The sequence below is a fragment of the Rhamphochromis sp. 'chilingali' genome (genome assembly GCF_963969265.1).
Source record: "Rhamphochromis sp. 'chilingali' genome assembly, chromosome: 5".
In the NCBI taxonomy this organism is placed as follows: domain Eukaryota; kingdom Metazoa; phylum Chordata; class Actinopteri; order Cichliformes; family Cichlidae; genus Rhamphochromis; species Rhamphochromis sp. 'chilingali'.
Window position 1 is genome coordinate 15,690,992 of NC_137932.1, and position 143,634 is coordinate 15,834,625.

The window sequence follows — 143,634 nt, forward strand, 5'->3', positions numbered from 1 at the left end:
ACTGAGAGTTAAAATTGCCTCAAATTCTTTCATCTCCAGTAAATTGTTTAGTGTGGCTGCTCTCCTAAGTGCTACAATACAGTTTAAGATACAAACATTAATTAAAAAAGGCAAATTACAAAGTTCAACAGTTACAAGTTAGCAGGAAGTTAGCTCGCTAGTTTCCATCTAAAGATGATATACCATGTTATGACCAGAATTTCTAAAAAACTGGAACATGCAGCCCTGCTATCACCTTGGATAAATGAAGACAGAAAAAGATGGAAAGCAAAACAGCATCAGTCTTTGTATGGTTATTGAAGTAGAGCTAGTTGGCATATAATGGTGTGCTACCTGGTAGTTAGTAAGCTGCATACATAAATTATGGCAAAAATAAGGCAAAGACACGTATTGGCTAAATGGATCCAGCAGATCACAGGAAAAACACCCAAGAGCTCTGTTCAGAAGGACAACCAAGATGCTGCACAGCATCCTCAATCTCCCAGGCCCGACGCTGGCATTGACGCTCAAGGATGTTTTAAAATAAAATAAAATAAAATACTCCAAACTATCTATGAAAGCCAAAACTGCTTTTGACAAGAACTGCAGTTTCTGGCACTCTCGCTTGGCTCCTGAGGTTACCATTTGCCCACAACACCTTGCATTCAGCAGTACAGGATGCCCTTATGAGCGAATGCAGCAAGCAGCAGCAACCCAGTTTGCTAACCATCCATCACTGCAGCACAGCCATTTACCCAAACAGCAACATGGTGTCAAAAATACTGGCAAAGCACAAACAAGGAAAGAAAATGTCCCCAAACTATAGCTGTGGAGGCGGCGGGTGAACAGATAAACAACTTTTCAAAGCAGGATTATGGTGCTGTATATGTCAAGGCCAGGATGCGTGGGCCTTGACTCTAAATGTGGCACAGCAAATGGCGAAGGAGAGCTAAGCCGGCATTCAGGGGAGACACAGAGTAGCTGCCCAAACGGGCTTGTTAGGGGGCAAAGAGGGAACTCATCAGTGCACAAGATCACGGCTGACAGAGGAGCTTGTTAACTGTAGTAGGGTAGCCAAGAGGTGGCTCATTAGGGAGAAGCACCAGTCGCCTGCATGGGCCTTGCTGGCGTCACCAGATGGCTGTCCGTCTGGATGAAGAAGGTTATCGACATCCATCATTAACAAATGATGCGCAGTATATTTTTTGTGATGGAATAGTATAGAAGGCACTCATTGTGTGACTTTGTCACAGTTTGATAACTGAAACTTTATATCATAGAGTGCCAAAGTCTAATTCACTGGGGGGAGAAGAGCTCTATGTCAGTTTATCCTGAGCTTCTGTTTTGCAAAGTTTGTTGGTGGCACTGAAACATAAATCCTGTTGCAACATTGCCCCCTACTGGTGCTACTGACTGTAACTCCAGATTAATGGAGGAGAGATACAATCAAAATGGTTTTTTCCCCGTCACTCGCCGCTCAATGGACTCTTCACATGTTGCCAGCTGTCATTGTAAATAACACATTGTTTGCAATCACCCTGTCTTAATAAGTACAGCCCTCTTCAGCTTGATTATCCCACAAGACAAGTTTCAAGTGATGACCAATAAATCATTACTCGTCATTCACTGAAGGAGAAACACACGCTGCAGCAGCTACATCTATATCAGAAGTGGGACTCATTCATTTAGCGATTCTTTGCAGGGATGCTTCAACCAAGTAGCAGATGATTTATTTGCTTTCTGTCTGAACACATATCCCAAAATAAAGAGTATTGTTGCATGTTATTACTTTGAGGGTTGATTGAGTGTGAATTTATCAACTGCTGATGTGACTGGAAGATGCTGGAACTTAATTAAAAAACTGTGAATTCTGTAGTGAGGAACATCAGTGAGTAAGATGTAATAATTGAGAATGCAATCAAGCCATAGTGATGTAGCCGGAATAATAAAGAGGTTTTTTTCTCCAGACGACCACTTTTGTTTAAAAGAGCATTAATCGTGGTTGTGCAACAGCAGCTATGAGAACTACAGAAAAAGTCTACTTTTATCTTGAGGGGTTTTTGAACAAGAAAGAATCATTATATATGTTAACTGTGGAAACTGCACTTATACAATTGGCTCTTGGTTTAAGGGGAAAATGTGATTGATTCAGCAAGTCTGAAATCGTCCTCAAGTGCTGTCACTTCCAGTTAATTAAATCTTATACCAAGAAATTAAAATGAATTACTGGAAAATCATTTTATGCAAACTTTCCAAACCTTAACTAGAAATAAGACATCTTCCAGAACAAATACCAGTAAATGCAAAAACATGTGAAACTCGATGTGATCTGATGAGGGTTAAACCAAGCATCAGAGTGGGAAAGAAAGGTGATAGAAAATTATGAGTAGAAGTTTACAGACACACATCAAGGGCATGAAGGTCATGGTGAATTTGGGCTTTTGCTAATTTCTTTGAACTGTTCTTTCTCTGGGCTAGATCTCTTGTACAGCATACAACTTCAATAACTTTCTAAAATATGAACTGGGCAAACTTCTGACCACAACTCTAAGTGTCTTTGAAATTGGCATGGTTGCTGGCGCCAGATGGGCTGGATTAGGAATTTTAGTAACTGCTGACCTGCTCGGCTTTTCCCACATAACCATCTCCTGGGTTTACAGAAAGTGGTCAGAAAAAAGAAAGTATCCAATGAGCAACGGTTCTCTGAGTTAAAATGCCTTGTTGATGCCAGAGTGCTTTGAGTTGAGAGGAAGGTAACAGAAACTCAAATAACAACTTGCTACAACAAAGTTGAGCAGAAGAGTATCTCTCAGTGTTGTGCCAATGGGTTACAACAGTGAAAGGCCACACTGAGTACCAGTCCCATCAGCTAAGAAGAAACTAAATCTACAATTTAAACAATCTCACCGAACTGAACATCGGAAATTTGCCTGCGTGATGAGTTTCTGCTGCGACATTATCATTGTCAGAATTTGGCATAAATGTGAAAGCACGGTTCCATCATGCCTGTATCAACTGTTCAGGCTCCTGGTGTGAGGAATATTTTCCTGGCACACTGTGGTCCCCTTAGTACCAACTGAGCACCATTTAAAAGCCACAGCCTTGCTGAGTGTTGTCGCCTACCGTGTCCATCCCATTATGACCACAGCGTACTTATCTTTTAATGGCTGCTTCCAGCAGAATAATGCAGTATGCCACAAAACTCTAATCATCTCAAAACTGGTTGGTGTGGTGGAATGGAAGCTTCACATCATTGATGTCCAGATGGCATATTTGCAACAAATGTGGGATGCCATCATCTCAACATGGACCAAAATCTCTGAAATGTTTCCAGCACCTTGTTGAATTTATGCAGAACTGTGGCAGTTCTGAAGGCAAAGGGGGTGTAAGTTAGTACTAGCGGTGATCCAGATAAAGTGTACCTAACAAATTAGCTCATGAGTATACAGCTGAAAATCTAGGTGAATTAGTTTCTCAGAAATAATCATTACGGGAATACAGTATAAAATAAAGTGGAAATCCTCAGTACAACCAGTATCATCACCAGTGTGTGATAAGCGCTATATAAATGCAATCCATTATTATTACTACTACAAGGACTTTACAGCGGGTCATCATTAACATGCTCGTATTAGGTCATCTTGACACCCGATACAAGCAGGCAAGTAAAACTACTTCTGTTCGGCCCATTTTTACAGATAGTGATTTATCCCTTCACTGTGTGCAGGCTCTGCAGGATGTTAGCACCTGACCAAAATTGGGACAATACTGTAAAATACATTTTTGCTAAATATCAGGGGAGTATATGCAAGTATTAATTTTCCACAGAATGAGTAATCCAAGCCTTGTGATTTGTAAAATCCTGAAATAATATAACAAGGAAACTGTTGTAGCTGCTTGCAATCTACCTCATTCAAACTACTACTGTTCTGTCCAGTGGCTCATGTCCTAGCTGCACTCTCTTATGAGTGGGCACATAAGAAAAAGGTTCACAGAAGCACCACTTAATTTACTGAACAGTGGGTACAAACAGGCAAAAGGCCCCTTAATTTGAAATTTGAGTTCATGCGGCGAGAAACAGAACAAGCATCAGGTACATGTACAAGTGGCTTGATTTAATTAACGCATTTCACAAACAGTAACTTCTGAGACAAATGTACAGGAATTATTTTGCCATTTTATTATTTTTTTCCTCACATTATTGCTTTACAGTAAAATGCATTGGTTGGATATGTCCAGTATAGCAAGACAATACATTCATATAAGTTATACAGATGTCCTCAGTAATGTTTTGTAACTAACTTTACATTAAATATATTTGTAATCATTATTACTCTTGACAAACAACTCCCACGTCACATTGAGCTCACAGTGCATCAGGTCGCATTCAGTCAAATACACACAAGCCGTCTCAGTCTGTTAAATGTGTGCCTGAAAGTTTGTGCACTTATGTCCCCCCCCCCACAGGATTTCCATACAATCTGGATTTTCGCAGAGCTACAACAAATATGGCCTCTGAAGTCTACTTTCATCCCCCCCACTTCCTCCATTTAAAAAAAAAAAAAAAAAAAAAAAAACAGAAAATTAATGAGAATGTACGCCGTGTCCAACAAACAGATGAGCTGTTTAACCCTGGTGCGCCCTTGCCCACTTAAGTGGGCAAAGACTATACACAGAAAAAGAAAAAAAAAATAATTTCCGAATCAACCCAAGTACAGTACAAATATGCCTTCTTCAAAGAAAGCATAAAAAATATAAATTAAAAGAAAACAGCGGCTATGTATATATGTACAGAGTTGCCACTAAAAGTGTTGGGAGGGTCAGAGGATTGTTGTACAAGGGTAGGTGATTGGCGGACTCCCTGTGTGGTCACCTCCAGCTGATCCACAGTCATTGAACCCTGACAGACTAGCAGCTTTTGGGGTGGGTCTGACTTTTATTTTTTAAATTCTTTAAGAGAAAAAAAAAAATCCTTTAAAGCCTGCTCTCACTCTGGAATTTAATGGGGGGGGACAAAAAAAAAAAAAAAAAAAAAAAAAAAAACCAAAACGACAACAACTGAGAAAAGCCATTCATGCCACCATCCCATGTTCGCTGCTGCCCCCGATCTCCTCGAGCCAGGGTTGGCGAGGAGTTAATGCGAGTGGCGAAAGACGACAAAGGATTGTGTGTAAGAGGAGACACCAGACTACCCACAAAGCCACTGCTCCAGACACTTCCACCCTTTGCACCGAGTTCCTCAGCTGTCACAAACACACTTGTGAGCTCACACATCAAGTACTAGTAGACAAACTGACATCACATCTTCAAGGTTCCCCCCCTCCATCCTTATATGGCATTCTTGCAGGGGGGAGGGGGTCCTTCTGTCACAAATTCTTTACATTGAGATTGCATATACAAGTGCCTGCTGCCAACAATGGGGCAGAGGGATATTTTCAACACTTAACACTCTCCACGAACATAGTTTTTAAGTCTCTGCGCCTCACTTGCGGACTCCTCACAGGCATTTTTGCATGATGTCAAAATGTCTGGATTGCAGTGTGGCTAGTAGCTGCCGTTTTTTGTAAAAGTGGGCAGGGCGGCATCCGTTGACATGCCCAGAGGCCCTCAGCCTTTCGCTGTGCTGTGGAGGAGCTGCTTTAGATGTCCCAGCATGCACTGCAGACAGGTGTGCTCATGTTGTTAACGAGGTCCCGGTCTGTTTTCGAGTCCGGTGTGAGAAATGTAGCGTGGGCCCGCACACATGCACTCAATGTTCTCTGGCACACACGCACACAGTCACACGGACACTTATACACTGAACATACACACGCACATAAGGAAGCACTAGTTGATTCAGAATGAGAGGACGGCTGTTAAAGTGCAGTATCTACATGTAACTCAAAATCAAGAGACCATCACCATCTCCACCTCTGTGTTTCCCTGATAACTGACAGCTGTGGTTGCCCCCCTCTGCCCTGGGAAGAGGAGCTGCAGTAGTCCCTACTGGCCAGAAGGTGATATAGCAGACAGTGTTGAGAACCATCTGGTTTCTTTGCATTTTCTGTTTGGTTCTCTTTTGGAACAAATATCTTCATGCGGATGCAGTCTCAAAATGAGAACGCCACCTGATGAGAAAGATCAGATGTGGAGCCAGTCGTCCGTTTGTCTTTCTGAACTTGTGCGGAGGGAAAAGTGGATTGACACATTGCTAAACTAAAATAAAGCTGGAGTGGAGTCGCCACTGCCAGCCAGTACCTCTGAGTGGTCAAATCTCCTTACAGCAGAAAGCAACAAAAAGCATTTCCATGTGCAATTTGTTTCAGTGAAAAACAGGCAATGTCCAATATTTGCAACAAGCTCTCTTCCGTATTTCATACTAAACAAAACCTTGTTTTGAAAAAAAATACAAAAAAAGTGTTTACAAATTTACATTGTGCAGTGCTGCATATGCATAACACCTCTCACAGTCATCGGATCTGGACTGTGATACAACTTGACACAAAGTGTCCAGACAAAAAGGTCTTTTTTTTTTAAGAAAACAAACATTTGATCAAGCAGAAGAGGGTTGGGAGTTGCACATGGCAAGTGAGTGAAGTGTAGCACTAACTGTAGCTGCTCCCTCATGCCAAAGGCCATGCCAGGAGAGTCAGGTCCAAGCTGGAGGAGGGGAGCTGCCAAGGACAAGACCCTCCTCCAGAAAGCTGAAGAGCGAGTGAGTCTTTGGGTTCTTGGGTAATTGGTAAATCTTTAAGGAATTACTTTAAGGAAAGCTCTCTGTGAGGGTTTAGATTGGGATCAAGGTTTGTGGTTTGTTAATTTTTTATTTTTATTTTTTCCTTTTTCCTCGACAGACTCTTTTGGTTTGTGGAAAGGCTTTGGAAATGGTGTGTGAATCTCTACAACGTGAACATTGAAAACACACCAACAATTAACAGGGGCACTTATGATTTCTGAAGGTCCAACATCTAAAGGCATGCTAGATGGGTAGAAAGATAGCAGGCGCACAGAGGAACTAAATACTTTACTGCAGTAACAGGCAATGCCCCAAATAACGGGCATTAAGGACCGGCACTGTGTGACAAGGAGACAAATTTGAGACGTACAACGGCATCCATTCTTACAGCTTACTGCCTCGTAAGTAAATTAGATTCATATTTGGGACAAGAGGATTACAAAGAAGAGAGTGCAAAGGAGGAGGAGAACAGTCTGCTGATAGGTCCGTGTTATTGTAGAAAAGAAAATTGAGGGTTGCTATGGGAGCCTTGAGGTTTTGGTATTCGAGGCATGCTGCTGTGCTCTACTCTTCCATACACATGGGAAGGTTGACAAAAGTGAAGACGTTGTATTCTATCATGATAGAGAAGCAGAGGAAAACGGCATACAGGACGAGGACGTACACGCCCAGCTTTAAATCCAGCCGCCACTTGTTGAAGTGGATCCCCAGCACCTGTACACACACACACACACACACACACACAAAACATCAAAAGGCTCGTTACTGAATCCTGAGCATGAGAAAAAGAATTTCAAAATCAGTTTCTCTACCAGATAAAATGAAAACGAAATTTCTCATTTATGTAGCAGCATTATCTGTTTAAACAAAACCAATTAAGCAAGTTTCACCAACAGAAAGTTGTATTTTTTTGCTGGCACTACAGTAGAAAGAAAGAAACAATCTACACCGTCTACACCTGATCAGTGTTTAAAGCTCACCATTAAGCAAATAGATCTCTAGTTTCCACTCTTTCCTTTGTTTACTCACTGCAACGATTTCCACTCATGATTATGTATTTGTTTACATGTGCATGCTGACGATTACTAACATAAAATGTGCTAAAGTGGAAAAAGACACACACGCACCAACAGCCAGAACTCTGCTGTGCACAAGTGATACTGCTACAGAAAATCTATATGGAGGGGGACCACGCACACATTTTGTAATAACTACAGTTTGTAGAAGTAATATTTGTTTACCACTTACTGTGTGGGGACTCATGTATATTTGATGTCACACTGTGAAATTTATGAATGTGTCTGACTGGAGCTCAGAATTTTCAAAGGATATCAAATTTCAAATTATTGCCAAATGCAGCACAAGGTTATCACATTGTAGAATTCTAAATATTGAATGAACCAATTATCACAGAACAGAGACAACACTAACCGAAGTGCGATCTTAATTCTGTAATATTACTTCAGTTTTATTTAAAACATGTACAGCAATTAACTAGATCATCTTTCTAGAAGAGAGCAACGTGTGAACACAACATGTAAGCATTTTATTCTCACCGTGAGGGCCACAGAGCCCAGGAGAAGCACCACTGAGTAAAGCAGCCCCTGACTGTTAATCATCACCTGAAACACAAAGAAGACTCATGTGCACGATTCACCTGGATTTTGGTGGTTTCATCCATTTAATAGAACAGAAACGATCAAGTACAAACTCTTGTAGAGCAAACTAGCCTCTCACCACTGATCCATAGTTAACGCACATGGTCTGCATCGCCCAGGGAACCCCAAGTCCCACTAGAATATCAAAGACATTACTGCCAATGGTATTGGACACTGCCATGTCTCCCAAACCTGCAAGAAAAGAGACCAAACAAAGTTGTTTAAAAACTTAAGTTTTCTCTTCTAGACTTTTGGGTAAAATAAAAATGCTTCACTTCCAACAATTCTGCTGTTCTGTAGCTTCTGGTATTCACAAGGGCCCTAACCTTATTCAGCAGTGACGCATGCCTGCAGAGTAACATCTATAAACAGCGCTGTACTATTTCCTCTTGTTTCTGTGATCTTGAGTACTTCTCCACTTGGGAAAAAAAAAAAAAACCTTGTGTCTATGTACATAAAAGACAACTGACAGCTTTGAACATATACTGCACTAGTTCCTATATCTAGCTATTTACCAAAAAAAAAAAAAAAAAAGCAGTATTTCCAGCTTTGCATTTCTAAATTCACGCCTGTATACATGCAACACATACAGCTTCCATCTGTGGGTTTCATACAATTCTACATGTAAATAGATTACATCCTTTTTAAAAGAAAGGGGGGACATATTAAGCATCAATGTAAAAACTAAATGTTAAAGATGTTATATTTACAAAAGTGTCAATTCTATATCTGAGCAGCATGTTTTTTTTAAAAAGTTGAGAAGGGTAACAGCACTGGAAAAGTTGCTCACGGGGTTGTGCGTTTGAGGAAACCCCAAAATAAATCAGAGGCAGGACTGGGCCCTTAAGTGCAGATGGGGATGGATTCATCATTGTGACCGAATGCAAGGGCAAATATTTCAATTTAACAATGACATTTCACAACAACAAAAAATGCAAAGAATTTAGAGCTTTCTTCAAACCCAATTAAAAAAAAAAACAAAAAAACAAAAACAACTTATTGACAATCCAGGAACCCTGATGCTTTCTCTGAGAGGTGAGATGAGGTCATGTAGCACAGTGGTTTTGATGCATGTTGCTAGCAAATGCTTATTCAAATTTTCTTGTATGTTCAATATACTGTCATGGTAAAAAGTCCTCTTTAGGTCTTAAAATTAGGTAAAAGCAACCAACATAATGCACAGTCATTTTTAACAAAAACACAAATGAAGAAGCAGAATTTGGAAAAACTTCACAAGTCTTTGCAGCATTGCTTCGGTTCATTGAGGTTTCCAGGCATTCATAGATAAACAGCATTTCAATGAGGCTGATGTCTAGACAGTCATTTTTGTAGATTTGTGATCACTTTGTTACATAATTCACTGTACACTGTTCCACAGATTGCCTCATATTCAACTCTACAATCATTTGGGCACCTTGTAGTAATCAAGTTTAACATATACTGCTCTGTATACCAGAGGACTGTTCTACAAAGCAATTTCAAAAAATACTCAGGCAATCTTTCCATTATCCTCATAGCCAAACTTGGGGTAAGTTAATCAAGATAAGTTATCAGGGTTTTCACTGTGCATTCACATGAGAGGGGTGGCACTGGCAACATCAATTATGGTTAAGTGTAATGCAGGCAGAGCAGCTGCTTTTAGGATTGGAAAAGAGCCCTTATATGAATAAACTTGAGCCCATTTAAAAACCACAGAAGAGGTGAAAATACCTTGCCGAGCCACGATGAGACTAGCTATGCAGTCTGGGACGCTGGTTCCTGCCGCCAAGAAAGTAATGCCCATGATAACATCAGGAATTCCCAAAGTGTAGCCGATTATGGTCACCTGAAAGTATACGTGGGAGGCAGTGCTCAACAAATGGCAACACAAAGCAAGACAAAAGATAAATGTCAAAAAATATGTTGAACCTTAGTATGAATCTTCAGTCCGTTCAACATTGTTAGGAATGATTTCAGTTGACTATGCTGTTGCTTATATGGTAGCTAGACACATGGCAAGAACAGTTAATATAACCAGTAGTGTTTGCTTAACTTTTAGCCTTTGTAAAAATAAAAAATATCAGCTCCCCAAATGAAATTGGAGCATCATCTTGTATCTATGTTCCTTGGATTGCAAGTGTTAGATTGCTGCTGACCAAGCTAGCAAGAAGCCATTCAAAGCTAGCATGTAAGGGTAGTCCAAGACATTTTTAGGTTAAAATACAATTTAAAACGCCTCTATTCTCATAGCATAGTTGTGTTGTATTAAAAAGGGGTGACAGCAGTCTTATCCAAATGGAAACCTTTCGAATTTATGGATTGCAGGCTACTAAAAGCCTCCGCTTAAAACAGGACTTTAAAAAAGTAAACTCTAAGTAACCCTATTTGCTTTTGTAGCTGCCTTCATGGTTGCAATTTATGCTGCTGTGATTCATCATATTTAATTTGGACTGGATTTGGAGAATGTTTTGGGCTTCCACTCTCCACCATTTCACCCCATAATGGGGGCTTAAATTTCTTTGCGTTTTATTTTCCCACAGCAATAGAAATTCCACTTTCAATTACATAAAACACAGTTTACACCAATTTTCACTTTTCTGCTTTCATATTTAACAGTTTGGTTTTTTTAATCAAATAATTACTTCAGCAGCAGTCAAGCAAAATTAAAATGTTTTACTTTGTGCTTTGCAAATGATCTTTGGCATACAAATATTACACTCACCATCCAGACCATAAAGTAGGAGAAGACTGCAATCCAGACAGTAGACAGGATGAAAGAGAGCATGAAGTATTTCTCCCAGCGAGGCTTGGCACAGTTTGGGACCGTAAAGAACAGCAGCAGGAGCAGAGGCCACGAGATCAGCCACTTAAACTTACTGCCTATACCCCCTGCAGTGAAACAACAGCAAGAGATCAAAATTGTCAATTTATTTTGGCCAGGCTTCATTTATAAAAAATGAAAAATAATTATTAGCTTTAGCATCACATGCCAACAAAAACAAATCCGTTCCGTTTAATGTTTTTTCCTGGCCTTTTTTCAAATGTTTACACCTTTCGGTGAATTCGGTCATTTTTTGCTTTGACCTTCAAATTATTTGTGGTATACTTAGAAATACACATCACTTACAGCGTTATATGAAGACTGTTACACGTACAGCCTAAACAGTCTGCAACTGCGAATTATTCAGCTTAAGGTCACACTGAAAATGACTGTCAAAACTGTAGCTCCATTTGTATTCAGTTCCTCTTTGGTTTTACTAGTGAACATAAACATGTTGCCTCATCTGTCATTTACCACAAACACAGAGCATCAAGCTTCATTTCTTTTTTAAATGAAGCTCTCATACTGACAGAGCACTCCATTTTGAGGAAAAAGATTTCAGTGTGCCTTAAAGCACCAAAACCTTTACTCTTCCATGTCATTTATAATCTAACAAGATGCAACACCAATTCCACCCACTTAGATTCGTCCGTTTCATGATAAATCAGGATAATCAGATTCAGTCTTTTCACATGAGCAGACACTGACTGATAAAAGGGCAGCCCTGCTTAGAGATGTCAAAGAGGATAATCATTAGTTGGTATACAAGAACCTACTGCCCAATTTAAGCAAGGACATCAATAACTGCCGAAGCAGAAATAAATTCTTGAGCAGACTGAGCAGCGCCATCCAACTAAGCATTCCTTTAAGCACCAACAGCACCTCTAGTTTTTAAAAATCTATACCTACAGGAGGCTGCATAGCAAGTTTTGAAATATGACTGGCATGTCTGTGTGTCCCCAATTACACGCGTTCAAAGAAATACATCAAGCACGTACTTGGAATATGAAAAGGTGAGATGGTGTCATTTTCCACCACCTCGCTGGGTTTGTCCTCTGGCACGTTTCCATTCTCGATTTCAACCTTCCCGTCGATCACTTGTGTCTCCACACCATTGGCAGCTTGCACCAACTTCTGGCGCTTTCAAAAGAAACAAACTAAGTCAAAGAGCACATGAGCGAACGTGCTACTACTTCTGCTTTTAAAATTGATTTTGTTCCTCTAGTTGTACAATAAAATTATGTAAGTGTATGATGACATAAAACCCTTCAGGCCTTCTTAGAAACACAAAGCTGAAAATAGTTCCCACCTTTAACCTGTAAAAGGCAGCTAAATCTAGTTACTGGAGCACCAACGGCCAGCTGTACCTCTGTAATGATGAGGCGACTGGCCATGCGCAGGCGGGTCTTGGGTCCAAAATGGCTGGTCACCATGACACGGAGGCCAGCCTCTGGGAACCTGAACTTTGAAGGGCTTGCATTCATGATCTCATCCACCATCACCACAGAGCCGCGGCTGTAAGCTTTGCTAGGCTTGACTAAAGGGGTAGAAGCACACATTACAGCAATAAATACAAGACAAACCAATAATGGCCCAAACCATTACAGCATATATAAAAAAAAAAAAAAAAAAAAAAAAAAAAAAAAAAAAACATCTGCTATATAAATTTGTAGTCTCGAGACTTCCAAGCCAAAATAAAGCATTACTGAGAGCTAAGCTGCCATTTAATTAGTGTCAAACAGAGCTGCACTAGACCATATTATTATTCTACCACTCCCCAATCAGTGTGAAGGCAGTTAGATGTCAAATATATCAAGTAAAACCATCCCAAGATGAGGAATACCTTGCATCTACAAATCTGGATGCCTTCCTTTTCGAAAAATCCATCATTTCTTTCAAGCCATCTTTTTCTGTTGGTGCCTTTATGTCACCTGCTCTCTCAGTGACAGGGTAAGTGCTTCTCTGAATCCAATTGTAAGGTAACATTGTTGGTTTGGAGCACCAGGATGCCAATCTTAGCACATACAGTTCAGTTCAATTCGCTTCAAATGGGTAGACTGTAAGAAAATGCCAAATTTGATATTTCTCAGACAATTCAACTCAACTTTTTAGACTATCCAATCATATTTAAGTGGATTTACAGAGATGAAAGTTTTATATAAAATTGTATACAAAATTCTCCAATGTGAAACTACAATAAAGCTATATAGAAACTGATCTCAAGTTGGTGATTTACTGACGCCTCAGTCAGACACGTCTAGAGACCAGTTGGTGCCCTCCTGGCTACCCCCGTTTGCCATGGTAACAAAATGTGTACTCCAAGGCAAACTACCTAGCAAAAGAAAAATAAGAATTTGTGTTTTTGAGAGTTGAATTTTTTTATTTTTTTTAACTTGTTTCGATTCAGATTCTTGCATCACCACTTAGGAATGATGAATCCTATCAGCATTCCTCTTTCCTACATTAGTTTTTGCACATTATGATATTTCTTGGAGATATAAATGGATGGAAAAAATGTAAAACTATCACTAAGAATGTGTGTGGCGCATGCTAGAAAAGCAAGGGCCCATTACAAACGCTTCTCCATAAATGCTCGTAGTACAAAAATATGAATTTTTGCCTTTCCTGGACTTCAGTCTCAAAGTTACTTGGTAGAAGAGGAATGCTTGTGGAGAAAAGGAGATGTTCAAAAACCCTTTGATTCCCAAGTGTTTTGTGCTTCTGGAATATTGACAGGAGAGTTTTACACAGGAACTGGGTTGGTTAAAATAAGTGTGCAGTTCATATGATTTCTGGATACTGAACTTCAAATAGCTCTCCCATATTGTCTTGTAAAATAATTTTTTTTTAAATATTTAAAACTAGCAACCAAGACTGATTTCAAAGGGTGCATCTTTGAACATGTAACCGCAGGAACCTTTGACTCAACTCTAGCTGTAATTTGGCCGACACGTTAAACAGTCCGCTTCAGACTTCAACTCGGCCTGCTTTATTGGCACCCAGCAAATCCACATTTGGTCTTTGCATGCAATTAGTACTAAGATTCAGTGTGTGGGGAATTAAAAGTTCTACAGTCCACTTATTAGTTTTACTCAGCCTTAATTTGACTTATTATACATGCAAGAATGCACATAAATTAAATATGTAAACAGAGCTGGCATAAACATTTCCTCTTGTGAAATTCATTACCACTTCAGGAGCGAGTGGGTCTACACCCCAGAGATCAGCAGAAGAAAAGTAGTATGCAAGCAGAAAGAACTGGTACACAGCAGCACAACACTGTTGACAACAAGCAAGAAAAAGTTTAGTAAGGCTAAACAGACAGGCATGTTAGCACTAATGCAGCCAAAGTAGGAAAGGTTAGGTCTCTCAGAAGGGTTACATGTCTAATTAAAAACCTTTGAGAGTTCAAAAAGAAGGAAGAAGTAGAGGACTGTGGCTATAAAGTACTGTAACATGACACCAATGGTATTATTTAAAAGACTAATTTTTCTCCCAGAATAACCTTGAGACCTAAAACATGTTGTGTGACATTAAACTAATCTGAAAAGATTTTTTTGAACTTTATTATGTTGTTGCCCTTTTAAAACTTCATTTTGTGCCTGTTAAAAAGCTACACTTGGTTATCACCCAAAGGAGAACTGAGAAAATGAGTTTTGGAGGGGGGTTTTGGACATGACAAATCGTCTCTTGTGAAGTTTGCTTGTTGTGCTTCTGAAGAATTATTAAAAGAAATAGTTGACATTTTGTGAAATGTCTTTTTGATTCCACTCATGTTTATATGCCAAATAAACTCACCACCCACTGGTGTACACCTTGCTAGTCAGAGTTGCTTCCGTTTTTTGACCGCATATCCTTGATATGAATCTTCATTCCGCCGCATCCCAAAGGGACTGAGATCTGGTGACCGTGGAAGCCATTTGAGTACAGTGAACACATGTTCAAGAGAGCAGTTCGAGATGGCGTGAGTTTTGTGACATGGTGCAGTATCCTGATGTAAGCAGTCACCAGGAGATGGGTACATTGTTCATAAGGGGATGGACATTGTCAGCTACACTACTGAAGCAGGCTGTGACATTTAACATTCTTCTGCAAACCCTGGTTTTAATGAGCGGTTATTTGAGTTGCAGTTCCCTTTCTATCAGCTCAAAGCAGTCTGGCGATTCTCAGACTTCTGACACCCAAAAAGCATTTTTAAAATCACAGAACTGTAGCTCACTGGATATTTCCTTTTCCAGTCTCTGTAAAACCAATGTGGGGAAAATCCTTTCTTCACCATTCTGATGCTCGTTTGGTCGTCTTGACCGCATGTACACGCATAAACGCATCAATTTGCTGTTATGTGACTGTGATTAAATATTTGCATTAACAAGCAGCTGAACAGGCGTTAATAATGAAGTGGAAGGTGAGTGAATGTCGGTACAGCTGGGATAGCCTACTGTTTTACAAGAACAAAGAGGGCAGATGGCTATGTGACCACTGGCTAGCAGTTTTAGTTTGTAGGCTATAGCTTCACATTCTTATGAGTGGTATTGATCTTCTCATCCAACCACCAAGTTGTAAATGAGTTCATTTCACAACATGTTTAACTATTGTTCTGGGCATATTTTTAAAAGAACAAAGCAGAAGCTGAAGCATTTCAGGTTAGTTAGCTAAAAGGAAGCAAAGATCAAAGCCACAGCCCTTTTATAACAGGAGGAAATACCCACAGTCTTCCATAGGATTAACCACGTTGTTGCCTTTTCAACATACAGTCTCTCATTTAGCAGAGACTAGTCATGGGTATGCAGCCTGTCTGATTAACCTTACCTGGAAGTAAAGGCGATGACGGGTCGTCATCCCAAACATAGCCATAACTAGTATTACCGTCCTCCATCTCACTGCTGGCTGCCGCGTTGCCATTTGCCACATTTTTGTTTGACTTTCCCATGAAAAACTTCTGCATGCTGGAGTTGAATCTAGTAAAAAGATTAAACATAATACATGAATCAAAGATAGTGCAGGAGAGAAAAAAAAAGTCACAAGATTGATCTGCAAATGGGTTTATCAGCTTTAGATGAAAGGCACCAATTTGTTTGAAATATAGCACGTATTAATTAGCCGGAATAATCCTCTTATTTCTCCTATACAATTTACAACTCAGGTGGCTCACTTTCTAATAAATATCAGCACATTACATTATACATAATGAGCTGCTCTGCATTGGCGTAAGAGAGAAAGAAAATATCCCCAGAAGGTATTAACAAGCTTTTCAGCCTCAGACTCTCAGCAGGACCATTTGAGTGCCATTACATAAAAATGGATCAAAAAACAACACCGCTGCCTTTGAACATAATTTGCGTAGAGGTTACACTGGCAGCATTACAAGAGCTACTCTAGCCCCTCGGCACCTTTGGAAACATTAAAAATTAAAATTGTTTGTGATTATAGGCTGCAGTTTGCAAGAGAAGATCCAAGGGTATCATTTTTGTTTTTCAATTTTTAAATTGTGTTTTCTGTGTTGCCTTTTTCCCTCTCAAATGAACTCTGAGGACAGAATGGGAATAAAAGACTACCTGAGGACATCAATAAAAAGCCCTTCTAGTTAAACACGACATGTTCGGGGCAAGACATTTTCTCAAACATTCAACAGGTAAAAAGAGGCTTTGTGCATATAATTACAAGCTCATGCACATACTTGATATGTGTAATATACCATAGTGCATAACTACTGAATAACTTTTAAACATAATCTTAGCTTTCAAGGACAAATGACTAATTACATCTAATTTAACAAATCCTTATAAATGTTAAAGTATTTATAGTGATTTATTATTCTTACATTTTATGCACCTAACTTCTCCATGCTGTCATTTAGCAGCATGTGTGCAGCTTGCTTGTGAAAAAAAATCACAGCCGTGCACTACAAGGTCACCTCAGTGCACAGACTGTGCTATATAAAACCCACTTTATTCCATTTCAACTGGAATAACATGACAGCATATCCTAGAGTAAGCACTTCTTTCCTCCAAATGAGAAAGAAAAGGAGTGATCTGGTTAAGCCTGTGCTCTTAGCCACTGCAGAGGGGGGGAGAGATTAAACTCTTATGGCAGCGAGAGAGCAGACTGCTGCTGAGTGTAACACAGATTACCAGCTCGACAGAGAAAGCAGCAGAGGACAACCTGGTTGGCATTATTCACTTTGGTCTGGAAAGACAAAAATTGAGTGCAATGAACTCCAAAATCTGAAATGCCTATGATTCCTTTCCTTTTCTCAAGACAGCATCCTATAAATAAAGCTAAAATTTAGACACATTAACACTGTTAATTGTAATTTGAGCAAGTTTTCCTCCACAAAGCTCCCGTGTTGAATGAGCTTGTAACACTAGTCAGACAATACGAGTAGCTGGAAATCCGCTGCTCATTTGTGCACGCACGGTTGGTTATGCAGGTTGTTAGTGCATAAGAGCGTGAAGCAGAATGTGTTATCATGATTCCAGCCTGATTCAACAAAAGCAGCTGTAAGAAGAATTTGCAAGACTCACTTCATGACGAGGATGTATCCTGCATACATGAGCACCAGCACCAAACTCTCCCACCTGATGGAGAGACAGGATGAGGAATAAAATTAAAATGGCTCGACTTGTATATAAGAAGTTAAATAGGAATTCAGTAGGCTATACGTTTTAGCTTATAAAGCTTCAAGGTATTACATGACTGTAATACAGCGGCCCCTCCCACTTGCTTTTCAAACCTGCCCTATGAGGGGAAGCTAATCAAAAGAAAGATGTCTTAAAGAAAAGCAAATAATGGGTGTACTGAGGAGCTACACCAGGGACATCAAACTCATTTTACAGCATCACACATACAGCGCACTTTGATCCCTAGACCAGTAAAAATCCCATCAAGTTTAGATGCACATTAAATCCCAGCGATATTTCAAAATAAGGAATAGAAATGCAATTTCAACATGATAAAGACATGCTGCTCTATTTTGATGACTTTAATCGTAAGAAATAAATGTGTAAAATTATGGGGGGGGTGAATGCAATAACAGCAATAAGACAGTATGAAGCAGAAATTTTTTCTTAATTCACAAAAAAAAAAAAAAAAAAAAAAAAAAAAGGTGTAATATGAAAGACTGTGGGCGAGGTTTTCATGAGTAAGACAACAGGAAAATCTATGAAAATACAATTAAAAGTCCAAACTGTACGCTCTCCTTCACATTTACCAGTAGGCCGGACTGGAGTGGGACGATTCCGGCCCCTGGGCCTCATGTTTGACATCCTTTGTCTACACCAACCACCAATGTATAACAGCAAAGGATTGTTGCAAACTGAATCAAGCAAAGCTGTCCTAACTGAAAAGAACTGAAAAGTTGGAAAACTTTAAACAACCTCACTATAAATATGGTTAAATGCACAGCTTACCAAACTATCTTCTCATCATAGATGAACTGAAAAATAAAAAGAAATTATTTTTTGATTACAGCACAGTCATGGCAAGTACTCATTAATAAACACATGCAATAACTTACTGCAATCAGAGCCACAACAGACAGGATGTAATAGAAGGAATCCCTGAAAACAGCCCACCAGGTCAGCATCACCACCTAAGAATTCACAGAAAGTATCTCTTGAGTTACAGTTAACATATTTGCAGAACACTTTCTGATTACACCTGCAGTTTAGTTCTCCACTTTCACTAAAACCAGTTCTAAGAAAACTGAAGCAGATTGCTTCATTTCCCCTCAAATGCGACACGTGATGCTCTGCAGTCTATAAATAAACAGAACGATACAGTCACAGCAGTAAGTCACTCCTCTCTCTCGCACACACCTGTCCAGCAAAGATCCCGCAGACACCAATGATGCATAGGATGTTGAAGACCGCTGAGCCAACGATGGTCCCCACCCCCACATCACCGTGGGTGATGAAGACACCTGCACACAAGGAGGCAGCCAGTCAGAATTAGTGGTGACACCGACCATCTGGGAACGTCTGAGTGGGTGCACATACTGCTTGTATGTATGCATGAGTACCGATGACAGATGCAAAAAGCTCTGGTGCAGAACTGCCAGCTGCCATGAAGGTGGCTCCTGCGACATCTTCACTTAGATCTAGTTTCTGCAGGAATTAAGCAAAGATGATTGGTTTTACATACACCGTAAAAGTGTAACTTGGGAAGAGAGGATGACAACCACCACGTACCTCACAGATCTTCTCCAGTGATGTCACAAAGTATTCATCACATGTTATAGCAAGCGCCAGAAACATGTAAAGAGCCTGGAGATGGGGGGGGGAAAAAAGTTACATTTGTAGAATTTTTATGTGACAAGGGGCAAGGATATAGTAAATAAAGTGTGCATGGGCTTAATGGATATATCCTTAAATCTGCAGAAATTAGCTAAGTTAATAAAGCACCAGTTGCTAAAAAAAAACAGCTGAAGGGGAAACCGCTTTAAATTTTAATATCAAATCAGTTTTAGGAAAAAAAATATAAATATTCCCCACCACCATTCCTAACAGGCGGCTGGACAATGTATAAATTATAGATCATGTGTGACATCATCAGGGCCTGGCAGCTCTGACAGGCGTGCTCTGCTCTATGCTATCCACAGGGGGCAGTGCAGGACTGCAGTGTGAGCAGACTCTCCACACATTTACTTCTCAGCAGTAAAGTCAGAATAGACATTATTAGTTAAATTTAAATGTGTAAATTGAAGCTCAGGAAAATTAAAGAGGTTATGAGTGTATTGTCTTGACTGCAACTCAAATCAGTTTTGAAATATCACTTTTAATCAAATATGCTCAGACATTGAGAAATCCAGCAGTGATAATGACAGAAGCAATAAGACAGTATGAGCTGCTCTCCATATCTAAAATATCCCAATTCTTTGTACTAAGGAAAGCTTAAGCAGGAAGCCCAGTTTCAAAGCAGCCCTCCATCATTATTTCTTTAAATCCAAATACAAAAAAAAAAAAAAAAAAAAAAAAGTTCAAAAGACACCCTAATCAGAGCATAGTCCTCTTATTAAATGTAAAAAAATAAATAAATAAATAAAAAACCCACTTCAGAATTCCTGTGACCCAAATTTTAAATTTCACTTCACAGACTCCAGTCCTGGGTGTGTGCATTCACAAGTGCATAATAACAAGCAACTCTTAAACTGTCTTTATGCAAAGTCAGAGACATCATGACTCACTGAAGGCAAAACTTTTTAATATGGAATAATAAATAAAATACATTAAAACGCACATGCATTCTTACGAATGATGCCAATGTTAAAGCTTGGACCAAAAATACAGCACTGGCATATTTATGAAGCTTTCCATGCACACTCCTGAGCAGGGACACTTTTATGACATACAGAACCATAAAATGAAATGACTGCTCCAGAATCTTACTGTGTGCATTCGACACATTCAAAAGACAGTTTGACATATTAAAAGGCTGACCTATTAATGTAAATTGCCTTTTAGATTGTTTACCAAATTATAAACCCTAACAGGAAACAATCTTATTACAATTGGACACAATTCAAGGGTACTTTGCAACTTTTGCAAGATAATCCAACTGCAAGGATTGTTCAGATCTTTCACTGTTTAACTTTTAAAAAAAAAAAAAAAATGTTATATTTGACTAAAGTGTCCTTCTATGTCACATTTTGGATTATCATCAGTTTTTGCAACCATTGTTTGCAGTTTAAGTATTTGTTATTTTTCTGCTTCCACCAACTGTACAAATAGTAAAGCGACACTGGAAAAATACATTTAAAAGAACATAGCACTGATTTGACATTATAGTAGAGCAAAAATGTGACGTGTTTTACACTTTAAAAAAAAGTTTATCATGTTATTCCCTTATCCCCTTTGTTCTGAGTATGAAAATAAATAAATTATATAATATTTTTTATATATATATATATATATATATATATATATATATATATATATATATATATATATATATATATATATATATATATATATATATATATATATATATATATATATATATATATATATATATTTTAAACTATTTCTGAGTTTGAATTTAAAGATATTTGCAGAGAAATGGGTGCATACTTATTTTAAATAACATGCACTTGAGCTAAAGAAAAGCACCTCTGATCAGTTTAAAATCTGGCAAATCAAACAAGCCACCATAATCTCCCTCTTAACTTTCAGGCTTAGAAAGCTGAAAACAGTAGTCGGCTATGTGAAAAGCCTCCAAATCTTCCTACAACCAAATGAGTCACCGACTGGAGACTTGTCATGCAGGTGCAGATTCTTTTAAAAAAGTAGTCTTACCGCCGCAATGTGCAGCAGAATGGCTCCACTCTTCCGTTCATCGTTGGTGAAAAAGTCGTCGGGGAACTCGTGTATTGCTGAGAAAAGAAGAAATGTCACAATCACCACACATCAGCAGCTTGACTGCGAAGTACACATCACTGTCCCATCTTCAAGATGGCTCACACTACACTACGACCACGTTATTCTTTTTCTTCCTTCCCTTTCCCCTTGGCTACCTAATATCGAAATGTGTCTTCCATGTTTAAAACTGGGCAGCTTTCAAGACTTTGTGCAAATGAAATAGTTTCTGATCACCAGCATCCCAGAACAGCTTTAAGGAACAGGAATAGCTCAGGCAAAGGAATAGCTCAGGCAAAGGAATAGTTCAGGCACAGGAATAGTTCAAAACACCTTCAATATCACATCACTAAGGAACCAATTATTTCATACCTACTCAAGGGGGGTGGTCTCAATCATCACGTCCTCTTATGATGTGAAAAGCTCGGGCTATGATAAGAGGCTGAAGTCATACAGAATTAAAGCAAGCAGGCAGAAAACACTCCCATGCTGAGGACTCGTCATTCATCATCCAGAACTCCAGCTGGCCCACAGTGTGATCACGATACAAGCATAAGGCTCAGATAGGGGAGCACGGCCACTCCACGGTGCACCTGGCTGAAAACAGAAGCTAGCCATCTCCCTGACAAGAACAGCATCTGTGGGGGGGAACGGCCTCTGTCCGACCCATCCCTGCTGGACCTGAGCTGCAGGTTCACATCTCAGCTTGCAACAAGCCTGCTGTATTCCAAGTGTAATACTTACAAAACTAGAGCATTCCCTAAACTCTGTATACTGCAGGTGGGAGGCTAGACTGAGTTGGAGCAGTGCTTGGAGTAGATGCTAACACATTGATGTAGAGCAAGGGTAATATTTACATATTTTTATCCTATTAAGTTGAATACATTAGCAAGCTAAATACTTAATTCAGTAATTAGCACAGTACAGGTGAGACTGACAGCGGCACTGTATGACAAAGCCACCGAAATTGATCTTGAGAAGGAACTTAACAGACATTAAGTGTTATTTAAGGGACATCAATGCTGTTGAAAACAGGGTTTTGCCCCATTCATGGTTCTCTGCCAGTGCTGTGAGCACATTTTGTTTGTGAGGGACAGCCAGTCAGAAGAGGGCTGGGCTAAAGGCTCATTAAGAGGAAAGAATGGGAAATCTTGAACTGTGAATCAAGCTAAGCTACTCCAGTAGAGTCCAGGGATTTAAGAAAAAAAAAAAAAAAAAAAAAGGAATTGGAAAGTAGTGTGATATAGGCCAAAATTAAAACAAGTAAATGTACAAAATTTTTGAAGCGATTATTTTGTAACAGTTGATACATTTCACTGTGCAAGTGAACACCAGTGAAACTAGGGAGTGTATGAGAACATGGAGGCCATCATTTGGATCCTTTGAATTTTTTTGCTGTGAAATTCAGTCAATCTGCATAAAAGTGGTGCTTCAACTTACAGACCATCCCTACATCCCTAGAATTGGGAAAACACCTGATTGGGTTACTGCAGTGCAGTAATCATTGCTCTATCCTTCAGTAATCCAAATAAACAGGTATTGTTAAAATAAAACACTACAATCCAAGCCTGCAGAACAATGCCGTGTAGAGCAGAAAATAAGGACAAAATTCGGGCCCCTGTCACATATGGAGTCGTGAAGTGGAACAGTGCTCACCTGAGACTTGTCAATGCATCTGTCCCAATCTCACAGACATCTTTTTGCAATGATATTTTATTGTGTGCACATGTGACTGAGTTAGCATTTGAAACCGTGCACAGGGAAAATCAAATGCTGTGCAGGATGCAGTCCAAGACCTCTTAATCAACTGCGTGCTTCCTTCTTTTCATTTAATTACATCACATGACTGGTAATGTTGGTTCATTATGCATCGGTGTGTCGTACAATAGCTCCCTTTAGTTGCAAAATGAAAAAAAAGAGGCATGGCCCAAATAAATTACTTTCAAATTAATCAAACCTCGATTTGTAGATTTTGAAATTTGGATAAATGCACCCGATTAGATTAGTATATATGATAATAAAAAACTGATTAACCTAGAGTGTAATATAGACTAACATGATGTATAATGAAAAGCCTAAGGTGGCATTGAAATCCAACAGTGGCATTGACTATGTCAGGAAGCTTTAGCTCATTTCATTTCTGACAGCTTTATATGGCATATGAAGTGCACCGGAAAACTGGCTGCCTCGAGTAAAGGTGCAATCAATTACAGGATTTGTCAGCTGTGCCTTAGAGGTGATTGAAAACAAACTTATGCCTTATGGCTACAAACATCATTCTAGCTGTTGAAGGTTATCCATTAAGCTTCTGAAAAGCATGGAAAGGTGTGAATTTCCCAGTCCTTCCATGTTCAGTTGAAACAGTCAATAATTAAGTAGTTATTTGGTGACACTGTGTCCTAAATATGAAATCAGCTCTGGCACGGAGAGCGTTTACAAAAATAAAAAATAAAAATGGAGGTGTCTAAAAGGGTGCTGGCACAGTGACCGCAGAGATGACAGGTAGGCAGGGGTCACCTCTCAGTCCCTGTAAACATATGAGCAGACAGTGTCTGCAGGGTTCGTCTGCATCTCCTCACAGCAGAGGTCAAACAGGATGCAAACATGCTTCCGTAGCCAGTTCCCATATAAGGCCAGAACAGGATGTCCATACAAGAGTGGGACAATGCACACACTGCTTTAGTGATCCTTCTCAAATGAGGTCCAAAAATAGAATGATAAATATGTACCACAGCTAAAGAAAGTGGGGTTTTTTTGTTTGTTTTTAAATACATGTATACAGAAAATGAGGAAGCAGCTTGGGGTGATGGATTACTAAAGTGTACCGCAAATATAGAATGTTTACCTCCAGATCAAATTTTATGACTTTAATCAAAGAATCAGTCGATGTTTGCAGCTTACAGCTTCACCGTTTAACTATTTTAATTATTCTTGATTTACTTCACTTCATCCATTTAAAGCAACAAAAAAAAAAAAAAAAAAAAAAAAAAACCACACAACAACAACAACAACAAAAAAAAAAAAAAAAATCAGTTCTGTGCTTTGGGCCAGGGTAACTTATCTTTTTTTTTTTAAATGAATGTAGTCACAAGGTTATCATCTTCCAGAAATTTGGCCATTTTTAGCTGCAGATATATAAATGTTATTCTATGGAAAATGTAGGTTGATTTGTGATTAGTTGCTCATAAACAATATAAGTACTGATTGCCTTGTGTCAAACAAGGCACTCAGCAGTCTGCTGCTTTCTGACTGTAACAAAATTTTATGTTTACATTGTATATCTAATATAGACCCAGCTGACTTCACATTGTTGAAGAAAATACTCAAGCAGCTGGAGGTCGTCAGCAACCTGCAGCAGACAACTGAACCCAGCATCACCAGTTCTCTCAGTCATGTCTTTAGCACCATCCTGCAGCACAGCATGAAGAGTTTTTTGTTTGTTTGTTTTTTGGAAATGCACCACATCTGAAGCCATCAAACAGACCTGATGAGGCATAGCAGCATGCAAACCTCCAAACAGCTCTGCATGTGGTCCCACGTGAGACACTGGGCAAGCACTGCTGGTCTAAACATCAGCTGAGGACTGAAATGCTCTTCAACAAGCTGCTCATATGCCTTCTTAAAAAAAATTAATGCTGCTGTGTTGGTATGGGGTCTAATGTGGCTGACAGCAAGGAAATTCATACTTTGATTCCAGTGCTCTGAGAACTGCTAGCCTTCGAGAGCAATCTCCTTCGTAAGTGCTGTTGTCTTTTTTTCTTTTTCTTTTTCTTTTTTTTTTTAAATATAAACGCAGAATGGATCATCGCTGTACATTTTCTCTCAATTCCCCAGTGTTTGCTGCAAAGCTGATGTTGGTTTAAGGAACCATTTTTCACTCCTGCACAGAGCATAGACGGCTGGCTGCATCACATTTGTCATCTTTGCCTAGCCTAACATACATTACCAAACTGCTCACTCAGTGTACAACTAATGAGGTTAACATTACGTTGCCCTAAAGTGGCATCGGTGTATTTGCACATGAGCAGGTCAGCGCATCTCTAAACATAATGTTCAGCCCTCCTCTCGACCCTCAAAATTTCAGTACAGCCCTGCTTTTATTCAAACAAGTTTAACCTTGGTTGCATTGTGAACCAGATAAATCCAAGACTATGGTTTATTCACAGTCTACAGTTTCAAGACGTGCAATATAGCAAACCTCCCCTTCATAGAATCTCAGTTTTTTTGATGCACTAAAGCCAGAATGTGGTAGAAACTCATGCATTTCTGCAATTACTATTCCATAATCTGGTAATATTCCAGATATCATGGTGCTGTTACATAACACAGCTCAGTATTGGGTGCCTTCTGTTGTCCCAGAGAGATGATTGACAGGATAGTGCAGAGAGCAGGCCAGTTTTCACCCAACACTTCTGGACACAAAAACACCCTATTACAGATGCAAGACTGACAAGGAGCCCTGCAAAGGTCTGTTTTATAATCCTATCAATAGCCCTACTTCTGAAAAACAAAAGGCTATTAAATGCGATACAACCGAATTAAAATCTGACGCGTGCAAAATGTTTTGGCAGAGTGCCTGGTGAGACCTGTCACTGCTCGCGTACTGACCCACGGACCAGCCAGGTCATTAGCTGACTACAACTGACACGAGAGCGCAGAAGTCAAGAGACTCTTCAGAGGAGAGTGATTTCTCTGGGCCATTATTAACCCATTAGATAATTAGCTTGCTCCAGCAGACATGACTCAGCTGACAGCTCAGTCCTGTAAACATGACAACAACATCACGGGGACGACCTATGGGAGAAATCTCCAGGTCACACAGCAACAATAAGTTATCAAAATTGAAGCTGCTTGTTTGTCCAGAACACACATGCCCCGATTATCCTTGTTAGGTTAGTATCTTCTCAGGCTGAACCACCACATGTTGAAGCACTCTCACTCTCGTTTGTGTGAGAGCTTGACACATGCAATTTTCACCCGCATGAGCATACTCGCATACCTATTACACTTCTGCTTTAAACATGAATTGCCCCGAGCCTTTAATAATCAAATTGTTGGTGCAGCAGATTCACAGAGTCCTGCTTTGACAACTTAAAGGGGACACCGATATAGAACACATGCATTTAGTTGGGAAAATGCATTTAGTTGGAGGGGGAGGTCAGATGTGTTTGAATTGCACGGTACTAAAGACTGCTCTGTGCAGGTGCTCGTGCCTCTCCTCTGCGTTGCGTTATTTGCTGGCAAACGAGAACCAAAGTGAGGTCAGTTTCCATTATGCACAGTGGCATAATCCCCACTTGTGTAATTCCCTTTTAAAAAGCCTCCTTCTGGTGTTTCCCAGGAGTTGACGAACCAGCAATCCAACATGGACGGGCCTTTACTCACTGGCAGCTTCACCCATCATGCTCCCGCCAAATTTCCTGCCTCTAAATTGTTGTGCCAGCAGGAGAACTCAGATTCTTCTCACTAGCAAACATTTACACTAAAAGGGAAGGCTGCAGCTTTTACACGGTGACGCTGCTACTTCTTAGCAATATAGATTCAGTCACAGCTCCCCCTCACCAACCCCTGCTTTTCATCCCTAGCGTGAAACATGTGCGGCCAGTGTCTGTGAGCAGATTAGTACCATATCTAAAATAACTATAATCCAACCCATTTTGAACCTTTTTCTTTGTTGTTCACTTCCACTTTTGTGCTGCCATCTGCTTCAACCAGGACAATCACGCCACTCAAGAGGGAGTTCTCAATAAAGGGCATTAGTAGCATGTTTATTAAAGCCAAATTATTACTCCTAGAGAACATTAGCTATGCTTTTCTGCTCCCTCTCCCATTTTGTGCGCTCTAAAGTTGGCATAAGCACTCGGAAACGGGATACAGATGAGTGTATAACCCAATTCTTTTTCTCCCACCACCAAGTCAACCGTAAGCCATTTTTCAGGCAACGCATTACTGATCACGTTTCTTATAACAGCCTGAAAGAGCTCATAAAACATTTAAATCCTGAAATAAACCAGTCATTCATTTCTTCATATGTGGGTGAGAAATAGGAGTGCATTTGTTTCATTTGTCATGGGACAGCTACAGGAAATACTCAAGATCTGCATGTGATAGCTGGAAGATTATTCACATGTTGTTTCAGAAACTGAGTCATTTGGTTCTTTGTGGCTTGGAAGGATGCTTTCTAATCAAGAATGGACCCAGAAAGCAGTTTGGACAGCACCTTGTATTTGCCTGGAGTTATTACTGAACGCCTAATAAAACAAGCACTTGTGCTGCCTTAGCAGCACTTGGGACAATCAAAAACAGCATTAGCACCCTGTGAAGCACAGTGATCACAGAATTAATGAGGAAAAGGCAAAGACCAAAAATGGCAGAGAGAGAGAGTAATCCAAGCAGCCCACCAACAGACATTTAAGTGAACAGAGTATCATCTGTTCCACAATATCAGCATAAAGCAGAAGCCTCTAGAAATAATAATAAAAGTACCAGTCCTGGCTCCAGTACAAGCACTGGTCCACTGCTGGAGGAGCAGCCCTGGAAAACACATCTGCGAGGAATAGGCAGAAATGCAAAGATCTGACACAAACACATGCTTCCCTTATTGGGAGACTGGTATAAGGCTATTATTTAAGAGAGATTCCTCACTAAGAAGGCACTATGGAAACTCAACCTGACAAGTGCAACAAAACAAAAGGGTTATTCAATTTTAGTCAAATTACAAAATAGGACTTTTTTTTTTCCCCCCCAGCATTCGTTATTTGAAGAGGCCATTTTAAATTCCATTATCAAGCCATTTTTAAAGGTACATACCTGTCGAAACCACAATTTTAATGGTAGGGGATTTATATTTGCTTTAGCCTTTAACATGAAAAAAGGCACCCTGAATGGTTGCACAGATTTTAAAGCTTGGATATGGAGGGGGGGAAAGAATTGCAGTATGAGATGTTACAATGTTTGTGTTTAATTAAATTAACATTACTGACCTGAAATTTTGCACAAATCCTATTAAGGCGTTAAAAACCTGAGATTGTCAGGTAAGACGCTTGTGATGGAGTAATGTGGACTGATCCAAGTTAACTGTTGTCAATCCCCCCCCCCCCCCAAAAAAAAAAAAAAAATTACCCCATTTGCTTGTATTTCTCCATTTTTTAGCCATGTTTGTACTGAATGTATACTATATAGTATATATAGCATGCATAGTGAAAAGTGGGTGACCCTTTTAGAATCATCTATACGAGCGCAGGTTTCTCTTAAAGTTTGAGAGTTCATGTCAACATTAAATAATTATCACACTAGTTACAGTGAAAATTGGATAATGAATGTGAAACTCAACAAAACCTAATTGGAGTCATAAGGGAGGAAACCTGGACTGTAATCAGTGAGACAAGACTTCAAGTGTGGGTTAGAGCTACACTGACAGACATTTGAGCTTGCTTACAAAAAGCTTATGTTCTGATCAAGACAAGCTGGAATGAGTTACAAAGGAATCCCAAGAGTCTTGATACTCATCAGGACACGAAACACTGTCTATAAATGGAGAGTTTAGTAGGAAGAAATTAATGGAGTTTGTCACCACCTCCGAGCTTGCAGTCATCCATACAAATGTCATAGTGCAAGGTTGCATGGGCACCACAGAGCATCTTGACTCATGTGGAACAGGGTTGAACTGCTCGGGATGAGCTTGCAGCCTAAGAACCTTCTGAAATTTGATGCCAGAGTGCACCAAATGCTCAGCTTTGTGTAAAGTCTGTCCGTGCTACAGTTAGGACCACACTGCCCACAACATTGGAGCAACCTGTCAGCCAGGGTGGTCTGAAGTTTAGCAGCTATGACAGGATTATTCATGAGACAAAGACTCAAGAACAAAGAGTCATATGATCAGCTTACTCTAACGAGGCAGAACACTGGTGGGAAAATAGGGAGGACTCCAGCCGATGAGAAATGTGTGGAATGTCAAATCCAGTCAGGTGCCTCCAGTGTGGAAGTCATTGGAAAAACAAAAAGGCAAAAGAAAGGCTTCCAACATTATTTAGCACTTTTAACCACAGCGAACTGTCTGGTATTGTGACTGGTGCAAAAACGTTTGTTTACATCTAAAAATTGCAGGTTGCAACACTAATGATTTGGATAATCTCTGAGGGATCTGCCTGCTGTGACCGGTAATGAAGTAATAGCCTGTTAGCTCTGACTGGATCACTTGTGATGCAGTAGAGTAAAGAGCATACATCACACTTGAAATTACTTCCAAATTGTCTATGCCCTAGTGTCACAACTTCTGTGCAACAAATACACAAAACAAAGACAAAAGCCAGTATGTAGCAAAGCAATTACTTTTAAGGCTTTAAAATCCAACCACAACCACTGCATTTCCAGACATTTGAGAGTTTAGTAACGGAAAGCACAGCTAGTCCCCAAATCCGGCCCAGCCAGTTAATCACAGCTCCGTAAGTGTATATATGCAACAAATGGCCAAAATGGACCAAACCTGTGCAACCCTGGCAGTCTTTGATGGCTCCCCTCTTCCCACTGACTCATTCAGAATCACAGAGCGCTCATGTGAGTCAGTGTTTGGGAAGAGCAAACTAGTCAGGACTGAGGCAATTCAAATGACATGGAAATAAATAAACAAATGCACCATTTCGTGACATTGCCATCACTGTTTATGTACCGTTTAAAAATCAATAACTTTGTGGTAAAAAACAGTAAATCTCTTTTTGCAGCACAATGCAGATCTCAGCAGAGAGTCAGCATATACTCCAGTGTATCTAAAGAGAGTGCTGCTTCCTTTAAGTACACCTAGGATGATGTAAGCTAATCAATACCCGACGCTGTTAATAGCCCTTTTGTTGCTTATTACTGTGCAAGTGATCTAAACCGCATCCGAATACAAACCCAGCAGAGATGTGAATTAAAAGCAGAAAATCAGCTGAGAAATACCACAACTCCCAGATGTCTTCATGCTAATCTATTGATATATTAGGTGCTGTAAAGCCCATTTACTACATCTTCTGAGCTGCAACAGAACTATCAGCCTCAAGGATGTAAATGTTTAGTTCAACAGAATTAATTTGCAGTTCCACCGTTTGAATAAAGACTCGCTTGTCAAGATCTCACTGTGTTCATAAATGAAGCCAAACAATATAACTGGCAAAAGAAAAAAGTGTTATCTTGTTATTAGGTGATAAATTCACTGTTCATAATTGCAACATGAGATCCAACAGTTGGCCATTTACACATCCAGCAGATCTGGCGTAACATTATGATTCAGATGTAGTTGCGTTTATCTCTGAGGAAACTATAAGGCTCCTCATCTGCTAAATGTTCATCCATGTCATCAAGTAGTTTAGTTAGCATTTGTGCCAGAGAAGCAAAATCTTCCAGGACATTCTGTTCTCAAAGAACATCCTGCTTTGACTGAGGATCATGAAAACATTGCTGTCAATATATTAAAAGGAAAAAAAATTTACAATGGATTGTTAAGGAGAAACATTAATTCCAAGATGGTGTACCTGGCGCTGAACAGTTCTTCTCCTCAGTTTCATTTTCTGGTACTGAAGCCATTAGCCGTCTCCCCCAGATTTCATGGTCGGGATGTCCCTCCACAATCATCCCATGGCCTGAAACAGTATTGAAACAGCTTTGATTATCACATATTAACATAATAGTAATAATAAATACTAATAACAACTTTTTATTTAAATCCTCTTTTGATCAAGACCTTAAAAGTCCATTATATATACACACACACACACACACACACACACACACACACACACTTCAAAAATGCAACAAAACCCAACATGGCTGCTGTTACACAAAGTATGAGCAATGACCAAAAATACCCATGTTCTGAATTATGTGCAATTTCCCGAAAGAAGGTTGCTTTTCTTTAATCCCTTAAAAGTTTTTATTCATGTATAAATGACATGTTTATCCAGCAGCAACCGCCGCAGGAGGAATAACGCATCAAAATGTAGCTGTGCCATTATATTTTGGAGGGGGGGGAAGAGTGTAATTTTTCATTAAACTGCTCTTAAGCCTCTAATGAGAACAGGAGGGGGAAGAAAGAAAGAAAAAAAAATAGCAGTCACAAATCTATTATGTAAAAATCATAACAACAAGCTTAGCAGTGCTTTAAAATTGCAGCTTTCATAAAATGGTGAAGTGAGAAAGTGGTAACTGACGACATGATGATTTAGTAGTTCTACTGTTACACAATTATGAGCAGATTACTAAAAATACCACAAGGAGTAATGTCTACATTCATTCATACCAGTCGTTTGTCAACAGACCTACTCTTTTAGAGTAATAGATCACACAATGACTGGGACAGGGTCTGTACAGCAGCAGATTCACATGATCTCCATGACCAAAGTCTAATTACTGATCTTTATGACACTGAGCAAGTAATGTTTAAGATAAAGGAGAGAACATAGTGTTTTAAGCTTTAAACAAACTGCATGTGTACTAAGCCCCCCTAACTCTTTTAACCAGAAGTCCACAAAGTGCTAAAAATAACACCGATTAACAGATTTACAGATAATTACTCCATTTGCCTTTTTATTAGATTAAAACAAATTAGACTACACAGTGCACTACTCAGATCTGATTATCAAACCTATTCATCCACCGGTCCATTTTCTTATCCAACGTTAGGTGGTTCTCAAACATCTTAACTGCACAAGGTGACCGGTGGGTCTACCACATGGTTTAAAGAGTCAACCAGTCACACTCCTACTGGAAATTTGGAATCACAAATTAACCTAATATACAAGTCTCAAATTTCTGGGAGGAAACCCATGCAAGCATTGGGAGAACCATGCAAGAGGCAGAAAAGCCCCTGGAGACTAAAACCCAAGATGGTCTTACTGTGTGGTGACAATGCTAACCACTAGCAGCTAATCATTTCAGCTAGTTATTAGCCGCTAGTGCTGAATATTCATAATAGCAACCCACACTTTAAGGAAGAAGTCAAGTATTAAACTGTTAGAAATTTTAACATGAGGTGGCATATATTAATGTAAACCAAGTAAATGTTAGCCAACTGTTACCTGACAGCCATATTAGCAGTCTGTTATCATTAGCATGGCAACTAATGGCTTATAACAGTATGGGAGAATAGTTGTTTTCCCCCATGGTGTTGAAATGGTATAAAGTATTTTTCCAGTGTTTCAGCATTGAGTTTGAAATTCTAGTATTATGATAACTAGTTTGCACCATCCATTTAGCCTAAATTTTAAAGCTAAAGGACACTGAAGTACTGCTGAGCCAAGAACTGCATCAGCAGTTAGTTTCAACCCAAGTGCAGGTTAGCTTTTCACATTTTCCTACCACAACCCTCTTCCAATTGCCATTGTAAAACAGTTCTACCTGGCTAGATTGTATTTCCAATGTAGTGATACAGAATTATTTGCCACTTTCAATCCAGTAGAGTTAGACAGCCTGAAGATCAGCAGGCACTTGACAAACAGACTGTACACAAAGCAACTGCTTCCTACAGTTCTCCAATCCAAAAGACCAAAACCCTCCAGTCACTGCTCCAACCTGTTCCGTCTCACTAACCAGCATGGTTACACTCCCCTTCTGCCTCTCCCCTTATTGCTGGATTTCTTTTCAAGCAATGCTCGCATTAAAATAAACATGGTTTAATTTGATATCAGGGTAGAACATGAAGAGTCTGAAGTTTGCAGACACTAAACATGTGGACATTTCATGCCAAGAACTGCTTTTTAATGTTGTATTAATGAATAGGCTGAACTTTCAGATTTACACAAACTCCAGTAGACCTGGAGAATTTTACCCTTTAGAAATGTATGCATAAGATTTAAATACAATTTGCAGTTTCAGTTGTGTGGAATCACTTAACCACAACTATTAAGTCTTATGACCAATGATTCTTGGAAGCCTAAACAAGATAACTGCATGTATGTGCATATGCACAAGCAGTTCAACATGCTTTCTCAGTGCCAAGCATCTGAAAAGAAGAAAACAGTGAAGACATGATTCTATCAGTACATCGAGGCAGTGGGATAAACTAAGGATGCAAGCTTTTGTTTTGCACAACATTGCTGGCTTATTCTACATCGCCTTCTCCCAGTTGACCTGTTTTGATTAATTGTCTTATTCTCTGTGTTTAAATCTTCATGTTCTGACATTCTGAAGCTCTTTAAGGTTGGCAGTACCCCCCGATTAATCCTTGTTAGTTTGTTAATAGGAAATGTCATGAATTCAAGAGGCTGATTAGAAATTGGTTGAAAGGCAAATGAGCCAGTAATCACTTCATTTGTCTTTGTAGGTCTGAGATCAATAAGGAAGCATTTTTTACTTATTTAAACAGCTCAAGCTGCTAAAAAATTAGATTTTTACATTTTAAATACAATTCCACCTGTTCCTTCTCAAAATTTTAAAGTTGATCACTTTGATGATAACATGCAGGTCAAGAAATACATTTGCAGTTCAGTATAAAAGTTTGTCACATTATTCAGGCACTACACCAAACTAATGTTTGATGCCAGTTTATTTTTACATTTACAGGGTCAAGAGGTCAACGAATCTTGAGTGGCTAAAAGAGGATTTTACATTAGAGCTGCTAGAAATCAATTAGTTAGCCATTACCCAGAAAGCATTCCAGCCTTGAGCGATTCTTATTTAGGAATCCAGTCAAGATGTTGTGATATGATATAAAATTTTTATCAGTTATCAGTAGTGGCCTTGGACGCTGTACACTAGGTTTGTAGAGTTTGACTAAATGAGTAGTGGGTGTAGAAAAAAAAAAAAAAAAAACCATGCCGCTACTGATAAAGTGTCAAATGAACCAAAGACAACATTTAAGTAAGAAAACCCATCCCTGGCTGCAGCAGTAAATGAGAGGAGCAAAGGAGGAAGTTGGGGGATATAAAAACCAGTTGATACAAAATGACTGTGGTGGATGAACTCCGCCACAAAACATCAAATGCTAATACAAGAGGCTGCAGTTTGAGTTCTCTTTTGTTTTTGGTTTTTTAAACAAATAGTCCACAATGAGTGTCTTAATGATAGTCCCCTACCCACATTTATCATGGCTACCAGGAAAATCAATAACCTTAAAAATAACTCATTTTAACTCCTACTATGATCTTTTCCTACCACTTTCTTTTGTCTCCAAACATTAGCCCCACCAAATCAGTTGCACAACATGAAACTTGATTTATTTTCTTTAAAATCAATTTATCAGATTGTCTCAGGTCTGCTAACCCTCTCAAACACACTATGTTGGATAACATATGAAAAAGCACATCTGTCATTCTGTGCACGTACATACAACATGTAAATTAAGGATGTCACAATCATTATAATAGGTTCAGAAAATTCAAGAAAATAGTAGCAATAAGGTTATCAGCCAAAAATGTTTCTATAAACTTGTTTCTTATTGTAATTGAATTTAAAATGTAGTGTAGCATACAAACAGTACAACTGCCATTAGTGCATCACTGCGTTGATATTCATGGTTTTTGAAAACCATGTGTATTGTCAATACAGATTCATTGTGATCGGTACTGTAAAGTGAACTCAGATTTATAAAATTATTCTCTAAAATTAGGGATATCCAGCTACTTTAGGCAAAACCAAAATGGATACAATTGAATTAAAAAAGATCATAACTTCACTTCTAGCTGAGCACGCAGACAATAATAGCACTGTGGTAATGTCCTCTATCCAGACAGATCGACCAAGGACAGCCATCCATCAAGCTCACAATGCTTATGGTTATTCACATTCCTTTAGTCAAAAATGTCTCCGGGTTATTTACACCCACACACAGACATACGCATCCAGCACAATCAGCCCCTCTGCAGCTACCTATCAGAGCTCAGCCCTGCTTCTCAAAACACCTGCTCTACTCGCCCATGTGAGGTTTCCACACACACACACACCACAACATGTTGCGCCCCACCCCTCTTCATGAAGATGTAACTCAGGAGTAGTACATCAAATCCCATCCATCTGGAGCATTCAGCATTTCATCACACTCCTATACTGCCATCAATCAAATGGATGGCAAGCACACAGACTTTCCTGTGACATGAGACATGCTGGTCCCTGTTGTGATTGTTGAAATATGAGAAAGGGCACAGCTATTGAATTAGACAGATTTAGTTATGCTGAGCTTTGGGTCTCCTCGTTCTAAAAGGAAATTTCTTTTTCATACCCCCCTTTCATCAAGCATGTCACCTTGAAATTCCACTATCCACCACCAAGGATGCAGCTGCTTGTCAAAACGGCTGAAACCCAAGAGGAAGCCTCCTGTCAAATGCCTTCATGTGGACAGTTAATGTGTAGGTCAGGCAAACTTGATTAAATGAAAAGAGGGGAAGCCACTGGTGACCAAAGGGAGCTTACTTTGTCTCCCAGAGCCTGTCTTTCGAGATAAGAGATTTGCACCAGCCTGTATGATATCGCTCCAGAATAATCTTTTAAGCCTCTTGTTGTTTTTAACGTAATTAATAAAACTCCCTGATATGTCTTTAGGGATCCACAGTCAGGCAGGAGCTGTGGTGACTTTACAGCTGCTTTCAGCACTGGGAATTACTAAGTGGTTTCAGATGGACAGATCTCACGACAGGATCTGACGCTGAGGCTTACAGCGTTAGAAGCACAGCAATCCCGCTTCTTTCATGTGAAAAGTCCTGAATGGAGCACCAAGTCTCCTTTGCGATTAAAAAAAAAAAAAAAAAAAAAAAAAAGGAAAACAAAATCCCCTTTGGCACTGAATGCAGTCTCGATGTTCCCTCCTTGTGAACAGTACTGGCCTGAAGGTGTGTTCCCATCTAGTTAACCCATGATCCCAGTGGTGTGTCGGATATTCTTCACCAGTAAAATGTCAAGGTTGGCGGTTAGATTATATAACCGTGTGTGGCTGTGTGGGATGCTGTGCGTGTCAGTGTTTGCGCGGAGTTTTGACATGTGTGAATGGGAGGGCATGTAGCTTGGAGTCTGTGTGTTTGCGTAGCACAAAAGCAGCCATCTAAATGGTTTGTTTCAGCCCACACTTCAGACTTTAACTATGAATATTGTAACATCCGGCAAGATAACGCATCCCCGCTGCTTACCCTCCACCCCTCCCCTCCAAGTCATAATCAGTGGCCTCTGCGTAAAAATCGGCATCCCTCGATCGCCATGTGGAACCTGGGAGCGTAATGATGCTCGTGATCCGGTGTGAGCAATGGTGTGTGAAGCCCAGGGGCAGACGTGATAATGCCAGCGTTAACGGCGATCCTGAGCGCTAATGTAGTGTGATCGACAATACATCTGGCACCAGAAGAAGAAGAAGGGGGAAAAAAGGAGGGTGGGAGGATTTTCTGAGAACAAAGGGCATAAATGCAAAAAGCGATCATACTGGGGTCGGAATGTTTTCTGAAGTATGCACGTTATGCATGGAGTGCGCGTGTGCCGTAATTATGAGCCTGGCTTTCAATTTCAAAAACGTGCCAATGCCACGGCGCGCACACTGCGGCATATACTGTCAAACAGACGCGTGTATACGCCTGAACAGATTCTCTTTTTTCCCCCCTCAAATGTCCCGCAATTATATTTAAAGCCGACTTTCTAGGGAGTGTGATGGGTCGGTAACAGCGGATGCCAAATTCTTTTTCCATGGAAACGACACGGGTATGAATGAATGAATGAATAAATGATAAAAGGCAACAAATACGCATTTAGAAAAAAAAAATACATATTTTGATCTCATGCCCTTGCTACTGAAGCCTGATGGTGCTCATGTGACAGATCTTCGGGGTGCATGATTACAGTGCAGATCTGTGAGCAGCTCTGCTCCGTCCTCTGTTCTCTACACCCCGGTGGATCCCTTCACACTCACCTGTCTTGGTCAGTAGTGCCGACATGCTCCACGCTACGAACAGGACACTGCAGATAAAGCAGACCTGCACGAATAACATCTCTCTCCTCTTGCGAACTTTAAATATCTTCGCAATTATTGTCTTTTTGGAGGGGGTCGCGGTGTCAGTGTCGTGCTGCTCCATGCTTCGCACCTCGGCCGGCGGCCACTTTTTGCGTCCTTGAGCCGAAGAAACTGCCACCTCGCTTGCCTCTTCACACGGAACACAACCGGGATGTGACCCTCATTTCAAGCCGTCCAGTGCGCAAATGGAGAGTAGTAAAGCGGAAGGTTTTCCCCCCTTCTTGTCTCGGATGCTGAGATGATGCCGTTCAGCTGCCCGGGACTGGTGAATGGACAATGACAAGGCGGTCAAATTCCGATATATGTCTCCAAATCAGTTCAGTGGCGCCCCTGAATTCGGATTCTGCAAAAGGACGTGTGTCGGATGGGTTCCTATTGCAACCTGCATCCTGTCCCGTGGAAAGAGGGGGAAAAAATCAGCTGCAATTGCTATTATCTATCCGTGGCAGCCTGTAGTTTCTGTGTTTAGCATAAAATGCGTCAGTGTTCAGTCACAAATGTGGAATCGCTCAGCTGCGCCGTTTTGCAAACCACACGCACCTGCGCCTGTTAAGTGAAAGCAATCAGTGTTCATCAAGGTTAATTGTTAAATTCAGGCAGCAGTCGTGCCGCTCGCCTCGCTTGGGCGCCTCCCCCTCCGCATGAAGTCCTCCTCAGTGCAGGAAAACCGTGCTGATAATGAGAGAGGACCATCAGCTTCCCTCCTACTCTGTGCCCTTCATCCCCTCCATCGAGACCGTGCTCCTTTAACTTTCCTGAGTACTGCATGTGCAAACAGCCAGTGGGGGAAAAAAATCTTCCTCCTTCACTGTCCACTTTAGAAACAACGGGAAGCTGCTGATTGATCACGCGGAACTCCAAACTCACGCGATCTCTTACATTATTTGACCGTCGAGTAGGCAAGCCCAATCATACTGTTTAAAAGAAAGCCTACACAGAAAACCCCTATCCTATCCCAACACTGCTGTGTTATGAAACCAAATCTAATATCTTCTGGGTCCCTGGCACAGCCCCTTTAATAACTGCCCTGCAAGTCACCTGCTGTCCTCATTTTGACACCACCCTGAATAAGTGAGGTGATGGATCTTCTGCTTCTTTCTCTCAAACATCCACAAATACAGAATAAATTCTTATTTTTTTTAAACTTGCTTTTGTGCCCAAAACACCCATAACGGTTTTTGCTTCTCATAAATATGGGGAGCATTCACATGTACAGCACTGTGCATAAGTATTGAGCTACCCCTCATATCTTTATATTTTATTAAAAGAATGGGAAATAGGTGAAGGATTTTCTCGAAATGTGTAAATATAAATGAAAATACAGTATATATAAGAAAACACAGCCTGAACTCTTGTAGGTAGGCTTTCTTTAGGTATTCTTTGGGAATAGTTCTCCAGGCTTCTTGAGGGACATTTCAAAGCTCTTCTTTACCTCTTGTTCTGTCTAGATGTAGCTAGTACATCTAGACAGAGCCAGTAGCTCAGGAGGCATAGCAGGTCTGACCTGCAAACCAGCAAAATTAATAACTGTGACGTTTGTGGTTTTATCCCTAGCATACAAAAAATACAAAATAAACCAAAAATCAAACTAAATGACAAATTTGGAAGTGAACTGGAATTCAGCTTACAGTGAAGGCAAGGCATAAAGCACTCACTGAAGATCATTGCTCTTTGATAGTTAGCAGTCTTGCATATAGGGCATCTGTGTTGACTCAAGATTTAAATCTAAAGGTATTTAATGCTGTGGTTAGGATAGTGCACCAAATTATTATCCAGATATTATAACTTATGTTGTCACACGCAGCTCAAAGAAAAGCGAAATTCAAAGTTATTGGCTCAAAAGTTTAAACTCTCATTAATATATTCAACTTTGAGGTTGTGTTGGTGAGCCACCCTGCTGTTTGCACTAATGAAGAGCCTTCCAGTTGTATTTATAGACTGCTCCTAGAATAATTGAGTCGCTTCCCACAGCTAAATGTTTAATTTACTTTGAATTTGAAGCTGATGATGATTCCATGAACATGTAGAAAAAATTGAAATAGACAGCCCCACACTTTGAGAAATAGTGAAATAATAAAGTCAGTTGAGATGACGAGCTTAGCTTAACATAAAGCCTGATAGCAGTGAGACACAGCAACCTAGGTCTAGTACACAGTGAATAAAAGCTTAATCTGTATCTTTAATTAAATGTTGTCACTGTAAAAGGTTATGTACACTATAAGCTTGGCTAACCCTGGTGGCACAAGCTTTCTTTTTGCCATACAAGCATAAGCAGGGCAATGGTGTTTATTGCTAGAAAGATAATAACCACTGTTTCATTAACACTCAAGTGCAACCTTGCCCTCCAATTATAAACAGCACACTCTTGTTGGAGGACTTGTGAGACTACAGAGCACAGTCTGCTCCAGCTGCTGCCTCCAGGCCTGCTGCAGGTCACCTTAGCTGCCAAGATAACAGACAGGAAAGCTGCTGCACTCTCAAAGCCATCAAAATGCACAGGTTGACAGGGCTGAAACAGCATGTCAACTTTTTACCATCACCACGGCTGCCCACTTAAGCAAAAACTGAGCCACATGTAATAGTCAAAGACCTCGCAGTCAGGCACAGTCTCCAGCAGACAAGAGTTATGTAAGACCAGGACTGTCCTGTCCATACAGTACGAGGCCATATTCCAAAAACAATTCACGTCATCTCCAAGAAGCATCCAAGATGCGTGAAGGGTGCTAGTTAAGCATGGAAGGCGATCGAAGGTTATTAGTTGGGGCTTTCTGAATCTGTTGCCAGGTCTTGTCTTTATCCTGCAGCTTGGGTCTTCTGCATGCACCCGTACACATCAACATGTGCGACTCATGCCCATGCCAAGGGATTAGTCCCCTTCAGGCCCCTGCCCGCACAGCAGGCAGGCAATCGGGGAGCAGCGCCAGGGCCTGCTTACAGAGATTTAGCCACTGCTGTACACTCCCTGCCTCGGTGAAACATACATATGGCTTCCTTTGCCTTCTACAGGACCCAGCGATTGCCCCCTGATCTGCAGCAGAGATAATAACGTGTGTGAACTGTGGTTTTAGCCACGGAGAGATAGTGAAAAATTGGCTTTGATATTAATGCCAGGCGTGTGTCATGTCCTTGCTCTGCAGATCACTAATGACTTGATGTCAAGTGTGTTTACAGTGTTGCACAACAATTGCAGTCTGACTCAGCGTTGCTCATTTAGGCTTCCAACTCCGTTACTGCTGCGATGACTCGTGTGGTTTATTCACTGGTTTGATTCAGTGATTAAATCCACTCTTTAAGGGCATTACAGCTGAATCACTTTACATCATGTGAACATATTTAATTAGGCCTTCAAATCAAGCACCATCAGCACGTGCCAGTTAACCAGTGCATGTTGCATGTCTTTTCTTAAAACTGTCAGAATTGATTTCAGATCATACTCTTTCTGTGGGAAATGGGGATTGTAATGTTTAGGATCAGATTTAACGGGGGAAATTAGGTTTATTCCTATAAAAAAAGTTTTTCTCCCCATAGTCCCAAAGTGTCACATTGGATTCTTTGGGTTTTTTCTCTCTGACATTGTAGGATTTTTACTTCACAGAGTAAAGGGTTTTGGGATGACTGTTGTAATCTGGCACTATATAAATCAAATTAAACTGAAGAAAATATAACAAATTAACTGAATTGAAGTTACCCTAGTCCCATTATGTCAATTAGGCACAGAGATACACAGGAAGTAGTTTTCAGGTTCAAAGTTAACCTCACCACACGTGAGTTAGAAATGTTCCCACTTATCCTGTTATTAAGCCTTCTTTTATTTTGTTACTTTTTCTTAGCACTTTAAAGGCAAAAGCAACTTTACAAAGAACTACATTTTTTGGCCATTACAACATATTTAAATGCTGTATTGTCGGAGTCTCAGCAGGTAAGAACAGTATCTTTTACTTGGTAATGTTAGGTATTGCCATCAAACAAGACTTGCATGATGGAATCAGTTTAGCTGTCTTTATGACTCCTCTCTACTGGTGTCACAGCATTTCAGAAGTTTTAGCATAACTAAACCAGGACTTTTAAGTTTGCATTCCTGTTCCTTTTTACATATTAGAAGGCAAAATTCCCTTTCATTTTCTGTGTTATAATGGTGACACCAGCAGCGAACATTTATCTGCTGTCTCATACATTTCAGACACTGAGGAACTTTTGTTGAGAAGTGATCTGTGCAGAGCTTTGAAAAACTAAGTATACCATTAAATAGCTTGTAGAACCACATCTAGCAATAATAGCTTGAATTAATCATGGCCACGTTGCACCAACATTTCAGTTCATTGAGGTTTGGAGGCATTCGTTTATGCACAGCACTACAGCATTTCAGTCAGGTTGTGGTCTGTGCAGAATTATGGGTCTGGATGGATATCTCCAAATCAATCTTCCTGTTTATTTTGGTCAAAGGTAGTTTTGCAAACCCAGGCTGTGCTGTTCTTTGAAGAGAGCAGATGTTTTCTCCTGGCAACCCTTCTGACCAAGTCATACTTTTTCAGTCTTCTTCCAATTGTATTGTCATGAACAAGCTAACTGAGGTGGTTGTCATATTTGGACTGAAAATTCAGACACAGCACACCGGCAGCAGTTTTACAGTGATTTACAGTCTTATAGCTTGAACGCAACCAGGAACACTGTCAGAGTGGAGAGATGTGGTGAAGGTGAGTTTAGTGAGATCTTGTAATTTTTGTGAACTGTTTCAGTGACCTTACTTGAGCCCTGGAGGAGTAACCGACGGGCAGGCAGAATTCCAAAGCAGCTAGATGAGAAACAGTGACGAGTGGGCAGGCAGGTGAGTAAATGGTAAGCACAGGAATCGACAGAGACTAGCAGCTGCACCACTAGCCACTAGCATGGTGTTCAGCACCATCCAGCTATTATATATCAGAAGGTTAGTGAGATAGCTCAGAACAAGTGTGGGAAGAACATGCCGAGCAAGAGTCTGCCCACATGAGGGCCAACATGGAAACAGCAGCCCACAGTTTGTTTTGTTTTTCATTTCATCGTTTTTATTTTATTTATCAGGAGCAGAAAGTTTTGTTTTCACATACTTCATAAGTTTTCCAGCTATAGGCTAAATAAAATCACATGTACCCTCCCCATTTTTATATATGTATATAAAAAAAGACAATGCCAGTTGTACTATAAAATAAAGCACATAGTGTAAATGGTGGACACCATTTGTAAGCTGATAAGCGAATTCGTGCCTGTGTGATGGATCGTGATAACCAGGTGACACTGAGCCAAAGGAAGAAGCTGGACTCCTTCCATTAATGCACTGCTGGCATTGTAACTAATATTTTACCAATCAACTGAAGCTAGTAGACAGATGGATGGAGAAATATCCCAAGCTTTGAACGTTTTTTTTCCCTCTGAACCTGAATTATTGCCGAGCTCACTTTAGCCACCGGCTGGTTGTGTACAAGCTTGGTGTGCGTGCACACATACAGAGCCAAATTATCTCTGGAGACCTGCTGATTCTACTTTTTGCGAAAGCTTCTCATCCAGCTGCAGGAAAAATAAAATATTCATCATGAGTGTTGAACATTCGGTGGCTGCACCGCAGGTTTATTTGTATGCCTGTTCAGGTGTGAAGAGTAAACAAGCCGGAGACGAGCAACAGAGAGTCTAATCTGTGTATTCTGGAGGCAGCAGTCATCTTGTGTACTGCTCTCTTCATCTTCGAGGACATGAAAACCCACCCTTAGCGCTTTCGACAACAAAAGGCAGCACTGTCAACCCCAGACAGACAACATCAGTGACAAACATTACGATACACTGCCTTAAAATGGGTGCAATGGGGGACAATAGGACCTAACAAAAAGCAAAACGATCAGTTGTGTGTATTTCTTCCCTGGCAAGATAAATTAATTTCATTTTCTTTTGAAAACTATTACATAACACATAATAGGTCAAAGTGGTGTACCGTAGGTGGCTTCTGACTTGAGAGTAAAACCTGCACAGAAACTATTTGTCCTGTTAAATAGCAGTAAAGTGCTAGAAGCCAGATTTATAGTTTCTCCAATAACAACAATAGTTTCTTGCTGTAAAAAATATTATAGAATATGAGCATTAAAGTGTGATACTATTACCTGTTTGTGTTCCATTATACTGTTGTTTTAATGGTCCTATTGTAATCTCTATAAACAGCAAATTGTAAAATGTATCAAAGTAATGTATAGTAAATGGTATGTTTAGAAAAACGCTATTCCTCATGCTGCACCATGTCCCTATTCATGCTTCATTGTAAAGACAATGTTATTTTATTTAACATTCAGCTACCCTGAAGATGAACACTGGCTGTAGGTCATAAATCTCCGTGATCATGTTGCTAGCTGAACCTTTCTATTTGCCACACAGACACCGGAAACCACAACCTACATCTGTACATACAGAACTGTACATAATCCAAACCACTGTTGTTGTTTTTCTTCACATTACTAAATGACGTGGTTATAATTAATGCAACAGGATTTCATGCAGATGAGCTGCAGCAGACTCAGACTTGTGTGTCTGTCCAGTTGTCAGTGGTGTTCCCCAGGGCTCTGTCTTAGGTCTCCTTATATTTATAATTATTATCTTCTACCTCTCATATAGTCATATTTTTAGGAAAGTCACATTTTCATTCTTACACTGATGACCCACAACGTCATCTGTCCACTAAGCTCTACTCTTCCTCCTTGTTCTCTCCACGGTTTGTTTACTTGAACTTGAAATGTGGTTATTTGCTAATTTCCTCAAATTAAATAGTGACAAAAAAGTGTTGGGTTTTTTTGTGGTAAGAACTAAAACTGTTTAGACAAATGTAATGTACGTAAATGGAAGTTTTCGCACTTCCATTTACGTAATATTAGTTGTCTACATCCATTTTTTACAGCTAACAATGTTCAGGGTACATTTTAATTCTACCCTCTCTAGCTTACCAAACAAACATACCCATATACTTCAAATGTTTCAAAATGCGGCTCGTTACCAGAATCCCTTCCACAGGACATAATACTCCTATCCCTCAACACCAGCTTCCTGTAAAATACCACATTAATTTTAAGAATCTGATTCTTGCTTTAAAGTCTCTCCTTAACCTTGCACCCGCTCATTCCCATACTCTGAGATCCTCCTCCTCTATTAATCTCATTATACCGTCTGCTCGTCTGACTACCATGGGCTTTAGAGCTTTTAGCTGAGCTCAGCTTCAGCAAGCCCGTACCCAGGTTAGAACCCAGGACCTTCCTGTTGTGAGGCAACAACAGGAAGGCTAACCACCAAGCCGCCCTGCTCCATTAACAAAGAGTGGTATACAAAATCCCTCTTATTTTAAAATGTTTGCTATTTTGATGCACAGATACAGATGAATAGATGTATATCCTGAGACTTATATGTGATTGGTTATGAGCAGAACAGGTTGTAAGGTGCTTCTGAGTTAAAACTCAGGTCAGGGATCAACTGTAAACATTTAATTTGATGCTGAAATTTAAGGTGTTGCACTAGAATACTTTTAATTCAAGATGTTCATTGTTTGACTACTACTATACTATTACTGTAATACCTTAAATTAATTAAATGTGTCACTTATGGCCTTTATGTTCTTAATGTTATCCATTCTGCAGTTTACATCAAAACAGCTTCATCTTTTCAGTCCCTTCTCAACTTGTTGAAAAAGTTTTATTCTTTTAAGGATCAGGGCTGCATGAAATTGGATCAAGGTATTGCAGTTCTGCAGTTCTGCAGACAGTGGCTAAAGGAAAAAGGTTGGCTAAATCTGAGAGAGACTTAACCTTTTATAATGAGCTGCACATAAATAACGTTATTATTCTTTTCTGTCTGTGGGTAGGCACGCAAAGAGCAACCTTTTCGCCTTGCCAGGAAGAGTGGAGATTACCATTCAGGCTGACCACAGAGGTTATGTCAGACGAAGCAAGCAGCTCATTCATTCTGCGAAGATAGCATCAGAGTTGCAGACACAGGGTATAACAACTATATTAATGCAGGAAGCATTCCTGAAACAGAGGACAAGTGAGGGTGAGTTCATTTACTTCATTCACTTGGAGCTGGAGGTGGAGGGTGCGTGCAATAAAGTCAGTGAGCCAGTAGATTTCCCTGCTGTGTAATTTCATCACCCTGCACACCTCCATATTGGACAAAAAAAGTTATAGGCACTGTGTAGGAGGACAATGTGTAGGAGTTGTTAATGTCAACTTTTTATTATTCATAAGCAGGCACGTGGCACAGAATGTGCTTTTTGATGAAAAAAGCACATTTAAAGGAGCCCTCCATGGCTTTTGGACTTCATGGTATGTTTGCAAACATTTCCAATTTAGTCTATTATACTTATAAGCTTGTTTCACAGACTTGGGTATGGAGAGACTCTGGATATTGGTGGGCTTTAACAAAAGATACGGTTTAATTGTGGGAATTGTAAGATTTGGTTTTTTAAGCTTGAGCTCAAAAAAAGAGGATCAGAGCCAGGATTTGTTGGCCTGCTGCAGCAGTTTGAGTGCTGTAACTTTTCTTGAGTACTACAGTTTCCTTGCACAAACCACTACGTGCCAGTTAAAAGACAGGAAAATTAAATCCATCAGCTCTTTGGTAGCAAGTCTTGAGCCTTAAAGGGAATTTCCTATTTAACCTGCAAGCATTGAACCTTTTCAGAGATGTCTTAATAGCATGTGCATCTCAGATAGAAGCTTTCTTGAGATTAGAATCACATTTTATACTCTTGATATGCTTCATTAGGTGATCAACATGTCAGAAACAAAGGCTGAATTGCAAATCAAGCCAAAAAGGCATCAGGAAACTGTCCTGAAGAGAGCAGAAGGCTCACCATGTGGTGCTTGTGGGAGTGTGATTGATTGCATATCTGTTCATTATTACTGTATGCAGCACGACAGTACAGTCACAATTAGGTGACACATGAATTATTACATAATCCAGAGGCCAGTTTTATAGACTGGTTAAGTGATTATGGACCTAATCTCTATAAACAGCAATCTGCATGCGAATATCCTAAATCTGCAGGCAACAGACATCATGGTGTTTGGTACTGGAAGCTTTCTGGTTTCCCTCTCCTTGTTGTCTGAGAGCGACTAATGAATCGCTTTGATCATCAGATAATCTACATTTTTCACTCGAGTCCCCGTAGATCCGTGGGCAGTCAGGCCTCAGGTCTAGTTTTATTTTTCAGACCACTCAACATTTTCTTTGAGTCACAAAATGCTCACTTATGCTGCGATACAAGGCAAAGCTAGCAGAATGATTGGGACTTTACATTTTACCGAGATCTGCAGGTCACCACTCACAGCGCTGGCATCTAAACTGAGCTGCTTAAAGATAAACTGTTGGCAGTGCTGAGTCACTTCTCTGGATTCGTACTCCTTGGTCTGGCCTCTACTAGTTTTCACATCACCATCATTCACTGCAGATGATTCAACCTTATTACACGGCCCTGTGGCATGCTGGAGAGTTAGGAGAGGCGTCTGCGGTGGTAAACACAGGCAGCTAATCTTCATCATGTTTACAGAACTCGAATTAATCATCAGCAGGGTCTCCTCGCAGATCTAAAGGTGGTGTCAGCCATGTCACATCAGATAAGGCCGCTTCCCTCTGATGTGCTGAGTGGAAAGAGCAGGCCAGCCAGGTTGCATTCTGCTGACTGGCTGGAACCACATGTCAGGCTGAATGCAGTTTTGCTAAGAGGCTGATACCGCCTTCACCCAAGAGCACATTGCCTGATCCTATTGCCTGTAATGCCTTAAGTTACAGACAAGCAACTGGTCAGGTTTGTTTTTCCTCCAGGAAGAGAAGAATGAACTGTTTATACCCAAACCAAGCAAAACAATCTCATGTGATCTGACCTAAATATTGACTCACACACACATGATCATTAAGTCATCCACATATCTATGCCAGGGACTCAGCCAGGATCAGTCCCGGCTATGAATGCACCCCACAAAACACATTGTTTTATCAGAAAGGCAACATAGCAGCTGCAGCATTGTGGACTGTGGATAATCTGGCAGCAAGAGCCATCGTGGATTTGTGCTTGTGAGCTTTCCTGCTGTGTGGATGAGTGTGAAGAGCAGGGTGCATTAGAGGATCACCGCTGTAATGGTGTAATTCAGGATTCCTGTTTAACGGGATGTATGTTTATTTTAAAGAGTGGGTGGGCATGAGTGGTTCCTTTACTGGAGTGACCATTAACACAGGAAGATGCACAGGGATTACCCATGAAGGGAGGAATTAGGAAAGAGATGGAGGGAAAAGGCAAGAGCTTGAAGAGGAATTAAGAAGAGAGTTTAAAAGACAGAGTAAGGGGGGAGGAAATGAAATAAAAGAACTTCTAAGGCAAACACAAACCTTTTACAAGCTAGTTTAAGATTGCAAATATTGTTTAAAACGTATTCTGTGCATTTTTATTTAAAGGAATTATTCAAAATTTGAAAAAAGTTTAAAAAAAATACACCTGTTGACACCTCTAAAGCTCAATAATTAACATAACACATAATACCTCGTTTGTTTAATCTATACATAATCCGAAACGTTACGATCTTAGGAAGTTGTAGGAAATTATACGCTATATTTCATTAATCTGGATAAAGTGTAACCCCATGATCAACCCCACCTACCCTTTTGCAACATCTGTTTTTGAGAAAAAGACTTTTGGAGGATAGAAAACATTCTAGCATTTGACCTTTCGGGAGCATTTCCCCAAGACATCAAGCCAAGGAGAAGAGAGTGCTCATCTACTGGAGCAATTTCTATTAGATGAAAGATGAGAACAGCTCATCTGTGAGAGCACTAATTTCTTAGTATTTTAAACATTTCTCTACACTTTTACTGATGATTAATTCATCAGTACGCCACCCATAAAACATAAAACCTAGATTACAAAAAGCTCATAATGCAGCAGTCTGTAGAAGACCTTGTTTCACTGGTAACTGGTATAGAGGAACCGCAGGCAGGCGCAGCAACTTCTTGTAAGTCAGGAAATTCTTAAGGTGTTCTTAAGGCAGAAGCTAATTTTAACCTTGTAGCATTCATGCAAATTGGAGCACTCGTAGCTTTAAGCTACCTAGCAATGAACACAGCCACTTCACATGTAGGAGCGTGCCTGATTATGTGTGACAACTCAACCCCAGTTGAGTTTTTTCCCTCATGTTTCTCTAGTTGTACTCCTTTCCTATCAGTTCTGTGATTCACTTTATTAAATATATGAATAATGCCACAGGATTAGCGAAAGGTTTCAAAAGAAAATCCACATTGAGTCACACCACCTGCAAAATCTGCCTTGTTTCTGTCCAACTCTAAACTGGGGATGTGATAAGTAGTAACTACCAAACCCGAAGATGACACCCACTCAATACAGTGAAATTGCTCTCCTGGGAAGTGAGCCAAAAAAAAGTTTTCCTTCACACCACTACATATGCACATTTCCTTCCCCTCCTGGCCCAGCTGTGGGTTCATGCTCAGCTCAAAGAGTTTTATATTTTACAGAAATACAGCTGATTATTGTAAGCTCTGTGGAGGTTATACAAATGTGATTAAAGCTTCATAATAGAGGGGAAAAAACAACCTTGTTTAGAAATCTCTAGCTGTTTTTTATCATCCTGGTGTGTGGAAAAATAGTTTTTTGGCCATCAGGGAAATTTTGTGGTTGTTGTTGACCACTGTGAAAAACTGGCAGCAAAGACGAGTGGCAGCTGCTTATATTGCCAAATAGATGATAATTTTAACCTCTCCACAATGTTCAAACAGCGGTGCTAAAATTCCCATAATGTTTAAAAACTGATTTATTTATTTATTTATTTATTTTTTGTAACACTCTGTAGCTGTTGATAGGACATGCTCTGTTTCATTAGAGGATAGCAAATCCTTCACCTGTATTTTTTACAGCCCATTATAACAAAAAAAAAAAAACATTATGAGCCAGCAGCAGTATTGAAACTGACTGCATAATTTCAGATTTCCTTAAAAAATAATTAATTTCTCTCAATAAATGTGTTTTCTGCAATTGCATAATTCCTCTGGAATCCCCCAGAACAATATTTTAACGTTTCACTTTCTTAAATATTGCATTTGAATCACATACATCAATAGTCTCTTGACAGATATATATAGAAAATTACATTTTTATAGTAGTTTAATTTTAATGAAGCGAGACAGAATATGAACCAACAATCCAGAAAAAAATGAGTGAAATAAGTATTTGATTTCGAAGCAAAACAAGCCTTAGTATTTGGTGGAGAAACTCTTGTTGGCAACTAGACATTTCTACAAACTCAGAAGGGATTTTGGCCCATTCATCATTACAGAAACTTTCTAAATCCTTTAGGTTTCTTGGCTGCTGCTTAGCAGCTCGAAGTTTCAGCTCCCTACACAGACTTTCTAGGCCTGAGCTGGATACTGGCTAGGCCACTCCATGACCTCAATGTGCTTCTTCTTTAGCCTCTCCTTGGTTGCCTTGGTGGTATGTTTTGGGATATTGTCATGTTGTAATAACCATCCATGACCCATCTTCAGTGTTCTGGCTGAGGGAAAAAGCTCTCAAGATTTTATAGCCTCATCCATTCTGTCATTCTGTACCCTTAACAGAAAAACTGCCCCAAAGCATAGTGTTTCCACCTCTGTGCTTGACTGTGGGGATGGTGTTCTTTGGGTCAAATTCAGTGTTTCTGTTCTTCCAAATACAGTGGGTTAAGCTGATGCCGTAGAGCTCAATTTTGGCTTCATCTGACCATAGCACTTTCTGACAAACCTTCTCTGAATCATATACTGGCAAACTTACATGTGCTTCCTTCGGGGGAGGGGGGGGGGGGGGGGGGGCTGCAGGTGCCACAAAATTTCAATTCATTACTGTGTGGTGTCTTACCTATGGTGTTCTTGGTGACTGTGGCTCCAACAGCCTTCAGATCATTAACAAGCTCCTCACATGTAGTTCTGGGCTGATCCAACACCTTTCATATTTTTTCCATTACTGAATAATCACACCAACAGTTTTCACCTTCTCACAAAGCTTCTTGCTGATGGTCTTGTAGACCATTCCAACCCCGTGCAGGTCTACAGGCTTGTCCCTGATGTATGCCAAGACTTGACAGCTCTTTGGTCTTTCCCATTGTGGTGGAGAGTTGAATGGAAGAAATCAGATCAGAAAGTAGATCAGCAGTTTCTGAAATACCCAGACCAGTTGGCTTGGCACCACCAACCATGCCACACCCAAAGTCACTTAAATCACCTTTCTTCCCAATTCTGATGCTCACTTTAAGCTGTCTGGACCGTGTCTATGTGCCTAAATGCCCTGAGTTGCCACCATGTGATTGGCTGATTAGAGTTTTTAACAGCTGAACAGATGTACATGATAATGTTTCCTATGGGTGTATTTATGTCACAAGTTCTTACCAAAAAAAAATACAAAATTTTAAATGTCCTGAATCTGGTAATGTCTTTATCTTAGAGTCTTAGAGTATAGGTACAAAGGTGCATAAAATTTTTCCAAATCTTTCAGATGTCTAGTTTTAGCCATGATTGCTGGTTATTTAGAACCCATGCTTAATCTCAAAACCAGTAGAATGTCATCACAATGTCCATTTGGGCTGAGTGACAGTTCCATTTTTAGAGCAGGATATCATGGGATTTTTGTGCCTTATGTTATGTTTGAATATTGTGTGGTTTCATAGAAATTTGTCCCCGTTTCACATTATTACATTGATGTCATTGGCATTAAGTGGTCTGCTTAGTGAAGAGACCAGGAATTCAAAAGGGATTAAATTCATTCATCCTCCGATCCACACAGATGAATGGGTATGCACGACCAAGATGCTTGTTTTTTGAGTGCAGTTTGGTGCCAGTGACTACAGCGTGAAAGGCACAGGGGTGGTCAACCTGGGTATGGGTTCATGATATGACATCAACCGGCAGATTGGAGGTGCATGTTGAGTGGAAAGCAGCTCTCTTAGTGGCCTCCAGAGGGCAGAGCGGCCTCTCTGCCCCTGGGCGATTCTGCCCTGTGCTCTGGGCTTAGCTGCTCGTTACATTAAAACAGGGGCTTCTGTGACAGAGTCAGCATTATGAAAGCTAAGAGGATTAGCTGATGGACATTTCTGGCGTTGCCGGTCAATTATCAAAATGAAAAGGAGTGACTGGGCAAGGCCTGGCATGCTCTATGGCACAGAAGAGCTCCTCTCTCTCTCCTTCTCATCTCCACTCTAGCTCTCCATCTCCCACTCAGCTTCTGTCTGTCACAGGTTACTGAGGTTTAGGCAGGGAGGCGGAGAAATAAATAAAGGCGTCATTGATGCCTTTCTGAACATGACATGGTTATCTGTGTGAGCCACGGATTAAAAAAGAGCATTTAAAATTTAATGTTTCTAAAGTGCAAAACTGTATGTTATGCAACTGTGTAAAAACAGGCCTGCATGTCAGCCAGCCATCCATGCTCCTCCAACCATGTGCATGATCATCCATCCCCACATACACTCCCTCACACTGCGTGCTTCGCTACTGTGTATGTGTGGGCATGTGTGTGACTGTGTAGCCCCCTGTGATTGTTTAGCACGCTATGATAATAGGAGGAGTCTCCACCACTGTGATGTCACGCTGCCAACACGTGTGATGCTGGAGTGTTGGGGGTGATTTGTGGGGAGGCAGGATGGGGAGAAGGTTTGTTTTGGTATATCCAGAAAAGTGACATTCCACAGCTGCCCGTGTTAAGGATCTACCCCGGGGATTCACACAACACTGCGAATGTAATCAGCCGAGTCAGTGTGCCACCACGGCTGCAGCGGACACATCACGCCGGCAGTGACACCGTGCCTCCCCTTCCATCCTCAGCACTCGCTTTTATCGCCCAGCTTTAATACAAGCAGTCACACCTCACTGGGGCACGGCAGAGGTGAGGCTGTATATCCACGTGTGCCAGAAAAAGATAAGAAAGCAAACTGATCAAGTGTTTCTCTTATTATTATTTTAAAGCCAGGAAGGCAACATTTATATTTACTTCTATAACTGTGAGACAGTTACTTAACATATAAAAAGAGCAGTAATCCTGGCTTACTACAAGCAGGCTGAATTATATTCAATCCCAATTATCACTTGCGGGGACAATGTCATCTCGGCGCTGTATTACAAATGGTCCTGCTGCATGGGCAGATTTGATATGGGTATTCAGAGGCTGCTTACATACAGCTGAAAAATGTCTCCATCTGGTGTCACTACACAACTAGCTAAACTAATAGGTAGCAAAGTATTTGTAGTGATAGACCGATCAGCATATGTGACACATCATATGCTTATTTTTTTGTGTTATCAGTCTGCAGTTAGTTTTGCTTATTGGCTTATTTTCATTTTTGCACTGGTTAGGTTTATCATTGTCTGGATTTCTGTTTGGTTGTGTGTTTATTCCTCAATATCAGTTGATCTGAATTCATCTCAAAGTGTAGATTCTGAGAGAACTAATATGAAGCTCTGGAGCTTTGTCAAGCCCTAACTGCTGGAACCCTGTTCTCTTTCCTTGCCAGTGTGCCTCTGCCGTGCGCAGTGAAAACATACAGAGGTGGAAGAGAAGATTATCGAATTAAATCGGCCACATTTTGGATTCGAATCTCCAGGTAGGCCGGGGCCTTTCTGTGTGGAGTTTGCGTGCTCTCCCTGTGCCTGTGTGGGCTTCCTCTGGCTTCCTCCCACAGCCCAAAGAAGTGCAGTGGTGAATCTAAAGTGGCCGTAGGTGTGAATGGAAGGTAGATAAAGAGCTTAAGTGCACAGCATAAAGTCCTGTATGAGTATATGTGAAATACGAATGTGGGCTTGTAGTATAAAGTGCTCTGAGTGGTCAATAACACTGAAAAAGCACAATATACATGCCAGCCCAGTAAGGATTCTGAGAAGTTTTCGATTTTACCTTATATAAGCAGTAAAGTAGGGCAGGGATAGCTCAGTAGGTAAAGTGGTCGCCCCATGATCGGAAGGTCGGCGGTTCGAATCCACTTAACGGCTACCCTGAGGTACCCCTGAGCAAGGTACCGTCCCTACACACTGCTCCCCGGGCGCCTGCTTAGTGGGCTGCCCACTGCTTCACTGAGTGAATGGGTCAAATGCAGAGCAAAACAAGTAATTTCCCCATGGGGATCAATAAAGTATCCATTATTATTATTATTATGAATGCGTGAATAGGCAAGTAACGCAACATAACTGTAGGACTGAATAGCCAGCATTTGAAGTTATGGACATTTAAGACAAACAGAAATACATCTTGGAAAAAAAAGATTTTTAATGACAGATCTGGAGGCCCAAAACATTTACTTGGATGTGATTGTAAAGAGGGAGGACTTCAGAATCTGTTCACACAAAGATGTCAGTCCATGGAAGCATCTGCCTTTGCCATTATTGAGGTAAACTACCAATAAAAAAAATTACCTGGAAAAGAAATTATAAAAGGTACAGGAAAAGGAAAATGTTCAACACGGTTTGCAGTGAAACAGTCGGAACTGCTCATCGGGAAGAGGTACACGCATCTTCTCTGGGTAAAGTCCTTGTAAAGGCTTGTCTCTGTATTTCCATGGTGTGCTCTGCTGCAGCTATACAACAGCGTACTGCTGATACAGGAGCTCCCGGATCTTATAGTAGTCGTCACACAGGCAGCCTTCCAGGCCAATGCGTCCGGCCTCCGTCTGGACAAAGAGAGCGCAAACATGCACAGGTCATCCACCAGGTCCTCACACAGCAAGCCTTCACCAGCCTTGTACATCACACCAGACCTTAAAAACAAGTGTGTTCCCCATTCCTTCCTACAAACTTGGATGAAAGCGTCTAATGAATCTGCATCAAGATTTTACAGTTAAACACCGCACTCCTTTACGAGTCTCGGCTCTCTTTGATTTCCTTTTCTGGGTTGCATCTATTTTAAGTTCTTGTCAATTATGCAGGTTGTTGTTAGTATCCTGGCTCACTCCTACTTTCTCTGTAGCTTTGCCTGTGTTTCTTATTTGCATCTTTTGGCTGAGGTGAGATGTTTTAATTTGCTGCTGGGGCTTTGGTAGCCTACTTACGCACGCTGTATTTGTTTCTCTTTGTGTGTAAACTACCATTTGGGGTATTTGTGCTTAAGTAAAGAAACGTTAAAGTACTCAATTTTTCAAGTCTGTCTTAGAAAAACAGTCAGGTACCTACAGAGTATCAACATTAAAACCAGTTTTCTTCCTCCTGTTCATGCAAATACACTTTAAGAGAAAACAGGAAGCAGATTTACAGCCTATTGCTTCCACCTGTTTTTCTCTACACCCCAGACTTTCCCATGACATATGAAATGACGTGCTCAGTGCACCATAAGGAACTGCTCGGGATCCACAATCTATAATCAAACAAATGGACAAGCACAGTTTGTTGTAATTTTTTGTTAGTGTGTCTCATGCGATTAATTTTCAACTGTGCATCGCTGCATCCGATGGCTCAGAGTCTCATGTCACTATAGCCAAGAGTGTAAAGAGAAACGGTCTTTCAAACAGCATTTAAAACACAATTATTTGAAACACTGGCAGGTTTAATATGACTAATTGACTGGTTTTCTATCTATCTAGTATTCTTTCATGGGAAGGAAGGACACTTACTCTGCGGACGGCCACCATGTTGTTGCATACCAGCACTCCTCCCACAAACTCGGCCTGGATGCCCTCTCTCAGCAAGACTTGCTTGAAGTCAGACAGACGAGGCTCGTTGATAAACACAGACTGATGCCCTGAAATCTGAAGAGAGAGTGAAACAGGGTCAAACTTTTCCTACAAAGACTCCTTATTCACTCTTTTGGACGCAGACTATCACAATCACATCACGAGCCTTGGGAAAAGTTTTCTTTCAGGGATCATTTCTGCATCGTACGTTGGTCAAATGACATTAAAATGCCAAAATAAGTTTTATGCACTAATTGTAGCAGCTATTTGGGCCTAAAAGTCACATGCTGCTCATGTTGTTTCATTTGCCAAAACAATTTGCATTACTGCAAGGAAATGAGGCTACCTGTCAAAATGAGCAGCAGCAAAAACAAGCCTTACGATCACATATTCTCTCTGAGCTGAATCGAAACAAAGCGCCCTATTTAGCATTCGTTCCACCCTCTTTAGCTTTCTTCGCACTCAGAGGTGGGACCACTCACTCGTACAACATCACTGACCCATCTAAATGTTTGGGGCACACTGGGAAAAACAGACTGTGTTTGATCTCTCATTCAAAAATATCTAACAACTCTACAGCAGCAAAATAAACTTGAAAGTGAATATTTGAAAGTCCTCCACTCAAACACGTGTTTAGAACATGTGCAGAGCCTGACACTGGGAGACGAAGAGAAAAAGTTTAGAGCTGGAAGATATAAGCAGAATTTTGTGAGCTCACAATTAGGAGACTATCTCAGAGCAGCTAAAGATGGTTCATGAGAGTTGGCTGTAGCCCCTAGGCTTGAAAAGTAAAGTCAATGAAAACATGCCTTAAATGGCTATTGATCGACAGGGGGTTGAGAACTCTGTGTGAAAATTTGTCCACTCTTTTCTTTGATTTATGAGATCATAAATGTTTTTCTACTTGTTTATATGTTGTAAATTTCAAGTGTTCTTCAATAGAATGCGACAGTATTGCGACAGTTATTTTGCAGGCCAAAAAGTTCAGCATATTGGTGCGGCCGTGCATACTCCTGATTTTTATGTGGCCCCTTGGGGGAAACCCCCTTCCAAAAAAACGATGAATAGATTAGAGTAGGGCTACTCTATGAGTCACATGTAACAATCAGTCTTAATCTAAGTATAATTTCTGTACAGCAAAACAGCTGTACAGAAATTTGCTGTTTTGCACAAGCCAAAATTAACATCTCATTTCACATCACTAGAAAACACAATAGCACATTGCTAACCAAGCTAGCTTGTGATATCTTGTCCAAATATGGGCATGGTTGGAGATGGAAAGAAAGTCAAACTTAAAGTTTTAAAAAGAAAAGTTAGAAATACATGGAAGATTGTCCAGCTTTTAAATACAGTGTGTGGATGCATTATGCAACATAAACCATCAAAAAGAACTGCAAAATCATTCAAGACAGCAAGATTTCTGCTCCCCACCTCGTTTGGTGGCAGTGGTTCCAGCGTGGGAATGACATCACTCTCTTCGGAAAACTCCTTCTCGTCCTCTCCGAACAAGTTCTTCATGGCTCGCTGTGCCGTGACTGCTATGTTGATGGGGTCAATGTCAAGATCGGGGGCGATGTCCATAGCCAGCTCGCTTTCTTCCGCCTCGTCTTTCACACCCTCCTCCAGTATCACGCCGGTATCCACCTTCACTACACGCATGTCCAGCACACCGTCAATCCACGCTAGCTCCGTGTCTTTGGCCTTGCAGAACTGCAGAGAGCTCACCAAGGAGTCTTTTAACCGCACCTTTACCAGGACAGAAAACAAGATAGTATGAAGACCCTGACGAGTCTTGGAAGGATTGCAACACAATACTTCATATTTAAGGTCATAAAACACATTTAAGCTATAAGATCAAATGCACCCATTACTAAATTTTGGGGGAAAAAGACAAATAAACACACTTTATTAAAAATATAATTACACAGGCCTTAAATGAAGCTAACCTGGTAGATGTGGGTTTCACTAGTGGCATCCACAGTTTCCTGCAGTTTAGGCGTGTAGACTTTGATGTCCTTGCTAAAAGCCTTGCAGGACTCTGCCAGGTCCAGACTGGCTTCTGGTGGCCCACGAACAATCACCAGCTGTCTGGGCTTCATCTGATTGATAATCTTCTTTATGGAGTCCCCGTCAGAGCGACCCTCGTAGTCTATGTACATGACCCTTGCTCTGTGAAGAAACAGAGATGAGGTCAAGCCTTTCAACACTACCCTTGCTAGGACAAGAACTGCGCCAGAGACACCAGAGACTTGTTGACTACACATAACAATTTTCAGCATCATACAGGTTGATATTCAATCACGTGGAGGTGGATTCTACTGTACTGTTTGCCAATGGCCAGTTAAAATGGCTGAGAAAACACAGCCAAATTATCACAATGATCACTGACCTTATTTCAAGACTTTCTATGCTTGAGATGCATTTTGTGGGGACTACAGACAGATCCTGGTCCATAGGTTCATCTCCATTGGTCAAACCAGATTCTAATTTGCTCTTCTCCTCCTCTGTGGCTTGCAATTCAGGAACCAGAAACTCCTCTAGCCTTTAAAAGGTAACATTGGTTTTTATTATTATATTATCATTGATAAAAGTCAGAGTTTCACATTAGTGGCCTCCTGCATTCATCAGTCATCTGATGTTTTTGTGCATTAGTATCGAGTACCTGATGATTTCTCCATACTCGTCCCATTTGATTCTCTCCTCGTGTGTGGGGAACATTGGATATGACTTTTTGGCCTGTTTGAAGAAACTGCCTTTACGGCTGCCCTCGCCCTTCATCATCAAATCGTGGTGTTTGGTTTTTACTACAGCCGACTGATCCAGATCATCATCCATATCGCTCTCATCGCTGGAGTCCACATCCACCCTGCAAACCCATAAAATAAATATTAATTCTATACTTAAAAGTTTAATTTATCTAAGAGCAGACAACGTATTTTTGCTCGGTAGTAGAATATAAATGTTTGTCATAAACGTGTTATGACTCATCTCGCAGTTACAGATTTCCTTTTAAACAGCATGTTTGAGATTTGCAGTCTAGACCACAGTTTGCATTTGTGATGGCATTTTTTCCAAACCTAATTTGCTGTCGTACTCGTGAACTGACTGATGAAACGTTTTGTAACACCAAAAGCATCACAGAGAAAATACATGCAACCCTTAAGCTACGAGTCATCTCATGTCTTTTTCTGTAGAAACTTACTCTTTTGCTTGTTCAAGTTTTTTGGCAGTTTCTTTCTTAAGTTTCTCCTTTTCCAGGTATTCTTCCAGCTCCTTGCCTTCGAGTTTTACTCTCTTCTTGACCTGTTGTAACAAGAAAAAGTGGCAAATGGATACGGTGTAAATGACAAACTGACACGTTTTGTTTCTTCCTAAGCCGGGTCTGCATATTAGCATCAGGAGCTTCCCATGGGGCAGATATCAACCCTCTGGTACAGCAAATCAACATTATGACTGCAGGCCTCACCTCCAGATCCAGCATCATTTCTCCAGGGTTGTCGATGAGGTAGCGAGCTAAGGTTCCAGGTGTGGTGCGGTACGTCAGGATGATGGAATTTTTTGCATTTTGACACCACTGGATAAAAAGTTCTCGAGAAAACCCTGACTCAAGGTCCGGTTGGCTGCAGAGCACCACCTTGGGGCTGGGTACTCGGGCCAGGTCTGCCAGACTGTGGCACAGGGTCAAATGTCGGAATTGGAACGGGTTGTTCCTCTTGTCCTCAAAACACCTCATGAGCTTGTCACTCATCCACTCCACCTAGAAAGGATCAGTGATTAATGAATTCAAGAATTATAACAAATATGTATTATTTGCTGTGCTCTCTCTGTAACAAAATGAAAGTTTTGACTGGAAAAATCTGAATATTTCAATAGTTTCTCCGATGTGAAAAAAAACAAACAGTTAACAGTACCTGGGACTTTGAGAACTCCACTACATTGTAGCTAACATTGTTAAGCAGAGCGAGTGGGTAAGCTCCGAGCCCAGCATCCTTTGTCCTCCAAATCTGGTCCAGGAGCTGAGCCAGTTCCAGCACACGCCCAGCTGTATCTACGGCAATAAGGACATTGCCATCACCACGCAAGGTCTCCATCACATTGGCTGTGGAAGAACGGAAAAAGAGAATTACAAATGTACATAATAAAATCTGTAACCGTTAGAATATGGCAGTATGAACTCGCATATTATTGATGTAATAGTGTTAGTGTTAAAGCGCCCAGTGGCTATTAATACGTACTAAGTAGCTGCTCATCTCTTTGCTTACGACGTGGTTGTACATACGCCGCATTGAAGGAGTCTGTAATAAGTAAGGATGGACGGCTGAGGCTCTCCAGTGAGCAGCCATTGAGGTGGCTGGAGTACACAGAGAAAAAGAATGCATTAACAATGAGCCAAACTAAAAGCAATAAAATTTCATTTCACATTAACGTTTTCTTTGCTTACATTTCTCTCTTGTGGTTAAAGTCCACGGCGTAAACAATCTCCTCCTCCCCATCCTTCACAATTTTCCAAATAGTGCCTCCAATCATGTGACCGGCTGGAAGAGGAGTAATGGAAAGACCGTGCCCTTTTCCTGTCAGGTAATACATAAACAATCACATTGTTATATGTGGTGCATAAACAGGGAATAACACCTATTCTGCAAATAAAACACACCTTTCAAATTGACAATCTGAGAGTATTTCAGCTGCTGGATCTTATCAAAAGCAGCATCCACATCATCAAGTGTGAACAGTGTAAAATCTTCACTGTTGTTTCGGGACTACATGGAAAGAAAGAGAGAATTTAATAAAGTAATGGTAATCAAGCCAAAAAGAACCTCTGTTAATTAAATCATGCATTACCCATATCCCCTTCTTACCTGATACAGATCGTACATAAACATTTGCCCCATCTTGTAGACAGGAATTGTGGCATAGATAGTACAGTTCAGCCCCAGTTTGCCCACAGCGTATGGCAGGGCTCCCAAGTGTATGGGGTCGGGATGGGAGAGCAGCACAGCGTCGACCTGATGAACATGTCTGGAGAGGGGGAAAAAGAGCATTGCAGCAGGTTCAAGTCCCAGAAAAGTGGAGTGGTTTAATTCAAATCTTTATTCAATCGCACAGTCTCGTCTCACAAGATCAAAATTTCTTCTTTAAAGGAGAACAATACGCATTCACAAGGAGTTCAAACAGATAATAAAGCTTTACATTTTACAAGGGAAATATAGGCTTCTAGTGGCCTCTACTTTGAGGACAGTTTGCGATTCATTCAAGATTAGAAGGTGCACAGTTCCAGAAACAAAGCCAACTAACATGTGCACATGGGAAATATTTAAAGTTGTGTTTAATGCTTTCCCCCTCAACAAAGATGACATTTCATGAACTGCCCTGTACCCTTAATGATGAGTTTTGATACCTCAATACATATCAATAAAGACGTGACAACCACTGAAATAGTTTTGGGGTTTTTTCCAAGGGTAACTGAATAGGCAGAGACCACCCTCACCAATTTCTGATACAAACCCAGTCATTTTGCTCTATAAGCAAGAGCTTCAAGGGTTACTTCTGATACTCCTGGTGTTAAGATAGCTATTGTGTAAAAATCAATTTAGAGGTTTCCTGAGTTTGCGCTAAAATAAGACTTTAAAAAACATTTTTTCTCTGCAAGTTACAATTCAACCACTGTCTCTGTAGCTGTTGTTATTAGATGTGAGAAGAGAGGAGAGTTTAGGTAGTTTGGAAGCCTCAAGAGTAGAGCTGTGCCTTTTATTTTTGACTCTATAGATGTTCATCCAACCGATACAGTTAGAAATGAGTATGAAATTCCTCATTGGTGATAAAGCACTATAATACACAGGGTTTTACAACTGGAGTGCTGATAGTAGGGCTGAACGATATATCGCATTTGCGATAATATCGCGACATGATCAAGTGCAATTTTCTAACCGCAAAGGCTGCGATTATACTCTGGACATGTCCAAATTCATGGGCTGCATCCTCCTGAGGCCGCATTTGTAGACCGATTACGTCACAGCGACGCGCCGAAGGCTGTCCAAATTACTACCATATCCCAGAATTCATAGCGCGGCCCAGCCAAACTCCAGTTTCCAACAATGGCGGCCGCTACTAAGTTTTAAAATTACTCATACTAATCTTTCTGGGTCACAAAATAAACTTTTAACATATTTTCAGGCGAGAAAGTAGTTGTGTAAACATCAAATATCTGCTCGGTTTATCAAGATATCCCATATTTGCAAAAGTGCTTCGACGTTTTCAGAGGCGTCTGCTACCCACCAGCTCGACAGCTAGCCGGGAGCTTGAGGGTTACTGATGCGGCCGAGAACGGCACAACTCCCGGCACATCATTTTCAGATCACCGCGGAGTTTCTCTGCTCGGGTTAAACGTAATATATAAGTCACTTAGACAACCTAAAAATGTTATTGTTGGGCTTTTTTCAGTGTTTTGTTTGTTCGTGAGTAAATCGGTTTGGCTGAGATTAAAGTTATTAGATTAGATAAAATAAAACTTTATTAATCCCCCGGGTGGGTTCCTCCTTGGTTTTCACACAGCTGACTAAACGTCAAACAGAAAACTTATTAAACAGAAGTATGAGACAGTCGAGAATTTACACCAGTGTCTGGTTATATTTTAGATAGCAAGAAGCAGACGGCCGAGTTTATTAAACTCCACCGAGACAGCGGTGACGCTAATCAGAAGGCTAGACCGTCCAATTTCACGCCTTTAAACTTTAAAGGCGTGTTTGTGTGTGTGTTTATACAATTGCTATTATGTTTGCACTTTATGTGTAATGTTACTGACTGCAAAGATCAGTAAGATGTGTGTATTTTTTATTTATTAGTTTTATTTATTTAATATTATTTTTTAATTGAATGACTGTCTAGTAGTTCACAGATGTCGAAAAACTGAGTGTGGTAAAGCCACTGATTTTGTTTATGTATATTTCTGCAATCTGCACATTGTACTGACTTTCATTTTAATGTTTACACCAGGGTTCCTTGTCAGCACTTTATGCTCAGATGTTTGTAAGCTAAAAATAAACTATTGTGTATGTTCAAATATACTGTTGTGATTGAAGAAGTTAAATAAAAATGTCAGTCATCAATTCATGCATCACCTCATGTCATCATAACAGAGGTCTGTCTTCCAGGAAAGAACAGTTTAAAATTAATGTAATATAGTATTGGCCATACTATATGATGTATTGCTTGTCTTTGTTTAATAATACAGAAGACAAATACCTTAAAAAATAATCGCATATCGCATCGCAATCGCAATATTGGGGCAAAAAATCGCAATTAGATTATTTTCCATAATCGTTCAGCCCTAGCTGATAGGGCAGTATGACTGTGTGTGTGTGTGTGTGTGTGTGTGTGTGTGTGTGTGTGTGTGTGTGTGTATGTATATATATATATACATACATACACACACACACACACACACACACACACATACACACACATACATACACACATACATACACACGCATTTTGTCTCCAAACTGTTCAACTGGAACTGTCCTTCTAATCTAATTCTTTCGCCCAGTGAAAATCTTAACATCTACAAAATTGCCATTAGAGTATTAATTAGATAATTCATGTTGTATATATGTATAGGAAACAGCAATAGAGCAAGAATTAGAAGACATACATTTATCCATGCTAATGAAAGCATAAACAAGCAAAGGACTAAATTTGGAAATCTCTCCATATATGTTAAACCATCTCCTTGTGCCTGATATTCTTTTACTACAAGATGAGACAGAAGAAGTACAAATTCAACATACATGTAAGTGAGGTACATTGGGTTTTTGATGTTAAGATTTCTTCGCAGATGACTTTCAGACTCAAACAAAACCTACATCCATCGTCTAATATGTGGTATGACAGAAACCAACAAACAGAACCATATAATCTGTGGACTAGAAGCTTTTTACTATAGTATTATAAATGATGGGCTACACCTGGACCCATCTAGAAAGAATGGCCAGGACAGAAATCTCTGGAGATCTACCTTTGGCAGCCCATACCCTGGGAGGGGTGACGGGCAGTAGTAGTATTATAAACTTTTTTTTATGTCAGTAAAAAAGTCGGCACAAGCTTTCTTTCCCCTACTTCACGGTGGGGAGGTCAGTCATCAATAAACCAGACTGCTGTGGGTGTACTGTTTAGTGAGTTCATAAAGGCACATTTACTTTTTGCTAAGAGTTTAAAAAAAATAGAAACATCAACTGTTTTTGAAAGACTGGCGGTATACCGACCTCTTCATAGCATCTATGATTTCCGTGGAGAAGTTCTCATCCCACCCGCAGTCCAAGAGGAAGCGGAATTCATCCACCTGCAGCAGGTAACAAAGGGCAGACTCCTCCAGAACCCCTGACACGGCTGTCAGCTTGATAATGGACGTCATGGTTCTTCAGTTGTCGAGCTGAAATATAAGATTTGTGCTTGCATGTTATCCTCACCACGAAACCTTTCCTACTAACTCTAAGGCCCGTGGCTCTTTATGTGTGAGTGCGACTCTGCGAAAAGTCATTCAATTTAATCAACAAAGAAAACAAACACAACCATGGTTGGAGTTTGCCATTAAAATCTGTGTGAGGCTAATAGCGTAATGTTGCACAATTTTAACCAGTGATGTATGCAGCTTACAGGCTGTAAGTAAATATAATGTAAACATAGTTTTGTCGCTAGCCACAGCTAGCTTAGAGTTGTTAGCAGATTGCCCAGCAAAGTGTATTTACAGTGCTAGCTAATGAGTGTAAATGAACTAACAAAGGAGCGTGCACCATACCATTAATTGTAAAATAATGGATTAGTCTTCTGGAATAAAAAACAACCTTTTTTTCTGTTATTCCCAAATTAAACCATTTTGGCTCGCGTTTTTGATAGCGGCAGACATACTTGCCGCTGCATCATGTGTGAGAGGGCAAAGGAGCATACCACAAATGGTGGTGTCGTTACTAAATAATTCTAAATCTCTTCTAAAACACTACATTTAGATTTTTTTCGAAAGGTATCTGAACACATCACCTTTAACATCATAGTTTCAGTGTTGGATCGTATCTAATATTCCACTACTTGTGCTTTGACATTAAAATGTATTATTTAAAAATATGAAACCACCTCGTCGTAAGTTTACAGTTGGTAGAATCCGATGTCCTTCGCTTGCTGAATGAGGAACTGAAGGCCGCGGCTGGTGTAAACAGAAGGTATTATTTTAGATATTAATATTACATTCATTATTCTTTTTTGGTCGAGCCAGTGCGTTTTAATGTGTTTGTTGTACTGACAATACAGTAACCAGTGCATCTTAGAAATAATCCTTAACTACATCTTAAAACATATTGCTAAGGCTAACTAGCTGACAGGCTAGCTAGCCAAGTGCCTCTCTCTAGGATACCAAAAGTTTGTGATGAACGATCTGCAGACTTACCGGATATTTAGTATTCAGCTTCATATATATATATATATATATATATATATATATATATATATATATATATATATATATATATATATATAAGCAAGCTGTAATGTAATGCATGGCTACCATATGATAACTGAAGTGACCGTGGTCTGATGTGCATTTAATGAGGTTTGCCTGTCAAACCTCATTGAAGTGCATAAAGAAGTGTTGTAAATCATTGTCAAGGTGTACACATTCTTAGAATCTAAAGTAGGCGTTTAAAGACACTCGGTTGTTGTGCTTATTGTGCAAGAAAATGTCTGTCATTTTTAGTTGACAACATTAGCTAATTTTGTTTTCTAGAAGTTTTTTGCAGGTCCTCTAAATCTATGAACATGGGCTACCCCCAGAATACTACATGTTGCTAAACATTACAACGTCTCTTTTAATGGTTGGGACTCGCAGCATGATCAAAATAATGATGGTGGCACAATATAAAAAGCATTCTCCCTTTCCTGATCTTAGTTTAAAAAAAAAAAAATTGTTTCACTGAAATGTTTGAGATCAAACAAATTTTAACATTAGACAAAGATAACCCGAGTACATGCAAAATCTAAATCTGTGTAACTAAATGGAAAGAAATGGAATTAAAAGCAGAAAGCTGTCGTTGCGTTCATTATTACTTTTAATAAGTCACTTCAGTTGTAAGTGATCTGATTTCCTACACTTTTAACAGTATTTCCCTTAATTTTATTTTAGTTAACTTTTACCCTTATTCATTTGAGAGCCTCATTTAAAATCATGATTTAATAACTGATTTGTTTATTTAACAGGGGTATCTATGTGGTGCCAGTGTATCAATGGTGTATCTTAAAAGAAAGCAATAAGATATTGCTATATTAGTATTTAGCCTTTCAAATAGCTTAAACAGAGATTAGGCTGTTCAGCAATAGTGGTAAATGTTCTTGTATCATTTATGCTTGTGCTTTCCTGTATCCATTCTTCTTATTATACAAATATGAATGCACAACTGCAATCATAAGTTTAATTTGGGAGTATAAAACCCATGCTCTTTTTCTTTTTAGGTAGGAACCATGGTGAACTTGGCAGCCTTTGCCCGCCAGTACTGGGCGCACATATTTGTCCCCACAGGCTTTGTCATTGGATGGTACCTTGACAAGCAACAGGACCAGAAGTTGACAGCTTTCAGAAACAAGAGTGCTTTGTACGGAAGGTAAGAACGAGTGACTGTTCACCAAATAAAAACAAAACAAACCCCTCAGGTTATTCTTGAATTTAAAGACAAGCTACTATGTTGACTTCATGGTGATGTTTGTCACTGTGTACACAATAGCCCATGGCCTGGAGTTATTAGTTTAGTGCATGGATATTTTCAATTGGGCAAAGTTATAAATACATGAAATCTGCAATTTCATAAAAAATCCACCTGTAAATTTTCCTAAAAAGCTAGTGCTATAAATCCTTAAGGTTACTTTGACTCCTATCTCCTTTTTTTTTCCTAAAAAAGGCTCAATTAATAACCAACTGCCTTCTATATCTATGCAAATCCACTTTAATAGATTACCATATAACACTTTTTGTTTCTACACTTTTCCACTTTCAGCCGATAACTCCAGTAGTGATCTTCTGGTGTAAAACTGTACTCATCCATCATTCTGTTCTGCGAAAGCCAAACATCTTACAAAACTTCAAATTTTTCTTCTTTTTATAGGGAACTGAAGCCTGGAGAGGAGGTGACCTGGAGGTAGACTGCTCTCTACTTGAAAGCCTGTGTGGTGTGAACGAATGGGTGTCCTCAAATCACAATATTTAAGAAGACTCCTGTACCTCTGTTTTTGAGTTGTATCAACCAATAATAAAGATGCCATTAATTGAAATCATTTGGTACTTGTTAATGATTCTGGTTGTACAAGACAAAAACGATATAAAAATTTTTATTTTTAGTTGAACAGCAAAATCACAAATGCATTATCCATTTCCAGTCGAGCTAATGAAGGCTACTTGGAGCAGACATGGTCTCCACTGAAGATCTTATTTTGTATAAAGTGATTTGATCTCTTCATGCAGTCACCATGATGGAAGAATCTAGTGCTACAGTGGTTCTGCAGTGTGGATAATCCCCTTCTCAAAAAGTAGTTCAGCCAAAGCAATCTGGGAAAAAGTAAAGGGAAAAACATGAGGATCAACCACTAATGAGAAACACAGGACTAAATAAGTGATTTCACTGTGCAGAAACCCCGTTTATACAGGTACCCATCTAAAACACTGAAGATAAGCTGCCACATACGAGACACCTTCTGCCAAAAACAAAACTAAACATAACAGAGTGTGTGAAGGTAATAATTACCCTGTCCTGCGCAGATTCACATGGGAGGCTTCCTACTGTCACAAAGCCGGGATATGAATGGATCAAAAACTCGACAGCATCTGTGTACTAAGAGGAAAAACAAGTCAACCCCATCATTAGCACAGTTTACGAGACCTGACATTTGATGACAAACACATCTACCAATCTTTACCTCTGGTTTTATTTCAAAACTCTTGAGCTGCTCTTTGTGGTAAACTCTGGAGTTGTCAGTGGTGTAGTAAAGATGAACCACATCTCCGTCATTGCATAACCTGGCGATAAAGATTTACAAGACAAATGACAATGACACTTTTCTGCTTTAATTGGTAGCCTTAACATATAGTCAAAAAAATCTGTGTTACCGGGCACACTGAGCACGTAGAATTCTGATTTGAGTCTGGGTAGTGATGTGTACACCCACATCCTTTACTTGTCCACCTTCCCACCTTGTAGGTGCTCCTTTCACACTGGTGACCAGTTCATCTGTGGGTGATGGTATGAATTAGAATTAAAAGCAATATCGTGACATGCATCTCATTAAAAAAAAAAAACTATTGCAACAATTACAGCTCTCTCCATCACATACCTGGAGTGAGAGTGGGAGGAAGGCAGTCATGAATGAAATCTTTAGCCTTCTGATCAACAGCAGCATCCAGTGGTGCGTAATTTGTTAGCCTCTTCATCAGATTATCGATACGAGAGAAGAACTTTGCCCTGCGCGGGTCTTCCTACACAAGGATAAGTTTTGTCTTTAGCTAGTAATTGGGAGTAAATGAGGACAACACCTGAAAAGTTGGTAAAAATCACTTCATTTAAATACCTTGTCGGAGTTCTGTACTCCCATGTACGTCAGGTAGTCCAGAGGTAAACCCCGTCTAAACTCCACGTCCTCCTCCATTGCTACTTCCAATGCTGCTGGGACCAGCTGAAAAAAAAAAGAGCAGTAAATTATGAATACCCCTTTGTAAGTATAACTGTCTTAGGCAATCCTTAGGTTAAGAAAGACAGGTGATGTATGAACCGTCAGCGAAATACTCTCCACCAGAAATCATTAGTATCATCTGTCAGCAGGAAAGACTGCTTTGATTATTACTCTTCACCTGCAATGCAAAACCACTTCATGCTGGATGCAAGATTTATACCCTTTTGCTCACTACTGGCACTGGTACTGGTTTCAGAGTCCGGCCGTTGTCTTCATCTGCATGCATCACAGGGGGAAACGGAGGTTTTTTTTTTACCTTTTGCAGCAGATCTCCCCAGCTGTTCTTCTGGTAAGAGGAGATGGTGATGTGCAGAGAGTGTGCATCTGGTAGGCAGTTGCCTTGATGGATAAAACCTCGAGGGAAGTAGATGAGATCTCCGGCTTCTACCACCACATCTAGGATCGGCTTACCAATGTCTGCCTGGTCGAAGTTTGCTGAAGAGAAATCACAAAGCAGACACCCCTGAGCATTAATTATATTTATTTATAATTCTGTTTTCCAAGCAAGAGAGACCATTTTATTTCCACAAATCAGTAATTTATCAATCAATCAATCAAGCTTTATTTGTCACAAGCAGGTTGCCCTGCAGTGAAAATGGGACCCCCCCCCGACCTTACACACATAACACAGACATCACATGGGGTTACAAGTTGAGTGATGAGTTGAGGGATGAGTGAGTGCTTATCAGTGTAAGTGTATGTGTGTGCGTGTCCATAGTTCAGCTGAGACAGTGTCCTTTGCCCTATCAGGCTAAGTAAACAGTCCTCCAGCCAATCCAGGTGGCCTTGCATGGGATGGGAAGAATAGTCATCACACAGTCGTTATCAGGGAGTGATTATTCGGGTCCAGCCTTGGGCCTGCAGCTGGCACCATGGTGGTGTCTGCATTACTATGTTGATTTTGTTGATTTTCCATGCGAGCAGCCCAGGATAATTTCAAGCTGTTCTTTAACACTCCGACACTGGTCTCTCAATCTCCTGTTGGAGAGCCGCGAGCCTCCCCATGATGGTATCAAACTTCTGTTAGGTGGTGTTGTCATTCTTTTGATTCTGAGACCCCACAACTGCAGTGATCCGTTCCGCGATGTGTTCCAACTGTCGCTCAAGGGTCTCATTTTGAGCAGGCCTCTCTCTGATGTATCCCCCCCATACGCTCAATGGTGTTGTTTTGAGCCTTCACAGCAGCTGTAAGCGTCTCCAAGGTGTTAACCATGCTGCGTTCGTTGTGAGAGGTCGCGCCTCGTCCCATCGCTTCAATTCCAGCGGGCAGCCTTGGGGGGGTTTGAACAGCCGGTTCCGCTCTCTTATTTCTCCGATAAACCAGGGCCAAGCCAGCTCCGATCAGCAAGAACCCTGTTATCATGGTTCCGAATAGGTAGATATCTTCAGCGTCCTCGATCGACAGTCCCGCCAGGCACATGACCCTCCAGTTCTGCCACCCGTCCATCGTGTATCCGGCAGGGAAAGTCCCTCCAGAGCACTCGGGCTCTCCCGAGCCCAGACTTTTCGTTGAGAAAAGGGTGTCAATAGCATTCAGAGACCATTTGATCAAATCCATAATTCTCTTTTAGGTTTTAGAGAACGACAGTGAGAGACTGTTCCAGGGAAAGTAATGCACACAAGACAAGACAAGGACATAGAGGCTAAGCAGGGAAGATAAGGGGAAGGAGGAGAGGAGGAAAAGTGCGACCGCCTTCGCTGAGAGCCAAAGTCTGTTTCAGGGCTAGCAAATCTTTACATATTCATGCATTTTCTCCATGTATAATAATGTTTACATATTATGATTAAAAACTGTTTGTAATTTTTTTAAATTTATTTGTAAGTGACACCACAAGACATGAAATATTTCTTTTTCTGCCCTCCTTTATCAAACCCACTCCACCATCATTCTCTTACTTTTAATTACAAGTGCTTTTTACAAAGTACCCATTCCCCTGCTGCCCCAGGATCCCATGAGGTTCAGACCCAAAGGCATCAAATAATTATGCTAATAAAACGCAACCGTTAAAAACTACTAAGACGATTAGTTTTGTTTTTACTCACGACTCGAAAGCACGGGCAAGACCTCATCGTCTGATCTAAAAAAAAAAAAAAGACAATTTATTATTGTTTTAATTGGTCTGAAGGTTCAATAAACACCCCAGTTTCACAAAAATGAGAATTTTCTGCCAATTATTTTATGGTTCAGGCTTTGCTGGGTTCAATCAACACTGATTTGGATGCTTAAGTAGTTTTGTATAAAACTTTAGTCCATCATGACCCACATACTATAAACAAGTCTGTTATGCAAGTTTGCTGATTTAAAACATTTGCAGAGGTTTACTAATGTAATGACATCACATAATGTGCACTTTAAAATTGTGGTGCTCTTTTTTGAAAGTTTCCCTGCCGTTTTTCACCTTGGGCTGTACACTCGCCAGTGTTTCTTCCCCTCCAGCTGAACCACAAAGGCTTCAATGTCATCATAATGTGGAGCAAATCCTTGTGTGCCAGGTGGTGTCAGGTATCTGGTTGAAGAAAAGGCATACACAGATCAAGACCAAAACAAATGGAGTATTCCCCAATGTGACCGATTTTTGCCCCAAATACTTACATATTGGCTCCCGCCATGCTGCCAAACTGCTCTTGGAGGATGGACAGCACGTTCCACACCGTGGAGGAGAAAGCCTGAGGATTCAGCATGCGGAGGGAGCAGCCACTCTGGGAATTGAGACACCAAGATGACTACTAATCTGCAGCACAGAGCAGATGGCGCACTGATGCAGCTAATGGAATGACTTCTATCATGCGGCAATGAAAAATATTCAAATTAAAATATTACTTAGTACATAAATATACATCTGATTTTTCTCTTAATGAAGGTGGTCCCAGAAAATATGAAAATGAGGATAAGCTTTAATGATCCCCACAGAGAAAGTGAATGCAGCTAATTTGCATCAAAGGGCCCAATTATTAGGAAAGTAATCAGGACATTAAAAATGCAGAAATCACTGAAATCTTGCTTTAGACATAATCATAAATCAGCAGCCTGCAGCACTGTGTCCCCACCTCATAGAAGTCCCACGCAGTGTATGGGAGCACTCTCCCTGGAGGATTGTGAGTCTCTCTCTTGCCATTAGTGTAACTTGTGACATCCAGGTTCACTCCATACTGAACATCTTCCTTAAATATTAAAAAAGTCAACAAATATTCAGGACCTTTATTCCTTATTTATACTAACAAATATGACCAAACTGCTCTGGACGATTATTAGTCTGCACAATTAGAGCAGGGTTGTCTCTAATTTTACATGGCGGCTACATACAGTCGACCAGTGAAACGCCCCTTTCTATCAGTGTAAAGAAGTTTAACTAGACACTTAATCCCTGAGATATCTTAATTACTTTGGTAATGTGAATGGCTGTGGCGGAGGTCTTCATCAATAGGAAAAGCTGTAAAACTTCAGAAAAATACAGTTAAAAGCCCAAAATTTATGTCCGACTTCACGTGTTCCAAAACTGTCCAGTGGGCCAGATTTGCCTTTGACGGGCCAAATTGACATCCCCGAATTAGAGGTTTAAAAAAGGTGCCAGTTTGGTTAAAACATTTGTGAGACTTCCAGTAACAGATTACAATCCTTAAAAGTGCCAATAAAGCCTGCCATCCATCATGTCCCCTGATAAACACAGATGGGGAGATTATGTCTTCTGTTTATCCACCCATTCTCCAAACATTTCAAGTACTTGGTTCCACTTGCACCTTCCCTTGACTCACCTGGTGCTAATTCAATGTTTTGAAAAAGAAAAAGCGCAGTATCCATTTTTAACTAAGTTTAAGACTTAGTTTCAGGTTTCTTACCTCTCTGAAAATGCGATCGAGCTCTGCTGTGGAGAACAGTCCCTTGTAGTAATCAGGATTCTTACGTTGGACAAAGATGGGCTTTTTTTCCCATATTTCCCTGAGGAAAGAGGGAAATGTATCAATACCCAAGACCTGTACTAAGGAGCATGATTTAAGTTAGTTGGTTAACCCTGGGGTTTGAGTATTGCTGCAGCAGTTCATTTCTCAGACAGGTCACTTATGCTGCAGACCTAACCTGCTCCAGAGCAGTTTATGTTCAAGATTAAAGATCAACATGTATAAAAATCACTGGCTAATGGCCAATCAGGTCTCTGGAAAATGATATCACCACTCCCAGAAGATCCCCCAGACTACTGAGCATGAATAATAACGTTTTAACAGTGTCTAAAGTCTTTGGACTTTCCCTGATGAGCATCAGAAAGAAATAGATTCTCAGGCACAGCTTTCCTCCTTTCCTCCCCTATTAGCTTCAAACTGTTTTATTGTTTTGTGAGCATTAATACATGGTCCTAAAACAAGGCCCCTGTTTGTGCTTGTGGACCTTATCACATGTAAATGACGTAAATGAAAAGTGAGGTAAAGTAACTGAAGGAGCAGAATATTAAAGTGTGTACTAAAAGTTACTGGGTGTCAATAAAGGTTGAGAGAGAGAGAGAGAGAGAGAGAGAGAGAGAGAGAGAGAGAGAGAGAGAGAGAGAGAGCTTCGAAATAAGGAGTGCCAGCTGTTTGTACCTGAAAAACATCTTGTCAGGAATGGGGGTGATGAGCCACTGGAACAGCTTGCTCGCTCTCTCCCTGCTGTTGTTGACTTTTGCCAGGTCTGCCAGCAGAGTCTCGAGAGGCTCAGCGCTCACACACTCCACCGTCACCTGATTCTGACAAACACACACTCTATTAGGCCTTACACGTTTTTGAAATTCAGAAGACATTAAACCTCTATATTTACACTAGCAGGTAAACACACTCACGTGCGGAACTTCCTTCTGATTCTCCTCTTTTTGTGACGGCTTGTGAAGCTTCTTTCGCATCTTCTTCCTCTCAGCTTTTGCTTGAACTTTGACTTTGAGCTTAAAGGCTGCATTGTCCTTTTTCTTTTTCTTCTTAACTTCCGCCTATAAAAACAGAGAGGTTAAAACAATGCCCAGAAGACAGACGTGTGCAGATAAAGAGGAGAGGGCTGGAGTCAGTGTTGCTCCTCGTGCAGCAGTCAGACACTCAGTCTTTGGTTTTACGTGTGTGTACCTGCATTGGAGGCTTCTTAGCCGGAGGAGGCTGGTCCGATTTTACATTTTGATACAAGGCAAAAGCTGACATGTGTTTGCTCTCCATTTCACACCCGATGTACCACCAACCCACGACTTCTACACATGCTCCTGTGCGCCACTCCTTCTTCTACGAATGTTGTGTCGATTTGTTCTCTAACGGACTCTTTACCGCCACCTACAGACTTGTGCTTGATTTGACCTGATTCAATTTATTTCAATTTCTCCTCTTCTCCTTGTTCTTCGTCTTCTCAAGTAAACCAGTGTGAATTTAAAAATAATTAAAACTGTTTATTGTAAAAAAAAAATTGTTGTACAGCAATATGATGGCAGGAAAATAATCAAAAAAATTACCAAAAACAAAAAGGTTTTTCCCAAAAGATAATGAAGCAACAGAGAAAGGCTAATGTTTTTTCTTTATTTTTTATTTTTTATAACGTTCTACATTGTTGATAGATACTGAAGACATCAAATATATGAAGCAAAATATATGGAATTATGCAGCAAATACAAAATAGATTAGTAACTCAAATATGTCTTATATTTTTGACTCCTCAAAGTAGCCATCCTTTGCTTTGTTGCCTTGGTCTTCTCTCATTGAGCTTCATGATGTAGTCACCTAAAATGGTTTTCACTTCATAGGTGGGCCTTTTCACCCACTTTGGATGTTATCATTCTATTCAGTGGGCGTTATTAGGAAAAATCAGTCCCATAGATATGGGCCAGTAGGGGCCTTCTACACCTGCTAGTTTGTTCAGAAGTGTTCTCAGGGTTCATTTGTGGAATTTCTTGCCTTTTTAATGGGGTTGGGACCATCAGTTCTGTTGTGCAGAAGTCAGATTGGTACACAGCTGACAGTCCTTATTTGACTTTATGATACCTAAATAGACCCACATTGAAGGCTCAATAGGTAATGGACAAAGTCACATACAACAGTGATAAAATAGCTTAATAAAAAAATTAAACAAGAAAAAGAATGAAGGCAAATAATTGCTAATTAATGAACTCGTCAGTTGAACAATTAATTAACTATAGGCCAACTATAGCCAACTATAAGCCACTTCACCGTTCACCTGTTAGAAGACATCTGTTTTTTATGGTCCATAATGCCGGCACCAGGTGGCGCAGTTTCACTGCATTTCCAGCGTTTGACGGCACCGTAGCATCGACACAGTTTCCCATAATGCTTTGCTGCGTGCGGTCGGCGCTGTTTGTCCAGCCGTCGTTCCAACAGTGCAGCTTTTAATGGTGCTGGAAGCGGTGCGAGATGAAAATGCTGCAACACCGCAGGCTTGTCTCGAGACTGTAGACCTGCAGATTCAGCACACGGAGATTTCTGCGGTGTGTCAGATATTCCTGGCGCCTTTCACTCAGTTTTTTAGGACATCTTGGACTCCTCTATCCCGGTGAGTTGTAGCCGCTGAAGCTAACATCAGTCTGCCAGTGTAGTACAGAGCAAATGCGTTTTGTTGTGACCACTGCTGGCTAGCACGCTAGCTAGTTGGAGAGATGAGATTTGTAGCCCCTTGTGTGGTTCCCTGCAATCCCCTGGCCATCTTTAATATGTCCTCCCGTCCTCGTTGGTTCCTAGATGTGAATTTTCAAAGTCCCGAAAGGTAGTTGAGTGGATTTCTGTAGCCCCTGCTAGTCGTGAGTATGTTTTGCTTTGATCTCGGCACACAGCCGGTGTATTCGAGGCTTTGCTGTAATGTTGTCTGAATATGACCCACCTGGGCTTTAAGTCATGGACTGCATCTTAACCACTTAATCAGTTGGCTTTTTTCTCCTTTTTAGATATTATTTTCAGTGACTTTATCTCCTGGCTGTTCCACCCCATTAACTAGTATTGATTCCCATAATATGAGTAAATTCAAATTCAAATTTTATTTGTCACGTACACAGTCATACACAGTACGATATGTAGTGAAATGCTTGGACAACTGCTCGTGACCTAAAGAAAACAAAAAAGGAAAAGGCTATGAATAAGATAGGAAATAAATATGAAAAATTAATGTGCTGCCTTGTGTTTTTTGACCAAACTCAGCATTCGTTACTCAGTTGCCATCTATCATCTCGTTTATATAAACGAGGGTAGACCGAAAATTACGTAAACTCGCCAGATAACCACAAAATTAAACTGAGCTCAAACAAAAAACTGGACGTGATTGTTTAAGACTGAGTGCATGAAACTCAGTGAGGGAGTTTTCCAGAGTATTGTCTTACACTCAGTGGCATCTTCTTTTGTTACACCTTTCTAGTACCAGGTTGGACCCGCCTTTGCTTTCTGAACGATTAATTCTTTGTGGCATGGATTTAACAAGATGAGGAAAACATTCGGGAGTAATTTCGGTCCTTATTGAAGTAATAGCATCACACAGTTACTGCAGATTTGTCGACTGCACATGTGGGGGTTATTTGAGTACAGTAAATTCATTGTTGTGTTTAAGCACTTTGAGATGATTTGATCTATGTAGGAAGACTGTTATCCTGCCGGAGGGCAGGGATGGACACTGTGAGCAACAATACTCTGGTACACTGTGGCATGTAAACGATGATCTGTTGGTACTAAGGCAACCAGAGTGTGACAGTGTTCCATTATACAACCAGCAGCATCAACCATTGATAAAAGGCAGAAAAGATCCAAGCTTTCATGTTGTTTACTCCAAATTTTGTCTCTATCACCTGAAAATCACAGCAGAAATGGAGACCAGGACCAGGTAATGTTTTCCCAGTCAGAGAATTGCAAAAAAAGTGAAGTTATTTACATGCTTGGTTTGACCTTCAGCGTGCCTAAATGTCTGAATGCAACGAGGTGCTGTCATGTAATTAGCTAATTAGATATTTGCATTTATGAGTGGTTGTACCTAACGAAGTGGCCAGTGAGTGTAAGCCCACTCTGAGTGAGCTCTTTGCAGATGTGGAATATAAAGCCCTGTAGCTGATATTAAGGCAAGGCTTGGCATGTTTTTGGGAAGCCTTAGGTTTCTGCCTGGGGCAGTGCTTTTAAAGCATGTTTCTATAACCAGCGAACCAGTTTTCACTCACATGTCTTTGCCCAAGGTCTCCACTTAATAGCTGCTGTATCAGAGTTGTAGAGCTGTAGCTGTGAGGTTAATTCATTTGTGCCTTTAATGAATTGCATTATCAGATTATACCTTTTGTTTACTTTTACGTTTAAGTCAGTAGATCATATTTAAAAGACAAATGAGTTTGAGTACATGTCATATTTGTACTTGACGCTTGGTGAAAGCTGCTGAATACACTCTGATTCTGAAAGAAGAGTGCAGGGAAATTGGCTTCTGTGAACACTGCACCTGGAGCTTATGTACTTTCCCCTATCTTAAAACCAATATTGATAATCGTGTCTGTATTTGTCATGTGTTATTAGAGTTCTGTCTGAGACTGGGCAGCAGTTTCTTCCTATCCGGTTAGTGCCGGTGTCTGATGTTATCACAGGAAGTGTTTTTATTTGAAGGAATTCTTCCATCTCTTGATGTTTTTCTTGCTGTGCTGAGATATGAACAAGAGCAGGTTGTTAAAGTGTTTGCATCATGATAATAAACAAAAGAGACTTGTGTTTTTGTGATGATGCAGCACAAAATCTATCATAGAGAATGCCAATAAAGATCTCTCCAAAAGCTGAAATCTCACCAAACAGCTGTTTGTGTGGTTAGAAATTTCCACACTTACACGGTTAGATTGGACTACAGTGTGGATGAATATGGGCATTACAGGGCAGCGTGTGTTCTTCTGTGGATAAGGATATTTATCTAGTTTTTGGAGGTGTCACTGCCACGTGTTGTTTTTATTTATTTTTTGAGGGGTTGGGTGATTTCTTATTCTTGTGGTCACACACAGTAGCAATCAACATCTTTCACAAGACACACCAGTGTTAAAACTAGCATTTCGCAAAAGGTACAATATGCTTGCTAATATCCTTTGCTTGTTAAACACATACCTGAGGTGCACATTATTAAATTTGATCATGTCTAGTGGGCATTCAAGTGAAAAATTAGCTGTGTTACATCAGTATATTATATGCTATAGGATTAATAGTTATATAGGAGCTTCAGGGAAGTACTTGCTGCTTATGAACGGTGGGAGTCACCTTGTAGATGAAAATATGAGGCTCTGGATTTGAAGTCAGTTTTTTTTTTTGGCATGGGATCCTGTTTGGGTTAGAAGTGAATATGCTTGATTTAAACCAAATGCATCTGGCAGAATCCTACTGTATGAGAACCAGTATAACCAGGTTCCAGACTGGTCAGTAGTGAAATATTGATAAGCACCTGAACAACCACAGTCGTTATCGGTGTTTATGCTAATGCTGGTCAGCTAGTCATAATGAAGCTGTTTACATTCTGTGCACTCTATTCAGGGCTGGCAGGGCAAAATATTCATTAATGTTATATTACTTCACATTTTAATGAAAGTACACCTGAGTGCAATACACTGTGTGCAAATAGGTAGTCGTATGTAGGCAGGGTAACTCCAGCAACCTCAGGAAACGCACATGTGGCCTTCCTTAAAGCAGTGCAGTGTGTTTGGTTGCTCTAAAAGCAGCAAAGTGGTTGCACTACCAGAGTGAGGTTTCCTGGCCCTGATGCTGATGGGATTTTCCAAACTAACAATGTGACACTTGTTATTTTTTTAAAATAAGTCTGTAGTTACTCACTTGGGACATAGTGTTTGTAATTATTAGTACTTAGATGCGCAGCAGCCTCGGCTTTGTCACTGGAAGAGGTCAGACACCCAAATTGGGCAGCAAGGTGCTGCATTGGTTTGCAGTCATTTCACAGCAAGGAGGCCCATGGCTCAAATCATCTGATCTTGATAGAGTTTGCAGGTTCTCCCTGTGGCTGCATGGGTTTTGTCCAGATACTCATGCTTCCATCCATATCCAAAGATATTGATGTTAAATTAATTTTGTACTGGCCAAGGATGTGAGGTAGATGAAGGGCTTAAGTACAAAGAGTAAAGTGCTGTATGACTGTAGACTGATATGTGGTCAGTAAGACTAGAAAGCACTGTATGAATGAGCATCCAACCCATTCTCCACTGGCCTGTCTCCAAGTTTGTTGTAAAAGCCTGAAGTTCATTTTGGTACAGTATCCTCTTCCTGGTGGGAGCTGCACTGACAGTGAGGAGTAACTCGTTTTGGTTTGCTCATGAATGTTCAGATGTTTATTATTATGATGCCGCCTGTGTAGGCAGCTGGACTTATTTTATAAGTTCAATACTCCCCATCAGCTGTTAGAACTGAAGAAGCTTATTGGATGAGAGGTGAAACATCTTCAGGAATAAAAAAAAAAAAAAGGAATCCATTTGCCTTCAGCTCAGCCACTTGAGACCACCCCCATGTTAGACAGCTAATTAAATCACATGAATAATTCTTGAATTCTGTTTAGGTGTCTCTGTTTCTCAGCTTCAGACTGCTAGGTATGTCCTTGCCAGCTCACTGAGATTCTGACACCTGTGCTTTTCTGATTGCTATCGCAGGCCAAAATATCTAAATATCTGCTGTGAAATGGCCCAGTTGTTATTTTCTCACTGACTGTGATGAAGAGAAAAGTGGTCAGAATTTGGCTTGATTGCTCGCGATGATAATTATACCGTGGAAGGAGATGGAGGTGCTTCTTTATGGCAGTCCTGATTTGTTTTTTACCACACTAGAGTGAGAGGGTTCGGCTGTGGTTTTCAAACACTGAAGACATTAATTGCCTTGTATTTTGTGATGAGGGCCTGGATGAATCATCAAATAGAGCTTGTGCCTCTTGACTTGGATTCTATCAAACTATTCTGCTCTTGTCAGAGAAAATGCAGAGGTTTAGAGCTACTTGAATAGCTGACTGGTCACACTATGGAGGAGTGAGCTCTGCTACTCTGCATCATCCTCTAAATCTTCTTTAAACGGCAGGAAAAGTTAGGCAACATAAACCATGGACAGCTTGTTCCATTTGTTTATTGAAACACAGAAGAATGGTTTCTTTGCACTAGAAGACAGAAGTAAATGTTTTGAGTGAAGCTTCTGACAAAAACAGATGCAGCGGCTCAGAAAATGAGAAAAGAGCAGAATGACAGTCCTGCTTTTACTTAGCAAACAGCAGCTCTTCATGCACTGCCTGCAAGCAGTAGGATTTCTCGGCTCACTCATCTCCAATAATACTACAGTCACACTAGGGAAAACAGTAGTTTGGGACTTTGACATGATTAAAATTACTGCAACAAATAAAGCACAATAAACTTGTGATCCTTTTGCCTTTTAAATGGTTGTTTTGAAGACGGGTAGGGTAAGGCTGTGACTACTTGCAGTCAGTTCCCGTCCTTAGAGCGACTATGAGGCTTCAGGATGGAGATTAAACTGAGTCGGTGTGTTGGAGAGGATTCGTAGCAGCTTTTGGAAATTGGAAATAGTTTTATAGAAACGAGTTATAATTGAATTTGAACAAATATAAATGTTTAAAATATTATTTAAATTTGTTTAGATCTGTGTTATACTGATTGTCATTTTCTTTTCATGTTGTCTGTCCAAACATGGATGGAATGAGTTCTGTTGACGTTATATTGACCATGTTTCAAGACACTAATTAGGAGAGTTTTGTATGATAATTGATTTAAGTATTTTATCGCCCTGCTCCATAAAAATCGTTATTTCAAACATTTATATAAACTTATAAAATCCCCAATTAGGATCATTAATGATGTAGGATTTAGAGACCACACGATATTTTGTTTTCAGGTAAAAAATTGTGAAGGTCATGGATTTCAAAAAATGTAAAACTGCACAAGTTTTGTATAAAGTCAGATATAATCTGCAACTAGGAAATGTACAGAGGATTTTTATTTATTTATTTTTTTTATTTATTTATTTATTTTGACAGAGAGGGAGACTATAACCTGAAGGCTAAGCTAAACTTCAAGACACCTAATGCACAAACAATAGTGAAAACCTCTTTTTCATTTGTGGAGAGAATAGTTTCCCATCTGTTTCTGTCTATGTCTCTGTCTATCTATCTACTGAATATAAATTTTGAGGCGAAGTCGAGGTGACGATTGTAAGTTGCTAGACTGTGGCGCATTGGGTAAGGATTATGAAGTGATTTATAAGCGTGCATAATTGAATGGGTCAGGTTTGCAATTACATGCAATTAGGGCTGCCACGATTAGTCGACTAGTCACGATTATGTCGACTATTAAAATCGTCGACGACTAATTTAATAGTCGACGCATCGTTTGAAGCTTTGTAAGATCACAAAGGACGCAGGAATAATAGCAGGATTTAAGAGTGTAATAACGGACTGAAACAGAAGATGGCAGCACTGCATGTACAAGGATGCCAGCTGCCGTTAAACCCCGAAGAAGAAGAAGCTGTGTCCCAGAATTCATAGCGCAGCCCAGCGCAGTTGTCAACAATGGCGGCAGCTAGTTAGTTTTAACTTTACTCTTATTATTCTTTCTGGGTCACAAAATAAACGTTTAACATATTTTCAGGCAGGAATGTAGCTGTGTAAACCTCAAATATCTGCTCAGTTTATCAAGACACCACATATTTTCAAAAGCGCTCCGACGTTTTCGGAGAAGTCTGTTACCCACTAGCTCGTTAGCTAGGCGGGGGCAAGGCTAACTAGAGCCGTGAGAACACCGTACTCCCGGCAAATCGTTTTCAAACCCACCGCCGTCTTTCGCTAGTCAGGTTAAACATGATATATGAGTCACTTAGATAACTTAAAAATGTTATTGTTTGGCTTTCTTTAGTATTTTATTTGTTCCTGAGTAAATCGGTTTGGCTAAGATTAAAGTTATAGTTTTTGCACAGCTAAATAAACTTCAAGCAGACAGCTGATTATCAGAAGTGTGAGATGCTCCAGAATTTACTCCGGTGTCCTGTTATATTTTAGATAGCAAGGAGTTTATTAAACTTCACCGAAACAATCTGCAAATTTCATTAAAAATTAATAAACTATCATCTTGTCTTTATTTTTAGTTAGCACAGACCTTAAACACTTAAAGCTGTAAGCTAATGATAGTTATATAAGAGCAGATGCTGCTGGTGCAATAAGCTGTACGTCCAATGGATGATGATCTGATTAGTCGACTAATCGCAAAAATAATGGGTGACTAATTGACTATCAAAATAATCGTTTGTGGCAGCCCTACATGCAATCTCTTTGTGGTAATACGATGATAATTTGAAAATGGTTCCTATCTGCATACACAGAAATTCACACGAACTACTTGCCTTTAGAGTTCAGGCAGATCCTCATAGATTTGAAACAGAAATGATGAAATTCTGCCACACATGGTTACAAAGTTGCTGCAAGATTGCGAATTACCTGCAAATTCACCTTGCCAGTTGGCAACTAGCGATCTGAGTCCTCTATTGTAAAGTGTTGTGGTGTTGATGAGTTGATTGCCAACACGTTGCAATCAGTCTGTCTGTTTAGAAATTAAATGGTAGTTATTTGCAAACCTTCACCGAGAGTGTTTGAGAGTGATTGTTGTTGCTCCAAGTTATTCTCTACAAGATATGCAGAGATGTCACCAAACTGGAGCTCTGGGAGAGATGTCACCACTTTCAGGGATTAAATGAAGCTGCCAGGGCAAACTGTGGATCACAAGTCCCCAAAATTCCTAGTTTCAGTGAGCGTTTGGTTGCTGCAACTATTGTCAGTTGGTTGGCAAATGTGAAAAATTTCATTGTGCGAATCCGTTGTCCAAGTTGCTTGGAGGTTGCCTTGCTATATTGTACTTTAGCTTGACGGAGCAATAAGCAACGTGTTTTAAATGGGAAAAACAGTTTTGTGCACACCTAGTGGACCTTAGTCATTTCATTGTTACCCTTAAGGTACTGTAAGAGCCACTCGTGACTGAAGCAGTTGAAAATAACTGCTTTATTGCAAAAGTTGATTGTCAGTCTGGAAGACATTTCCTTCACTTTTTAATACACGTGGTAAGATTTTTCCTTTTTTTGATCAGTGTAGCTTTAGAGTTCAGCCCATTGTGAGGCTGAGTAGTCATTAACAGCATGACTTAAAGTAGTGTGAAAGCTCTACATTGACGCTCAGGTGCAGTCTCTTTTGGGGTGGTACACTGCAATAATTTAGCCTTGTCAAGGGGCTAATCACCCTGGCTCCCCTCCCACAATCCATCAGTGTCTGGAGGATGAGGCTTGCGGGCTTCTGGCAGCTGTTGTCAGGCTGAGTCAATCTGTTATGGTCTACGCCAGCCTGCACGGGAAGGGGGAGAGAAAGAGCTCTCGGGAGGACACGGCAAGCCACTGCTATGGCAAGATAACAGGAGGAGTTATATGTTGAGAGGGCAGGATTTTACTATTTGTGTGCTAAATTTTGCTGTGTTATCTGCTGACTGTTCTGTCTGGAAAGTATTCATAGGGGGGGAGTCAGGTTTGAGCATGTATGACTTCGTGAGGACCTGCCTTGACATTAGGTTTAGCTGTTTGTATGTATAGCCCTTTATTGCTGGGGTTGTGTTTTAACTGTTGACCTTCAGTTCAGACATGTCTTTGATTAAACACTTAATTGATAATTAATGATATAATAGTAAAAACGGTTGGTAGCTGGTGCCTGTGTTATGTAAGTGCATCTGTCCCTGGTTCGTTGCAATGTTAAGCTATTCTGCTGGTGTGAAATTTATCAGTTGAAAAATAATATACTTCTTGTAACTTTAGCATAGTGCATCACAAAAAGACAGCACCAGTCTCTGTTTAAGAACAAAGAACATCCCTAATTTACAGTCTGACAGTGCCAATAATTTCCAGGGTTTAACTCAAAGCTGCAGCTGTTTTGACATAAACAGCTTCTATGTCTTAAAATGAATTGTCAGTGGCGTAATATATTTACGCCAACACTGTCAAAGAGAAATGTGCTGAAATTGGTTATATTCATGGAGCAAAGACAGTGCTCAGTGGATTTAAATCACTTTTGAGTTCCAGCCAGACATAGGCTATTTTTCTATGTGATTATTGAGGCTTACAAACTAGTCCTATTTATGGCTTTAGCCCAATTGTTGATATTGCAGCCCTGGCAAAGAGTGGTGTTGATGCTGGGAGAGAGAACTGGCAGAGACCTCACAATAAGACTCAGTCGTCAAGCAAATATTTGGAGGCATACTTCCATTTGTAGTCTGTTCAGAGTGGATGGCTGTCCGCAACTTTGCGAGGGCAGACTGAGAGGGAGAAATCTTTCAAATCGTGTTGGTGGATGTAACACTACATTTATAAAATAGCCAAAGGTCACAATCAAATGATGCAGCAGGGGCTTGCAGGCATCAATGAAAACTAAATGAGGGTTAAAGAATGGCCTTCTTTAAGGTAGATGTTAAAGAAGCAGAGGTGTGATTACTACTGCAGTAATGATTTTGTTTTATCTATGTTTGCCACAAACCAGGACGCCTGCATAGATTTTTGTTAGTGCATGATAAATTCTAATTTTGCAGTGAAAAAGATTTAAAAAAAAATATCTGATTATGGCAGAACTTTAAACGCATGTAGCACGTGATAATGTAAGAGCAACTTTTGGTCAAAGGAATAACAGATGATCTGCAGATCCTCTGCTGACAGCTGTCCATCGCCACATGGAGATCCCTCAGATTAAGTCGATGATATTGATCTCTCTCTGTGACTTAGTCACTATGCAGCTTAAAAAATATTGTCACAACATTTTTGCTCATTTTGATCAGTATTGATAATTTTTACTGGGAATGCACCCATTGGATATTTGTACAGGATATTGGCCTGATGCTGACAACGTGCTGATCTGTTCAATTCAGTTCTATTTTTTTTTTTTTTCCATTTAATTTATTTGTGCCTGATTGTTTTCTCAGTTCTCCAGCCTGTAGCTCAGAAATCAATCTCAGAATGCTATGTTCCCTAAAGGGCATAACGAGGCGCGGCACACATGGCAAACCACGGCAGGAGAAGGACTCATCAAATAACTATTCCAATTATTTAGGATGATACATTTTTTTGCCCTTAACTGTTTCTGTGATCATTATAATTTTTTTTTAAATGATAATGTTTTATCTGATTATGCCATATTGTGTTGTATAATGAAAAGTCTTCCTAAGTATAAAACATGATATTAGTACAGTTAAATCTGAGCTCATAAAATACAGCTGTAGTTGCAGCTATAACAAAGTTATTTATGATGCACTTGGGTTGTTCTAAAGTGACTGCTCCAAGGAGAGGATATGTTATTTAGTTAAGTGCATGTTGCCTCGACCCCTCTCTCCTTGTGTCTCTACCACGCCTCCTCCACTTGCATCTCTGGTGGGAGGCGCTAAGGCGAGAAGAGGAATTGAGGATGGGCGGTTTGGGAAATTGAAGCGGGTGGTTTATTGTTCTGTGTTTACTTTGCCGCATGACAGCAGCAGCTAGCAGGACAGCTAATGTAGCATGAAGGAAGCTAATGGCAAAGACGCAGCAACTGGGGAGTTATTCAGTGATTGAAGGACTTCAACGAGATGATGCTTTAGCTTCTCTCTCTCTCTCTTGCGCTAAGAGTAACATAAAGGTTTATTAGTCAGTGCAATCTCTTACCGTGTTTGTGTGAGAGAGAAGGTGCAGAAAAAGGAGAAACCTGCATCTGCAAAAAACAATAGTAAGCATAAACCTATGGACTCTCCTTGATTTAAGAATTTGAGAGAATTAGTCCAAAAAATTAGGCATATTAAGTAAATTTGTCAAAAATGTGTAATATTTTATATTACTTAAACTTAAAGGATGGATTTCAAGTGTATTAGTTGAATACTGTTATCAGATTTGTGCTCGATATCAGTAGTAATCAAAGCGTCTGTGTTGGTTTGGAAATGGAAAAACTTGGATTGGTGCAGCAATTATAATTACTGCTTGCATTTGTTACTATGAATGATGCAGGAGCTGCGCTGATAATAATGTAAACATAATGTGTTTGTGTGGTGTCAGCTCACAACGGTGTTGTTGACTTCTGTAAGCTTAACAGAGAATTGGATGGTATTCTGCTTGGGTTTATAAAGATATCTATCTGTTGTTTGACGTTAGCATTGCAAAAGCCTAATATTAACTCATTCACTGCCAGCCATTGGCAGTGAATGAGTTAAACCCATTGACTCATTCACTGCAATTGACGGCTATAGACGTCAATGGCAGTGAATGAGTTAAAGAACTGTTCAGTTATTTTTTTATTGTAAATAATACAGGTCTTTGCTTCTCTGGAACAAAAAAGGTTAATAAAAATAAACAAATGATGTATAAGCTCACTTAATTACATAAGATAGTTTATTTTTATAGTTTCAAGTTTTATTGTCATGTTTTCCAGTACAATGAAATTATTGCCTGTCAGGTGTTTATTGGCAGTGGGGTCGATTATTACCAGACCATACTCCATGATTTTAAATATCAATGTAACAACTACAAACCTGCTACAATTGGCATCAGTTTGGGTTTACGTTTATTGGACAAATTAACTGAAAGGAAGTTCAAGCAATATCATCTCCCCTTCTTCACCTACTTTCTCTACTTGTTAACAGGATAAAAGTAGGTCTGCTGTATCTGTGTTGAGACAAACTAATTAAAAAGTAACAAAGTTGAAGCCAACTGTGAATAATTGCATTCGGTTATATATACATAACCACAAAGTCTTAAAAGATGCAAGGCTATGGAAAAGGAATACCAAATGGAATGCTATAATTTAATAAGGAAAGTAATTTTTAAGGTTGTCAGACATCTCTCCTTAAGGTTAGCATAAAGACCCCACCTCCTAGACACAATCAGTCATTCACGTCAGCAGCCGAACTTTTCACCAGTCGGTGCCAGACTTGTCTAAATGTAAAAATAAAATAAAATAAGCTAGCTCCCAGCATTAATTAACTCATTCAGCCGCATTTGTTGCTTCATGTTTAATCCGCTGACATTAATGGTGTCGGTCTTATAAGTCAGTTTAACTTCAGTAAGAAAGAAAGCATAATCCACAAAATGCTTCTTTTTTTTTTGTCCTATAATATATTCAGCATACATAGAGAAAATCGGGATTTGGAACTCCCTGTGCTTTGGTGTATGTTACACAGCTTTACTTTAGATGTTGCTTCTTTGAGGAAAAAGAGGGTTTTTTGACACACCAGAGCCTCTGCGGCAGTGAACTTGACATGTGTTCAATCAGAGAAGCAGTTTCCACTCTGGAATACAGAAAAACTCTTTCATTTTCTCTGCCCTCATTCTTCTTCCTGCCTCGGACGAACTGTTGTAACACAGAGAGACTGAACTTTGTGTAGTTGTGACGGCTGGATTCACTTTGCTCCAGATAAAGTGTGATAAGAGCCAAAGCGACTAATTGGGGTCGACCATGCCTTTTTCAAAATTGTGACATCTGGGCTTGTGAAATGTTCTAAGATGGTGATTAATGAGATGAATACTTATTTTATTATAAATCTGCGTGGCTTTAACAGGAAATGGATAATGAAGCACCTGGACCCCCCAAAAAACCCACAAACTGAGAGATTCTGTACTATTTTGGCTGAAGATAAGAGTATAAATGTGAAGTGAACAGTATAAATACAAAGGTGAGAAATATACAGAGGCCACATATAATGAGTTAAAGTTATTTTTAGTAGTTTCCATTTAGGGTGAGATTTTACTAGATTCTGCCAGGAGGAAGAGTGCATGAGAGGCTTGTTTGTGGCCTCAGACTCTTCTGTCCTATTTCATCTCTGACTAAAGTAATTATGCAGACTCAAATGTTTAAATGAGTACCATGTGGCAGCCTGTAATTAGATTTTTGGTAATGAATGGGTGAAATACCAGTTGCAGGCATTCAAGCACAGAACTTCCCTGTAAAGACGAGGTTTGACAGTGTAGCTTGACAAGGGACAGGGATGTGTCATTTAGACGCGTCGTTACTTAGAGGATGAAAAGACGGTTTGAACTTTGGTTTCCCGAAAGTTTCTTTTCTTAGAACCGACTTTGCTCATCACTCGAGAGACTGACAGAAGTTCTCATTATTCTGGGTCTAACAAAAAAATTATTGATGAATCAGCGCTACTCATTTGTAATATTACAGAAGTGAATTTTGAGAGTCCTCCACATTTTTTGTGCGCAAAGAAGAAAATTCAACACACCTAGGTAGGGCTGCCACAAACGATTATTTTGATAGTCGACTAGTCACAGATTATGTTTGCGATTAGTCGACTAAGTGACTTATATATATTTAACCTGGTGGTTTTGAAAACGATTTGCAGGGAGTCCGGTGTTCTCAGCGGCTCTAGTGAGCCTTGCCCCCGGCTAGCTATCGAGCTAGTGGGTAACAGAAAACGAAAACGTCGGAGCGCTTTTGAAAATATGTGGTGTCTTGATAAACTGAGCAGATATTTGAGATTTATACAGTTACATTCTCGCCTGAAAATATGTTAAACGTTTATTTTGTGACCCAGAAAGAATAATAAGAGTAAAGTTAAAACTAACTAGCTGCCGCCATTGTTGACAACTGCGCTGGGCTGCGCTATGAATTCTGGGACACAGCTTCTTCTTCTTCGGGGTTTAATGGCAGCTGGCATCCTTATACATGCAGTGCTGCCATCTTCTGTTTCAGTCCGTTATTACACTCTTAAATCCTACTACTTATTCCTGCGTCTTTTGTGATCTTACAAAGCTTCAAACGACACGTCGACTATTAAATCAGTCGTCGACGATTTTGATAGTCGACGTAATCGTGACTAGTCGACTAATCGTGGCAGCCCTACACCTAGGGTATCTTCTCGTTATCTAGATTTACGTCCCTTACTAATGTCATCAGCATACGCAGTCACACGAAGCTGGTTATCAACTCATTAAGTTAACCTAGAGTTTCTTCTGTGCATTCACATGCAAGGGATGGCATTGTCATCCTCTGACCAATCACAAACATGGATATATGTAAGGCAGTAATGCGGCTGGTTTTCCAAAGGAAGTTAAAATTATACAGCAGCTGCTGCTGCAGTCAAAGCACAAGCAGGAGTGCGTGTATGAGTGGAAGAGCAGTGTGGATAATATAGTATTTAAAGTGTGCGTTTTAAGTGCTTTGGTCAGTAAGACTGAAAAAGAGCTACTATTGAGGTATTGGTTATGATTAAGGTTTTATTAAATTCATGTTTAAAGGATAGTTTTAGTTTTTATTCTTTCTGCTGCAGCCTCTGTGAGTGTAAAGATAAAAGAAAAACTAAATTCAGTTCAAATGTAGGCTTAGTCTATGTGCAATATAGGTGCAGGGACATGCAAAGACATTGGAAAATATTCAAAAACATTAAATCCTCATACCATCTGCGTACAGATTGTTTAAGGTATTCCCAGAATGCTAAGGCTGTTTTCCAGAGCATTGATTGGTCAGTAGGTGGTGATTTCATTCTTGTTGATCTTAAATCTGGAGTCTAGCCTGCTCCAGAGCAAATTGTATTTGCATGATATGTTATCATGGTGATGTACCCTGGTAAGAAAGGAATCACCTTCACAGTAAAGAAAACCAAGCGTTAAGCCTGAAGTTACTTAGATAAGCTCAAATCCTGCTTTGTTGTTCAGACCTCTGGCAGCACTAGAAGCTCAAAAAACATTGATTAATCCATGCAACCAGTAAGCCCCAGTAAGGCTGTACAGTGGCAAAAGTCATAATCACAATTCCTGCTTATTTAAGTCACACACAGCTAGAGACTGGTTGTAGACCACCTGAGAACCACTGGTCTTAAGAAAAAAAAAAGTGGATTCCTCGATTGGTTGACGAACAGTTGTAGCATTTGGTCACAAAGACGTATACAATTCCTTTGGTTGTAAGCAGATTACACTGGTTACCATTAATTTGCTTGGAAGACCCCAGCTTGTCTGCAAACACTTGCAAACCATTCACCAAGTCATAGTGAACCTATGAAAAGTGCAACACAAACCAGAAACAAGAGCATAATAATAATAATGGATTGGATTTATATAGCGCTTTTCTAGGCACCCAAAGCATGTTTGCCTTCAAAGTAAAACTTGTGCCAAATGTGCAATTTCACTTGTATTTTTATTTTTATTTTTTATTCCTATTTATTCTATTTATCCCCTTTGTATATTTTATTTATATATGTCTCTTTATTTATATATGTGTGTGTATATATAATATTCTGTAACTCTGTAACTTCTGTCGGTGCTGTGCTTTTTTGGAAACCGAATTTCCCAGAGGAACCCACCCGAGGGATTAATAAAGTTTTATCTTATCTTATCTGAAGCGTGTTGGTTGTAGCAGTATGGCACAGTTTTTACTTTAAAGGCAAAAATTCTCTGTTGTCGGTGTATGTCACAATTTTCATAATTCAAATGCCGCTCAGAGAGTAAATTACAAGTGTTTGAAAACAAATATGTGACTTCCATGCAAACTACAGGTGACCGTGCAACCAATTTCATCCAGCAGCAGCCAACAACCTCCAGCAACCACTCTCCAGACCGTTTCAAAATATATATTTTTCCATAGAGATCGCAGGTTGCCAGATCTGACATGATTACTCTTCAAAGTCTTTTTAAAAGTTTTATTAATACATGGGCTTGGCATGAGCTTCAAATGCATTTCAAATGGAAAAACAAAGAAGTGCAATTAAAGACTCGCAGGTGGTTGCGGACAAAAGTTTGTCGTTTTGGGATTTGAGCCCAGACCGGCTTGTGATTTTTGGACAATGGAGCCTGTCTGGCACAGGCAACAAACTGACACCTCCATCACGCTGCTGAAAGCCGACCGGGTGAGAGACCTTTGGCAATCCGGAGGCAACTGACAGCAAATTATAGTTTATCTTTTATCTCTGTAGATGTAATTTTCTCCCTTAGCTTGTCTCCTCTCTGTCACAGTCAGATATTGTCTGCACTGTGGATAAAGCAATAACTGTGAAAAACCCAGTCAATTCTGTATGTCACAGTCAGTCTAAGCTTTTAGTTTCACAACAATTCTCGATACAAAACAATATCTGGGAAATCTTTGTGCAAAGAGACCGCAGAAGGACGCTGGAGTATGTGAACCAATAGATGCTCTAGATAACACTCAGCTCCTAAGTAAATACAATTTTAACATAAAAAGCATGACCGTGCTGTTGGGGAAGAGGAAATGCCAAAGGAAAATTGTCAAATACTGCTTTTCATACCACTTCAAGAAGAATTAGTTGCGCATCTCGCCTGAATTTTGCTCAGCAGGCACCTCATCTCATGCATCTGTTTGAATGTGGATTCAGTGTAACTTGAGCGCATTCACTTCTCCTTCCTGTCCTCTGTAGCAAACTCTAATTCTTTGTTGTATTTTTAAAATCTTTTTCTCTACATTAAATTGGACGTTATTTTGTCTGAGTTTGTGTACAAAGAGAGTCTGTCCAGCATCATGAATACGTGTTTTCACAAAGCAATAAAACTGGAACCTTAATTAAAGGAAAGCGACAAAAACCAGCTTCATGTTTTTCTGCCAACTCTGCCCTTTGTTTTCAGGAAGGAGCAAAGTAACAAAGCTAACTAACCAGTTTTGGGAAACCGAAGAATACATGATTATATTTTTGCCTACTGTGCGAATTTCTGGCAGGAAAAAAAAGGCCAAATAAAAATTAAAGATGTCAGAGGATCTCTTTGGAGGCTTTTTGGAAGCTGAAACTCATTAGACAAAAAATGTGTGAGCTATTGTGTGGTGAAAAATGGAGGAGTCCTCTGTGTCTCTATGTCTGCTTTGTCTTTAATTGGCTCTCACATTCGCAATTCTCACCACCACGGCGAGAGACTCTCCGTGCCTCACCCCTGCGGGGCAGCTCGTGCCACAGCAGTTAAACAGCAGAGGCTTCACTGACAGATTAGCACCTCCTGCAAAGGCAGAACGATTCATTTTGTTTATCGCTCTCCGAGCGCTAGGTCACCGAAGATGTTCGCAGATGTTGGTCTACATTACCGGTGTAGGGTCTTTCGATCATGTGGGTGATATTTGCACATTTCATGTGAGATTTACTCTAGGTTGTCTCTTAAATGATAAATATGTGCACTCCAGAAAGGACACAGGACTTTTATTTATTTATTTATTTATTTTTAAGGCTCGTGTGTAATCGTTGTCATACTGCAGGAGCTTTGGAGGTTGGAAGTTACCCAGGCCCATCTGTCATGAACTCATTCCTCCTCTCCCGCCCCTTCCCCGGTCATCACTCTCTGTCTCTTTCTGTTTATCTACATCTCTGTCTGTGTCTGTCTGCGCAAAATGGTATTCAGCAGAGTTATAAATACTCATGATTAGACCTAGTGATATTCGCTTGCAAACAAGAGGGCAGTTTAGTGTGGATTTTCTGTCTGCCTCTGTTTGTCTCCGTCTCTTTTAATGCACACACGGATATATAAAGGGCATCGCACCCATACATTATGTACGGAGTAGGAGGTGATCCACACGGAGGGCGAAATTAATTGCTCCTTCTCTGGGCGATCATCGCACCGATACCCCTCATAGTGATAACGGCCTCATTGTCATTTCCTCAGCATTATTTGATAATGAAAGAGGGAAGAAATGAGCATCCACTGAACCGTTTTCAGTTCATAGAGCAGTGTGGAAAAGTATTTCATCCTTAAGCTGGTGTACAGTCAGAAATCTTTCTGCATGGTTTTTGGTGTGGAAGAGGTGCATATTCCAAAAAATAGCTTCTCTGTTTATGATATGTATGTTAAACACACTCAGTAACTGGTGGGGGTTTTTGTTTTGTTTTGTGTTTTTGATGAGAATACCTTGGTAAAATCACTGCAGTCTCTCTGCAACACAAACTGAAGATTGTAAAACTCATAAAGTAAGGATTTATTGCAGGAATCCTGCCAGTGAGAGGCAATTTTTTTTCAACTGTAAGATCATCTTGGAGGGTGTCGCTTGTGGTGGTGTTGAACTGCGTTGCATAATTTAGCAGTGTTTAGCCTACCCCTACAGTGCTTTTCAACAGATTTAGATTGATTTGTGACAGTTGCGGTTGGTAAGAAATGTGTCCATGAGTGTGGCTCTCTTAAATGAAATATTAAGCAGAAATATTTTTGTTTCTCATCTTCAGATATTTTATTTGTCAAGTACTCTATGACAAACAAACAACAATATAATCAGTTCCAGATGAACTTCAGCTCCATTGTCTTGGATGAAGTTGATGGCTAGCATTCTTGTCCTTGATCTGCAGCATCTGGGCTTTCATTGTGCTTAGTGTGATCCTCTGCTAGCAACAGACCTGTCTAAAACTGAGATAAAGTACATCTGACTACCGTATGAAATCAAACACAATGAATTAGGGGAAGCATCAGGGCTCACTTTGGGGTGAAAAAAGAATGTGAGGATTGTTTACTAGATTGTAGATGACAGGATAATAAGAATGATGATGATGATGATGATGATGATAATAATAAAATATGTTAGACATTTGGCAAATATACCCCGGAATTTCACCCAAACCATTTGTGGAAAGACACTACTAATATAAAAGAGAAAAGTCTGATCATTTTTCATTTGCATGCACAGTATATGAGTAATGCCTTATGATATGCATTTGGAACATGAAGAAGTCATTAATAGGCTTTCATATATATATTATATAGTCTGGTATGTAAGATTGCTCAGGTTAAGCAGTTTGGAAACAAAGCCAAAGAAGAGAGGCTGAGATGGTTTGGACATGTGCAGAGGAGGGATGGTGGCATTATTAGGAAAGGATGCTGAATGTGAAACTGCCAGGCAAGAGGAGAAAAGGACAACCACAGAGACAAGTCATGGATGTAGTAAAGGAGACATGCAGAGGGTTGGTGGGACAGAGGTGATAGGGTGAGATGGAGGCAGATGATCCATTGTGGTGTCCCCTAAAGGGAAAAGCTGAAAGAAGAAGACGAAGATAATAGTCAGAGGTAGGTGGAGTATGAACTAGTTTGGGATCGGTGTGATTTTTATAATTGTTAAACCACATAAAGTTGCAACATCATTCACTGTTATGTGCTTATTCTGGAAGCATATTTACAACCACAAAATGAAACAGCAAACATCACAAATGAAATAAAATGAAATATTTCAAGCAAGGTTTAATGCTACTCATCAAGTAGCTTCAGCAATTTAAATAGGACCATCAATTGCTAGCTTTAATCAAGTACTCTTGTCTTGTCATAACTCCTATGAGTGCCTTACAGTTATTTCTGTAACATGCTAGTGATAAAAGTCCTTGAGATGCCTCTGTCAGCTGTCTGCAGATGAGCTGTGATCCATGGCTACAACAGCTGCTCCCCTCACACAGCCCTACCACTGTGCCTTTCCTGCAGCTGCCTCCACCTCCCCACCACCCCATCACCTCCACAGGGAATGCCATGCTTCGAACTCCTCGATGAAATTACAATTAATTATGGGAAAGGTAGTATGCAAGCACAATGAGCCCAAAGCCCCTTAAGGAGAGAGTAATGCATCAGGGTAACCTGGAGTCCCAGCAGGCATTAAGCTTTTCTCAAGTGCAGAAGCGTGTTCTTCGAAGACCTGTTCTTACTGGCCCAGTAAGCTAGAACTGCGTACATTTAAATTAAGGTTTCGGTTTTGCCTAGTATTTAACTACAGTGGTATGTTAGCGATGCATTAAAGTGACAAGAAACACTGTTTGACCTTTTACATATTCTCCCCAGCTAGGAAAATAACAAGTAGTAAAATGAAATGCAAATATGATAAACTCGATTCCCCCCTCAGAGCTCTACTGTAAGGTAAGGTGTTTAGATCATTTTTACAATAAGTGGTCCCGGTCCTACAGTGCATATAAGCTTCACACTGCTGCAGTATGTGCTAAGTGGCTGAAACTAGAGAGATACTGTAGCCTACTGTATTGTGTGATGCATTGCAACTTTGTCCTTGAGCGGTGTTATTTTTGAACATTGTCTTTTAAGTATACTGCAAGCTGTGGAAACAACAGGCTCAGCTATTTCACGTCATTGACAGCGGTGTAACCGGGCGTTTTTCTACAGGAGTGGCCAGGTTTATTACTTATTCCTTTAATATAAGGATTCATAATGGAATAATAAGTAATTCATTGGATTTATACTTTTTTCATGAACTAGATTTGATTTTTAACATTTAACTGAATAAAAATCCCACATTGGAACATTTACTTGTGCAAAACTTGTGCAACATAACTGCTAAACAACTTGTTTTCTTTAGATTTGAAAAAATAATCAAAACTCCTTTTGCAAGAGAATACAGGCAGTTAAATATTTCCTTCTGCCCTTGAATCTATGACTTCTTCTCGCTGTCTGTCAGACTCGTCATCTGCTGGCAGAAAAAAAACCCTCGCTCTCGACTTTGTTGCAGGATATGTCATTCCTCAGAAACTTCAGCTTTTACTCATTCACCAGCTGCTCCAGCAGCAGCCTTCCTCCGTGTCACCCCCCCCCACTCATGAGATGTGGTCCTTGAGTCGGACCGATTGTAGCCAAGTAAAAACCTGTTATAGCCGAATGTCACTGCTGTCTGTGTTCTGTGTTTCTTAAAGGAATTTCCGGACCGTCTCAAAAAGCACTGCCAGGTTGCAGAGACTGTTCAAACATTTATACAAGCTCTTGCCCTCAAATGCCAGCAGCACCCCCACTTCTTCATTCAGGCTCTGAGCCGAGCACCTGCTGCTGTCATTCTTTTCACCTCACATGAATACGTTTGTTAATTCCACACGATGAATTGCAGAATGTTTGCAAGCATCACAACATAGATTCTGTCCCATTTTTTTTTTTTTTTTTTTTTTTAAGGTTTTGTTTCCTGATTTGTCTCAAGCTGTGAAATTGATCTGGATTAATATAAAAACCAGTCCTGCATCAAACCAGTTTTTATTCCTCTAAATCAAATTAACTCTCCTGGACTCCCACATTCTGTGTTATTCATAGGACTGACCAGCAATTTGCTGACTGAGTCGTTGGTTGCTCATTGCACACCATGTTGAGCAAGAGTGTTTTTTTTATCTGGGTCATCAGCTGTGCTTGAGCTTCTCCTTTCCCTTGAGAAGACTACAGAACTCCTGGTTTAACTGCATCAGAGGATTTCATCCTCTGAAAAATGAATGGATTGCATATCAAATGCATATTGATTTTCTACTTGAGTAATGTTATATTTGTACTATAATATACAGTGATTAGCCATCATAATGGAAAATCAGTGTGAATAATTATGACATTTGCTGCCTGCGGCCATTCAGTTAGAGTTGCAAAGTGGCTTTGTGTAACATTGTAAGTGCGCACCGTGATGTATAAGGTGAAGGCAAGGACAGGCATGCCGCTATCGCTGCGTCTCAGTGTTTTATGTGGCGCACTGTTACATCTCTTCTGCAAAAACCCACAAATGGAAATGGCTACAATAACAGCTCTTTAGGTGCTTCACACCAAACCAGCTTGCAGCTCAGCTGTAGGTAATGATGGCATTATCATTGATCCCCCACAAAGTAAGTCCACAGTGATCAATGCTCTCCCATGTGTTTTCCATGCAGACAGCAGTGAGATTAAGCCGCCTGTAGCAGGAGGCCAGACAGTCTGCAGATTAGAAAGTTACAACTGAAGGGACTGAGATTTGGTTTTATCTATGTGTGTGTTGCTCTGTCTCCCAGAAGCAGCTATAGGAAGAGTTTTAGGCCAGCATGTTTTTGGCTTTGGATTAGACCCGGCAGTAGTGTTTGCCAACATCTGCCGGCCATTACCCGGGTGACACTGGCAGTCATGCAGTGATTAATCGGACTGTTGTGATAGTTCCCGTTCGGTCACTCTGCACCTCAGGCACATCACTTAGCAGCAGGATGGGGGTCAGCGTTCACAGAGTCATATGTCCTGGGAGCTTTCTGTGTGTACCTTCCTAACTAAAGCAGAATGCAGGCCTTTAGTTACTGTGCAGGACTATCTCATATTAACCTGTCATGCTCTGCATTCCTGTGTGCAGTTCCACATTTGTAGCCTGCAATGTATCTATTGCACACTGATACCCCGAGACTAAAACGTGTAGAAAATTAAAATCAGTTACAGATGGTAAAGTTATTTTAATCGTGTAAGTATGTGTGTTGCTGTATTACAGCTCTGATTTGCACTAGTTAATGAATGCTTTTGGCAATCTACGTTTGGTTATTAAATTATTGTTTTTAAATAACTATAAATATCTTTGACAAACGAAGCGATTAATGGTTCATAAAAACAAACAAAACATCACTGCTTGCTTTTATGTATTTAGTGTTTATCTGGTTTATCTGGTTTCAGTGGTTTTTCAAGCAGAACTTTTTGAGATTTCACTCCTGGTGATGTGAAGATTTTCCCATTTGGGGTGGCTGTAGCTCAGAAGGTAAAACAGGTCATCCACTAATTGGAAGGTTGGTGGTTTGATCGCTGGCTGCTGCAGTCTGCATGCCAAAGTATCCTTGGGCAAAATACTTTCTTCAAGTTTCTCTCTGATACATCCTTTGGAGTGTGAGTAAAGAAAAGAGATGAAGCGCTGCCATGTTTTTACAAATATTCTAAACAGGTGCTCATCAGTAGGGTGAAATGACTAAAAAACTTGCTGAGATTTAAAAATATCTAATAAAAAACTAGAAGCAAGGAAATGCACGACCTACGCGTATCGACTAAAAAGTCTTCATCAGGGAAAGATAGAAAGCACTTAGAAAATTGCTTGTATGAATGGGTGAATGAGGCATGTTGTATAGAGGTGGTTTGAGTGCTCAAGTAGAGTAGAAAAGCGCTCCAAAAGAACCAGTTAACTAAAACATTGCAGACAAAATGGTTAGTTTATTCAAAATTGTTGGCAAAAAAACCTCGTTACTTTCCTGTGTTGTAAACCTATTTTTGAGGGATCAAAAGGAAAAAAAACCCAAAACATTTACACAAAGCTGCACACAAGTTATGAAGAAAAGATGTCTTGTCATCACAAAAACAAATCTTTTACAGATTTCCCTTATTGATATTATGCAACGTTTTCAGACTTGCGGCTTTCAAATTTGCAGATCTATGGCGGTCATTCTAGGCAAGACGGGATCACATGCCTGTTGTGTGATTGGCCGGCCCTTTTCCTCATTCCTCTCCTTGACAGGCACGCTCACAGACAGATGCACAGCAGCTGTATTGCAGGATGCAGTTTTTCAGGGCGCAGTAATCTCTAAACATCAGAAATGCCAGCCACATGGATGCAGCAAGGCGACGTGATCACTTGAAGCAGACAGAATGAAAAATGGCTTTTCCCTCAGTTTGTTTTAAGATCTTATCTGCGTGCGCTGTGATCAAACCAGGCTGCAATGAAAGCGTTACATCCACAGATGTTTGAATCTACCAGTAGCCCAGGGAATAACATCCTTATCAAGAGGAGCTGTTATGTTGGAAAAAGGTAAACATCACCTGCATTCATCTGGTCTCTGCGACTGTGTCAGTCGGACCCGCTTTATCGAGGCTCGCTCTCAGTGTTGTGGGTTTGGTAACGTATTTGATAAGGTCTGTTTGGCGCTTGGCCTCTCGCTCGACATCCTCAGGGCTTGTGGTGTGATGGATTTGTGGCATGCTGCTTCTAGAAGGAAACAGTCTGTAGTGAAATTTAGATTATGCTTATGATGTAAGAGTCTTTAAGAGACATTCAGGGCTGTGGAAGAAGAGGTGCTGTGACTTTCAGTATTGCTGGTTTTGCCCTAGAGCTATCTTTTCCCAACATCTGCACACTGAAAATGCAGCTCCTGGGGTCTTTTTTCCCCCCCTCTACTTTATTTTTATTTTTTAACCAGTTCTGAGCTGTAAGGTACGCAAGGTTATTCTTGCACATACTCAGGAACTGAAATAAAACCAGCAACCCTACAGCTGGTGTCCTTTGTGTGTGCCTGAGCCTTTTTCTTTCCTGAGCTAGTGGAGATAATTCAGCATCACTCTCTGGGATAAACTGTTATCAAGGATGCTGAGTAATTTGAGGCAGTGATGAGGCTGGGATGCAGGCGGAGGCCTTTAATGAGATTTGCTCGAGGTACTCTTGGTGTTGGCTCGCTGTACGTTTGTAGTTTCGCAGTGATGGCTCTCCCTGGTTTTCTGCTCTTTCTGTGTGACTTTAAAAAGAAAGAAAAAGATACCTACCCCCTGGTATTTTGCAGCATACGGATGTTTTTTTTTCTCCAGGCAGTCATGCACAGAATGCAGCAAAAAAAACAAAAAAAAAAAACAACTGGATAAGCTGCAGAGTCTTGCTCTATACAGAAATATTTATTGTGGATGTGGAAAGCTTAGCTGTAAATATTCCATATACACAGTTATTAACTGTATTTATATTTCTGGGCTTTTTACCTCTTGCATATCTAAGTAAACAAACTAGGCCGCCCTTATTAATGGGAAAGTGACAAGTGACCAATCCTGCTGTGGCTAATGAGTTTGCTTTACTAACTGCACCCAGCCTTCATCAAACAGAATTATACATCTAGCTCAGCTTTAAGTTTTGAGGTGCATAAAAAAAGTAAATATTTTGCCATATTAAAGCTTAATGCCAAACAGCTTTTCTTGCAGTTAAACAGAAATTCTTTTTTTTTTTTTTCTTGCTGCAGATAATTAGTGTCATTCATTAGTTCTTTTTCCTGCTATTCTCCCTCTCAGGTTTCTGAATCAAGGAGGAGGAGGAAGAGTGGATTTCTGAGGCACAGTCTCTGGAGATATTTCTCATGAGGGGTGGATGAAAGATGGATGGAAGCGGCCCCTCTCAGCTGTCACACTCTGACCTCTGAGTAGCTATGTATTCCCTGCACCCAACGAGGAGGAACCCCTCCCCAGATGTGGGGCTGTCTTCTCACCCAGAGTTGGATTAATAGCCAGAGCTCACAAAAACAGAATGGCATTAGCTTGTGCAGACTATGACTCATCAGAGTACAGGTGAGACTGAGTCTCTAGCCGATACCTGCAGGACTCTTAAGGAGAAGTAATCAGCCTTGGATGACCTTCACAGAAGGATAGAGTTATACCCCAGGTTTGATGAATTAGTGTCTATTCCACTGCCTTGTTGACAAGGTCGGCCATGGCTGCTGCTGATCGCCAGAGCAATGGTTCCCTGAAGGGACGAAGAACAGACTGAGAGAGTCAACAATGCAGCGTAACGGTGGCGGCGTGGGCGTCGGAGGCCAGCCGTGGATGTTTCGCCGCGTGCGTCTCACGTGGCTCAGTTTCATGCTCTTCTTCATCCTGGTCTTCTTCCCGCTTATTGCCCACTACTACCTCACTACCATTGATGAAGCTGGGGATCGCGACAAGCACATCTTTGGGCCCCGGCCTGGTGGCGAGCTGTGCGAGGCCAAACATGTGCAGGACTTGTGCCGTATCCGCGAGTCGGTCAGTGAGGAGCTGTTGCAGCTGGAGGCAAAGAGGCAGGAGCTCAATGGGGAGATCGCCCGACTTAACCTGCGCATCGAGGCTTGCAAGCGCAGCATCGACAGTGCCAAGCAAGATCTACTACAGCTGAAAAATGTTATCAGCCAAACGGAGCATTCTTATAAAGAACTGATGGCCCAGAACCAGCCCAAGCTGTCGTTGCCCGTCAGGTTACTTCCCGACAAGGAGGATCCGGGGCTGCCACCACCCAAGTCTCCACGCTCCTGCCGCCTGCGCTCCTGCTTCGACTATGCGCGCTGTCCCCTTACATCTGGGTTCCCTGTATATGTCTATGACACAGACTCCTACCTATGGGGGAGCTATATTGACCCTCTGGTAAAGCAGGCTTTTGTTGCATCAGTTAAGAGCAACATTTATGTAACTAATAACCCCAACATTGCCTGTCTGTATTTGGTTCTGGTAGGAGAGCTGCAGGAGTCCCCTTCCTTCCCACTGCCATCTCCTTCAGAGCTGGAGAAGCAACTGAAAGCTCTTCCTTACTGGAGGTCTGATGGACACAACCATGTACTGGTGCATCTCTCTAGAAAGTCTATGACACAGAACTTCCTGTATAATGTGAGCACAGGGCGAGCAGCAGTTGCTCAGTCCACTTTCCTAGAGCAGCAGTACCGTGAGGGTTTTGACCTAGTTGTGTCCCCGCTAGTTCATGCCCTCTCTGAACCCAACTTTTTAGAAGTCCCACCTCAAGTTCCCGTGAAGAGGAAATACCTTTTCACATTCCAGGGGGAGAGGGTGGAGTCCCTGAGGAGCAGCTTACAGGAGGCACCGCCCCAGTCTTTCGAGGAGGAAATGGAAGGAGATCCACCAGCCGATTATGACGATCGCATAATCGGCACCTTAAAGGCAGTGCAGGACAGCCACTTGGATCAGGTCCTGGTGGAATTCACCTGCAAGAACCCGAGGCCAAGTTTGCCAACAGAGTGGGCTCTTTGTGGAGAGAGAGAAGACAGACTGGAGGTCCTCAAGGTTTCTACCTTTGCCCTGGTGATTGCTGCAGGAGATGGACAACTTGTAGCATCAGCAGGCTTTGGGATGAGGCTGTTTGAGGCTTTAGAAGTGGGGGCTATCCCTGTTGTCCTGGGGGACCACTCCCGACTGCCTTACCACCAGTTTATTCGCTGGAGTGAAGCTGCCATTTTGGTCCCCAAGCCCCGTGTAACAGAGCTACATTTCCTCTTGAGGAGCCTGTCAGACAATGACATGTTGGCTATGAGGCGACAGGGCCGCTTTCTGTGGGAAACGTACTTCTCAACCTCAGAAAATGTTCTCAACACCATTCTGGCCAGTATCAGAACCAGCATCCAAGTTCCTGCTGCACCCATCAAAGAAGAGCCAGTTCATGAGATTCCTCACAAAGCCGGGAAGTTGGCTGGGACAGATGCCAACCTGGCTGACAATGGTGATCTGGATTTGGGTCCCGTCGAGACGGAGCCTCCTTATGCCTCTCCACGCTTTCTCCGCAACTTCACATATACAGCTGCAGACACTTACAGATCATGGAACCGGGCCCCGGGGCCCTTCCACCTGTTTCCTCACACTCCTCTTGACCCGGTACTGCCCTCTGAAGCCAAATTCCTTGGCTCAGGTACTGGTTTCAGGCCTATTGGAGGAGGTACAGGAGGCTCTGGAAAGGAGTTCCAGGCTGCTCTGGGTGGGAATGTTCCCCGAGAGCAGTTCACTGTAGTCATGCTGACTTATGAGAGGGAGGAGGTCCTGATGAACTCTCTCGAGAGGCTGAATGGACTGCCATACCTTAACAAGGTAGTGGTAGTGTGGAATTCTCCCAAGCCTCCTTCAGATGACCTGCTGTGGCCAGACATCGGCCTGCCCATTGTGGTGAGTGTAGAAAGATTGATCTTTTTTACGTGCAACAATTTATCTAAATACCGTTGTTATAGTAAGTTTTTTTTTAAGTAAGGAAATCATCTCGTGCTCATCCTTTCTCTCTGAAATGCAAAAAGGTAACCTGCGATGTTTGATGTGTCAGATGAAAAGTTTCTTTGAGTACATCAGGATCAGTCTCTTTGAAAATCTGTTGGAGTCCATACAAATTACCAGCAGCTTTACTAAAAGGATTGAAGAAGCTTGACACCCATGAATAATAAAATCTGTGCCTTTGAACTAAGGATGAAAAATCAAATATTCATGTGGTTCACATCCACACCATTAGGTTGTCACACTGACTTTCTTCACATGTGGTGAGCTGATGGGGAGGTACTAAAGAATTTGGTGGTGCCAGACTGAAACTGAACACAATCTTTGTCAGTGAATTATTTATATTATTCATTTGGTTAAATTCATCAACTAAATTAACCGATTAATGTGAGTCTTGATAGCAAAAAACAAGTTACATCCTTGTAACAAGCATTTTTTCCTTACAAATCGTAGATGACGATTAAGCATCATGCCCTCATGCTCCCATCACTCTGAAGTAATGGAAAAAGGTCCTGTGGTCTAATGAGTCCTCTATTACAGAGTCCAGTCTTTATGCTCCTTGGCAAATTGAACTTTTTTTCCCTTAGCCACTTAATCCCTTGAGTTGTCTTTGCTTTGTGCACGTGAGAATCCTTTTACTTTAACTGTTTAACACAGTTGTGACGTCTACTTTCAATTTAAGATTTGATTTCACTACATTTTAAGCCATTTGCAGTTAAGGTTTCAGTTCACCACTATCCCTATTGCAAGTCGAAACACATTAATCGCAGCACTAATTATCCAATTATTCGTTCTTACCTATTTACTTGGTTAAATGCAGATGGGAATGTCTCTTTCCTCTCAGCAGGGCAGAGCTTTTATAAATGCAGAGTGTTACTGTTAGCTGCCCCCTTATTCACCGGGGATCACCACAACAGGTAGCTCCACATGTTTGATTCGACAGTGTTTTTGTACCCAGTGCCCTTCCTGATGTAACCCCGAATGGATTTCTCTCTTCCTGGGATTGCACCAGGGATCTGTTGGTTGGAAGAATGTGTTAATGACTACACTGCAGAGCTGCTGTGTTAGAGCTGCATTAAAAAGGAAGAATGACGTTTAACGTGAAGACTCCACACCTCAGCTAAGACGTTACCGTGTTGTATGTGCTACATACAGTTCTGAGATTGTAATGGAGACACAGCCCTGTGTTGATCAATCTATTTGATCAACACATTATTTCTGCATTACATTCCTGAAAAGGTTTTCACATGATGCACCAAACACAGATACCAATATGCATCTGTCATCAGCATCATTACAGGCTGACTGATATGGACTTGGGCTCTAACTGGTCTCTAAAATGCAAATTTTTGGCACCGTTTTAGAATAAAGTGCACTTAAAGCACTTCAGCTTAACAGCTTGCATCTAACAGCGATTTGCAGTAAGATACAGGAAACAGCGTTTTTAGAAGCAGTCACTACATAAGCAGGTACTACTAGATCTCATCTAGACTACTACTACTTCTCTAAAACGTGCCTTTTATTAAAGCTCTTGCTGCCTCTCCTCTCCTGCCTGCAGGTGGTCCGCACAGAAAAGAACAGCCTCAACAATCGCTTCCTACCCTGGGATGCCGTGGAAACCGAGGCAATCCTGTCTATCGACGACGACGCTCACCTTCGCCACGATGAGATCATGTTTGGTTTCAGGTGAAGAAAAATGTTTTTGCTATCGCCTGGTGCACACTTGTCATTTCATTTGGTGTTTCGGCGTGCTTATTAAAAGCGTATTAACCCACCGTGGAAATTTTGCTGCAACATTGAAGATGAAAAGTTGATTTAATTAGAATTTTGCGACAAAGATCAACAGAAAAAAAGTCCCTCCTAATTCTAATGTGATAGCAGAGCTCTAAAAAGGGAGCTAATTACAACTGCTAAGTACAGTACTTGTTTAATTATTTTCATTTTTATTGGTGTTGTTTTGTCTTGCAAGTCATTAACTGGAACAACAATTCATAGATAAATTAAAGATGATACGTTGTGAGCGGTGCTTTTCTCAAGAAAAGTGCTTCTGAAGAAAACTGAACGTAAACATTGAGCTAAATAAAAAGGAAGGAAGGGAAAATGCTCAAAATAATGTCGAAACCTCACGTTCCTAAAAAACACTGGATCCGACAGAGAGACTGAACCTCCTGCTAGAGACCAAAGTATAGAAAATAAAAGGGAAATGTGCTGTCAGCGTCTTGCCCATACAACACTCGGATGAGCTGAATATGAAGGCCGTGCTTAAACCAATTAAATGATCAAGCGCGCCGTTAAGTTATTTTGGTTTACAACCTCTCCCCTCTGTCAGACTTGTCTACGACTCGGTGCTGCAGCAGCTTGTCGAGGCAGGCAAAAACTCACTTGCCGAGCACGAGTACGGCGGGGTCATTTGTCACGAATTATCTCAAACTCCCCCAGAATTACACAGGAATGTTTCCCAATCTCCGCTCTCGCCAAAGAGGAGAAGCCATTCGGCAGCCGAGTGCGTTAGACATTTTAAGTGGTCTCACATGAACTCATTCGAGACTTTAATTTGCGCTTTGAGATTTCTTAGCTCTGTGAGTCCGAAGTAGGAATTTCAAGCATCCAATTTGAGGTATCGAAACACTTTTTGTGCACATTCCTGCAGTGAATCATAAGAAAAAAAAGGCTATATACTAATGGAAAAGAAAATAATTAATGCTTGACAGGAAAATGGACACATTGCTTACTTGGCTAACAAGTTGAAACAGATGGATTTGAAAGGACAGCATATGCACAGACTCTTGAAATCCAAACACAGAAATTTGTTTTTAACTCTAAAATAAAAGGGAACCATCACACAGTGTCTACATGTTGCTTAAGAAGTCTTCAAATATGTCAAATGCTTATTTATGAATAAAAGCCATTAAATTATTTAATAAAATTCAGTTTATCTTTGGTCACAAATTTCAAGCGCGCAGTGCTGCTGTTCTTGCATATTTTGTGCATCTAGGTCACTCAGTGCAACTGCATAGTTGAGGCCAAGCTTTAGAGTTTACTGACTGGGAGTGCAATGACCAAATATTATTATTGGCTGGCGTTTTCCCCGTTATCTGATTTTAAGCAAATTAAACGGCATTTATTGGTGTTTGATAGCTGAATTTTGCAAAATGTTACAAAATTGCATAAGAGATGAAAAGGTAACAGGTAAAGAGGTAAAAATTATGTCAATAAAGATACATTAGCTGTCTTACCTGTTGTAGCTTATACCTATAAACCTCCCTAATGCAAAAATCTTCTATCCGCAGGCCCGGTGTTTACTTCTGAAAAAGTGTGTCGCTTTTGATTTGTACACTGCTCAAAGAAATTAAGCGAACACTCAATCATCACAGTGGAACACAAAACCAGTTAAACTTCAGGGATAACAATCTGTCCCGTTACGAAGCATAAACCAGAACTGGCAGGGCAGCCACTGGCACCCGCTGTCTTGACAAACGTAGCTGGATCACACCGAGCACATGTGACAGGCGCGATGGAGTCTGGAGACACTGACAAATATTATGCCTGGAACATGATGTTTGAAGAGATTGGGCACAAGTGGCTGACCTGGCGCTTGTGGTTTTCTCTGGCAGTGGAACTACGTGATGCTGGTCTGTGAGCACAGGTCCCACAAAAGGATGTCAGGCTGTCATGCCGCCCTCACAGAGTCTGATCGGTCAGTCAGAAAACTGAGTAGCCTAATGGAGGTCATTTCAGCTTTTCCTCATGCAAGGGATGTTTTAAGTTATGGTCCTGCTGCTGTAGCTGTGTCCAGCTCTCCTTGTGTGGTCATCCATCTTCTGGCAAAACCTACTCATGCACAAGCACATATGGATGTTCCAGCCTGGAGGAGCTGGACTATCTGTGCAGTCTGAATGGACCAGTAGTGACGATAACAATAACAAAAATTAAAACTAGAGAAATATCACTTAGTAGGAAAAGGAGAGAGCAATGGCCTGTGGGCCACCATCTGCAAAACCACTCCGCTTTTGGTTGGGTTGTCTTGTTTTTGCCACAGTGCACATCCATCCATCCATCCATTCGCTTCCACTTATCCTTTTCAGGGTCGCGGGGGGCGCTGGAGCCTATCCCAGCTGTCATAGGGCGAGAGGCGGGGTACACCCTGGACAGGTCGGCAGTCTGTCACAGGGCCAACACACAGGGACAGACAACCATTCACACTCACATTCATTCACACCTAGTGACAATTTGGATTATCCAATTAACCTATCCCCACAAGCTGCATGTCTTTGGACGGTGGGAGGAAGCCGGAGTACCCGGAGGGAACCCACGCAAACACGGGGAGAACATGCAAACTCCACACAGAAAGACCCCGGCCTGATGTTGGAATTGAACTCAGGACCTTCTTGCTGTGCGGCAACAGTGCTAACCACCGTGCCACCGTGCAGTTTTATTTATATAGCAGCAAATCACAACAACAGTCACCTCAAGGTGCTTTATATTGAAAGGTAAGGACACCACAATAGTGGAGAGAAAATGTCTAAAATCAAAAAAACAGGTATGAGACAGCACCTGGCTAAAATGGGAAGGAAGAACTCCCTTTTAACAGGAAGAAACCTGGCAGACATTTGCCATGACTGTTTGGGGTTGATTGTTCTCACTTTAATTTACACCATAGGGGCTGAAATGGATTCACAGTGATAGATGCTTTCTAACTGGACAGATTTTTAACCCTAAAGTTTAACAGACCTGTTTATTAGACCTGTGTTATACTCTGATGATCAACTGTTTCTCTAATTTATTTATTTTTCTTTAGGATTGTATTTCCACTGCTCAATAGTTAAGTTTTAAATTGGTTTAAAGTGGTTTATTAGGAGGCTATCAAAAGCTATTAATGTATGTAGTTTTTGATTCAGAGTAGCAGCGAGTAGGTGAAAGGATACAGAACAGTAAACAGATTTTGATGTGTTCTGACACATAGCATTATATTTGGTTCTAAACACTTAATTAGAAAGAATCCAGCTTTAAATGTTTCCATTATGTTGTTGAGAGCTCCTCGACAAAACATATCAGTATCATAGTTTCTAACAGGGAAACTGTATTTCTGGTGTTAAAAGATGTGTAAACCTAAATCAGTCAGACGATTTATCATGGCTTTGATATTGTCTCTTTGTGATTACTATCCAGTATGCTGTAGTGGCACAATGTGATTAAAGAAGTGCAAGTGTTAGAAAATAGAGAGGCATGTGTCGTCCTTTGTATTTGTATTCATGATAAATATTATTGTTACAAAGACTAATTATTTTGTAAAACAAATTTACCATATCAGTGAAGACGAGATTATTCTATCAGGCGGCCTACAGGAGGACATTTTTTATTAGGCATAGCACGACACAGTTCAATTAAAAGAACATGTTTATACAACTGATGGAACTGAATTCATTGGCAAAACAGATAATACAAAAAAACCCCAGTAAAAGTGGGTTTAAAACAATCTCTCTATTTGATTGAATTAGTGCGTGCGCTGTAATAATTGGTGATTCATTAAAATATTATGTTCTATTATGTCTCACAATGCTTTTCCTAATATGGGCCACAATTTATGTTGTAAGCCGCTGAGTGTTTGTATGTCGTTTGTTTGTTTAGGATGTTATAGTGCGCTATGAAAGATTTGTGACCCCAGGAGCTGAAGCTGCTGTATTGCTTCAGCTAACAGCAATCGTGCTAAACTAAACTGCACATGTAAACACCCTGCATCTTAATTAACTGATTTAAATTGGAATATTTTGTGGACTTCTCTGGGTGGCTCAGAGTGTGGCGTGAGGCCAGAGATCGCATCGTAGGTTTTCCTGGGAGGTATCACGCGTGGGACGTCAACCACCAGTCCTGGCTCTACAACTCCAACTACTCCTGTGAGCTCTCCATGGTCCTGACAGGAGCTGCCTTCTTCCATAAGGTCAGAAAATGAAAACGGCTACACGGTAGGTTCACATCTGGCTGTGTTGGAGCATATCATTTACATATTTCCCCTTGTCCTTGTCTTCTCGCAGTACTACGCGTACCTGTACTCCTATGTGATGCCCCAAGCTATTAGGGATATGGTGGACGAATACATTAACTGCGAGGACATCGCCATGAACTTCCTCGTCTCTCACATCACCCGCAAACCACCCATCAAGGTCAGTGACAGAGCATGCAGTCTGGCTCTGGGGGCTTTGCACCTCCTTCAGGACGTGGGTATTTATATTTCTGCCTGCTTAGCCTTGCCATTACTCAAACTGGCATATCCAATATTCCGCACAAATTATACTTTTTAAAAACACAAGATCGAATCCGTGCGTTACGGCAGATTTCTTTTCTTCTCTCTTTTCTCCTGGATTTTTATTGGAAGAACATTTATTGCCGCTGAGCACACTTATGGCTAGGCAAATAATTATAGCAATCAAGCTAGGGAAGCTGTTAGAAGAGAATTGTCATTGCAGCCCTCACTTTAAGTTCTTTTTGATTTAGTGGGGTGTTAATATTCAGGGGCGTTTCAGAGGGGAATTAAGGACGTCTTTGATGGAGTGTGTTGCATGACAGTGTTTTCGCTGCTAGGAATAAGTCTTGTGAATAATGAATTTGGGGCAACTTTGAACGAGTCCTAAGCGGTGAGGGAATCTATTTTTCTTTAAAATAAGACAAATAAAGAAGAAAATAAATGTATTTTGTTGTGCCACTGGTGAGGAATTGATATCTTGTGCAGATTTTTCAAGCTTGTTTCTTCTCCTCTTCCTACAATAATAAAAACAGCTGCTAGAGTTTGCTTTGGTTTGTTGTCAGATTCAGTAGCTTGCTGCAATCTAGCTGATTGCGCTAAAGTTGACATCAACTGTTTGCTTGTAATGTTTCAAGCTAACATTTTTTTAAACAACTAAAATATGATAAAAAGGTTTGACATTGATGGCTTGAGAAATTATACAATGCTAGAAACAAACGATGGACATGTTTGTCAGGAAAGTCAGCATGGGCGTGGTTAAAAAGATGCACTGTTTTTGCAGCACATAGTCATGTTTCAAACAGTGTTGTTTTAATAGTTTCAAAATAAAAGCAGACCACTTCACTGCTGCAATAACCTGATAAAAATGAGAGCAAATTGTAAATTAACTGGTATTTGTAGCACCTTTCTACTACAAGACTCAATCAAGTGCTTACGAAGAGTCACACACACTCACGCTTTGATGGATGCATCCCTGGAGGAGTCAGGGTTCGATCCACCAACGTTGGTTTTATATTAATTTCCCTGTTCGCCTTCCGTGCTCCCTCCGACTCTTTTTCTTTTCCCGTGCAGAGTTTTCAAAAGTTGCTTCAGTTTTTCCAGCATCAACCATTTCAGCTGCTTTGGAAAATCTATCAACTGCTGCTGTAGGAAAACAGAAACGTTATCCTCTTTCTGCTTTGGCTACGTGATCAAGCCTTTGTTTACCCCTTTGTTTAGAGTAGATGTCCTACCACATTTGGTACAGGGCATCAGTGAGCTACTGGATCTTCCACAGTTCACTTCCATACATTAACATCTCAGCGGTTCACAGCTGGATTCAGGTGTGGGGAATGTGGGGTCCAGTCGGTGGCATCAGTGTCCTCATGATCCAGGTAGTGCTTACAAACCCTGACTACATTAACCTGGGCGTTGTCTTGCACCAGGAGGAATGCAGGGCCCACTGCACCAGTATTAGGTCTGAGGGTTTCATCCCTGTACTGATGGCTAGAATCTCGAGGTCTGTGTGACTCACATGATCACTGATTCACTGCCAAACTGGTCACGCTGGATAATTTTGCAGGCAGCACAAAGTTTGCCACGACATCTCCAGACGTTTTCACATCTGTCACATATGCTCAACATAAAGCTGCTCATCTCTGCAAAGAGAACAGGACATAGGTGGGAGACTTTCCCGTTCTGGTGTTCTCTGGCGTTTGCCGATCAAGCTACGGGGTTTAGCATGTATTAAATCATGGTGCATTTAATGATGATTACTGGCTGTCTATTAATGATAAACTTCTTCCCTCTCACAGCAATGTTGTGAAGCACCACTTGCTGAAACTACATATAATTACATTTCAGTAATGCAAACTCGAGTTTCTTACATTTTAAGCACTAACCCCCTGCTGTCTATTTTAGGTGACGTCTCGTTGGACTTTCCGCTGTCCGGGCTGCCCTCAGGCCCTTTCGCACGACGACTCGCATTTCCACGAGCGACACAAGTGCATCAACTTCTTCGTCAAAGTCTACGGCTACATGCCGCTGCTGTACACGCAGTTTCGTGTGGACTCGGTGCTGTTTAAGACTCGATTGCCCCACGATAAGACCAAGTGCTTCAAGTTCATTTAGCGTCTGGGCGAGCGTCAGCAAAGAGCCAAAAGCAGGGTGAACTGAAGGAGTGAAAAACAGCACCTTCCACTGCAAGCAGTAATAAAGATGGATGGGTGGGCTGCAGGGCAAATGGAAAGTAAGCCCAGAAAGACAAGTTAAAAGCTGTTGGCTGGCGGTCTAATCAGCAACACTACTGAAAATGTGAGGAGTGGAAGCTGTAAGGGACCACTGCCAACAAAAAGAAGCCTTTTCAGTGGATGTCACTCTTTTTCCCCGTGTTCTCTAATCATGCTCAGTCATCAAACCACTAGCTGCAGATGTCATTTGCACCTCTTAACCGCCTGCTGAGGAGCGAGGGCGGGGTGTACACAGTGTACAGAAATTCTCCCAGGTTAGCAACACCTGATAATGGGGTTGGCGAGTAACTGACAGATGCCAGGCTGCGTTTGACCCAGCAGACTTTTAACGGTTTCAGCTGAGAGATCAAACAGCACACGGCCGCCACTACGATTTTGTTTTACGGTTACAAACTGTACGTCTTGTACATGTATATGAGCGAAGCACTGAAGGTCAGAAGTATTTTATTGATCTTTTTTTTTTAATGATGTCGTTTAAGTGTAAATCTTTATGTGGAGTGAACCTTTTCCACAGCCCCTGCCTGTGGGAGATCAGGCAGGACCTCGATTGAAAGTCAGCCCAATCATGTTTTAAGTATCGTCGAGTGCTCAAGGGGGAAAATTCACTTCAGCGGTCACCATAATGCCTCAAATTTGTCATGAAAACCAGCCACCATGTTGTCATTTCATATTGCTTACACGATCTGGACTCGGTGGAAGTGTTTGAAACAGCTTGATTTTTTTTTTTATACTATGATGTTTGTAAAATTAGACGTTAAAAAGTAGTATCGGCTAATCAATGTTCGCAGGTAAAGTGCAACAAAGTCAAGAATAACAGCTGCCAAAATCAACAAAACATTGACTTTATTATTGCTGAAAGTTTTCAGTGACGGTCAGAATTATGGGAAAATCTTAAAGAGAACAATGATGTTTTGTTTAAAAACACTTACTTTGTTTCTGGTGGAGAAGTGGAGCAGGATATCAATCCCTTTCTCCAAACAGGCTCTTAAATATTAAATCAAAGCCAACAGCTGATGACCCTAACGTAGCATAAAATAAAGACTGGAAACTACCGTGGCTCTGCTTAATGGTACCAAATACTGCCCAATTGCACCTGTAAAGCACACTAAATAATCCAATGGTTCTCAAACTGTGGGGCCAGCCCCACTCTTGGGGCATAGACCCCCTGAAGGCGGGGCTTGGAGGACAAGGAAAGAACTCCGAGCTAAAGTGAATGGAGATGGGTTTTGTATTGTAAATAAATTGACGCTATGACGCTGACATTTATTTTACTTTAACATTAAACTTGTTATTGTCACAGACAAGTAGGAGTGATTGAATTGCGTTTGATTCGTGTATTGCTTTCCACCTGCTTTAATACTGATGATTATGTCGGCGGGCTTGTGTATGTTCTCTACAGAGGAAATAAAAAGAGGAGGATGATGGGGAGAAAATGTGTAGTCAGGTCCACAGTAGTGTATATATACCACCAAGGAGAGCAGCCAATCATATTCAACCTTGCTAACACAGCAGCGAATGAGCTTATCAGCAGAAGGGGTAAACAGTATTGAGTCATAACATTTGCCTGGCTCTTTAATCCCCTTCTTACAGTTAATAGGAACCGTACACCAACAAGATGACATTAGCAAACTTGACGGTTGTAAATTCCTGGTCTGATGGGCGGCTGGGTTTGTATACAGTAGTGTAAAACCCTGGGTGTTGGGCATGTTATAAAAGCTTTGAGAACCATTGAATGAACCCTTTTTGATTCATTTTATGGGGAGATTTGCTAAGATGTTTATACCGTTTCCAGTCTTTGCATTAAGCTAACAGCTGCTGGTTGTAGTTTGTTCAGTCACAGTAAGGAAAACAGGTGTTGGAAACTATCGCAGACAAGTTGCACTCATCAGCCCTGACTGACTCAGATTGATTGCAGTCAGTTACCACAATCTGTCTTCATTTGTAACTTAGGCAGCACTTCTGTGCAAGCCTTTGCCAATCTGTCAGAGTGATTGCATTCGGTTGAAGTCACACCACGACTGTTTGGAGACGGGTTGGGTTCTAATAGGCAACTGGTGCAGTCTCCTCTGAATCAAAAGTGCCCAGAGTTTGAGGGTGCTGCTTACTCAACCTGTAGGCAACCAGTTGCAAAAATGCAACAAAAAAAAAAAAAACTTCAATGTTTTGTTTTGTTTTTTTCATAGTCACAAGCAGGTTGCCATCCTATTTTTACTCCAGTGTGACCATGAGTGGTTTGTACTCTCCCTCCTCAATTTTGAACCTTAACACGAGCCATAACAAATATGAGCTTGCTTTCCACCAGCTGGCAAGCCTGTTTTCTAAACTGTACAACTTGTCTTTAAACACTTCTGACTTTTCAGTACAGGTATTCAGTATGTTCCACCATAATCACGTCATCCCTCTGCAGAGAACTCTCCCACCTCGGACAGAAAAGTCACTTTACAGTGTCGCCATATTGGTTTCACTTCATCTTCGACTGTTGCTTGATGAATGTTTTCTTTGCCAAATAGGTACGTTGTCTGCTGCTTTCCAGCGTAGTTTGCAGGTGCAGATACTAGGTGAAAGGATGCAGTCTGGTACACCCACTTCCACTCTGCATGGTACTTGACCAGGAGTCAGTCCACTGGAACCCAATCCATCATGTACGAGTGCTTTATTTGACCTTGTCAAGACTTAATTCATGCAATCTAAATAAAAAGCATAAGATTCTTATAAATGTCATTCAGATTATGTTCTGTGAGGATGTTTTTATCAAACAAAATGTCATAAGGCCAGGGTTCCTGTGTATTTATTGAATATATTACTGAAAAAGATTTGTTTTTTAAACCGATACTGAAACATGCAATAAACTGTCAAGATATTGTAGTTTAATAGACCTGAAAACAAAGAAATCTCAACCTGACTGTCAAACTTGTCATTGCCAAAGAAAACTAGCTGGTGCCACTGACTGAGAGCTAACGGATGACTTGTTTTTAAAAAGATTAACTTGCAAACAGATAGTGAGGGGACAATAGTGGAGTTTCTTTAAATCCAAATCGCCTGCTCCATATTGCTACTCTTGCTCCGTAATCCCTCCAAGTGAAACATAAAAATGTTGGATCAGGCCTTTTTACCCAAGAGGGATAAACACGGAGCCAGATTTCTAATTAGTGTGGGCGAAAATGGCTGCGCAGAGTCCAAATTTCCACTTTGTGTTGCTGCACTGAACTAGAAAAACCAGCCTGGCTCCTAACCTCATCACGTCTGAACACTTTTATTGGCACTCCAGGGGCCTCATAATTACCTGGCTGACTCTAAAACAGTCCTCGGGGCTCTGTTGGGGTCAGCTGGTGTTCCTCCGGTCCCTGTAGTTCCCACCCTCGAGGATCTGTGGCACAGCTGGTTTTCTGTGGCTCGGAGCAGGATGCATTTGCCTGGAAGGCTGCAGTCACTCTGCTAGGTGTAGAGTTGTGAAAAAGGGAAAAAAAAAAGTGCTCCTGGGTCTGATCCCCAGCTGTGGGCGACCTGCAGCGTTGTACCAGACTGATGACTGATGACAGCGTCAAACATACCATTGAAGGCCAGATGAATGGAAATAAAAGCTCTCAACGTTGTTAAAAAAAATATGACTCTTGTCCTTATTCAGGTGTCTGTTGGAAATCTGCTCCTTAGACTTGGATCAGGACATTTTGGGAAGTAATTATTTGCTCTTTAGTGGAGTTCTGTCAAGGGGGGAGGTGCTGCATATATTGGCAACCTACTACTTCCCAGAAATTTCCCATTTCTGACCACAATGCACTTATAGTTGGAGTTCCTACTTGGTAAACTTTGGTGGGGCTTCTCAGCTTTGACGTTAATATTTTCCATCATTCCCCGAAATGACAGCTTTTTTTCCAGGTAATAAAACTAACCACCTACCTTCAGGTGACCTTTTTAGCTCTTTGGTGTCTTCGGTTAAGTGAACAACACTTACCTGTTTAACTTCTTACTAATGCAAATATCTCATCGGCTCAAAATAGTCTCACTGTTTTTACGGTTTTCTTAACAAGTCAGAGTGCTCGGTCCTAAAAAGGCCTCCAACGTCACAACCTAACCTCAACCTAATAGAGCACTTTTGGAATGTGGTGGAACGAGAGATCCGCATCATGGATGTGCAGCTGCGTGACGCTATCATGTCAATATGGACCAAAAATATCTGAGGAATGTTTCCTGCACTTTGCTGAATCTACGCTATGAAGAACTGTGCCTAATAAAGTGTCCAGTGAGTCATTTTTCTCAGAAATAAAACACTGTTTGTTCCACTTTGTGCGCAGATCAAAAATTTGTAAATGACTTTTCCCCCCTTTGTGGTTTTTTTGAAAATTAAGGCAGAAACCTTAAGAGATGTGAAACATATATCATGTAGTTACCAGTTGTTCATAACCTGCTACACAAAAATTTGATTTGTCGGGCAGACCTTTATATCTTTAGTCACAGCCACTTCCAGGGCTGCCTGCTGTGTGTGTGTCACAAAACTAACTCAGTGGCCAGAGTTGGGAATGAGAGGCAGGTGTTTGAAGGAGGAGAGCATTACAGCACCATGTGCTGATCTGGAGTCTGGATCTAAGTAAATATTTTAACTATATTTTTACAATGTACTTTAGTAATATTTTTTTTAATGTAATTTTTATGCGAAATGCAGAATGATCCATCTATCCAGCCAGCCCATGAATATTTCATCCCACACTTCGAAAGCAGCTCATTTAAGCAGGAAAACCACAGACCTGGCAACCCTGGATGTTTTCCTCCATTTCCAGTCTTTAGTCTACATTAAGCTGGCTCGGACTGCACATTTGCCATTAAAGCTAACTCTCCAAGAATGCGAACAGGCCTGTTCCCCGATATTGTGTCAATGGTTATCAGTGCTGGCTAAACACAACCTGCACTTTAAAACTTAAGTGCACACCAAACTAAAAATTTTCTGTTATTCCTGATTGTGAAAAAAATGATCATCTATTAGAAAATCTAGATAACATCTGTTTTTTATTAAAACCTGCAAAAACCTCTTTTGAAAACTTAGAAATTGAAATTGGCCCAACAGAAGCTCTAAAGGGACGAGGAGTGGTTGCAGTATTCATAAGTGAGAAGAAGGGTTCAAATCTGACATCACTGGGACAGAGAAAGAAGAATGTGCCCCACACCTCTCGGTTTCAACCAGCAGAAGCAGGGGAAAGGGTTTCATTCACTAATACAAGGGTGTGGCTGTGCAGTCTTCAGCATTCTTATCGGGGGATTTTCTGACTCATAGCTGCTCTTTCAGAGGAGTTTAAAATGGCCTTTGTTCCAGATGAACCCCTCGCCTGGATAATAAGATTTCTCAGTTCTGAACATTTTTTTCCCCGTTTTATTTTAGCCTTTATTTAATAATGAAAATGAGAAAATATGATCATCTCCTTCTTGTGATTTGTTTCGCCACTCAAACTCAAATTACAGCGTACACAGTCGAGGCAGAAACGGCCAGCTTTACTTGGCCTGTGCAGGCTTTTGCATATTCCTCCTCAGCGGGAAGCACCATGTTTCTACATGAATGAACATGGCTGAGTTGTTAGAAGGCTGAATAGTGAAACAGGCTCGATCTGCATTACACAGGAAAGGAAGCTGCTCTTTGATACCGGTGGCATGCAGAGCTGTGTCCAATTCTGTAAGAGACTCGGCAAGCACAAGAAAGAATTGCATTCCTCTCGTCTAAAGTGGCGTCAGATGCATAGTGCACTGAGTTATGCAAGACCACGAGATAAAAAAGAAAATCTGTCTTTGTTTAACGCACAGCCCACAGAAACGACCATAAAACTGGTAGACTAGGAAGAATAACCCAAGAACCTAAAAGGAAAAACCAATGAATGGATCTTGCATAATGTCATGTGCGTGTAAACAAACTGTATAAAGCATAGCTTGTAAGTATAGCTGCAGCATGTTATAGGCCCTTTGTAACAGTCTTCTTCATTCATTGTCTTTTGTCGGTGGCTACGACTGATTGAGTAATGTCTGGTATGCTGGTGGCAGCTGAAATCCAGAAAAGGAAAGAAGGAAGGAGCCTGCTAGTACTGGACCGAGCTCTTTGGTCCAAGATTCAGAGGCGGAAAAATGTCTGGAAGTGTCTTAACATGGTCCTGTAAACAAGGCGGAAGCAGGAGTCAGCCCATCTGTCTCAGAGAAAGGTGGCAGATTAAAGGGTATTCATGCAGTCTGGCAGTTAAGACGAGGAACCCATGCTCACCTCTCACACCTCTATGCAACACACACAACACACATCCCACAGGGAGTTTTCTTGCGTTCCGAAAATGTAGAGGGAATGCTCTTTCTGGAAGTTCGGTCTTGGAAAATCGTCCTCCTATGTGTCGGTGAGGGTGTGCCAGTGGCAGACCTGCTGTCCCTCAGCCTCCTTCATCTCTGTCCAGTGGGCCTGCTGCTCCTCGCTGGTGCTGTTGAGGCCCAGGGAGACCCAGCCCAGCCTCTCCCTGGGCCTCATGCTGCTCCGGCGGCAGAACACCGACACCACTAGTGACACCTCGGACAGCTGGAAGAGCGCCACCTGGAACACGAATGTCTCCTTGTAGATCGGATTGGGCTGGCCACGGCAAACGGCCGTCTTACACTTGGACATCTCCTTTCCCTTTGAGTCCAGCATGGTCAGCTTCACATAGGTGTCTGAAAGGAAGCATTGGAGGAGAGAAGTGAGACATTGCCATCAAGTGGTCGGACATGTGTACTACAGCAGGAGGTACGGAGTGTCTTTTAATAATAGCTCTCAACACCAAGAACGCTATAATTGCCTCACTCCTAAAACTCATGCTGCTGGTGGATTTTTTTTAAACTGTGGAACTCTTTGAAAACTGCAAATGAAGTCCCATTAATCTATTTCATATTTGCTGGCAGCAGATTTCTGAAATATTCTGCACATAAATTATAAATGATGCCAAAGGAAAGTGACCTTTAGAACATGCAAGCAAGTCAGTGCAGGGTAGAAAACTAAAAACTTTGTGGCTTGCGAAGGACTACTGACTGACATGACTGACATTTCTGGGAAGCTACTTTCTTGCCAAGATACTGATCTCTATCAGCTTAGTAAATATGGAGTTAGAGCCTGGAGAAAGTTGGATTATCTCAGAGTAACAACAGGAGAAAACAGCAAACCAGCCAAGGGCTGACCTAATTTAACTAATTCTGTAGAGTCAGTCTAATGCTCCTCTGACTGTGCCACTTCTCATGTTAGCAAGCTGTTCCCTCGATGCTTACATTTGGAAACAGCAAACTTGGTTTACTGAGGTTACTACTAAAAAAACAACTGTGTCTGTTAAACTAAAAACACATTAAACGTTAATAAAAAAAAAACCTAAATGAAATGCACTACATGGATCTGCACTATTAGCCAAAAGTTTCCTACCAATCAAATCTTTAATCCAACAAATGTTTTTGTAACTGACATTCGTTCACCACATTAATGCACAACTAGCTGAGCTCCCAGCTCTAGATTTATATATATAACATAAAGAAGTGAGAGCTGAATTCACCCTGTCTGACAAGAAAGCAAAATGCTGAAGTCTGGCCTCAGAGGACCAAACCTAAGAATGCTACAAACTGGTACCTACGGTGCGTAATGTAGTGCACAAAAGTCTTGATCTACCTCCCATTTCTTTATATTTTGCAAGAAAGAATGAATGAAATGTGCAAATAAATACATGGAAACATGCAGTAAATAAGGGAAATAAAACAAAGTTTGTAAAATTCTAACAAACTTGGTATGACCACCTTTGTTCTTCAGCGAAGTCTGAACTCTCATAGCCAAGCTTTCTTGTAATTTCTCCAAGTAGTCTTCTCCAGGCTTCTTAACAGACGTTTAAAGCTCTTCTTTGGATGTTGCCTGCCTTTTGTTCTGTTCTCTGTCAACATGATCCTACACTGCTTCAATAATGTTGAGGTCTGGACACTGGGGAGGCCATTCCCCATTAAATTAGACCTGCTTGCACTGATTTTCAGTTCGGTTCTTGCGTAATTTGGCATACCTCATCCTTTTCTCCTCGTTTCCCTTCCTTAAGAGTGGTTTCTTGACAGCAACATTTCCACTGAGACCACTTCTGCTGAGGCTTCAGTGAACAGTAGATGAATCAACTCAAGTTTCAGATGCATCTCCTGCAAACGCGGTGCTAGATTTTTTCTTAGTTTGCAAGGATGGGACTCATAGCATTCCTCTGAAAATGGTCAGGTACAAGGACTGGACTGAAAATGAGTGAAAAAGCCTCCAATGCCCAACAAAAAGCTCTGAAGGTCCTTCAGAACGCCTGGAGAACATTGCTCAAGATCACTTTTAAAAATTACAATACAGCCTGGCAATATAAAGAGAAAAATGTAAAGGAATGGGAGATGGGGCAATACTTTTACACAGTTCTACACATCTGTACAACCCTCACCAAATCTACAAACGTACAGAAAGCTTACATTTAGTTTACTTTTGTCTTACCTCTCATGATATAAAGCTGTCCCCCTACGAAGTGTTTTACACAACAAAACAGACCATCTGTGGCAGACACACACCATAGCACACACACCATTGGAAAGAAGAAAGAGGGGAAGCAGTTTAAAGATTTCAATATACAGCATGACAAGCAGCAGGTCCTTCAGCATTTTGGCTTTAATAGCTTAGGTTATTAAAAAGCTGGTGTTCGTGCCAGGAAACGTTCAAATGTAATGATCCTCTATTTGCTTCTGTTGCATGCTGTTGGAAGTCCTGCCCATCTGCTCGGCCCAAACAATAGCCTGACATATCAGCACCCATTGGGGGAAGAGAAGTTTAACTGAACAATTTACAGCGTCATTCCACACTTCAACCCACGCTGGCACAAAAGCCCAAAGTTAAATATATGTACTTACTGACGGGTTTATCAGATGCTGTCGTTTTGAAGTGATTTCCCTTGATTACCTCAGCTGAGAGCTGCCCTGTGGCAGAGTTGTAGATGAGACCCAGGAGGATCTCGGGTGTGGATGAGTCTTCAGTGGAGCGATAGGACAGAGCCCCCGCACTGCGAGACACGCTCACCACAGAGCCACAACCCTGGCGAGGCAAAACCCAGAGGCACTTTATTTGAGTCAATTACCACTTAATCATCAATTAAAACAATAAGAAGCCAATAATTCATTAATCAACCTAGGAGTTAGGAGGGGCAGTTTGAGAGTGTGACAAAGACAGATTTCTGAATCTGTAGAGAATGATGGTAGAAATGTAACTTTCAGTGGAAAAAAGCATCAAAACTTATTCACCAAAACTTTTAAATGTTTTTTAAACCAATTTAAATGGTGACACTATACATGCAGTTTTTATGTCCTAGATGCCCACAGTTGCTTCTTAATAACTGCTCAAATAAAAAATAAAATAACTGCTTCTACAAGGATGTGTAGATGAAGGAATGCTGAAGATACTGATAAATAAAGTAGAAATGGTGTACAGCTGATATTTGAGATGTAAAGTATATTTAAAAAGTGTTCTCACTGTAAGTTCAGAGCCAGGCTCCAGGGTGACAGGTAGAGCAATTTTGCCCTGCAGGTTGAGCTTCGTCAGGTAGAACACCTTCTCTCCCAGGACCTTCTCTTTTTTCATCCGTCTGATGCTGTACAGGCGGAAGCGAACAGCATAGTCTCCCAGGGCCTCCTGCTCCACCCTGGAAAACTTGAATGTTTCTGTGAAGATGGGACACGGGCCCTTCTGAACGCCGGTCTTAGCACGTTGCTTCTTGGTGGGCAGCAGGACCAAGTGGACCTGCCACGAGATGTTGCCGGTCTGTTTGAGAGCAGGAATGTCAGTTGCAGCTGTGACAGTGACGGCCAGCCACTGCTCACTGGAATCGTACTCAAAGGCGACATCCAGGGTGCCGTATTTGGCGAGGGGCTCTGGCTCGTAGGCAGTGGGAAGCGGAGGACCAGAACCATCCTGAATGTACAGAAAAGAAAAAACAATTTCCCCCTCCTTTATGAATTTTACTTTAATTTCTGGAATGTTATTAATTTTTCCCCATTCTGACATAGTATTAGAACACTCAAATAATTAAGTCAGTTCAGAGTGTATTTCCACATTTTTACAGAAAATACACAACAAAAAAATGAAACTGTTGTCAGCGAACGTATCACCCAGCCCTTCCTGTAAGTGTTGATGAAGTGTTGCTCCCAACTTTGATCATTCCATCAAACTACAGGGCATCCAAAACAAACTGCTTACACACAGAAAAGACAACAAACAGTAGGTCTGATCTCCCACCTCTGGCCCTAGAACAGCAGTGCTGTCACTGGGTATGTCCTCATCACAGGCTTTGTTGAGGTAACTCTCTGTGTCCTGGTCCCCGCTGGCCTCGCTGGAGCAGTGGGGGCTGTCACAGTGCTGTGTGGACAGCGCCCTCCTGACCCCTCGCTCTGAGCGGGATCGAGAACCCACGCAGGCCCCTGAGCCCTCGTCTTGGTACGGTGGAGGCTGAGGTTCACCGAGCGAGGAATCTTTCTTTATCCTCTGGATGCTGCTGGCTGCTCTCACGACAATGACAAAGAGGGATGCAGAAGGAGTGTTACTGGAGTCGTACTGTGCTCTGCATGGAAACTCACTAGGTATGCAACATACAGTCTAGCGACATACAGTGTCTCCTCAGTCTTTGCAAACCTATATTGTCATTTTAAATTCTTGTTAAATCTTGGAAAAACAATATTTCATGTACTAATATAGTGGTGTCAACCATAAGGTCTGGGGGCCATAATCGGCCTAGCAAAGACTCTAGTCTGGCCCACTAGATGGAAAATTATAAGACGTGCAAATATATTTAGACTTTTATTGTATTTTCATACATTTTACACCTTTTCCTACTGATAAAGCCACCCCCACCCCCAACCACTGTGCTTTATACTACTACTCCTGTTTTTGTGCTATTTAATGTAGAAATGTGTTTTTGTTTTTAACAGTGAGTCCACTTTTTTTAAGGGAATAAATGGAAAACTAAGTTTTATAATTTTATAATTCCAGGGTAGTCTGGGAAATGAACTACCAGAACTTTTGTCATTTTATACATTTATCATGTAGTTTAACTGTTCAGGCCCACTTATGGCCAAAATATACAAAGAAAACATTCCCTGTAAGCCAAAAGAGAAAGTAAAGAAACACATTCTCACTCATTATGTGTTTATACAGCTCTCTGCACTGAATCATACTTGGCTCTCTTCCACAGCATGTCTTTTGTCCTGTTTTCCTCCTCCTACCCCAACCAGTCGCGGCAGACGGCCGCCCCTCCTTGACCCTGGTTCCGCTATAAGCTTCTTCCTGTTAAAAGGGAGTTTTTCCTTCCCACTGTCACCAAAGTGCTTGCTAACAGGGGGTCATATGATTGTTGGGTTTTTCTCTGTATGTACTATTTTACGGTATACCTTACAATATAAAACGCCTCAAGATGACCGTTGTTGTGGTTTGGTGCTGTATAAATAAAACTGAATTGGACTGAATTGTAAAGAAAGCTCTTAGAACATTAGTTAGTTATCCCAACTGGCAAAGACGCACAGTAAACAAGGTCAGACAACAATAAGGGAGAAACAAAATGACAAACAGAACAACGCTGTCATCCCTTATGTAGCAGGTTTATGGGATAAACTCAGGAAACTCTTCTCCAAGCACGACATCCCAATGCACTTCACACACAGCCATACACTCAGACAAAAACTGGTTCATCCCAAGGACAAAACTCCCAAACACGAACTGAACATCGTAGTGTATGCAGTGCAGTGAGGAGTGCTCAGACCTCTACATTGGAGAAACCAAAAAGCCACTTCATAAACATAGAAGAGCCACCTCGACAGGACAAGACTGAGCCGTACATCTGGATCTAAAGGACAAAGGTCACTCTTTCGAGGATGTCAATGTCCACATTTTGGACAGAGAAGACAGATGGTTTGAAAGAGGATGAAATAAGCCATCTTTGAACAGAGGGTGTGGCTTACAACACCAACTGTCTGCCACCTATAATGTAGTTTTGAGATCCCTTTCCAGGTGCCTTTAATTCCCATTAATACCTTGCAATGGTTTCACATGAAACCTCTGCTGATAATAACCCACACCCTTTTTCACACTTTGGCTCGTGTGATGAGGCACATGATCAATACTGGCTCCTTATTCATATTCATATTAAATCTATTCATTAAATATGCATCCTGTGATTTTTTTCCTCATCACAATATTTGACAAAAGCAGCTTTAATTAAAACATTTAAAAGATCATTTTACAACAATAAAGATCAACACCACATTATGTTTGTGCAGTAAAAAATGAAGATACAGCCAGTTAGGTTAGATTGGCCTGGCATCTGAAACCTGGCAGGTGAACACAACACAATCAAAACATATCACTTCATAAAGATAGAAATAGTGGCTTTTAGAGATTGTAGCATGAGAATATTTGTTACTTCTGGATCAATCTGGGTGAGTTTTTCCCCATTAGTCCTGAGGGTAGTGTCATTATTGAATTATAACCAGATTCATGTATTTGGGTGTTAGACTGCTATCAATTTTCTATTCCAAGTCTGGGAAAGAAACCAAATAAATTTTACTTCCTTCTAGTAACAGACATTTAGCACTAACCCAAGATGTTTAGAGAAAAGGACACTCGCCAGAAACTCTCCATATGATCCACCAAAGAGACATTGGGGCTCAATGAAACGAAACCCAAAATATGTAGCTATTTCTATTAATTAAAAAAAAAAAAACAGAATAGACACTACAATTACAGATAAATAAACACAAAAAGATGTTATGCATTTGATGTTCCGAGTTTAGTATTTATGCAATCTTAGATGATTCTTGTATGCATTGTGTTTTATGATTCTTATCATATTGTATCTGATTTTGTGGGGTTTTATGTTCAGCGATGTACCGTGTACGTACTTTTCCACTGCATGTGCTCTCACCCTGTTCACTGGAGGCCTCGCTGCTGTATCCTCCGTGCTCAGATGACTGTTTGCGTGTGCTGCTCCATGCAGAGGTTGTGTTCTGCTGGGCCTCGCCCTCTGGAATTCTGTCCTCCTCACTGTCTGATAAAACTCCCTCTGCACGTCACACATGGGCATTAATTCTAGTAAACCACAGATTATAACGTGTGCAATATTTAACGAAGTAAGAAACTCAACCAGTTAAACATGTAGCTGCTGAAACTGGCACACAACAGGTCAAAATTGTGAATTTTAGTGCAAGAACTTGAAAACATGAGCAGAAGAGAAGATCCAAAGGGCAGTGAGGAGAGAGAAGCAGCACACTCTCTAACCTTGGTTTCCTTTCTTTTTCCCCTTTTTGCTCTTCTTGCCTTTGTCCCTCTTTTTTTCCACATCCGAAGCCTGTTCAGTTTTTTTCGAACCCTCTTTTGCGACTTTCCCCTTTTTCTTATCCGACGTTTTCACTCTGGAAGACGATCTATAAAGCTCAGATTCTTCCTCATCGTCTCCCTCTCGCTCAGTGCCATCCTCTACCTTCTCTCCCTCCTCCTCATGATCTTTTTGCTCTTCCTGCTTTGACACCCTGCTTTCACTCTCACAACCAGATGAATGAGGAGTTTTATCATTGTCACCACTTTTTTGCTGAACAGCTGATTGGTCATTTGACTTCTTTTCTGTGTTTTCTAAATCATCAGCCTTCTCCTCTTGAGAGTCTTCTTCATTTCTCGGAGACTTGGCTTCTTTCTCCAGCTGCTTCTGTCTCCTTTCTCTTCTCCTCTGTTCTCTCCTCTCCTGTAGGTCCTTCTCCTCTTTCTTCCTCCTCTCTTCCTCTGCTAACTCGGCTTCTGTCTTTTTAACTCGCCAACATCCGTCCCTCCATTCCCACTCCAGCTGGCTCTGAGTGTTCTCTGCCTCGGTTGTATCACTAGTTTGGCTGTTCTTTGAGCCTGTGTTCCCCCCCTCTGAGTCTCTGGGCATTTGCCACATGCTTTTACTCCCGGACTTGCCTTCTTGCAGGGTGGAATTCTGACCCGATTCCTGGCTGCCGTTTTCTCCATCTTCCTTTTCCTGCACCTTGTCGATGATAGTAGTGACCTGTTCGGTCAGCTGGTCACTGACAGCATAGGTGACATCGCTGACGGCATTGGCGAGATCGTCCACACGACTGGTGACTGAGTCCAAGATGGAGGAAATGTTGACAGATGGGAGGTTCTGCTGGAAACTCTTGAAGAAGGCCATCTCTCAGCCGGGGTTCCTCCTGTCACCGTGCTGATCACTAGATTAGCTCATCAGAGGCACTGACACAACATGTGTTTGTTAGCATGGTGTGCTGGCAGTGTTACAGTGAGTGCTGACATGTACATACGCACCAATATGGTGGTAATAAGAATTATACTCGTTACAGGTCTCATGCTTAGACATTATCGGTCAGTGTCACGGATGTAGAGTAAGCCTAGTCATAGACTAAAAGAAAAATACAATTAAGACCACAAAAATAGCTTTCAGTTCAAGACTTAGACAAGACTATGTGTGTCACAGCAAAAGCAATAAAATGTGTATTATTCTGCCTTCAAAATAAGAAAATACAAAAACTGCAGTGTTACACATTTAATGGTTTAAGCCAACTGTGCTAACTCTTACTTCCTCTACTCTGACACTGTGCTGGTTTTGTCTTGGTGCTTTTTGCAAACAGCACACATTATGACTCGTTTGCAAACCGAACATTCAATAATCATAACAGCCTGAATCCACGGTGGATGAACTGTGGTAATTGTTGGGTCAAGCTTTTTGGCATCAGCGCTAATACATGCAACCAATTCTACACTGAACAACACATCACCACAATTCACCATCAGCCTTTTATGGCTGAGGGATAACAAGAGTTGGATGCACAAGTTTGAATTTAGTTTGGATTTTCCCTATTCAACCCAGGTTCAAAAAATATACATGCAGGCTAAAATGTGCTTACTTAAGCCTTCTAATAAGTGGTGCTTAAGGTTCTACAATGTCTTAACTTGACAAGGCCAAGGCCTAATTACTTCTCCTTAGTGATCATGATTGACTACAGAAAAATCATTTATTTGACAGAACTCAATGGACTGACCAATACTGAGAACAACAGGAAAGTCCAAGGAACCTTGGTGAAGACCTAAGAAGGACATAAGTAGACTTAGACAAGTTGAGAAGGTTTTAATTCTTAATCAGAGAGCAAATTCTGTACAAGTGTACAAATTAAGAAACAAAACAGTAAGCCGAGGTAATAGAATGACATCGTTTTGACTTGGAGAAATGTTGTCTCAGTTCATATGCCGTTGTATTTTTTTTAACAGAACACAGCTAAGAGGATGCAAAGCTGCCATTAATATCATAATGCAGCAGGTACAATGTTCAGTTTAAGCATGGCTCATAAAGATGTGGACGCGCTGTCATTACAGTGATGCCCACACGATAAAGCCGAGAGCAATCCAAACGTCTGCATAAATTTCTACAGATTTAATAGCGTAATAAATCTTTGAGTGTGTTCAGTACCTGGCTGGTTGTTCTTATAGTCACTGAGATGTGACAGATTGTCAGGACTCTCCATTGACAATTTGTTGTTGAGGTAAAGAAAAAACAGAGCCATCAATGCCATGAAAGCTGCAATGGAAGACAGGACACCCAGGAGCTCGGGAGAGACTGAGGAGAAGAAGAAGAAGAGGAGGAGCCATGAGGAACAAGCAAAGCAAGAACTGACAGAAAAAAAGAAATCCAAATGTTAGACTTAAACAGAAGTAATACCAAACCAAGGTATTTGATTAAGTAAGAAAAAAAAGAGCCCCATGTTTTTCTAATAAAAATACACAAGGTGGTTACAAGCTAAAAAAAAAAAAAAAAAAGTCTTTTGATCAGGACTCCTGAAAAGCCGCAAACAACCCCAGTCAAATAATTTGTTTTGTGATAATATCTTAAAGTTGCAATAAAACTCCTGCCATTTTGGCTTGTCAGAGGAGAGTTAGATATTTTTCATTTTAACAGATCCACTTCAAAGGCACACGAGATAAAATCTACAGCACTGTATGTAGGCCAACCATACTTCATGTAACCATGCAGCCCTGTGCTATTTTTATAAGAGCCTCAAAGGGACTGTATCTAACTGAAACCTAGACTCAGCAAACCCAGGGAAAAAAACAGACCGGGCCTTGGTTTAATAGGCTACAACACAGACACAGCACAGTGTAATAGCCAGGAAACGGGGAAGAGAAGGTGGACAGTGAAGCATGAACTGCATTTCTAAAGATCACTTGAAAGGGCAGATTGCTAAATAAGAGACACTGAAACTGAGCGAGTTATAGGCACATATTACTGCCTTAACAAAATTTAATCCCAATAAAAAACTATGGGCATATTCATGAATTAATCCCTCTGCATTTCCATTTTTAAGGATTAGGTTGTTTTATACCCCTAATCCAAATTGTCCAATCACGGCTCATCGATTGTAACTAAGCAAAATACCAGAGCAATAGTATAAAAGAGTTTCGAGGGTTATGTTGAGTTGTTGTGTTATAATGTAACATAGCAGAATTAGATCGCACGTATCTCACAGCAGCAAACAACCAACTTTACACTGCAGTTACTCATTTAAATACTGTCTAAAAACGGCCACAGGCAGCTTTAAGATGCTGCTTCACGTCCCTTTAAGGTGAAATCTTACACTGCTTACTGAAACCTCATTCACAATATTGCCGTGTTGTTCCATTTTCATTTGTGACACATTATATTTGGTGGTATGAGTTTGGTGAAATTGAAGATGACTGTTTGTTTCAACATTAAAACAAAACAAAGACATAAACCTGAGGTATATTTGGGACAACTTGACGGAGCTTGACAGTTGTTACACATCTGCATTGCAGCAGGTAGTCACATCCTGAGGACCAATCACCCATCATTGATCAAATTGGTGTAAGAATCTGGTCTCAGATGAGAAAACGAGAGAGGAAAAACAGAGGTATACTTTTGCAAACCTTGTTACTGAACTTATTATGGACCGACTTGTCTCACCATGGCAACAGGCAGAGATGACTATAGCCTGACAACTAGCTGCTGCCTGCTGCAGACTGCCAAAATGGTGAATGCTAAATTCCCAAGAACGGCAAAAGAAGTAGGAGGGAGATAAGAGAGCAATGTGACAACAGAGGCTTACCTCCTCTAAATGAATATCCTCTTTAAAGCCAGCTGTTCCCAAAAAGCACTGCTTCTTAAAGCACTGATAGTAAATGATCTAAGAAGAGGGAGGGAAATAACAAAGTTGTCCAGCTCAAAAGTAATCCTACATGTAACAAATCCCTGACACTTAGTCTGGTCCAGCACTCGCCAGGCTTACGTATCAACTCTCACTCCCGACAGCAGTGTTGATTGAGGCAGAATGACCTCTGAGGCTACGAGAGCAGCAGCCATCTGTCGAAAACGAACAGCTTATGGTCCTGAGCTGCGGCAAGCGATGACACTTCATACATGGCCATATTCTGTAAATGTCAACAGCAGCTGAATAATTCAGACACCTGGGGTAGGTAACCTGAGCCCCCCCCCCCCCCCCCCCCCCCCCCCAAACGATATACACTGGAAAGTGGAGCGGAGCAGCAAAGAGGCCTTTGAAACAGTTCGCCCTCCTGTTTTTACATAATACCTAGGAAAGTGTGATATCTCTCTTAAGAGCAGAGCAGATTAAGGTGGATTTTTTAAAAACTCCGCTCTTTCATCTCATTTTATCCTCCCTGAGTGTGTGTGCATGTGCAATCTGTGTGTGCAAACTGAATAAACAAGATAAAAATAACAGAATAAATCTGTTTCTCACAGCATGTGAACTCAGGCTGAACTCCGGATTCTGAAATGAGCCTCAGGATTCAATCTACCTTTTTTCCCCAGGTAATGACTCCAGCAAGCTAACAAACAAACATGAAAGCACAGCCACCGAAGCATTCATTGAGAAAATAAATAACAGCCTGAGAGAAATGTGAGCTAGTTTGAATGAAGTGTCTGTGTCAAATAAAACAAGGGAAGCAAATTACTCTTTCATGTTCCTAATCTGCTAAGACACAGAATGACTAAAATTTCGACATTGCGAGTGCTTGATTAATTTACTTTGTTTAAAGCTTTAAAACTCAGTGGCGTTTCTGGGACATGCTCGTTATGCAATCTGGAATTGTTGCTTACACATGGACCTCTGATACGAAACAAAACCTCCACTCTGAATAAATCATGAACACACAGCTGCCTTCTTTTGCTGAAGTGAACCTAAACTTGATACGCTGTGCATAATTCACACATGAACCGTGTGCTTACTGAGAAAGCTATAGAAAAGCATTCTATACATCATATTTCAATAAAAATTCACAAGCAAAAGAGAGTGCCTGGGGGTGGGGGGATGAGCCAGTCTTCTCCAGTCATGCAACAGAAAGGCTTAAAAATGCACGCACAAAGGCCTGCTTAAGAAATGGCATTATATCAAAATTTTATAATCTGCTTACATCAGAAAACTCACAAAATAAAGCTGAAACAAAGATCTGGAAACTTAAATCTTAGCAGAGGATTGAAAATCAGCTTGTGCTGTAATGCATAACAGATGGTGAATACACGTGTCAGATTAACTCGTAACTGGTTAATGCGCACATATGTAGCACCTGCCAAGTGGTAAATTGGTAAGATAAAAAATATATGCACTAAATTCACAGCCGCTAAAGGAATACTTATATTCCCTGTATTTGTTTTAATTGCTGTTATGTTTGCCCTTTTCGTTCATTTCTTCTTGATCTTTTTGCCAGGAGGGATAAAGAGTTCACACATCTACATGTCAAATGATTATTTTATACCTGATGAGGGTAAAGCTTTTACATCTTGAAACAGGACTGGGTAATTAATTTTTCCCCAAGGGTCCATATTAGAAATTGGGGTTGCTGTAGATGGCCTCTACCTATAGCTCAACTCACTTTTGCTCATTTTATAAGCTTATTGGTCCGTCCCTCCACAACAGTCCTAATTTCCCATGTGGCCCCTTGGTAAATATTAATTACTAATCCCTCGTCTACTGTGCAAACAACAATAAAACTAACAAAAACAAAACACTGTCATAGCTTCCATGTTGGAAAAATGAAGCCAATGCATAAGTGCCTTAAAGCTGAATCGTGGTATTGCCTACTCATTCAATGACTAACAACTTGCCAATCGCAAATCATTAGCAAGTTAGCAAGTGGTTCTCAGTCAGACCCATCTTTTCAAATCACATCCGTTTTCTGCAACCAAGATGGTGACAGTGAAAAGGTTTCAAAATGGAACTTCAAAAACCAATGAAATTTTCACAGCAACCACTAGGGCTGTTTGATATAACGATATATACCGGATGACGATATAAAAACGTCTATCGTTTAATTTTACGCTATCGTTTGTTTCGTGGTGTCGCAAAATAAACTGTTTAGGGCAATATTTTTTCATCGTTTTGATGGTCACTGTAGTGGCTATATTAATTTCTTAAAGTTCTCTCTTTCTCTTATATTTAATATAACCACACCACGGATGGAAAAGCGCATGTATTTATACGACAACGACGGTAAAACCATTGCGTCACGTGTCCGCTTGTTTATGTTCCACATAAACCTTTCACAATAAAGCTCAAGATCCTGTTGAGACTTTTCAAAATAAACTGAATCGCGTGAAAGAGCAGATTATTTACGGATGAGAAGCAAAAAAAGAGCCGCCAGGTGCTAAAAAATAAACCTTAGACTCAAACGTTAGAACAGGCTTTTCCCCGCAGCACGCTGTGTAATAAATACTCGCAAAGAAAACGGCGGCCGTTAAAACTTATGTCTAAAAATGTATCGTTTCATGCATCGGCACCCTTGACTCCAGGTACATGACGCCCAGCTGGAAACAGTCCACGCAAGTCGAGCTGCCCGAGATTCACAGAATTTACAAAAAAAATGTAAATTTTTTGTGATTTATATCGATAGATGTCTTATATCGGGATATGAGATTTTGGTCATATCGCACAGCCCTAGCAGCCACAGCCATCTTTAATACTGTCTATGGTTACAACATGAAAACGGAGCATCACAAAATCTTAGAGACAATCCTACTGCGTGCCAACCGCTTGCCTCATTATCAGAATTTAATACAGAGGTGAATTCTACAACTTCTTATTTCAGTTTCTGGATTTGCAGTTATTCATCAGGGCTGATGTCTGTGACATTCAGCATTCAGGAACTCCTTTTTTTGAAGGGAACCCTGTCAGGAGGGCTGATAGACAGGAACAGCTACACTCCTGTGTGGAAAGATCATCCCTGACCTGACCGTTATTCACTGCATCATTCAGAAGTCCATAATCAGTCCAAGATGCTGTAGAACACTTTACCTAGCTGAGTCATTTTCAAATATTTCTTGATATTTAAACTCCAAAGCCTGCTGTTGATCTTAATGTTGATCTAAAACATGATGCCGCCCTTCCTGTCTGGAGATGCAGATGTGGGAAAGAGACCAATGCACCGCAGATGACACTACACAAGAAATCAGAATCATCAGTACATCATCCAAGCAGGATGTTTAAACAGGAATTTACTGCAATAGGATATTTATTATTTCTCTGAACTAACTGCATTTTGTGCTGTTGCATTTTCACATTATTACATATTAAATATTAAATGGCACAGCTAGTCAAAGTGGAAGAAGTGGAAGTGGGATTTAATTATGTCATGTTAAACCCATTTGTATTCTTTAAGTTTTATTGTCTAAAAAAGGAAATCATAAGACTTTTAATATTATGAATATTAAATTAATTAAATATAAATGCAATATTATTGTAAATACCCTGGTTAATTTCTTTTCTTGTTGTTTAACAAAATATACTCTTGAAAATGCACACACGCACGGTTTTAAATGTGTGGTTGCAATGTGGTCTTACCTCGTCTGGCACAGATGAGCTCATGAACACCACAGTTCCTCCCCCCTCCTGTGAGAAAGACGATGTAAAGCTGGGAGTCAGAGTTTTAAATATGACTTTATGCAATGTAGAAACATATGGTCTGTCCTCAGGTTAAATGAGACAGATGAACATGTCAGCAAACATAAAACCAATAGGCTTGAATGACCTTGTTTGCTTTTCGTGGTCTCTGTTTCTCTGTCTTTAATATATTGATGGGTATATTAGCCTATAGAGCAGTGTAGGCTATCATTAATCATCTCTATACCAGTAATAACCACGGGCCACTACAAAGGAACACTTTTAAAAATGCACTCTGCCACAGCTACTCTGAGGCTCAATGATGTCAAGAAGTCATGCATATTAAAGGCAGTAATTATAGCTCCATGCATTTTTTATAAGGCAACTAATAACTCATTGCTGTGATGACTGGCATGGATTCTACAAAGTAATTTCCTGTTTTATTTTGTAATTCCACTTAGCTATGATGCCTTGTCAGTTTTACTCTGTGTCTCTGTTTGTTTTCCGGATATTTTTTTTAATAACGCCTCTTTTTAATTAGCTGTCATTGTCCCTTGTTTATGCATCTCCTGTAAAGCTCTTGCCACTGGCCTTCAGTTCCCAGTCGAGCATTTTTTATTATTGCTTCTCCGTATCCTTTCCTGTAAGTTTTGAGCACAGGGTGGGTTTTGTATTCTAGTTTGATTTTTCTGGAGACATTTACTGCACTGTTTGCTTTGAACTGCCTTCCTGTGTAATCCCTTATTACTCGCCTAGTCACCAAAAAAAAACAAAAACAATTAAAAAGGTAGGGTTCATTGATAGGCGCATTTTAGCCTTATGCTAAACAAGAAAATAGAATATTTCATCTTTCAAATAAATGCTCTTACATCTATTTTAGCCTTGTAGTTCTGTGGTTGTAAGGCTTTCCTTTTCGGTATGTTAAATAGAGGAAAAAGTCCGTGTACAGTGACAGATGTGAACCCAACCCTTCAACAAGTCACTAAAAGTTCCTCTGTCAAATTGCTATATTTGGGTCGGCTCCTACAACTATAAGCAACAGCGTAGAAATTTAAAAAATAAAATTACATGAACTATTTCCTCGACAGATGCAAAAGCCCAGGCATGAGTTGCTTTGCTGGAAAATTATCAACATGATTTTGTAACGCAATGCAATGCAATGCAATACGCTGCTCTGTTTGGGTTATGGAGAAATAAGTTTTAGGATTTAGTATTTTCACTGGAATACAATTTCATAATGTGTCAACTGGTTGTTTTACATCATCGCTATGAGGCTTAAGTTAACAGTGCTTCCTCTCCTTCACATCCCCAAGTTTTTACAGTGACACATAATCTCTCTTTGGCTGAACAGTTCAGTATTGAGGCTCCAGTATCACCATTAATTAAGGTGTCTCTACTTAAGAGTTTGGCAAGGTCACGTCTTGGCTCTGAATTTAGGTTTATTATTAAATTAAAAATAGCGGCAATGTGTTTTATACATTCTGAAATTTGTTGCTGAGTTGTCTCAAACCAAGAAACAAAATTTTAGTGCATTAAGAATCCCTTCATAACGTTAAAAAAGGTGTATTAGTTTCTTCACATCCAGGACTGCACAAGATAGTACAAGTGGCATGAGGTCTTGACTTTAGTGCCAGAGCAAAGAGAAAACTGTGACTGAGGTAGCAGACAGACCTTGAGCGACTCAATTCATTCTATTAATTCATTAGCAGAAATTCTCTGTTGTCTATTCTCACCAAACTTTAGTAATTCTTAGTGTACAACAAGTACTTGCCTTAAAAGCTCAAAAAGAGATGGATTTTTACAATAATAGAAGTAAATGTTGTCACTGTCTGTCTGTGTACAGTTGTGACTCATATTCTGCTTTCACTGAGCCAGACTTTAGGTTATATTTCTCCATATTTTCTGAAGGTCCTACAGAGACTTTCTATGGAAACTGCCTGTTTTTCCACTCATTTTTAGTCCAGTTCTCATATCTGACCATTTCCAGAGAATTGCTTTTTTTGTTAAGCCACTTAACACCGACCTATTAGTTAATATAACAATGCCTCCACATCAGTGCTGATACAGAAGGAGAAGAAGTCAAAACAGTAGGCAAAGAAATTGTTTTTTCCACAGTATTTCAAACTGTTTCAACAAGTCCTGTGTATAATCTGCGAATCTCTGAACTTCTGTTCGCCAGCCACTGCATAGTAGGTGTGGTGAAGCCCTTACATTTCAACACTGGACCTCTCCACACCCTCATCCAATGATGTTCTAACATCAAGGTTTAAGACCAGCTTCTGGACCAGTGATTCCCAAAATGTGCCCCGGGAAGGTACTGCAGGTGGGCCGTGGTAATAACAGAACTTCAGTTTGAAATTACTCACAAGTATGTACAGTTACAAATTTATATAAATGTATTTATTCATATGAAAAGTATTAAAACTGGTAATATTTATAGACAACAGCATTTTGAATAAAATTTTCAAGGAAACATATCACCCTCTCTTATATTTGAATGGAGTAACGGTTTAAGATTCGTTGAGCCCCACAGATTTGCTGGTTTTTAAGTGGGCCGCAGCACTCTTGACTTTAGGAATGGCTATTCTAGACCAGTGGCATTACTGGAAAGGTCCCCAGGATGGGAATTTGGGGCAAGTGCCACCCATTGCTACCCTTCTGTACACGCCCCTGCTCAGTGACGCCAAGCTACTGCAAATTTCATTAAAAATTTGCAATAAAACATCTAATTTAAAAAAATTACACTAAAATTCTTCTGGAGCTGTCTATCTTTAATTAAACCACACCACCTCTCTCAAGTGACACTGCGCAGGAACAAGCGCCCGTGAAACAATAAGACCCGTATCCGTGACAGCACGGGACAAGGCACGAGCCTACTTTTTGTCGCTGCCTGGTGATGTGTCCCGGTCACTCTCACTAAAGCCTGTAGGAGACACTTTTCCCTCAGCATGAAGGCTGTTAGATCCGCTGCACATGTTAGCTATGAAGGTATCTACAGCACGTGCAGCCATCAAATAAAGTTTGACAGCAGCGGAGTGTTCTTCAAATATTACAACCCTATTCTTCCGCCAAGTTATATAGTTCTTTAACGGAAGAAAAACAAAAAGTCATGTGACGCTAAGCAGCGGCATGCTAAGACTTTGTGTTAAAATATTCAAATTAATCGCTACGTGCTCACAGGTGTCCCATAACTGACGCTTTTTCTGCCGTCTAAAAACATCCCTAGTTTAAAATCAAAGCACCGGGACTGCCTGCTTGTCTCGGTTTACTCGCGAATCACTTCACGTGCACATCCCGAGAAGATAATGAGACCTCAGCGGTCCTGCATCAGTGCGGGTGTCCGCACTTCAGCATCAGCCCCGCGCCCCCGGAGCACTGCGGTATACTCGCCGCGTGAGTTACAGAGAAACTGGACCAGAAATTACACACTCGGTGAATACCGCGTGAGATTATGGAAAGACGTCCTCCTTCAGCCCCGTGCAAAGTTTCCCACGAGTCCCGCAGGACACCTGAGAGCGAGTACCTACCGTCAATCGCCATGATGCTCCGTCCCGGACTCTACCAACTGTAGGGGGGTGTGGGGGTGTGATGGAGGCGGCCGGTCATTCATTTGTGTGTGTGTGTGTGTGTGTGTGTGTGTGTCACAGAGAGAGCGAGAGAGGTTGTGTAACAGTTCTATATGTATATAATAATAATAATAATAATAATGGATACTTTATTGATCCCCATGGGGAAATTACTTGTTTTTCTCTGCATTTGACCCATTCACTCAGTGAAGCAGTGGGCAGCCCACTAAGCAGGCGCCCGGGGAGCAGTGTGTAGGGACGGTACCTTGCTCAGGGGTACCTCAGGGTAGCCGTTCGAACCGCCGACCTTCCGATCATGGGGCGACCACTTTACCTACTGAGCTATCCCTGCCCCAATATATATATATGTGTATATATTTAATTATATAAAACAGGCTACAAATAATAATATGTGCAGTATAACTGTATTATTGATGTAGGTTGGTTATTTTTGTTCTCCGTGGTAACATTCATTTGGATTTAATTCATTTGTCCAGTTGTAGTAACCTACACTTTAGAAGTCTGCTGTTATGCTACATTATTCCAGTTATTCCACCTCATTTCTGGGGCAAATATTGTGCGTTTAACTGCAGTCCAATTGCACTCTCTTTCCAAAAAATTGTAATTGTTGAATAAAAAATACCTAAGACCCGATATTGATAAGATAATGATAAATGCTTCTGTTTCTTCTGGAGGAGGGACCCTCCTGCTTCCTCAGTTGATCATGAGAAGGCGTAGCCCATCTTCCTCCACCGCTTTTTATCTCCTCAAACCTCTACCTCCCCCTCTCCTTCCACCTCTCCATCACTCTCCATTTTTTTCTTTCTCCCCTCCCTTCTTCATCCTTTTTCTTTTCTTTTTTCACCCTCGCTTAACTTATTCTTAACTAACAATAAATATAATCAACCATATTTTTACTTGTGCCAAATCAATGTCTTCATTCAAGAAAAATTCATCTTAAGAATAAAAACAACAAATGTGTGATGTGTGTGTTGATGGACCGGCACACATATGTTTTACATTTTAGCAGTATCTGTTGTGATACGTCTGAGAGTGAAGTTAAGTAACGTGGGTTACTAGTGGTTCCGAGAATATTTAAAAGTGGAATGGGAGCCAGAGCCTTCGGCTTTCTCTGCCTTCACGATTAAGCTTAAAACTTTCCATGTTGATAAATGTAACTCTATACACCACACCCTGTCCAAGTATTGTTGCTGACTATGTCCTTCCCTTTACGACCACAGTGTACCCATCTTCTCATGGCTGCTTCCAGCAGGACAGCATGCTGTCTCACTGCGCTCAAATGGCCTTCACACGCACCACATCTCAATCCAACAGTGCACCTTCGGGGTGTTTTGGACCCGTAGATTCACATCATGAATGTGCAGCTGACAAATTTGCAGCAACCGCATAAGGCTTTCATGCCAGTATGAACATGTCTGAAGAATGTTTCTAGCACTGTGTTGAATCTGTGACATGAATGATTAAGACAGTTACGAAAGCAATAAAAGAGTCCAGCAACTGGATCTAATATTGCCTGTGAGCTCAATAAAATAAAATATAGCAGGAAAACAACGCCAGATCAGTTTCTCCTCGTCGTTAACAAACAATCAAGCGTTACCCCACACTGCTGACGTCACTACGGGAAGTCACGCCCATTAGACTTCCCCTTACTTTACATTTCCGCAAAGTTTTGGAGTTGTGGCAGGCTTCCCTTAATCGGGTTTATTACAGTTTTGTTTATAGACATTTATAAGCTAAAAGAAAAGATGAGTGAAATTAAGCCCAATGATAAAGGGTCGAGTGAAGAGAGCGCCGAGGAACAAGACTGGGCAGCGGCTAAGGCTGCTTTCGACAACCTCAAATCTAACAAACCCAGACCTGTGAGTGTTTTAATGCTATTTTCCTTTTCGTTAGCATGTTTGCTGTGTTATATACTTTCACGAAGAGTTGTTTGGGTAACAAACCCCTGAACATGTCTTGCATTTCTTTTTTCTCATTGTTCATGCACCCCCAGCCCAAACCCAAGAATGCAGTCACCATCGCCGTCTCCTCTCGCACTCTCTTCAACATGAAGGCCGAGAGGAAGATCTTTGAGGAAGAGGGCTTAGAGAAGTATGTCGCTTTCCAGCAGGAACATGAAAACGAGCCCCTAAAACCAGGACCTGCTTTTCCCTTCGTCAAGGTAGGCCTGGGCCCCTGTACTGTCAAACCTGCTGTGCAGGGCGTGTCCCCTCAGAAGTGTTCATTCACTATTACAACTGTCTGTGATCACATAGTTAAAGCCAGGGAATACTTATTGATAAACAGTAATAGCTAACAAGGGGCTGCATGTCTATCCCTACACCTAAGAGGAGGTGGTGTAAATGCAAGTGTTTGGCTGTTGTCACTGCTAGAGCAAACATGGCTAAAATAAGAGAAATACCTAACACCGCACCAATTGCTTAATATTTAACTTCTTCATTGCTTTAAAACCGGTTTTACTACTTGTTACAATGACATGGTACAAGCTAGGAAATCAAATCATTTTCAACAAAGAAGACTGAGAAGTTATTCCTGTAAAGCCTGATAGGTGCTGAGAGCTGATGTTTGCACATGTTTATCAGGTTCATTGTCTCACAGAGAGTTATTTTAAAACACTTCTGGTTTTCTCGTTTGACAGTCACTGTCCCTGTGGTTCATAATGAGTGCTTCAACTTTGCTGGCACAGCTGGTACCATAGCCACTCCTGCCATTCATAACAGCCAAACTGTCCAAACACAGAGCATTACAACATTAATGAATTTGGTACTAAATGCAAGGTTAATGTATTAGGTTGAAGTCATTTTACATAATAAATTATCAGCACAGTGTGTTTTTGTGCAATAATATACAAAGGGCCCTATCATCATTAATACATATATACTTTCTATTCCAACAGTTGACTGTCGGATAATAACACATGGATGAAAATATACTGGTAGTGCCCACAGCATGGAATAATAAATGTGACTTTTTTAATAGTAATTTCTCATATGCATGCAGCCCCGAAAGTCTACTCTACCTAGAGGGTATTTTAGATGTAGGTGTCAGATGGGTTCAAGGTGGGGGTGGGACTACATTAGAGATCTGCTGGTGATGGATAAGTTGACAGAAGAGGTCAGCCAGGAGTCTCCATGGACTATGATGTTTGCAGACATTGTGATGTAGTGGGAGTAGGGAGCAGGTCAAGGAGAGTCTGGAGAGGCGGAGTTATGCACTGGAGAGAAGAGGAATGAAAGTATGTAGAAGCAAGACAGAATACCTGTGTGTGAATAAGTGTAAGAGTGAAGCTGTAAGGAGGAGAGTTAGTGAAGGTAGATGTGTCTGAACCATCCAAATCAACAGACAGTTCACAAGAGAGGTGCAGGAGAGTGCAGGCAGGGTGGAGTGAGTGGAGACGAGTGTCAGGGGTGATTTGAGACAGAAGGATCGCAGCAAGAATGAAAGGGAGGGTTTACAAGATGGTAGTAATACCTGCTATGATTTGGAGATGATGGCACTAATAAAATGGTAGGAGGAGGACCTCAGAGAAGGTTCCTGGATGCAGTGTGAAAGAGCTGGCGTGAAAGAGGAGGTGGCTAGGGATAGGGTGAGACGAAGGTGAATGATCCACTGTGCCAACGCCTAAAGGGAGCAGCTGAAGGATGATGCATTGCTTTAAAAGTATGATTTAACCAAAAGAATAGTGGTTACTTCTGTTGAGCACTCATGCAATATCCTTGCTTTGGGTGTATAACATGGTTTGTTTTCTTGTGCCTTCTTAAGGCGCTGATGAACGTCAACACTCAACTGAGGGAGCTCTATCCAGACAACGAGGAGCTGTTTGATATCGTCTTAATGACCAACAACCATGCCCAAGTGGGAGTGCGCCTCATTAACAGCATTAATCACTATGGTATGCTGCGCCGAGGTCTGAGCGTGGAGTGTGATGTTGGATCAAGTCTAGCAATTGCGCGTCTAAAATGAGGAAGTCTTTCTTTTTCTGCACATCTTACTTGTTTTTTCTCCTTGCTTCAGATTTGACCATAGAGAGATTCTGCATGACAGGAGGGAAGAGTCCTATTGGTTACCTGAAGGCCTACCTGACAAATCTTTACCTCTCCAAAAGTGCAGACAAAGTCATACAGGCCATAGATGAAGGTAAGTGATGTTGGTCTAATATTTTAATCAGTACTTTGCAGAGTCTTGGACTTCCTTCACCACCTTCTAGATGTTTAAGTACTTCTTATATTTACAAGCCTCAATGTTGACTTTGTGACTCATTCACGCTTCAGAGGGAAATCTCGACTTCATACTAAACTGCAAGAAATAGCTGGTTGATTTACAGCCCGCCCACCATTCAAATGAACACAGAATAAGCTTGTGTGTTAACCATGATATTTATTTAAAACAAGGTGAATTAAGGGCTCTTGATAGGCTCAATTTATTGTGTACATACTATATACTGTTTAGAGGTTTTAATCCTTGCTTCGCTTACCTTTCATCAGGAATTGCTGCTGCCACAATGTTCACGCCGGACACAGAGCAGGAGCTAAGCAACACTCAGTTGAGAGTGGCGTTTGATGGTGACGCTGTTCTCTTCTCCGACGAGTCAGAGATCATCGTGAAGCAGCATGGCCTGGACTCTTTCTTTGAGCACGAGAAACATTTTGAGAACAAACCTCTCGCTCAGGTAACATATGGTTGTTTCCATCTTCTCCTACATCGCTGATGATTTTTTTCTTCCTTTTTATTTTGTTCTTCAGGAAACAAGAAGTGAGCATTTTCAAAAAGTTTAAGGACACACATAGAGTGCATAGTTATAGCTTACATAAAATAGAAGATGGGCTTTGCCCATGCCCCTCCAAACCTGTCTCAGGCATGCCTTTACCCACACCTCACCATGTGGGATCATTTCAGCCCAGGCGACACCTGAAGACTTTGCACTGCCACTGCAAAGACAATAGTGGTGTAACAACATACACAGAAATTTACATTAACTGCTTACATTTAGAATCTAGATTCTAGATTTTTGTTCTGTGAGGTTCTATCTAGAGTCTAGATAGAACCTCACAGAACAAAAATCCCTCCACAAATACTGACCTAGTTGGTGCAGGATGTGGCAACATAATCAAAATACAACAAGTTGGAATATGGCTACGTCCCCTATTGCAGATATATATATTCTGTCCATCTGTGCAGACTGACTCAGATCCATTGCAACATGTTGGAGACAGGTTGCAACCTGTGCAATTACCTTGCAATCAAAAGTGGTCACCCAGAGGCTGAGAGTGTTCCATGCTACTTGTAATTGAACGCCATATCCCCCCCAAAAAAGCAATGCTATCACCGGGGCAACTGCTGATGATCCTTATGTTATTAGGATGTTGTCCTGTATTTACTGTTGCATGACTGAGCCACTAGTCAAATACTATAAGTGTAGCCATTCACACTTTTTAACAAGTGTTTTGCTCTTTGTTTTTGTAGATAGTTTCACTGTGCAGTCATGGTGAACTGTTGTTTCAGAAGCTGACTCGGTATCAGTAGACAGTACTGGCTGTCACCGCATACTAATGCACCCCACTAGATTCCTCATTAATTACAGTGCAAGCTGCTGATATGAGCATATTACGCTCTGAGAATTATCTGTGGGGTTTACGCACCCCCTTGTGAGTTTGTAAATATGTTTCACATCATCTGAAGCATTTATTTTCCTTGTGTGTGCTTGTGGTTGTGTATATACTATCTGTATTATCCGTCCAGATTACAAGTAGTAGCAGTTTTTCAGTAACTGTGATGTTCTCCACCCAGTGCAACCATCCATCGAATGGAAAGATGATTTAAAAGAGAGGCTCTATGTAAATAAAAGCAAACACATTGCAGTGGATTTCTTCAAATCTAACCTATCACACACAGCTTTTTATCTTCACAGTCCTCATTTTAAATTCAATTTACTTTTATTCTTTGACTCTTTCAGGGACCATTAAAGTGTTTCCTGGAGGCCCTGGGAAAGCTCCAGAGAAAATTCTATGCCAAGAACGAGCGTTTGAACTGCCCCATCCGAACCTTCCTGGTCACGGCCCGCAGCGCTGCCAGCTCTGGAGCTCGTGTCTTGAAGACCCTCCGCAGCTGGGGCCTGGAGATCGACGAGGCTCTCTTCCTGGCGGGGGCTCCGAAAGGGCCCCTGCTTCAGAAGATCAGGCCGCACATCTTCTTTGACGACCAGATGTTCCATATTGAAGGGGCCACGGAACTGGGAACCATATCCGCACACGTCCCCTATGGAATCGGACAAAAGTACCACAAGGGAAAACTCATCGAGCAGCCTAAAAAAAAGGAATAACCTAAGAAAGGTTAAAAAAATAATATTACACTCGCACTACTTTTGCTCCAGATTAAATATTTATATTCATAAAAAAATGTCCATTAAAGGAATCCTAATTTTTAAAGGATTTTGCTCATGAATTGGCAATAAGCATTTTCCTCATGAGAGGGAATAACTGCTGAACAGGAGAATGTATTTTCACACCAGAGTTACACTAGGTGCTTTACTTTCACTTACTGCTGTCGAGGAAAAGCAACCTTTTGGTTGGTTTTAACGTTTGTGCTTACCACTTGAAAGATCTGCAGAATAAGTTTTCTGCTGTTTTTTTTTATTATGTTCATAAAAAAGGTTTATCCCTTTTATCTGTGAGGTTTTTGGCAAATACATATATAAATATATACATATAAAAGTACTGGTACAGATCACCAATTCCATTATTTTCGGTGTTTGGCAAAATCCTCACCCATTTCATATTTTGAAAGGGATTTTAGGAGGTAGAATAACTTCAGCTTACAAGGAGCGCTGATGCTGTTTCTGTGTGTTACTGTACTCATTTATTTTTGAAGTGCCACAAAACTTGATCTTGTTCTGTAGGCTGTTTACGCTGAGTCTGTGTGTCAGCCAACAAGCTGTAACCAGACTTTCTAGGATGGACTGACTACATCTACGTATGCCTTTGTATATGTTTGCAGATATTTATGAAATTTATATTGCATAAATATGTACCTTAATGGTCTGCATAACTAAATGTCAGGAAGAAGTTGCACAGATACACTCGCATGTTTTTATATGCTGGTATATTTAATCTTTTTCATTTTTGTACTCACATTGTGGTAACACAATGATAGCTTGTCTACACCATTTGACTTTTCTACCAGCGAGTAGTTAGATAAATAAAGGAATGCGATGAAACCCCAGTTGTTGTGTTTTGACAGTGTTGGGTAGTACCTAACTGCACGTACTGTAATTATTTGGAGGCACTTTATCCTGCTTTTTTCTTCATTTGACATAAAAATATACTAAAGATTCTCTCAGATTGTTGTGTTTAGGCAGAGTTTGCCTAGTGAGAGCAACATCTTTTTATAAAAGAGCTACAGAGCTGCTTTTTTCTTTTCTTTCCTTATGTCAGGATGCTTCTGATTTATCTCAAGGCCTTTTGAGAAGGCCTGACTGACTCACACACAAACAGATTAATGGCACTTAGTGTAATACTGCAGTTTATACTAATATTTCATATTTTTGGCACACAGGTTATTTGCTTTAAAAAATGACACATTATGTATATAATACCTCGGTATTTATAGTTTAATAGGATTTTGGTTGCAGAGCTTTTACATTTAAAGGTATTTTTGTCCACCGCTAGGTGGTGCTATTTACCTGTAAGTGCTCCTCTTTACATTCAGGGCCTCTGGGATAGTCTTTCTTTTCTTTTTTTTTCTTTTTTGTTTAATTGAAAGAAATTTTCATATACAAAACGAGTCAAGGAAACATTTCAAAAGGTGTGTGTGCGTGTGCACTTTAGTTTTTAACAATATATAGTATTTAAAGGAACACACTCCACTTTTTTTGGAAATAGGCTCATTCTCCATCTCCCTCAGAGTTAACAATGCAGCGTCTTCTTTCTAAATCTGTAGGTTAATAGGACTTTGGAGCGGGATCTTAAGGGATGGGGCGTGGCCAGGATTTTTGCTCGAGGCGCCATATCAGCAGGCCAAACAAATGCTTGCTGTGTGTGGACACACAGACACGCATACACGTTTACACACACAAACCATCATATAGAAGAGAGATTTCTGAATAGGGATTTTGTTTCTGTTTTTTGTTAAAGAGACATGAAAGACCTCAACTTAGGGTTAAGTGTATAAACTTGAACTTGAATCATCTTTATGATGCAACCGAAAGAATCATGAATCTGAAAAGCTACATGATTTTTCTGGATTTTATTTTTGTCGACTTATGAAGTTATATATATTGTTTTGTATATTTTTGAAATTTCTTAAGGAGAAGATTGCTGATTGGTCCTAACCAATTACTGTATAAAAGATGAACGACACGACAGCACTTCCTCCCATTGTGCAAAAATGAAGCCAAAATATCCAGCTTGTGGGAGCTGCCATGTTCCACTTTTGGAGCCAGAGTCTGCTCAGTAGTAACTCGTGGTGGAGCGTCTCTGCCCACACACCCACTGGACGTGACCGTGAACACGCCCCCTTACACTTTTTACATAGCCCGGCTGCTCTGTCTCTCATTCTGCAGGGTATGGGTAAAATTTATCATACAAAACATGCACTCTGTGTAATATGGATTAACGTTACTGCTGAAGATGTGAGGACATCTGATCTCTGAAAAAACAACTGTTAATGAAGCTGGAAAAACACACCCACGTCTTGATCCTTAAAAAAGCATATTAATATATAGTAAAAGCCAATCAGAAATAAGTAGAAGTAAAAGGCTTCAGCCTACTAATATTAGTCAATAAAATACATTCTCTGCGTCAAAAGTGATGAGTTAAGGTGCCCATGGAGGCATTTGGCCCCGGGGTAGACCCAAGTCAGGCTGGAGAGATTATATCTCTTGGCTGGCCTGGAAACGCCTTGGTGTTCATATTCATATTAATATTCTTATTCTTCTATGACAAAAAAGTACAAGTGTTCATTTAAAGAAATAAACAGAGCAGTAAGAGATGTTTTTTTTATTTTATTTTTTTTCTTTATTTTCCTTAGCCGAAGGCCGTGTCGTTTGTTTTCTGACCTGGGAGTTGGATAGTCCTGGCTCAGGGACTTTTTTGGACGCCCTGTGTCACTACTGTTTCTGGCCTCTTGTTGTCTTTTGGTGTGTTTTCAGAGGTTCCACTCAAGGTCATATTGTTCATTTTCTTAACTAGGAGTCGGATAGTGCTTGGCGAACAACTTTTTTGGCTGCTCTGTGTCACTGGTGCTTGTCCTGGCCTCTTGTTGTATTTCAGTGTGATTTCAGAGCTTTTGGTATCGCTCGAGGTCGTAACATCCATTTTCTCAACTTGGTCTTGGATAGACCTTGACAAAGAACTTT

At 40.7% G+C, this 143,634-nt stretch overlaps 6 protein-coding genes across 14 annotated transcripts; 2 read left to right on the forward strand and 4 right to left on the reverse strand.

The window, feature by feature from the left end:
- Positions 1 to 4,156: 4,156 nt before the first annotated feature.
- On the reverse strand, positions 4,157 to 38,089 carry slc24a4b (solute carrier family 24 member 4b). Of its 3 annotated transcripts, none has more exons than XM_080883458.1 (17): positions 37,361 to 38,089; positions 31,014 to 31,121; positions 21,445 to 21,521; positions 19,342 to 19,416; positions 19,173 to 19,257; positions 18,970 to 19,073; positions 18,669 to 18,743; positions 18,562 to 18,587; positions 17,677 to 17,730; positions 16,019 to 16,110; positions 12,520 to 12,689; positions 12,151 to 12,292; positions 11,054 to 11,220; positions 10,063 to 10,177; positions 8,432 to 8,544; positions 8,251 to 8,316; positions 4,157 to 7,408 (listed from the first exon to the last, which is right to left on the reverse strand). In XM_080883458.1, exons 1-17 carry the CDS (start codon positions 37,521 to 37,523, stop codon positions 7,259 to 7,261), a joined length of 1,782 nt encoding a protein of 593 aa, XP_080739584.1. In that variant the 5' UTR covers positions 37,524 to 38,089; the 3' UTR covers positions 4,157 to 7,258. The 3 variants fall into 3 exon arrangements, with proteins under 3 accessions (XP_080739584.1, XP_080739583.1, XP_080739582.1); XM_080883457.1 differs by having other exon boundaries at positions 12,151 to 12,286; positions 15,962 to 16,110; XM_080883456.1 differs by having other exon boundaries at positions 15,962 to 16,110.
- Positions 38,090 to 53,926: 15,837 nt separating this feature from the next.
- Positions 53,927 to 64,103, reverse strand: cpsf2 (cleavage and polyadenylation specific factor 2). Of its 2 annotated transcripts, none has more exons than XM_080883449.1 (15): positions 63,944 to 64,103; positions 63,411 to 63,577; positions 60,009 to 60,168; positions 59,804 to 59,909; positions 59,591 to 59,720; positions 59,385 to 59,500; positions 59,061 to 59,248; positions 58,616 to 58,906; positions 58,352 to 58,452; positions 57,812 to 58,015; positions 57,539 to 57,691; positions 57,096 to 57,318; positions 56,581 to 56,895; positions 55,090 to 55,224; positions 53,927 to 54,153 (listed from the first exon to the last, which is right to left on the reverse strand). In XM_080883449.1, the coding sequence occupies exons 2-15, from the start codon at positions 63,557 to 63,559 to the stop codon at positions 54,061 to 54,063; spliced, it is 2,364 nt and encodes a 787-aa protein (XP_080739575.1). In that variant the 5' UTR covers positions 63,560 to 63,577; positions 63,944 to 64,103; the 3' UTR covers positions 53,927 to 54,060. The 2 variants fall into 2 exon arrangements, with proteins under 2 accessions (XP_080739575.1, XP_080739576.1); XM_080883450.1 differs by having other exon boundaries at positions 63,990 to 64,090.
- Positions 64,104 to 66,497: 2,394 nt separating this feature from the next.
- On the reverse strand, positions 66,498 to 73,138 carry riox1 (ribosomal oxygenase 1). Its single transcript, XM_080883459.1, has 15 exons — positions 72,991 to 73,138; positions 72,717 to 72,860; positions 72,481 to 72,623; positions 71,746 to 71,845; positions 70,957 to 71,070; positions 70,502 to 70,608; positions 70,308 to 70,415; positions 69,952 to 69,986; positions 68,165 to 68,343; positions 67,747 to 67,851; positions 67,513 to 67,654; positions 67,289 to 67,409; positions 67,099 to 67,198; positions 66,927 to 67,013; positions 66,498 to 66,730 (listed from the first exon to the last, which is right to left on the reverse strand). The coding sequence occupies exons 1-15, from the start codon at positions 73,075 to 73,077 to the stop codon at positions 66,671 to 66,673; spliced, it is 1,632 nt and encodes a 543-aa protein (XP_080739585.1). The 5' UTR covers positions 73,078 to 73,138; the 3' UTR covers positions 66,498 to 66,670.
- A 1,048-nt stretch (positions 73,139 to 74,186) lies between these two features.
- On the forward strand, positions 74,187 to 113,330 carry extl3 (exostosin-like glycosyltransferase 3). Of its 2 annotated transcripts, none has more exons than XM_080883447.1 (6): positions 74,187 to 74,416; positions 98,578 to 101,199; positions 102,857 to 102,984; positions 107,092 to 107,236; positions 107,331 to 107,459; positions 109,439 to 113,330. In XM_080883447.1, the coding sequence occupies exons 2-6, from the start codon at positions 99,061 to 99,063 to the stop codon at positions 109,646 to 109,648; spliced, it is 2,751 nt and encodes a 916-aa protein (XP_080739573.1). In that variant the 5' UTR covers positions 74,187 to 74,416; positions 98,578 to 99,060; the 3' UTR covers positions 109,649 to 113,330. The 2 variants fall into 2 exon arrangements, with proteins under 2 accessions (XP_080739573.1, XP_080739574.1); XM_080883448.1 differs by lacking the exon at positions 74,187 to 74,416 and adding an exon at positions 97,117 to 97,339.
- A 1,419-nt stretch (positions 113,331 to 114,749) lies between these two features.
- Positions 114,750 to 134,262, reverse strand: syt14b (synaptotagmin XIVb). 5 transcript variants are annotated; one of them, XR_013971798.1, is made up of 9 exons: positions 125,259 to 125,387; positions 123,062 to 124,027; positions 122,709 to 122,846; positions 120,032 to 120,291; positions 119,270 to 119,707; positions 118,654 to 118,834; positions 118,244 to 118,300; positions 116,003 to 116,433; positions 114,750 to 115,895 (listed from the first exon to the last, which is right to left on the reverse strand). XR_013971798.1 is itself a non-coding variant. In XM_080883454.1 (9 exons), the coding sequence occupies exons 1-9, from the start codon at positions 134,233 to 134,235 to the stop codon at positions 116,117 to 116,119; spliced, it is 1,599 nt and encodes a 532-aa protein (XP_080739580.1). In that variant the 5' UTR covers positions 134,236 to 134,262; the 3' UTR covers positions 114,750 to 116,116. The 5 variants fall into 5 exon arrangements, 4 of the variants coding, with proteins under 4 accessions (XP_080739580.1, XP_080739578.1, XP_080739577.1 ...); XM_080883454.1 differs by lacking the exon at positions 123,062 to 124,027 and adding exons at positions 130,657 to 130,704; positions 134,223 to 134,262 and having other exon boundaries at positions 114,750 to 116,433; positions 125,259 to 125,405; XM_080883452.1 differs by adding an exon at positions 124,834 to 124,878 and having other exon boundaries at positions 114,750 to 116,433; positions 125,259 to 125,333.
- Positions 134,263 to 135,917: 1,655 nt separating this feature from the next.
- LOC308397525 (cytosolic 5'-nucleotidase 1A-like) lies at positions 135,918 to 141,612 on the forward strand. Its single transcript, XM_080883460.1, has 6 exons — positions 135,918 to 136,141; positions 136,276 to 136,443; positions 138,045 to 138,174; positions 138,297 to 138,419; positions 138,767 to 138,951; positions 140,236 to 141,612. Exons 1-6 carry the CDS (start codon positions 136,028 to 136,030, stop codon positions 140,599 to 140,601), a joined length of 1,086 nt encoding a protein of 361 aa, XP_080739586.1. The 5' UTR covers positions 135,918 to 136,027; the 3' UTR covers positions 140,602 to 141,612.
- The last annotated feature ends 2,022 nt before the right edge of the window (positions 141,613 to 143,634 follow it).

Coding starts and splice junctions, on each gene's coding strand:
- riox1 (XM_080883459.1), bottom strand. CDS start 73,077: ATGGAGAGCAAACACATGTCAGCTTTTGCCTTGTATCAAAATGTAAAA. Junction 71,846..72,480: donor CCTGACAAGATGTTTTTCAG/GTACAAACAGCT, acceptor CTCTTTCCTCAG/GGAAATATGGGAAAAAAAGC. Junction 67,199..67,288: donor CTACGTGCTCAGTGTGCCCG/GTAACACAGATT, acceptor CTTTATCGCCAG/GTTATGCAATGACGGAGATG.
- LOC308397525 (XM_080883460.1), top strand. CDS start 136,028: ATGAGTGAAATTAAGCCCAATGATAAAGGGTCGAGTGAAGAGAGCGCC. Junction 138,420..138,766: donor CATACAGGCCATAGATGAAG/GTAAGTGATGTT, acceptor ACCTTTCATCAG/GAATTGCTGCTGCCACAATG. Junction 138,952..140,235: donor AGAACAAACCTCTCGCTCAG/GTAACATATGGT, acceptor TGACTCTTTCAG/GGACCATTAAAGTGTTTCCT.
- cpsf2 (XM_080883449.1), bottom strand. CDS start 63,559: ATGACGTCCATTATCAAGCTGACAGCCGTGTCAGGGGTTCTGGAGGAG. Junction 58,016..58,351: donor AAACTTGAACAAGCAAAAGA/GTAAGTTTCTAC, acceptor ATGGGTTTGCAG/GGTGGATGTGGACTCCAGCG. Junction 57,692..57,811: donor GAGTATGGAGAAATCATCAG/GTACTCGATACT, acceptor TACCTTTTAAAG/GCTAGAGGAGTTTCTGGTTC.
- extl3 (XM_080883447.1), top strand. CDS start 99,061: ATGCAGCGTAACGGTGGCGGCGTGGGCGTCGGAGGCCAGCCGTGGATG. Junction 102,985..107,091: donor GAGATCATGTTTGGTTTCAG/GTGAAGAAAAAT, acceptor TGGGTGGCTCAG/AGTGTGGCGTGAGGCCAGAG. Junction 107,237..107,330: donor GAGCTGCCTTCTTCCATAAG/GTCAGAAAATGA, acceptor GTCTTCTCGCAG/TACTACGCGTACCTGTACTC.
- syt14b (XM_080883451.1), bottom strand. CDS start 123,968: ATGGCCTTCTTCAAGAGTTTCCAGCAGAACCTCCCATCTGTCAACATT. Junction 120,292..122,708: donor CGAGGCCTCCAGTGAACAGG/GTGAGAGCACAT, acceptor TCGTGAGAGCAG/CCAGCAGCATCCAGAGGATA. Junction 118,301..118,653: donor AGCATCTGATAAACCCGTCA/GTAAGTACATAT, acceptor TGTCTGCCACAG/ATGGTCTGTTTTGTTGTGTA.
- slc24a4b (XM_080883456.1), bottom strand. CDS start 37,523: ATGGAGCAGCACGACACTGACACCGCGACCCCCTCCAAAAAGACAATA. Junction 8,545..10,062: donor TCTCATCGTGGCTCGGCAAG/GTATTTTCACCT, acceptor CTTTTCTTGCAG/GTTTGGGAGACATGGCAGTG. Junction 8,317..8,431: donor GCGTTAACTATGGATCAGTG/GTGAGAGGCTAG, acceptor TTTGTGTTTCAG/GTGATGATTAACAGTCAGGG.